The sequence below is a fragment of the Strix aluco genome, chromosome 1 (genome assembly GCF_031877795.1).
Source record: "Strix aluco isolate bStrAlu1 chromosome 1, bStrAlu1.hap1, whole genome shotgun sequence".
In the NCBI taxonomy this organism is placed as follows: domain Eukaryota; kingdom Metazoa; phylum Chordata; class Aves; order Strigiformes; family Strigidae; genus Strix; species Strix aluco.
In genome coordinates this window covers 108,087,620-108,231,798 of record NC_133931.1, presented here as the reverse complement: position 1 = coordinate 108,231,798, position 144,179 = coordinate 108,087,620, and the positions used below count along the sequence as shown (strand labels likewise).

Genomic DNA, 144,179 nt, shown 5'->3' with positions numbered 1-144,179 from the left:
GAGGAGATTTTGATTGGAGAGAAGAAGAAAATTTTTCACAAAGAGAACAATCAGCCACTGGAATAATCTCCCCAGGGAAGTGGTGGATTCCCCAACATTGGACACCTTTAAGATTCAGCTGTACAGGGTGCTGGGATATCTTGTCTAGACTGTGCTTTTGCTAAGAAAGGTTGGACCAGATGATCCCTGAGGTCCCTTCCACACTAGTATTCTATGATACGATTCTATGATTCTATGATATGATTTTTCAAACACTTTGTAGGAGTAGGTGAGGAACTCTGCACAATGCAAGCCCAGAGCAGACGTAAGGAGAAAATGTACTGCAAGGTCATTGCAATACTGGAGGAGCAATTTCAGGTGGATAGAGCAGTTACTTGGATTTTTTAGTTGGCCCTATGGGTCAATACTTGAAAACCATTATGGTTGCATGTCGCAGCATTTTTTGATCCAATGGCATGATTTACTGATCTAGTTAATTAAGTTGAAATCAATAAGATAGATGGGGAAATTAAGATGGGGTATATCTCAGGTGTAGTGGTTGTTACATCCAATAGCCCAGATTTGCCTCAGATGAAGTAGTGTTGAGCTATAGATACCGGCAGAGGACAAATTCTGGAGCTTTCTACGTAGGTTGACTCATGACCATTAAAATATAAGGTTAATGGGAAGATATCATAAGGAAAGGGCTGTGGATACAGAAAGGTCTTCTGTTATTTGTGGTTCAGCATATTCCAACATAAAAAAATAATTCCCCAGGGAACCACTGGCTAGATTGTAACATCATCTCACTGGGGACAAGTTCTGTCCAGGTGTCCCACTTCATGCAGAGCACGCAGGAGTGATGCAGCTCATTTCCTTCCCACTGAATGCTTCTGGCTGCATTTTATTGCTGTCCCTCCACCTGAAGCATTTGCAAATGCATGAGTGGTTTAGGAAGCTGTCTGCCCTAAGGCAGGTGAACCCATTTCACCCAGACATCAGGAAGCAATAAGGATGGTTATTTCCAAACTGCCTTGTGAGTCCTGCACAGGAACATATTTCTTTCAACAGAAAGGCATAACCCCCTCTAGAAAGAGATGCTTTCATTAGCTGGCTTTACTCAGTTTGACACTCAAACTCAGACCAGAAAAACATAGCAGAACAGGGAGCTTTCAGCTACAGGGTCAGGTTTTCAGCTGGTATTTGACACTCAAAGCATGTAGGTAATGATCAGGATGTGCTACTTTCCAGCAGCTAAAGATTTGACCTTAACAAAGTCTTTTTAGGACTTTTTACTGTTTCTCATACGGACAGCACTCTACCTGATGGTGCGTGAACCACAATTAGGTTTTGCTTGCTTTCTTGGTGGGAATTTGGGCTGGACATGATTTAGATCTTGGTTATAGACTGTCAAAGCCACTTCAGAACTTCGAGTCAGAGAGAGACACTTTGGAAAAATCCCACCAGGCACCTATAAAAGTTCAGGGTTGCATCTCATAAGCAACCTCAAGACTAGTTCACAGCCTTCCTCCAATGAAACGTACAGCACTTTCTTTAGCACTCTAACTCTCTCTATAGGCCTGGGGAAAGATATGTTGCAACAGGTATTTAAGCCTGCAATAATGTGCACATAACAGAACCCCTCCTTCTCCAGGGTAGTTCTTACACTGGTTCACCTCACAGTATGATTCCCAAACCTAGTCAGTGAAGAAGAAAGGGCAACATGCTGATCAGTTTAACACCCACCAAGTATTAGACATTGTTTTCCAACAGCAGCACTATGGCTATAGAAATTCAATTTGCTCCTATGGAGCAATGGGTCTTGGCTGTACAACTACACAACTACAACCACAGACACAGAAGTGCTGCACCAGACATGGACACACAATTCAGCTTGTCCTACTGTGAGATGAGATGGGATATAGATCTACTCTTCCCCTGGGAGGGATTTTGGCTCAGTTCCTACATTTTTGAAACCTGGGATGGCTCTGGGAATGGTCAGAAGCAGAGGCGTGAGCACCTGGAGGCAAGCCAGGGGCTGACCCTACCAGTTGAAGTACTGGGTGATACAGGCAGCTGCTGGGCAGAGTTTTCAAATGTAACCCTTCATGGGACTGCAACCAATTTTACTGGGAGTGAGTCACCCAGCCTGCCTGCACACCTCACAACGGTCCCAGGCACATCAATCATTCTGGAAATTGAGTCTAGAGTTTTACAAGTGAAAAGGGATATCACTTATCCCAGTATCCAAAACCTGACAAGATCTATCCATTAGAGTTGAGGTGGGCTGTAGAGCCAGTCTGGGAAAACTGCAGCAAGTAATAAAAATAGTCACTTTTCCTGCCTTATAACTTTGATGAATCACCTTAATGTTGACTCTGGCTTAACCAGCTGTAATTAAGAATGGTGTGAATGTTACCTTTGAGGAATGCAGTGATAACTCAGCGTGTTTAAATTGAAAGAGTCATCACAGTAATGAGTCTGAGCGCACATCTATATGTGTTAATCACATTATCTGCAGTGTCTGACTATGACGTGTGCTTTCTGAACTAGTTATGTGGTTCAGATTAACAACAGGATCCTTTACTCAATTACAGCAATAGTCCTGATGAGTTTGTTTTCATATTTGTTAATTTTCCCATGATACAGTGTTTTGGAGAGTGCACATACATTTTTAATGAATTGAAACTGCCTTGTATCTGATGTTATCTTTTCCCCAGATGTTGATACTACATAGAATCAGATTCCATTCCCTGAACTGAATTCAGCCTCCCACAGTGTTTTGCCACTGACTTGTTTCCATTACATGATCCTAGCATGTCACAAATTCAAAAAAACCCTCCTCTCTGATTTTCACACTCCAGACAATAGTCGCCACGGGAAATATTTGTAAGGAAGAGGCTTGTTCATGCTGTACATACAAGTTAGGTTGCTTTCAAGCAAAGTGCATGGTAAAGTGCACTGGATTGAAGGAGACCCAAGTTTCACTCCTTTCTCTGACACTGACCCCCTTAGAAACCCTGGGCAAGTCTCTTAGAGGGCATTTATCTACCTAAAGTTTAGACTCTGGCCTAAATGAGTTTCTCTGGCAATGGAAAGAGGCAGCTGTCTCCAGCGAGTGGTTCAGTTGATGCTAAAATAGGAGGGGGAGAAATTAATCACCCACTGGAAGAGTCTCTTTGCCTCTAATTAACTATCACAACAAATAAAAGAAATAAGACAAACTAACTGGGTGAGATAGAATAGCTACCATCTCACTTGCTCTTCAGGAGAATTACAGATGAGTCACACAGTTATGAGTGAAAACCAGATTTGGTCAAGTTTTAACCAAGATATACCCTCCTTCTAGGGTTTGGTTTGATCCTACTGATAATTTAAGAAAAATGAAACCAAAAACAAAGCCAAAAAAAGCCTTCAGTGTAAAGTTGCTCCCAAACATCTTTGTTCCCAGCCAGATCTAGTTACAGGCTATGAAAATAAATCTTACTGTTACAGGATTTTCCTTTATAGCATAAAGTAAAATTTGGCTGCACAAGCTCTGTCTGATTACTGCATGAACAAATTAAGAGAAAAGATGAGATGGGAGGGAAAAGACCTTTTCAAAACCATTTTTAACTAGCAAATGCAACAAGAACTGAAATATACAGCCCTATTCAACTCACAGTTCAGCTGCCTAAACATTTTAGCACCTATTGTAATCTCAGGCACTGTGGGCGTATCCTGTCCAGCCTCTAGAGCCTTTGCTGCTTCTCATAAATCCTGTATCATCTCTGGTAGCCACGCACAGATATCCATGTAGGGTAGTGGCACCAGATGCCTGTGTTCAGGCAACTGAATCCTGCCCTAGAGTCCCCTGGAGCTCATGAAAATCTGCTCTTTGAGTTAAATGGGGACTATTTAAGGACTATCAGGCATTCTGGGATACTCAGATTTCTACAAACTTTTAGCAAGTTGAAGTATCTGTGGGAACATAGTAAGTATTTTAAGCAGTAGAAGAAATTCACCGTGCCAAAGGAAGAGGGAAGCATCTGGGCCCTGAGGCAGATTGTGAAATTTCACTCAGAGCTGAATTAAGCCTAGCAACGAGGTTGAAAGTTGTGCAAATCTCACATCTTGGTCTGAAATGATGGAAATAGGTATTGCAAAAGTATCTTTAATTGACACTCTGATAAACTGTTGAAACTCCCTAAACTCAAATGTGAATAGTGCAGTCCAGGTGGAATACACCAAATTAGGTCAAAGCCTCTAGTTCTATGCATCTCTCTAGCACATTTAAGACACTGATCAGCCTAAGGATAGATAAGCCTATCAGTACTAACAGAAGTTGGCTAGACTTCAGCATTTATCGTCTTTCTGCAGAGTGACTAATAAAGCCAAATTCCATTATGGCATTCAAATACATTCATATTTACCAGGTAAACAGAGATTTTGCATGTATGTCTTGTTGCAACATTCCAATTTTCATTGAAGTTATCATTAAAAAATATGAATGAGGTTTCTGAAAATTAGAATTTTCATCCTGAAATTTCTTTTCAGGCTGCACTGGTGCCAAATATTTCACTGTGACAAAATTGAATGCTATTGTTTTGATTTTGCTATTACTGAGCAGGAAATGTCAATATGAGAGTCAAATGAAAGTTACTCATTTATTTTTGAAGTGCTTCATCAAATGGATACATTTCTGCTGGATTCCAAATTCCACTGAATCAACACGTTTAACTTAACCAATGTTGTCTCAGGTTTAAGACATATATTATCTGGTAACAAACCACCTTCAGAAGAGCAGGCACACTCACCATCACGTCTTGACATTATCCCATTCACTGTGGGCTTGTAAACATTTAGGGTGCATCTCAATTGGTGATTTCAATTGCAGCAAGCATTCTCTTAGGTGTCACTTTGCTTTGTAGCCACATTTGGAGCTAGGCAGCAAACATTTATACTTGACAGAGGTGAAATTACGTCCTTTTCTCTAAGTGGAACCAAGGCCAAAGTTGTACACCATGGCACTGGGTAGAGCAGCCCTCTTGCAGAATGGGTTCATGGTACCTCCTTTAGGAGAAAACATGAGGTCTTCCTCATAACAACCTTATGGATGAACACTTCTGGAAAGGCTGTGCAGCAATTTTGTGTGAAGTGAGAGTGCAGGGAATTTGGGAGCGGCAGTACTAACATGCAAAAAATCAATCCAAGAACTGAATGCAATTCAGCTCGCAGTCAGTTTAGATGACTAAATTTGCACTTGAATAACCACAGAGCTGCCTCACTCACATTCTCCTTTTCCCACTTTAAGTGGACTGGCCACTTGCATGAGAACTGATCCAGATGCACTGGAGTTCAGACTTAAATTTATCATGTGTTGACCATACAACTGCTAAAAGGCGTTCCTGATCATCAAGTGGTCCTTATTCAGTCCTTCTAAATCCCAGTTTAAGGGGATTTTAGGCATCTAGATTAGAGAAATGTATTTGACCCATTGCCTCTTTATCACCACTTCACTCCTAAAGATCTTAATGTGCAAATCAGGTTGCACTAACTTGTATTTGGGCTCTGGTTATACTAACTGAAATGGAATTTCACTCACTGAAACCTACAGACCTGTTCAGCTCACCCTAAATCAGATCTTTAAATTTGCTCAGCTGAACTACTCTCTAGGCTCCATAGACTGCACTGACTAGATTTCCCTTGACCAGAAAACCAGCTCAGACAGTCAGATGTCCACATCTCAAACTGAGCCGTTCCTCTAAAATCAAGTACTACAGATCTGGAGGTCTCCAAGCAGAAGGACATATGCTGAACAGATGAATTATGCAAATATTTCTCTAAAATCTGTTGGACTTTGGAGGCAGGCAATCTTCTGCATCACTCATGGAAGAAGGGGTGAAGTGAGATGGATGGGTTAGGTATCCTCAGCCTGCATTTAACTCACCTGGGTTGTCTTGAGGTCAATACAAAGAAGGGGTGACATTTTCCCAATTATACCAAGAGTCCACATTCTCCATTTTCCTAGATTTCTTCCTAGGTCAAGATTTCAATCAGTAAGAGCTATGCAAAAGATGTATGCATGTCTTCTTTCCCACCTATGTGTTGCATGAGGCACAATCTCAGAAAAGTTAACTACACCTTGGTACAGCTCTGCTCATTTCAGGATCAGTTCTTGGCACATGCAAGAGCAGAACTGATGGCATCCAGGGAGGCAGAACCTCCAGGGTTAAAAGAAGCTCAACAATGGGAGGCTGGGCTGCAATTGCAAACAGGGGTATGAGTGGTTCAACTCTCTTGTCCCCATATAGGTGTGTTACAGAGGCTCACAAATAAACAAGCAACCACCAAAAATTAAAAATTTATTGTCAACACAAATAACTAGCCGTCCACAAATTACAGGTTCGAATGTCTGTGAGAGGAGAACAGAACAACTTCCTAAGGTTTAACAACAACCCAAAAATGCAAAACAAAGCACCACTCCCTAGGGTTTAATGACAACTCCAAACGCTCTATCACTCACCTAACAAGGGAGGGCTCTCAACCTCTCAACCTCGAGGACCTGCTCAGGGCAGCGTCCCAACCCAAGTCACCTCGAGGAGTTTCCTTGGGCAGTGTCCCAACCCAAGGGGAGAGTCCTCGACCGCTGCGTGCTGCTCCAGGGGACAAGCTCAGAATGGCTCCCCCAGGGGACTCCATTTATACCCAGGCCGAATCTGACCTGTAGTCAACAGCGGCTCCCATTGGCCAAAGGCCCCAACTACCGCAAAGCCCCAAGAGCAAAGGCAATCAGGAGCTGCTATACACTTCAGCAGCCAAGAAGCCCTATCTTCATTGGGCGGGTGCACCTGCCACAAGGCATCTTGTGCCACTTGGCACACTCTAGAGCATCTCTCCCAGTTTCCAGAACAGGACAGATCTACCTAGCATATCTATCAACTCAGGAGGAAAGTAATGAGTATCTAAGGTTCATCAAGTGGCATTAGATGCCTAAATAGTATCTCATGGCATGGCACAGCTCTAAGTATCTGTGCAAATCCTGTGGTAGGTACCTGTACCCTTTTCTAGCTCTGACCCTCAGTGTTCATCATAGGGAGCCTGTAATTGAGTTAATTAGGAAGGAAAGTGAAATGCGCTGCCAGCCTTAGCTATAAGGGTATTCATTCCTCATGGCAGTTAATGGGATCTGGGCACTTCAGTCCCTCCTGCAGAGCCACTGCCTTACTTCACAAGCTGTGCAGAAATGACCCAGGGACTTCTGCAAGGTGAGGAATGTGCTAAGGGTGAGATGATCACTACAAAACCAGGTTCCTGCAGGGACAGATTCTCTCCCTGTGTCATATTCCCAAAACTAGACCTAACCATGGCACTTGGGCAACTGTCCTTGGTGATAACATCACAGAGGGGACCAGCAGAGGGTCCTCTGACAGACCTCTGGGATGGCACAATTTGCACCATTCCACTGTTCAAAACAGCCCTGAGACTGGTGTTTTTCCAGACACCTCACAAAAATAACCATTTATACTATGGGGTAGAGGCTGAGGGGAAATACAAAGGTTTGAATAGCAGATTTGTCACATGTACCAGGATATGTTCCTGTCCAGTTTGTTTGAATGGTGCTACGGTTATTAGTAATTAGCTACAAAAAAAAAAAAAAAAAAAAAAAAAGTCCTTAGTGCCTTTTATATAAACACCCCTGTGTTTACTTGATTTCTTTGAAGACTTTGAGGTTCTTGGAAGAAAAACCAGGACAGCTTCAGGCTGTAACACTTCTTGATATTCCTGAGGGATGCAAGCAGAGTGACATATGAGCTGGCAATGTGCGCTCACACCCCTGAAAGCCAATTGTATCCTGGGCTGCATCAAGAGAAGTGTGGCCAGCAGGTTGAAGGAGGTGATTCTCTCCCTCTGCTCTGCTCTGGTAAGACCCCACCTGGAGTACTTCATTCAGCTCTGGGGCCCCCAACATCAGAAGGACATGGACCTGCTCGAACAGGTCCAGAGGAGGGCCGTGAAGATGATCAGGGGGCTGGAGCACCCCCCTATGAAGACAGGCTGAGAGAGTTGCGGTTGTTCAGCCTGGAGAAGAGAAGACTCTGGGGAGACCTTATAGCTGCCTTCCAGTACTTAAAGGGGGCCTACAGGAGAGATGGGGAGGGACTCCTTATCAGGGAGTGTAGGGATAGGACGAGGGGTGACGGGTTTAAACTAAAAGTGGGTAGATTTATATTAGATATAAGGCAGAAATTCTTTACTGTGAGGGTGGTGAGGCACTGGAACAGGTTGCCCAGAGAGACTGTTGATGCCCCCTCCCTGGAATTGTTCAAGGCCAGGTTGGACGGGGATTTGAGCAACCTGGTCTAGTGGAAGGTGTCCTTGCCCATGGCAGGAAGGTTGGAACTAGATGATCTTTAAGGTCCCTTCCAACAGAAACCGTTCTGCAATTCTATGATTCTCTGACATCCTTCCCAGAGTTATGATGGACTCTGGGGCTTGAGCTGAACCATGACATATTGTCATGGTGAAACATTCTGCTGCAGCAGTCAGGCTGACTGGTTCACAGCACAGCACTCCTGGAAGGATCAGGAACAGAACAAAGCCATCAGCAGCCACTTGCTTTGCTGGTGTGAAATCAAGCCTTGTGCTTTTGTTGCTGCCTGCCAATCTCTAAAATTGGCTAGTGACATGACTGAGCACTGTATGAGTAAAAGGACAAGGCTGTTGTCTTTGTCTTCAAGAGCTGAACTTCCACCTTGGAGGGAGAACAGCCAGGACCAGGCAAAGCACTGATTAAAAATGCTGTACAAAACCAATTAGAGTGCAAACTGATTGGTCCTTCAAGTATCTCAGCACTGTGAATGCTCTGACAGCTTCACGCGCTTTGAATTGCAGAATCGTCTGGCAATGGCTGGTGATGAAGCAAGGAACAATCACAGATAAGATGCCTGAATGTGACTAACATTGCCTCAGCAGTGACCCTGCATGACATCTTGCTAACTTTGCTTTAGCAAGCAAAGACACTCTAGGTTTGATGGGGCCATCATAAAGCCCAGATTTCACTGGAGATGCCCTGCTTTTCTTCCTGGACTTTTCGACTGAGTGGAATTTGAGGTTTTATTACACCTGTGTATTTGCTGATGCTCAGTCTGAGGCTGTTGTACATCTAGAAATGCTGGATTTATCCACACCTGGTGAGAGTTAAGCTCAATACTTTCTGAAAATGTCAGACTTCCTACATTATACACAGTGAAAACAGACCCAAACATTGGCATGCCTACAAACACTCAAGCTGACAACAACCCAGTGCATTTAACACACAAGTCTAGGAGTTAACTCCCATATCTATTGCAGATTTTTCTGTGAGACCTTGTGAGACCTCTCTTCATCTTTATGTGACATGTATCTCAACAGAGGTAACACTGTATCTGTTGCCTGAACCATCTGGCAATAGTTGCCAACCCTCTGTATTGTCCAGAATATATTTTTCTTGAACTGTTATACACATGTTGCTGTAGTGGATTAATAAGTAATAATATAAAATATTCAAACTTCACTGAACCCCAAAGTTAAAAGCAGGAGTTCTGGAACATATAAGTCATACTCACCTGTTTTTGGTGTTGCCACTTTCTTTGATTTGTAGCACAAAAAAATGACTAGAATTTCCTTTAGAGATAGGATTCCAAAAAGTAGTGATAATAAGAATCATGAACTTTCTGTTGAGCTTAAATCCAGTTTCTTGCAAACCCGTTGAACCATCCAGGTTTGCTTCAAATTGGATGCAGATTTCTCAAGAAAGGTCATGAACCTTGGTAATACCTTTATAACCATCCCAGCTTTAGAAAGATTTCTCGGGAAAATTAAGTGCCTAAAGGCTAAACTGCATCCTGTTTTAGAGCTCCCATGTTAAAGTCATATTTATAGGTATAAATTAGCTCTGTCTGTTAGTAGCTCTCTGACCTTTAAGCCTTCAATGTAAAATCCTGTAGTTTTCGACTTAAAGTGAATTAAAAAAACAGAATCCAGGTAGTTAAATGATCTAGCATCAATGGCATACAGATGTTACGTTCCTGCGAAGGCTGTCCTTTGTAACCTCCAAGCTGTCTATTCTACTCATTCTCCAAAAACTGCATTATATTTAACATTAAAATGAGAGCTTGTAGTGACGGGCATCTTTGCCCATCTGTTTCTCCTCTGAAGTGCTCAGTATTTTAGGAAACCAATAAAAATAACAGAGTGATAAGAGCCAAGTTTTTTCAGAAGGGACTAGTTATTTTGGATCTGTTCTAGGAGAACTGGCCTCTTCCCAACAAGGTGCACATAAAAGTCCACCACGTGTCGGCTTATAACAATGTACAGCCTTGCCTGTGAGTCTATAGAGTCAATAAAGTTGCTGGAACATACTGCATAGAGCTTGGGGCCAATGCTGTGCTTAATGTGCACCTCCTAAATGCTCCTCTTTGAAGTATTTTCATTTGGTGCATCTCTAAAATTGCCTTTGGGTCTGATTCACTAAAATCACTCAAAGCTTTTTCCATTTCCTCCATCCTCTTTTTAAGCTGTAAACACATGCCCCAGTATCTCCTTGGGGGATGAAGGGAATGATTTGGACTTTTCTGAACTGTTACTGTCCTCTTACCTCCACACTTGAAGGTGCCTGTGACAGAAGGTTCAACTGCTAACTGAAGCTCTTGAGTGTTTCTGCTCCAGGCTGCAACCTTGAATGCTCCCAGCTGTGGTCCTTCTCTGTGGCTCCTCCTCAACCTCCTGATCCTGTCTCTAATGCTCCCCTACCCTCTCCATTTACCTTCTCTCCACCCAAGGCCCCACCCAAGGCTGTGGTATCACCTCACTTACTTCTTCCTAACCCTGGCCAAACTTGTCCTCTAAGTACCAAGAGGAGGAAAGCTGATGGATAACATGGAGGTGATTACAGGGCCCATTTCTATATCCTAACCTCTCGGGTATCGAAGCACAGCACCTGTGGGTGGCATCAACTGGCTACCTGGTTGCCTGTGGGGAGCAACAGGAATCATCAAGGATGCCCTGCTTACTCTTCTCCTGCAATTCTCTCCAAACCCATGCCTGAGCCCTTGACCCTCACATCCCTTCCCTTTCCTCTTCTTTGGTTGTGCCCATAATAATTTTTTTTTCCTGTCTCTTTTTCCCAGCACCAAAGTACTTGATGACTAGGTCCCCCCTGACAGGAGAATGACAAAAGAATAAAATTTAGCTCTTTCAGTCAGAGAGGAAGAGTAGTTGGTTCAGGTGAAGTGCAATTCTTTGTGCAAGATTAATGTGTACCTAATAATTTACTGCCACTTTATTGGCATATTAATTAAAACGAACAACATAAAAATGATCGCTGCACAAGACATTCCTTCCTGTATCTGCCACCCCTGGGTAGTGACTGTAACCAATTTAGTCTTGTGAAGGAAGGGAAGGGAAAAGGGAAGAGAAAAAAAAAAAAAGGGAAAAGGGAAGGAAAAAGGAAAGGAAAAAGTGAAAAGGAAAAAGGGAAGGAAGTAGGAGACTCATAAAAAATTCCAAACTTCATTAGAGGAATATTGAAGAATTGGTCTCACTTCTTAATACTCCTTATGCTTCCAGGAGCTGTGTCACATATCATGCCCTTTTTTCAGGGCATTATTTGAGACCAGAAAGATGTTTTAAAACAGCAGTTCTTGTCCTTTTCTGATTAAAAGTGCCTTAGTGATATCCCAGAGGAGATGCAATGGAAAACCAGGACTAAGCCGCAAAGCACAGCCTGAAAACATGATGTTTCAATGCAGAGAAAGTACTGGAATGCCAGACAAAAAGCAGTGAACACATGGGGGGAACCACTCTCTCCAAGATAGTGCAACCAGATACATCAAATAGTTTTCAGCAGGGACTTATGTCTCTGTTTCGTCTCCATGGGTCACTGGAGCTTCTTTCTGAACAAGCCACTGTGGCAATAATGGGTTGTGTACTAGGTCTCACCAACCACTCAAACACCTGGAAGTTGTTGTAGCCAGTTGAACCTTCATACTGAAGTTCCAACACACACTGTGGTACCTATTCCAGTGTAAATGTAACTTGCTATTTCCAGCATAAAAGAGCAGACACTTTAGGCTCCATGACCTGAAGGGGGTTACATTTGACAGAGGGAGTCATTCCCAGTGGTCCTTCAGTGGAGCAGAAGTGCACTTGAGTGGATGACTCCAAATACATGATTTACCCACAGGACTTTAGGACTCAGCCTCAGTACAAAAAGCCCTATTCAAATGCCACTGGGGTCACTGAAAAGACTCTGTCATGAACCACAGTTGTCAAAGGTTAGGCAAAAGACAGAGCGTGCAGCACTAAAGATTGCTTATTTTCATCTCTGACATGTTCCCATCTTGCTGCTTCCATTAACGCTGTTTTCTCCCCTCCTCTCCTCACTCCTTCCTGTCTTCTTTTAGCATAAAAATGAGTCTGCTAGACAATGCATTCACAAGTTAACACAGCGCAACAGACTGTGACTACATTAAGAGCAACTAACAGGAAGGTTTTATATCTAAGCCCTAGGGAAAGAGTAATGAAATAGAAGGATAGAGCTCACCACTGCTGTGAAGCTGAGCAGCTTCAGCTATAAAAAGAATCCTTTTACACAGATATATAAAATGAAATACAGTCTGAAAGCATCTCTGCCTGGAGAGAAACATTAAGCAGCACATAAGCACCAAGTTGATGAGAGAGCCCCTGAATTGGATGTGTACAGAAGAAAGGTGTTTAAAAGCTAGGTCCACAGTGTACCTCCTAAAACCAACCCTGCAGAGGGTGCATGCAGGCATGATGAAGCCAAGGTGGTTTATCTTGGCAAGTGGGGTCCCTGGTCTGGCTTGCTCTGTGTGGCCAGGTGCTTCACACATGGCTTTCCCCATCTGTAAGTCTGGAAGTTGTTTTAGGATATCACAGGATGAAATACGATCATATAACTGTTACTGCACTCTAAGCAATTTTAAAGAAATATGGAAGCTCTTTGTACAGACTACAGACACAGTAGTGGTAACGCTGCCCAAAATACTCATGTTGCCTTAGGATCCTGGGACAGGACTTAAAGTAGGACTCAAAGTGCAAAGGCTCTGTAAGTGTGAACACCAGAAAGGATTTGTCACCCAATACCACTGAGCATTTGTCATTTCACCGCTACCCTGGGTCAAAGCCCAGCAACCTCTGGTAACTGCATTTCTCACAGAGAGAAGTTTGTTTTGAGACATCAAGAACTCTGTCCCTCATCTCTTTCACTGCAACTATAATTACTTCTGCTAAAAAAAGGGGTCTTGTTGCCTGAGTTTTCCTTTGCCATCCAACACTGGTTCTTGCTATGTTGCTGTTAGTTTAAATAGCCTCTTAACTACTTTGCCATTTCTTGTGGAGAATGAATTTCTGTGGTGCAATCAGGTCACCTCTCAATCATCTGTCTGACAAACTGAAGAGATTGAGATCATTAAAACATTTATCAAAAGTGTTTTCCCCAGCCCTCAAATCATTTTATGTGTTGCTACTCCTCCCTGATTAGTTTATCCATATCCTGACACCAAAGATACCAGTGTGGGTCTGTCCAATACTCCTAGCTAAGGTGTTTTTTAACCAACTACTCCTCTCCCAATACACCTAAAAGGTTGATCAGACACACCCCACCAAACACACAGAGAGCTCCCAGTCTGCGACTACCAGAGCAGACTGAACTGCTCAGACTTATATCCACAAGATCGTGTCCAGAGTCAATGTTTTCAAAACACTATAATCTATTCTTCAAGTATTACTTGCATTCCTAGAGGTAGCAGATTGCGTTTGTCTGTAATAAAAAGACCATTTGCACAGACCTAGCTGACAAGCAAAATTGCCCTCTCTAAATGCCTTGTCTTCATTATTATTTATAGGTGCTTCATCATTTTGACACCCACAAATTTTATCAGCTGTGATTGCATATTTACTCTTGGATCATTAATGACACTGTTGACTAGTGCTGGGTTCAGCGTCAATCTTGTAAAATGCCAGTAAAGCATCTCAAAAAGTCATTTCATTAGCTACAGGAATGCTGTTTTCCTTGTTCTTAATCACTTGAAAGTGCTTCTACAGATAATAATATCTACTCATATGATCTACTGCTTATTATTGTCCAAAATATTGCTCATTACTAATTAAAAGCATTTGAATGATGCTTTGGTATATTTATGCACAAAGCTTTCCAATTCCCTTGATCAAGTGTCCAACAAGACCTATGTTCAATAAAGCCATGCTGACAAACATTATAATTCCATTGCTATCCTCTTGTGTCTTCACTAATCAAATCCCTTATCAGCTTTTCCATAATTCTGCCCAGGGCTGGAAATCCAATAAACTGGCATGTAGTTAACTGGATTATCTGATACTTAAACATCTAAAATTAGTTCCTTGCTAGGTTCTTAAAAATGCTGATACATCCCATTGAATCCAGAAAAGATAAAATGCCTAAACATTTCCAATTGTTTGAGCTTAATCCATTTTCAAAAATGTAGGGCTCCAACACAGGGGGTCTGGCAGATTTAGCTGCAGTGGAGCTGGTGAGGTTGAATAAAAGGTGCTCTCAGCTCCTCAGCCACTTAAGCACCTTAACATAAACCTAACTTTGTTTAGCTATCTATATAATTATATAGCCTGCTCATCACCATAGTGACCAAAATGCTGTACTCTAAGAATAAGATTATGATATAAGTAACTACATTTGGAATGAATCTTTCATCTATAAATGTCTCTGCTTAGCTCTGCATTAATCCCCACAGCTACTCACTTCACACTAAAGTTGCAAGCTCAAGTAAGCACAAAAGTGTGAACTCATCATCATGAAGGAGATTTCAAGAAATATCTAAAGCTTACTGCTTGAATTATGGATGAGTTAGCCTGCTTCTTTCACTGTGAACAGTTTTGTCTCACAGCTTTAGGGAGCTCTACTCACAACTCAAGACTTACTTCTGCTCTCTCATGAGAGCAGAAACACTTCTTGGGAAATTAAAAGTATTTGTGACCTCCTTTCTCTGTTTTTCTGTTTGTTTGTTTTTCGGTTGGGTGTTGGCTTTTTTTTTTTTTTTTTTTTTAACAGGAAAAGTTTCAGATCTGTAGATAAGGTCCAGATCTAGATACAGTCAAAAACAGAGTTATACCACTAAAACTGAATTCTGCTCTCCTTAAATCCAGGGTTTGCATTGTGCTCCAGTTAGGGTCCTGAACTCTACTATTTCATGATCACTACTGTCAAGGCTGTCATAGATTGTCATAGCCCCAAGTATGCATGACTAAAAACCTCAGGACTCCATATTTTCACAAGACATTCTCCTCAAAACCCAGATGAAAATGGAGAGGCTAAAAGTCAACCACAAGGCTTAGGAAAAGGCAGGGGGAAAAAAACCTGTGGAACATATTGTTTCTAAACTCCCTAATTCAGATTTAAGCCAGTGGAGTTTTTAATGTGGCCTCTGGCTAATTAAAGAGGAAAGTGCAAAAATCAGTAGGTATTTCATGGTAGAGAGAAAGTATTTGGAACTCAATTTCTGTATACTCAATGATATTTGTAAAATAAAGCTTTGTGCCATGCCCCAAAGACACCATGCTCTATACTCTAAAGCTTATTGTGTATAGCCTTTGATCCTGTTTTTAGTAGCATTTCAGTTAGCAGTTATACAAATAAATGTCAGGCTACGTGACCGTAATTATACAGAGGAGGAAGAAGACACAAAAACATTTAGTTAAAGGAACAGACACTTTAAATAAATTATTGTATTAGCTTGAGTGCAGTGAAATGTTAAGCCAAAAGAACAGGTCTTCAAAAGCTGTAATTTGTCCCTAGCAAAACCTGTAAGAAATAAGAGTTGCACTTGGTGCATAAGCAGGACCACAAGAAAGATGATACATGTTCTGAAGTGGGAATGGCTAGAAAACATGTAGGCATAACATGTTTTCCTTAGAGAAAGGGCTTCAGAAGAATGATGGATCCACAAGGTCAGGGGATATAGTGAGGTCCTTAAAGACAAGCCATGAAGTTATTTCTTTGTATCAGTCTCTGTGGGTAAGGACACAGTGTATGTTGGTCTGGATTTTGACTTCTGGGAAAACTGCTGGTTCTACAATCCATCCCAACCCATTAACCTTCTCTAAAAGGTGGCCTTGGAAAATCACCAAGTCCTGGAACCAGCAAGTCTTGAAAAAGAGCAGATCTTTCTGCAGTTTAGAAATCCAGATTAACAGCTATCTTAAGGGCTTGCTTTGCATGTTCTGAACCACTGTAACTATGAGTAACTATGAACTATAGTTCTGAACACTGTAACTACAGCCAAAATGAGCCATCCAGTAGCATCAGCCATCTACAGTACTTTGGTCAGGATAGATACTCCAGGTCCTTATTCTTGAGCTTGGAAAGAGAGTTCCACAATAGCTATACTGTGACTTAATTTCTTCCAGTACATCTTCCAGATGTTTTTCCTCAACAACATCTATAATTAGTCATTGTTACAATAAGCTACTACACTAATAAGAGTGCTACAAAGGGTGTGAAATAAAGGGAAAATAAGAGAATTATAGGGAATAAAGAATTTAAAAGAAGGTTATTAAAAGATGTAGGCATATTGCAAGAACAAGTCCAGTTGAAATAGCCACAGAAAAGAGAGGGATAAGATGAGGGCAGTAAGTCAGAGCAGTTTAGAAGAGACCAACTGAAGCCATGCCACAAGGCTGACTGTTGACATATGTCAGCATTAAAAACCATTTTCTAGCATAAACAAAAAAGGGCATCTACTGGGTTTTGGTCTGTTCATTCCCATCAGCAGGGCACTTTTCAGGTCAATGTTTCTTTCCATAATGGAAAAAACCTTGTGCTTAATGAGCGATATGTATCTACACCATGGACAGAGCCACCTTCCCACCCCATGCCAGACCGAGCTGGAATTAGGGCTCATTGCACTGTGAGCACATTTCAATACCAACACTGAAACCCTCCTCTCAACACCATTTCCACCCCCACGCAGGGTCCATAGGCTTCCTCCTGCCAGCAGTAGTTTTCAAATCTACTACCATCAATCACAGGCAAAATCCTCCCAGCAGCTGATGGCTCATTTCACTCCCTTCTGACAGATGGTTAATATCAGAGTAGCTGTCAATTCAAAAATAGCACATAGCCCATTAATGACGACGTGATAAGGTTGGCACAGGAGACAGTTCATGGCTGTCCTTCGAAGCTGATGGCCACTGTCCACTCACACAAATCCTGCTCCTCCAGACAGACATCCCAGTTCAAAATATTGCCCAGGCAGCTCGAATGCTGTCACCAGCAGTGCTGCCTCTTCATGCATAGTTAGGACAGTTGAGCACCTCTTCCTCCAGCCGCTCCCCCTGTAGCAACGGCAGGGTCTATTTTGTCTTTATTTCCTGGCTCAAGTCTTTCCATTTGTTACGTTTGGCTCTATTCCACGCACAGCTGAAAAGCCAAATAGCCAAGGGCAGAGGGCTGCTATTTCACCTTTGATAGATGGGACTCAAAGTTACTCTTGGCAGTTGACTTGAAGCTTCTATAAAGAAAAAATTGGGGCTCAGTCACAAAAGGGCCATACTCTGCAGATTCAGATAACAGGTTTAGTTAGGATTACCTAAGCTTGACTTTAAATCAGCACGGGGAACATGCTGAAGTTCATTTAGAAATGTCATGGTGGGTTTAAACTGATTATGGTAAGAGAAGCTACAGGCTCCATAAAAAAATGAAAAAAACCCCAACAACAACAAAAACAAACCCTCATTTGATCTCTTAAATATTATCTCAATTTTGCACTGTCAGGAAGTACAGAACCACACAAAACACAGACAGACTGATGTGAGACGAGTGTCCGATGAAGTCAGAGATTTTAATCTTTTGGAGCTTTCTTAATTACAGGAAGTCTAGTCCCTAAAATTGTTCATTTTTTTCCTACCTTTACTATAAATTTTAGAAACACAGCAAGTGTTTATGGTACACATATAATATTTATAAAGAGCAACATGAAATTTTGTAGAAGTGCACATGGTATGGGAAATAGATTATAATGTCATTTACCTTTTATACACTGTGTCTATTCTAAGTGTTTCTAAATCTTTTATTATTTCTACATCAAGCATTGCAGAATTTGTTAGCCTTATATAATTTAGACATATAAGAAACTATAACATTCCATTTTAATTCCTCTTTCTACTGGATAAGTATATAAAATCATTCCTAATCAGTTAGCCTTATTTTCAGGGACAATCTCTGAAAAAGTAAGCTGTGACAAAAATGAGCTCTCAATACTAAGTGCCATAGATGGCTCTGGCATGATCTAGACTTAATGACAGAAGAATCCAGCTCGAGCCACAGCCATGGGAGCTTGTTTCCATTGGAATCTGGGGGTGTTTGAGACTGGAGTTTTTCAGTCTCGAAGCACAAAGAGGTGAAAACTCTAGAATACTAAAGTGACTTGGAAGCTAAGGTCTACCTTCAGACAGGTAGCTTTGATGATCTTTCTCTCACAAGCTCTAGGTCTAAAACTGATGTGTGGAGGTAGCAGATCCTGAAATGAGTGTTAGGAACTTCTGCCAGTATGTAGCTGAGGTGTGGGGAAAAGTAACTGTATCTTTAGTCCTCTAGATACCTTCTTAGGTCTGAACTTCACCTCTGATGACATAAATGTTGGAAATATAACTTTTATGTGTTACGTAATACGTATTACGAAATATAGGTTTTTACGTGTTAAGAAAATCCTCATGTGACCCCAAGAGCAGGCAGCCCTTCTGGGAACCTGCTTCCCCAGAGGTCAAGACTGTCCATAACTTGGGGGTTTTATTTTATGTGTTATCTTCTGCAATGGTATCCCAGTACGTTGGTCCAGTGAGCTAATCTAACACCTTCACGGCTACCCAGACAGAAGCACAGTCCTGAGGGGATAGACATGGAAAAAAGGCTTATAATTGTAATTTCCTATGTTCCTTTGCATTGAGCTCTTCCCAACAGGCACGCGGTCCCCATTACCACTGCATATGGTAAGTAATGCAATATTGAATGCCACTGTTTCGAAATAGTGGACCTTCTCCTCATTGCTTTGATTTCAGGAAGAAAACCATAAAATTAATTACATTCTTCATTTCCAGCTCTGGATGAGGACAACTAACTTGTGAGCAACAGAGCCAGAAAGCCTGCAGCCACCTGCAGATAAGGCTCCTGAGTTACAGAGCAGTCCTCCTAGATAGTGGGAAGGCACAAAATCCACCCCAGCTAACAAAAGTGTACCATGATGTGCTGGCCTTTAGCATCCTGACTTCTCTTCAGGTTGGTGCTGATCACTGAATAAGCTCTGTGTTTAGTCAACGCTCTGTGTAGCAAGTAGCCAGAGGAAGCCTGTGCTTGTTAACTCACTCCTGAAGGAGCTCAGCAGCTATTCTTTCCAGATGGAAAAGTTGGAATTGTTTCCAAACATTTTCTCTCCTGAAATACCAGAACTGATATAAAGAGCTTACTTTGTCTGGCAAGTTTGGCTCAGATCTAACTATTTCCCCTCTGCAGCTCGTCCCTCTCTCTCTCTCTCTCACACACACCCCAACCCTTTTGTAGCAGATCAATAAAACTTAACCTAGAAAGCAGATGCACCCTAGGCAAAGTGGGCTGTATGAACAACTATGAACTGTTGTTAAAAAATGAGTGGTTCTGGTGTGCACAGTATAAATGAACACAGTGACACAGTCAAATAAGTAGTAATAATAATAATAATAAATAAATGACTCTTTATTCTCCTCCAGATGTTTTACAAGTCACTTTGCCTGTAACTGGAAGTAATTTCCCTCTAACCTGGTGGTCCCCTTTGGTTTCTCATGCAGACATTACATCCAGGTTTTCCAGATATATCAGACTCTTTACCAGCTGCTACAGGACATCAGCAGGATATTCCTTTTGGCTGCACATGTGTGTTAGTTAAACGCTGCCAAAGTGATTAAGGAGAAACTGGACCCAGCACAGCATCAATTATTCCTTTTGAGATGTAGATGGAGATTAATTTCACCCCACTTTAACCATCTTTGAACTTGCATCTTAGACTATTGGCCAAGATTTGACAGGTATGCTCACAGCAGAATGATAATCAGCTAAAATACTAGCTGCTTTGGGAGGCTGTGGGAAGTTACTATTCCTCTCCAAGTGGCACTTGTGAGGACACATCTGCAATATTGTGTCTGATTTGCAGTCTCCTGTACAAGCGAGATGTTGACAAAATTGAGTGAGGCCAGTGGAAGGCCATGAAGATGGTTTGGAGTCGATCAAACCAGGGAACATGATGCATGAGGAGAGCCTGAGTGAGCCTGTTCAGCCTGGAGAAGGCTAAGGGGGATCTAACTGAATTCTTTTTACTATCAAGTAGGAGGCAACAGAGATGAGGAGCCAGACTGCTGAGGAGTGCACAGCAGGACAAGAAACAGCAGTTAGAAGTTGAAGCAAGGGAAATTCCCATTTGAAAAATCAAAACTGTTTTTGCCATGACAGTGGTGAAGCATGGGAACAGGGGCTCTGAGAGGCTGTACAGTCTCACAGAATCACAGAATAGTTGAGATTGGCAGGGACTTCTCAAGATCTTCTCGTCCAACCCCCCTTACTTAAGCAGGGTCAGTGAGAGCAGGTTGCCCAGGACCATGTTCAGCCAGGTTCAGATTATTTCCAAGGATAGAGACTCCACGGCCTCTTTTGGCAGCCTGTTTTAATGTTCAATCTCACAGTAAAAACAGTTTTCTTCAGTTCAGATGGAATTTTATGTGTTTCTGTTTGTGTCCATTGCTTCTTGCTCTGTCAGTGGCCACCACTGAGAAAAGCCTGGCTCTGTCTTCTATGCACCTTCCCATCAGTTATTTATAAACACTGATAAAAGCACCCCTGCACCTTCTCCAGACTGAACACTCCCAGCTCTCTCAGCCTCTTCTCATACGTCAGATGCCATAACACCTTTACCTGCCTCTGGCCCTTTGCTGGACTTGGTCCAGTAAGTCAATATCTTTCTTGTACTGGGGAGCCCAGAATTGGACACAGCACTCCAGATGTGGCCTCATCCATGCTAAGTAGAGAAGAAAGATCACTCCCTCAACCTGCCGGCAATGTTCTTGCTAATGCAGACCAGGAATCTGTTGGTCTTCTTTGCTGCAAAGTCACACTGCCAGCTCTTGTTGAACTCATTGTCCACCAGGACCTCCAAGTCCTTCTCTGCAAAGCTGCTTTTTAGCTGGTCATTCCCAGCACACACTGATGCATGGGGTTGTTCCTTTCCAGGTACAAGACTTTGCATTTGCCTTTGTTGAGCTTCATAAGGATCCATTGTTGGAGGTTTTCAGAACTGCACTAAAACCTTGAGCAGCCTGGTCTGGGATAGAAGCTAGCACTGCTCTGAGCAAGATTTGGGAACAGAGACTCGAGAGGTCACTTCCAACCTAAATAGTTTTGTGATTTTATAAATAATTATCACAGATGTGTCAAGGGTCCAGCATACTGGGAAGCTCCAGTTTTATGAATGTGAAACTATATCAGATAAGACAGACCCCAGCTAAAAGCAAAAAGAAGTGCCATTTTTATTGCTATGAAAAACACACAATGCAGAGTTAGGGGATTCCTCTACTGTCATTCCTGGCAGCAATAGATCAAGGATTAGCTCAGTTTCCCAAATTTCACTCCAGCATCTTCCCAATCATCATCCAGATTCTTAATGTTCCTTCCTACTTTTTGTATTGGTTTAAGTTAATGAACTCCAACCTTACACACGCTTTCAGCTGTAAGTGCACAGTATTATTTTTTAAAAACAGAAATGGATTAGAAACATGTGCAGAGTAAGAGAATAATGCAAATTACGCATTCAAGGTCCTATATCTGACATAAATGTTGCATTGCGAGGAATCACCTGAAACTGTACATGGGCTTAGATTTGTGAAAATAATCAGGGTAAGGTTGAGTGAACTTCTGGATATGAATTCAAGATGACCCAAAAATAATGACAACCATAGCTATGACATGTAAATGTACTCAAATACTTACAAGAATTAGGTTTGTTCCTTCCTACCAGGGAAGAAGCATAAGCCAGGAGGATGACAAATCTCCAAAGCATAAGCAAGCTGAGCTGTTCCAGGCAGATGTCTGTCAGTTCTACTCCATCCAAAAAGAAAAAAAAAGTCTTTTGGAGACATTGCTAAATATCACCAGCCAGCCACAAGCACTGTACAATGGGATTGCTGTGAAAGACTGTGACAAGTCTTAACCATGAGTATGCTTCTGGTTTCTAGTCAAAAGCTGCTAATTTTGTACCTGCAGCTGGCTGCTCTTGGAAGAATGGCCCAGATAGCCCACATCTGTCTAGTAGTTTGCTTCAGTACCAGTGCACCTCCCTAGGAACACTGATAAAACCAATCTGGCTTGGCTTTTTAATTATTGACTGTATTCCTGCTTTTTTTTTTGTTTAGCTGGTAAGGAGTTAATTTTCTTCTTTCTGAGTAATTTCAAAATAAGGACAAGAAATTATACTGGCCCCGCATGTGAATGTTAGAGCAATGAATGTGTTCATTCCCAGAGAACAAACATTCTTTTATATACATATTCGAGTACCTTCTTGTGAGAGCATAGGTATGAAATTCAGAGAAGCACAGTATCAACAACTATTCTTGCTACTAAGGTAAAACTATACACATCTGTTGAAGACATAAAGTCAATGCATTGATTCTTATCCCAGTTGCTAGGTATTTAGCAGGTATTTAACCTTGCTCGAGGAGATGTTGCTATCTGGAATTTGTATTACTTCTATGGTTCCCCAGTACAGTTCTTGGTAAAAGGACTGATATATCAGCACCAAGAGCACAGAGGTAACATTGGTCCTTCAAAAAGTGTCTCAACAAGTGTTGTTAGAGCTACTTAGAAATTTCTATGCAATAAATAGCACATTTTCCCTGAGACCCAAAGATTCCCCATCTCCATGCTCATTCAACAAAAACCTGAAGGTTTTTCACACAAGCACACAAGTTACACAACTTGCCAAAACCTTTTTTGAAGTGAAAAATTTGGTCATAACTAAAACAATGAACAAAAAGATATGAAAAAGGAATCACCACTGACGCTGTCTGAAGGTCCCTTCCAAAGTGCTCTGCAAAATTAAACAGTTAAAGGGAAGGGAGTGATGATTTTTCATCATATCAATTATTTCTATTAATTATGTCAGCATCAGGGGTCTCAGTGAGATGGGGCTTTGTTACTCTACTTGCTGTAGAATCCTTTGAAGAACAGTCTGATGCCAAAAGCTTGCTAAATAAGTAGAAAAGAGTCAAGGAGAGTGAGAAAGGGACAGTTATCCTTGTTTTATATGGGAAGACTTGAGGGGCAAAATGTTTAAAGGGCTTTCGCAAAGGGTTGGAAAAAGGGTCTTCAAGCTGAGAACGGAGTCCAGACATCTTTGGTCTCTTTGCAGCACAGCTGCAGACTATTTGTCCTTGATACCAATCAAGGTATCAAACCTTTTTAGAGTATTTTTGCTCAAGTCAGAGAGAAAATTCCCTCTCTTACCTCCACACTGCAGCCTCAAGCCTTCATACAATGTATGAATGTCTGACAACAGTGCTTCAGCCACAACATACAGACTGCTCGCCATCACAGTCACAGCAACATTATTATACCAGCCCTACTTACACGCAAGCCGCAGCCTCATCTAAAAGCCTTCTGTAGAAAGGAATGGCTACCCACCCACCGAGTGACAGTCTAAGTGTTCAGGAGGACTGTAATAGCAATGGAAGGGTTTATAACTGATTCAGTGCTAATCCTGCCAGTAAATACGAACTGCAGGGGAATTAGTACTGGCAATTTTGCCTCCTCTTTATAGTTATTGTTCTCAGAGCAGCCTGAAATTTGATCTTCCAAATTTGATGATAAATTGGCCACCAATTCATCCTTGTAAGAATTACCGAGTTTTTTCCTCGTTTTTGTCTTTTAATACAACCTGGGATTTATCACATTTCACAGCTGCAAAATTTTACTGAAATCTGAGTTATAACAACCTATTTCCATAGAACTGTAATAAAAATTTGTTTCTTTTCTCCGTTATCAAAATGTTTTAAGCAACTATACTCATGGCCTCTACAGGAGAATATATAATTCGTCCCTTGATGCAAATCCAGTCATTAATTTTCTACATCTACATTTTCTACATCTACTCAAAAGTGACGTACTAGCCCTACAGCAGAATGAAGGTCCACATGGTATCAAAAGAATTGTGCTTGACCAAATATTATCATCTCACTTGACCAGATCCCAACATAAAGTGTCCTTTTGTTTTAAACTAATACCACAAGTAGTTCATATGTACTGTAACCCTCTCTACTCACATTAAATCAAGACACAAAATATGCAGGAAACCTGTATTTCACGAACAGAAATGTCACACTTGGGGATGAAACAATTTACTGTTGGCAGATAGTTACTTCTCTCCCCAATGTCATTAGATCTCCTATATTAATGCTGCCATAACTGAATCCTGAAGAAGTGCTTTGCCTTACAAGAGAGTCATGTGTTTGCTAACAGACAGGCATGCTCTGGACTTTTAAAAACATGTGTTTTTTTAAAAGAATTGTACCCTAGTTTTGAGCTGTAAATCCCTTCCTTACAGAAGTACATTAGGAATAACCCACTAAGGTCAATGGGGTCAAACCAGTGACCAGGTGACAAGATAATGGAAGAGCAGAAGCAGTCAGTGTTATTTGTACTGCAAAGCTGTTACGAGCCTGTCCCCAGCCTGGAGTAGGCACAGCACATGATAAAAAGCACTTCCCCAAAAGCTCACATTTCAAGTAGGGGAGATGACAAAGGGATGGATGATAAAATGGAAACCCAGAGAGAGAACAGGCCAGACTGACCCAATATGACATCAGACATGTAATGGGGAACATCATCTTCTTTCTTTCTAAGGAACGTAGAGAAGCTGGCACCTCCTGAGGGGCTAGTGTATCCTTTTGTTGTCCACACAAACCCAGTTTAGGTCTCTAACTCAGATGCCTATGTCAACTAACAAAAAAATCAGGCCACATAACTTCCCTATATGCATAAAAATAAGTCACTAGCAGGATGACAGGAACCTCGGTCCAGTGGATTGAAAACTGAACTGCCAAACTCAAAGGGCTGTGATCAGTGGCATGAAGTCCACCCGGAGGCCAGTCACTAGTGCTATATCCCAGGGGTTTGGCACTGGGGCCAATACTGTTTCAACTACTCATTAGTGACTTGCATGTTGAGACAGAGTGCACATTCAGCAGATTCATAGACAATACAGAACTGGGAGGACCAACTGATACCTCGGATGGTTGTTTGTGCTGCCATTCATCCTCCACAGGCTGGAAAAATGGGCAGAGAGGAATTTCATGAACTTCAGTCAAGTCAAATGCAGACTCCTGGACCTGAGGAGGAACAACTTCATGTACCAGGATGGGCTGGAGACTGATCAACTAGAAAGCAGCTCTGCAGAAAATGCCCTGGAGGTCCTGGGGGACACCAACCTCAACATGTGTCAGCAATGTGCCCTTGCAGGAAAGAAGGCAGCCAGCATCAGGGGCTGCATCAGGAGGTTCACCACCAGCAGGTTGAAGGAGGTCATCCTTCTTCTTTACTCAGTATCGGTGAGATATTTCTGGAATGCTGTGACCAGTTCTCCTGTGTCTCCTGGTGTCTACCCAGCCCCAACAGCTCTCCACTGACAGTTGCCCGAGGTAGTTTTTCAGTCACTTATACCTATACCAAATTAGATTTTCACCAACACTTTTGTTCACTGTGCTGTTGAGACTATCATTTGGGACACGTCAAGAAGCCTAACCCAGAAAACACCTCCCTTGTCTAAAAAGGCCTTTCTCCCTCTCATAAAAGGGCATACACTGTTGTGCATAATTGGTATTGACAGAAAAACTTTACAGCCAAAGAAAATTGCTACAACTGTGATGAAACCTGATGTTTTGAAACATTAAAAATGCAATTTCAATAATTCATAAGTTCCAAGGAACAAGTTTTTATGTTTATGACAAAATTGGTTGTAGTTATGCCTCACAAAAGAAATAATTGATAGGATGAAATGGTTTTACTTCAAGTCGTTGCTTTCAGTGAAGTGCCTGAAAATGAGATGAGATCCATCGAGACAAAAAAATAAAATCATTACATGGCAATTAAAGTGTACCTAAGTGGTTATTTACTATTAAAAACTTCAATACTAATGACAGAATGAAAAAATTAAATTCAGAGTGAGAGGCTTGCTATACTCTACAACAGCATCCCCCCCTCCAAGGCTCCCTTTCCCAATGCATGGGTTAACATGCTGCTTTTCTGCACATGTTGGTAGGCTGGGATGCACAACAGGTTTCTACAGGGAGAACTACTGAACAGGGATGCCATGTCCAAAAGGACAGCTACAGGCTTCAAAACAACTCTCCCAGGACACTGTGGGAGATAACCACCTACATCAAAGATCCTCCACCCACTCCAAGGGCACAGCTCAGTCTTGGCACCATGTTCAGTGTGTCACAGCCCTCCCAAGCACAGCCTCATGGTAGGCACAGCCCAAAGAAGAGCACAACCCAGGAAGATAATTGCTCCCCCCACAAAACCATCCAAGCCCCATACCTGCCCCATAACCACAAGTGACAAGTGTAGTATGAAGACTATTTATTTTGAACCAAGGCACATAGAAGCCAGCTGAGGTTAATTCTTCTCCCCCATTTCCCCTGCATAGGGATGCATTCACTCCATTTAGTGTGAAAAACAACAAACTTGCTCACCCTCGTACTGTCACCTGGGATGAACAGTTATATTTCTGAACCCTACCGTGGCCTGCACAGCCTCCCATAGACTCTGCATGGCACAGAGCACCGGGTTTGGGGAAAACAGAGGTACACATCACCCAGACAAAACCATCCTCAGCTTGGCTGAGAGAAGAGCAGTGTGGAAGGGGACAGACAATCCCTGTTCTAGGGCAGGATGGCAAGTGGAGAAAGAAAGAGACCAACGGACTGTACTTTGATAGCCTGTGGTCCGTGCAGCTCCTTAACAGGGCTGAGGAGCATCTTTCTGCATCCTGCCAGGGAAAGCAATGGTGCAGCATACATTCTGCTCTGTCCCGGCAAGCTGCATGTGAGCAGAAAATTCATTTAATAGATTTTTCTTTCTGCACCTTCCTTTTCCTCTATGTTCCCACTGAAAAGTCATAGGAAGGGCAAGGGAGCATAATCCACAGTATGATTTTTCTCATGCAGGCCTGAGAACTGCTTCACCAGTGAAATCTAATCTTACAATTTCCAGTCCACTGTGCCATATCATAATTTGAGGGAGTGATAAAGAAGTGCAGGTCCCAAGGAGAGAGACTTTGTGTATAAGTTAGTGCATCTGAGGCTGGTTTATTCTTGGTTTTACTTATTCTTTTCAATTCATTTGCTTCCACCTCCTCCAGCTCCCATTGCAATCACTGTGTTCAGCTGTCAGCTCCATGGGGCAGGCAGTCCTGAGTCTGGGCAGTTTTCACACCAAATAACAACACATCGAGAATGAGAACACAGTTCCTGAGGCAGGAACTGTTTTCTGTGTCAGGCCCTCCTGGAGCTTCTCACCAGGGCAGAGATTGGAAATTCTCTGTCATCCCAGTCCCAATTATTGTAAAAATGTGGCAGAGAGAGGAAGGCCAATTCTGATGAGTCAGGCAAGCAGAAAAATTAGCTGCTCTGAGTGATTTATCATTTCAGACCACTGGTGTAATCCTTTCCAAATTCAATTACAGCTAATTAAAAATAATTCTCTCTTCTGAGTTGTCATTTAAGAGTTCTAAGGTACAGTTAAGTCCTGCTGTAACAATGACCATAAAAACTAACACTCTAAGGAAAAGTTGCAAGGTTTGCTACTGATGTAATGCGAGGGTTATATACTATACCATAATATACTTAGTTGGTAGCCCTCTGGCACACTGGCTGGTTTTGAGTAAAGCAAGACTAGATTAAAGTCCTGAGTATCCTAATCTCTCTCCTTTCGTTTTACCTGTCCCCTCAGATGACGTTGGATTGCCTGGAAGCAGTGCTTGAGAAACTGCTGTTGCACTTCACACACAGCTTCACTTGGAATTACATTATCTCATTTGTAAAGAAGTGGTGTTCTGGTTCCCATCCACTAATTTTTTGGTCTAGCACCAGCAGACATATATTATTATTAGCACACACTCAGTGTGAGGTCGAGTTCTGGTGACCAGCTCCAGCATTTGGTCTGGACAAAAATGCTCTGTACAGTCAGCAGTCTTCCTCTGACATTTGGGATGCATATAAAGCTGCTTGTTAGAAAAATAACAGTAAAAAAAGAGGCAGTAATTTGGAGCCATAGGCTTAATTCTGGAAAGGGTTTTAAAAGGCAAGCATCCCTCCTGCAGAGCATTCAGTATGATTAGATCTCACCCAATTGTCAGGAGTTAGCCATTTGTATTCTATCACTCACTTGAAAACAAGGGCTCCGGATGCAGCTACAAGACATAAAGCACCTTCCTCTGCTTACTGCCCCATGGCAATAAGTGCTTAACTCCTGGGACTCTCTATTAGCAACTCTTTTATCATGTTATCTGGATAATAAATGAACTATTTATTTACACAGCTTTTACTGACAAGCTCAACTATGAGATTTGCAGTAGCAGAACAAAGTTGCTGTTTGCTTTCAAACTGCCAAGAACAACACAAGCCAGAACACCAGTCACAGCAAATATACTGCACACAGGAAGGACATGGTTCAGGAGGGAAAACAATTTTCTGGTGTTTTCACCCTCAACCAAATCAAGATGTGCCAATGACTGCCCTGTTACAATATTTGAAAATGGACATTTCATCAAACAGGCTTCAGAATAGAGGTCAGTGATCATTTTCACACCCTCTGTATCCATCAGGGCACAGAAACGTATGTATGATTTGCCTAGGAGGATTCACTGCTCTGATACATCACCTCTTGAAGGGACTAGAATACGATACTTTGTAAAGAAAAACAGAATACCTGACTAGACCTCCAGTCCAAGAAAATGACACTTCACAAGGGAAGAAATTTCCTCTGGCTCTTGTAGAAAACAATTAAGCTATGTTGCACATGATGTAATTATCCACATTTTTATTACTTTTTGTGTCTTAATTACTATTACAGTATGCTTGGCAAATCGTAGCTGAACAGCTTACAATCACAGTCTTTGAGTACATTATTTCATTCATTAGATTATGAAAGCAGGCAAAGAAAGTTACAACACAGATGCTGGTTTCTGTCCAGCTACAGTCCTCTAAACTCACACAGCTGACTGTATGGGCAGGCCTATTTACTCACTTTAAATGAACTGTCCTTCAATTAGGCTGCACTGCATCTTTTTGGCACATTCCTACAACAGCTGAGGAACTGAAAGTATTAGTCCCTGGGTAGATGCTGCTCCCTCAATTGGGTTTTTTTTTTGTGTGTGTGTGTTTTGAGAATGGGAAAAGCACGTTACTGCACAATCTCAACATTGTATGTCTTCAGAGCAAACTTCATCCCAAAAGAGAAACAGAAGTTGTTTGCAAGTACAGGGTCATAGGAATCCTCATTCAGTATGATGTTTATACCTTCTGTTCAGGTTGTCCTGCTCCAAGCAAGGGTCAGCTCTGACCAAAGCTCTTCTGCTGTCAGGGCATTCATGGCATTCCCCTCTCATGCAGGCTCTCTGGAAGCTAATAATGGAGCTGATCTCCCACACCAGCACAGGGGATAGCAATTGATGTGGGCTAGGTCACTGCCACTGATTTTCACAGAATTTGTAGGAATGATAAGGATTTCAGATCTTTTTTCCTGCATCATGTTCCAAATCATGTAATCCTATTAAAGATATTAAGGATTAACAGATAGGAAACTGAAAAAACCCAGCCCATTAACAATAATTACTTTTCCCAAATTACAAACAAAATATTGTTGTATAAATTATAGAATAGACTATTTCAGTTGGAAGGAACTTATAATGACCATCTAGTTCAACTGCATGACCAATGCAGGGCTGAGCAAGTTAAAGCAAGTTATTAAGTGCATTGTCCAAATGACTCTTAAACACTGACAGACATGGGGCATCGACCACCTCTCTAGGAAGCCTGTTCCAGGATTTGATCACCCTCTCAGTAGATAAATGCTTCCTAATGTCCAGTCTAAATCTCCCCTGGCACAGCTTTGAACCATAAAATGCTACTTTATCACTAAATGAAGAATAATTCTCTCAAACACTTGAAATTTTCTGGCACGTATGGTCAAATGATCTCTTCTCCTGGAATCATACTCATTCATCCATCCTCCAATTACTGTCAGTTTATTGTGGCGATGAAAAAAGCAATGGAAAGAAGTTCAGTTAATGCCACTGCACTACAAAAAGCATAAAAAATGAGCCTGAGCCTCAAATACTATAATTCTGGAGTACAATGAAAGAAAACATGGCACCTGGCGGCATCTTGCCTATGAAGTAGATATAATTATCTTACAGAGAGCCCTAGCAGTGGTGAGGTTAGAGGAGAAAGGACCAGAATTTTGCAACATTGTTACAGAGGCTCTCAAACAACAACCACCAAAAATTAAAAATTTATTGTCAACACAATTAACTACACCCCCCCCCCCCCAAATTACAGGTTCGAATGTCTGTGAGAGGGGAACAGAACAACTTCCTAGGGTTTAACGACAACCCAAAATGCTCTATCACTCACCTAACAAGTGAGGGCTCTCAACCTCGAGGACCTGCTCAGGGCAGCATCCCGACCCAAGTCACCTCGAGGAGTTTCCTTGGGCAGTGTCCCAACTCAAGGGGAGAGTCCTCGACCGCAGCGTGCTGCTCCAGGGGACAAGCTCAGAATGGCTCCCCCAGGGGACTCCATTTATACCCAGGCCGAATCTGACCTGTAGTCAACAGCAGCTCCCATTGGCCAAAGGCCCCAACTACCGTGAAGCCCTGAGAACAAAGGCAATCAGGAGCTGCTATACACTTCAGCAGCCAAGAAGCCCTATTTTCATTGGGCGGGTGCACCTGCCACAAACCTATTAAGATCCCATGGCTAAACCTTTCACCAGGTTGGTGACATTGCAAAATATTTTCATGTCTCAGAGAGCAATGTCAGCTAACACCTGATATGAGACTTAGGAAATGGAAAGAAAAAAAAAGGCCCACACTTTCTGTCATAGGTTTTTGCACCTCTCTACTGTCTTCACCGCACAAGCTGGTCACTCGGTAGTTTACTTTTCCCTCTTTTTGCATCATTCAACCAGGTAAAAGAAGGGAAAAAGTGCAGAATAAAGCCTGCCAGATATACCGAGGCAATGCAGTTAGGGACAGATGAGACTGGGAAGTCCCAATCATGCACTGGCCCATGGCTATGACATAGCTATCATGTATATAGATGATGCAACTGCCTCCAGGCCACAAGCATCCAAGCTAACCTATCTGTGGGTAGTTCAGAAGGCGAGAAGCCCATGGAACAATTCATAAGAAGTTATTATCTCTTGACATGTTTCAAAGAAGGTGAGAAAACCAGAGCAATGGTCAATGAACAGACTGACATCTCCAAATAGTTCACCCAGGTCCAGTAATACTGTAGGCAGAAAAGGTGGGATATCTGCTGCCATGAAAATGTCATTAATTTATATTTGATTAATTTCAGTGCTGGATGTAGTAATGTTCTTTCAGTGGACTACTTACCAGCAACCCAACAGGCAGATGAAGCAGCACTCGCTCAGGACACTCTATTGAGGAAGTTATTGAACTTGGACTTCTATAAATGCTCTTTTGTAGTAATCATCTTGTTAAAAAGTCTTTTCTGATAGATGGAGCTTTATTACAAGCACAGTGAGATGCATCTGATGTTGCCATTTAGATTTACGACACTCCTTGATGGGGGTATCTAATTTCAGATGGAGGGATCATTTCAGAAACGGCTGCTTCTTCCACTCTACCCATCTTCAAAGCATCATGGAAAGCTTCCTCCTTTCCTCCCAGAAGATATTTTCATAGCAGAAAATCAAATCACAAAATTATTCCATTCTTTTTTTCCAAACTGTGTTTAAGTATGGTACAAATTCACTTTCCAGTAAACATACAGGCCATCATCATTGCTCTACTAATTAGTCTGTAAACTATAAGAGTTTAGACTCAGATTGAATTTTGAGATGCATTGTCAGAACAAAGATTCACTTTTAAATAGGGAAATTTAACAGATATTTTTACTAAATAGTTGGAAAAAAATTCTGAAGTTACTGGTCTGTTCACATGCTACAGGTGACTGATTATGGACTTATGACAATGGTAGTTCATCTTAAGAGTTTCCATGGAGACATGAATCAGCTTTAATTAAAAGATGATATGAAAAATCACTTGTTGAGATATGAATTTGTTAATAAAACAGTGATAAATTACATGGTGGATTTAACTGGAGAGAAAGCACTCTACCACACTTAATTCAGTTCTATTTATTTTCACACATAATGTATACACTTAAAGTATACCTCTGTTAAAATTATTTAAGAAAAGAGAAGCCTCAATCTGTGATTCAGTAGAGGCATTCAGACAATACGAGGTGATTTAAAGGACTTAAAGTAGTGCTGAGGAAGCACATCTAAAATATAGCAGCATATTTTGAAGAATTATCGTTTTAGCAGTAGCACAGAATTTATACAGAGCAAGTCTTCTGTTTAACCATTTGCACTTTAAGAAGTTTGAATACACCAAAAGGTGTTTTGGGTGGGTTTTTATTGTTTTTTTTCCCCTGTTGCTACTTCTATATTGCTAAATGCACATACACCAGGGAGCAACCCCAGCCTCTCAGAGAACTTCCTACCAAATGGGTGGTTTCACTTCAGGAACATTTGACTGAACTATGTGGCGCTGCTGAGGCTGTCAGACAATTCCTGTTGTGGTGAACATCTTTTCAAAATATTGATGGTAACAGACTATGCGGCAGCTGAGGAGATGTTTTTAAGATGTAAACTGGAGGACACATGACACAAAATTAAGAATGCAGAGCTTGCTGGGGCAGCACTGGAGGACAGGAGGAGCTCAGGCCTGTCTCTACTGATCATGGAAATCCTGGAGTGAACCAAACCCAAGCTTCACTCCAGAAGGAACTGATTTTTGACTCTTACAAAGGGCCTGAGAATTAACTAACATGGTCAACCACAGACCCTAAAAAGCAGGGAGCCAAGTTAGTTGTCAGTATAGACAGGCTCTATATTAGTACAGCAGACTCTGGAGCGATATGTTTTCAAAAAAAGTAAATTAGCCCATCAGGGACTGAGTGGTCTGTTGTCACTGGAAGGATCCTGGGTTTCTGAAAGATGTAGAATACCTACTTTCTGCAAGTCAATCCCCCTAGGATAACTGGGCATATAGGATCTGTCATTTTGTCATCCATGTTTTTCATATTATATGCAATTTTTTTCAGTTCATTCTGTTCTGAGACCAATATCCCAAAAATATTCATGAGAAAGTATGCAGTTGAATTAATGTGGGTAAATAAACCTTTACGTATTTGGGAAGGATTGTTTTTGTGCTTGATTTCTATTCCCATAGCAATTTGCAGTGGGATGACTGGTATTAAAAGAACAGTGGTTCAGTAGAGGAACTGCAACAGTAAGCAGTATTAAAAGAGCAGCAATGTCAGTATCTTAATGTCTAGACATATCAGCACCCTGTATCAGAGCAATATTATGAAGACATCTGAGTTAGTAAATCAAAATGGTTAAATCAAAGCTGTTAATTTCTGCTTGTCTCCTCTCCTTTCCCCACTAAGAGGGGGCTCTGCCAATGTTCCTCAGCTGTCCTTATCTTCCAGAGCCAGGACTGAACAGAGCTCAGTTCCTCTTGCTTCCACAGTCTTTGAAAATTGCAGGAACTGTTAGACCTGCTATTTGGCAGCAACTGAAAAAGAAAGACCTGTATTAGAGAGCCATGGTAGGAAAAAAAAAATCTAACCAATATACGATTCTCTTTTACAGGAGGCTGTCACTTTGAATTCACTGGTAAACAGTAAAAAATATGATAGAACAGATACTGCAGACCTTTGTATCTCTGACAGTTTTGTCACTGTAAGTGCTACTAATCAGTACTTCAACATAAAGACAATCTCTTGAGTAAGGCAGAAGACATGCTGTTACTCTTACTTCTGCAACAAGCTTACATTCTTCCTTTAACCTTCAGTGGAATATCCTGCTTGTTCAATTGTTTGATCTGACCAAAGTTTGCTAAAAGTAAACTAAAAAGAGACCCAAGGAGCAGTAATTTCATTGACTTTTACTGCTCTTAGGTAGACAGTAAGATTGACCTGCTCAGTTGATATGGTGAATCAGCCTATTGGGTCCCAGTTATTCTTCTAGACTCCCATTATCGGTAAATGGAGAGATGGGCACCTCCAGGAGGTGACTTATTCCACCTATTTGAGATACTTCTCTGAAACAGGACAAATCACTCACTCAATGCCACCTTCCTCATGCACTGGCAAGGGGACCTAGCCCAGCCACCCAGAAGTTCAGCACCTAGTTCCATGTCAGGTGATCCCTGCTGCAAGAAGAAATCCATCCAGCTCCTTAAGTTATCAGATGTATTGTGGTATCCTTAATCCATGGGATTCACTTTGCAGATAAACTGCAGCACTTGCAGAGTTACTGCATAATCTTGCCTTAAGAGTAGAAGCTCTTAGTATGAAAGCACTCTTATTCTGAAGGCAGGTTGTGTTTGGTGCAGATTTAGTGGATGTGCAGAAAAGACCATTATTAGTTCTCCCAGCATCTCCATTCTGCAAACAACATGAAAAAGTGCCTCTGAAGTGATTAAATATAATAAAATTATAATAACACTGACTCAAAGCTAAAACCGCCTGGCTCCAGAATCTATCTTGATGTGTTGAAGGTAGTACTAAGAAATTTAGCTGAGTGCTATTCTGGATTGATATCATTGCAAGGGGACAAAATGCGACATGTAGGGAGTAACTGGGACTACTCACTTGCACATCAGATTTCCCAGGAAGGGACAAACAGGCCAAAAAACTGTTGTGTGATTTACAGCTGCTATCATGACGTTGTATGGATGGGAGGAGGGTCAGAAAAACACTTGAGCACAGTGTGACAAAGGCAAGAGACAAATTTCCTACAATTTTGTATTTTGTTATTTTTTCCCAGTTAGGTGCTTTTTCTAGATTAACCTACCACTTTAATAGTCCAAAAATGTTACCAGTCAACATGAGGATGCAGTGCCTTGCACTAGCTACAGTAGATAAAATTCATCTCAGGTTTGGTACTGATGGAACGAGTGGAGTTGTTTTGAATGACTGGAAATGGAGAAAAAAAAAAAGTTTGATTTAAATTGAACTCAGCTTACTGACTGGCATAAAGGATTCTTCTGGATCCCCTTATTTGTGTGCCCCCAGTAGTCCTTCACTTCCCCCATATCCTTTTCTATGTACCAAGGGGTCTCATCTCCAGTTTCTCTGTGCTGCTTCCCAGGAGCTGGGTTGGCTACATGCTAAACTGGCTCTTCCCCAGTGGCCGACAGGACTTCAGATAGTGTATTTCTCAGCTGTTATTCAAACACATTCAGCAAGCCCTTCCTTTTCAAGACATGATTTAGATCAAGTAATCTTTGTTTTCAGTAGTGCTGCATCATAAAATTAGGCAATTACTCTTGTAAATCTGTCAGGGCTCTAAGTAATTATCTAATTCAGAACATTTAAAATAAAAGGCAGGAAAATTCCACTCTCTCGTGTGTGTTGCTTAGAGGAATTAGCCTGGGGGATACATGCATGCTGATGAAGTCTATTCTATTGGGTGAGTTGGGTCAGCAGTCAAAAATGTCCATGAATATATATGATCATCGTAAAACGAGTTTTCCTTTGGCTGCATTCATCCTCCTTTTCTGTTCCAATTGCACCAAATAAGAAAGGTTATTGCAAGGAATTAAATTTCTGCCTTCAGCTATCTAGTGGAAGGTTATAGGGCAGACAAAGTCAGACTGTCCTCAGAGGTGCACACTAAAAGGACAAGTGGCAATGGACACAAACTGCAGCAAGGGGAATTTCGGTAGGACATGAAGGACTAGCTTTTTTTGACATAAGACTGGTGCAGTACTGGGACAGGTGCCTGGTGCCTGGAGTGTTTGTGGAATCTCTGTCCTTGGGGATTTTCTGCATTCAGCTGATGAAAACCTCAAGCCACTTCACTGACTTTGAAGTGAATCCTGCTTGAGGCAGAAGTTGGACTAGTGACCTCTAGAGATCCCTTCCAACCTAAATGCTTCTATAATTCTAACAAGCAGAAACACAATTCTGTGATTCCACATTTCTAACAACCTTGCCAAGTAGAGGCAAGGTTGACTCAAGCAAGATCACCCTGTCAAGCTGAAACCATGTGAACAGGGTCTCTAGTGCTGGGATCATAGAAGCTCCTTTAGCATCAAGTGGGTGTAACTGAGGTAAAGCAGTTGTCCAGTGGCATTTTAGCCTTAAAGGCACTGTCCCCTTAAATTGCCAGAAAATGAGGTAGAATGACTAAAAAAGCTTTAAAACAAATTACACATGCAAACACACTTCTTATTCACTCCCCCCAGTGTTATATCACTCAGAGAGGACAACACCTGGGCTCAAATCTCACTGTGAATACAGCATCTGACACCCCTGAGAGCTTGTCTTCTACAGCGAAGCCTGCTGTTGCAGGAAGGCTGCTTGCTCTCCCAATCTATCATGGAAGCACCATGCCTAGCTCCACACTGGCATCCACACATATTTCAAAATGTCCCTATTTTTCACAAAGCAGATGTACTGTTTCCCAGCCAGTTCTACTTGAGAGAGTCCCTATACCTCCCTCCATCTGCTCCCCAGGCCTACGCAGGCAACAAACTGTGCAACCTTGTAATGATGATCTTGGCTTTATGCCTCCACAAAAAAAAAAAAAAAAAAAAGTCCTCCACTTCAGCTAGTTTTAGTATCTATAATTAGCTTCTATCAAAAAACATGAACATAAGACCATAGATATTTTTGATAAAGTTTGAGTGATGATCCTAAAGAGAGCACAGGAATATTTCAGAGGCATGAATGTTTCAAAGCTACCTCATGGACGTTTGTAATTTACAACAAGGTTCTAATATTGAAGGCATGCCTTCAGTAAGAACGGAAGCAGAATGATAAATACTTGCTAGGGCTGCTGGAAAGGCAGGATACAATTTCCATTGGAATTTTACCTTTCCCTTCCCCCAGTGAAAAATTTTAATGTTTCTCCAGAACAGCAAATTCCAATACCTTTGATGGTTGGACAGACCTCAAGGTCTTCATTCAAATTAGATGAACATGTGAAGTAGGAACAGCCCTCAGGCACAAAACATTTTAAATCCAAATTTTAAATACCTCTGAACTTTGAAAGAGATTCAAGGACTGCCTGTTACAGGAGGGAAGAACGAAACTGACATCGGAGTCAAAATACAAGTTTGATATTATAGAAGATGAACACTCTTAACATCTGAAAGTTTTAATTGTAGGTTAACTGTAATTTACAGATTGTCTGAAGTGGAAAGATTTGGCCTTACTTTTTCTACAGAATCTCAATTAAAAAACATTTTTACTTCCCCCACATTCTCCTGAATTTCACTGTGCCTAATTTCAACTGAATGTCCTTGTTGTAATCAATTATTTAATCCCTACTCCACTTTCCAATCCAACACCACTTCTATGAAGGTTTTCACTAAACAATCCTGTAACGCAAACAAAACCTCACCACAAACCTAGATGAATGCTGGGTGAAGCAGAGGCTCTAACAATTAGACATTATTGTTAAACAACATAACACTAATGCGAACAGTTGTTCAAAAAATGAATGGCATTGTTAGAGGGAAACAAATGCCCCCCAAAACAGAGCAATCAAACTGACATTCAAAGATACGACAACTGTAGCCTTATAGCCTCTCATGCATAAACATAAGAAGGGCTTAGGTCTTAATAAATAAAGGATTAAACTTTGACAACATCCACAATCAATAGGAGAAAATAAAAAGACTATAGACACCTCTTCAGAAACAAGTGCACAGTATTATGCTCTGACCTCCTGCACTTACAGCCCAGTTCTGTGAAACCTCTACTGTTGAAAGCTAAAGGCTTTCCCCTCAGTCTGATTTAAAACATGGGGAAAGTAATTGGTAAAATGGTAACATCCAAACTAATCATCTCTTCTTGGGGCTCACTTGTGCAGCAAAACCGGTGTGACTCAGGCTGATGCATGTGAGATACAGACTAGCTGTAACTTTGATTCAAAACACCTGTCATTCATGGACTTCACTAAACTCACTCCTTACTCAATTTCTGTGAATCTTCATTTTTAAACTCTTTTAGGCACGGATGGATTTCCCCACCATCAGAACTGTTGTTAATATAGGAGAGAATCCAATCAAAGTGAGGTCTGCTGGGTGCCATTAAAAGTATATTTAAGAACAGAAGTAAGGTTTTGCCAGACCTGTCCACTGCAGATTTTCCTGCACATTCTTTTGAAATATCCAGTCTGGCCTGGATAGATCTAGACTAAAAACCATCATGATTTTATCCTGTTGGTACTCCAAATTATGAAATTACCTACAGAAGTTGGACTCCAAACCCTGCAGTAGGGTCTGGATCAGTTGATCCAATTCTGAGTCAAGCACATTTAACAAGACTGTTGGGAGCTTGACATAATCCAGGGTCTTGGTGCAATTATTCAGTAAAGTTGTTTTGTATTTGATGGTAGCAATGCTGAGCACTGAAAAAATGGTCAGGACAGCAGTCACAGAAACCATACGATTCTTGACATGTGCACATACACATGACTCTAAGTAAATGGCCGCAAACCTATGGCTAACTTCAGCCTTATCTTTCAATTCAAACATTAACCATTTTCAGTTATTGTGTAGTTTCTGCAGATCTCAATAAACTTAATTTTTCACACAGTCTGGGTAAGAAACCCAAGCAAGTTCATAAGCTGCTGGACTCAAAGTGATTCAAATTACAGTGTAACAAATGCAAGTAGGCTTGAATTCCTGCAGGAGCTTGGGACAGACATCCTTTTACACTGGCTCTCAGCAAATACCCAAGCATTCCTTTTTTAGCAGAAATACTCATAAGAAATTAGTTTCAAGATCTCATGGGTGCATATTTGAGGCTCCAAAGACTATCGGTACACACACAAGTATGTTATTCATGCCAGAACTGCTCATCCAATCAAGGAACGGAAATGCTACTACTGTTTGTGGTTCATTTACCCAAATGCTCCCAAATACCACAAAAGAAATTTAGAATAGTTGGGACCACTATGACAGTGAAAATATTCAAAATATGCATGATAAAAATTCTAACATTACACTAAAAATCCTGTGCTGCTCTCAGAGGGGAAAAAAAGGAAAAAGCCTATGTTAAATGGATTTCAAGACACCTGGAATTACTAGCCAAAACCCCCAAGCTTTTGGATAAGCAGTGGATGAGGATCTGTAAAAATCAGAGCTTTGCTAATTCATTATTGAGAATATTATTTAAGTCTTGTATTAAAATACATTTTAGCTTCAATTAGCCCTCCCCTCCCCCCCCAATTATTACAATATGGAGTAAAAGGCAATATTTTTTTTAAAGTTTCTCTTTTATTTATGGTTAGGAGAACATGAGGAGGCTCAGCTCTCCAAACAAGCATCTGGAAAAAAAGAAACCATGAATCGTGAGCTCACCCTAGTGTTTTAAAGTAAAACTTCAGTGAGGAACTAAAAATTCACATTATACTTGACATTTTCATAAATCATTTTACTTGTCCACCTTTTCCATGTTAAAGCCAAAAGTTACTTGCCTAAACTCTGATTTCTTTTGTTAGTATTTAACAAATGCTTAGTCATCTGGATCTCCCATTTTACACCAAACTGAACATACTCAAATTTTTGATAAGCATTTTGAAGTCACTTAATCAATTAAGGTCAAAGCAGGAAATTACTGTTTGTTTTGCGAACTGTAAGCATTGTAGCATTTATCATGGAGAATCCCTAGCTAACTAACTAATGTTAGTAAAGATTTTACTCTATAGCTTCAGCATAAGACACGAGACAGAAGAAAGAAGAGAGAGAAAAAGCAATAGCTAAAAATCTGAAGCATTTCACATGGGATTTATAAGAAATTCCTAATTCATTCATGACCTCGTTTTCAGAAACTCGTTCATTTACATAAATACAGTCTGCATGCAGCTACATGCTTTCTAATTTTTCTTCCTCTTCCTCCTTTTTTTGTTTTTAATTCCCAATAAACCAATACATTTCAAGCATACAGTTTGATGCCATTAATGATGATGCACTCCATCTTAGAGGAAAAAAAACAGACACAGGGTTTTTGCAAAGCAATACCTATCACCTGTACATGGGCAAAGCAAACATCTTCAGTCTGCCTACGAACAGGAGGACAGAAAGTATCAGGAGGAGTGGGATGGGGTACACTTCAATTTCAACAGAAGTATGCAGTGGGCTGCAAATTGTGGGAGAAAAGAAAAGGCAGGAGATGTCAAGCCTTTGAAAACTACAGTAAGAAAATCTTTTCAAGGACAGATGCAAAACCTTCTGCAGTTTGCTCAATGCTGAGAAAAAAACCAGCAAGCATGTTGCCCACAGCAGGTGAATTTCTTAATAGTTAGAAGTTGGTTGCACATTTTAGGGGAAGAAAAGAATGTTTTGCAGTATGCAGAGCATTGTTCTCAAACAGCCACCCTGCAGAGATGGTGGGGGGAAGCACTGTAATTTCCCTGAGACAGAACTTTTCTCTGAAGACATGCAGTTATTTATTATATTTTCCCTTAGAAAAATGGACAATAGGATGACACCAAGAAGAAAACTGCTTGACTGTGCCAATGCATCTGTGTAACTGTGTATAAAAGAAACAGAATAGCAACGATTTGGTATGGGATGATGGGGATCAATTCACACCTGAAGTCAAAAACCACGCAAATACACAGCAGGAGAAAAAGCTTGAGATGAACTGAGAAATTTGAGGGCAAAACTAAAAGAAGGAGAGCTTATTCTTAACAGCTCTAAAAGGTGTCTGAATGGACACTAAGGCTGGGCCTTCTGTTGCTCCATCTTCTTCTTAACCCCTTCCTAAAATCCCCTCCCAAAATTAAAAAAAAAAAAAAAAAGGAGGGGGTGATCTCAATCTCAAATCAAAACCTTTTATTTCTATCTCAGCCAGGATTCTGCAAGAGCAGGATTCTGCTCAAGGGTAAAGGTTTTAGGAGATAAAAGAGTAAGGCTAGTCTGCAGAGCAAGCCTTACAGATTCCATAAAAGCAAGTAAAAGTGTGCTAGAGTCAAGGCAACAATTTATTTTGCTGACAATGATATGCACAGAAAAATGAACTATCTCCTGTATTCTTTTGACTCATACTCTTGCATTAAACATATGTTGTATCTGAAGGGAAAAAGATTTAAAAAGAAAAAGGATGTTTGAAAGCTGACTTGACAGTCAGAACATATATTTTGTTACTGCAATTTTATTCTGCATTTTGCTTATTTCTCAGTCTATGTGCCAAAGCATATTATTGTTTACTACTGAACTTGAGTTAATTATTTTCCTGACAACAGTGCCAATTCTATTTAAATAACAAAATATATTCTCGATTGTCCACACAGTCATATTGCTGTTCCTAGAGATAATTCAGAAGCAGTGAAATCTTCCCACAAAGATTATAATTTTCTCTGGATCTTTGAGAGGCAGAACATTGAAGAAAAAAATTATGTGAGCCACCGAACTTACAGTGCTTCTGTTAAGGTCTGCAAGCAGATGACGGCACTGGCTCGAGGTTTAGTTAACTGAACAGACCATGAGAAACTACCAGACACAACACTAAAAACTGCTGAACATAAATAATAGAGTGAAAAGCTGAAGAAAATTATACACAGCACTGTGAAGGATAGCTGGATTTCACACATGATGAAGGGGTAGTTATGTGAGAGATGGCCAAATTCCAGGAGTAATCAGAGGGACCATCTGGGGACCAGGATCTTACAAGGCCAACAGGACCCAGGTAATGTCACACCCCATAAGGCCCAGATGACCTAGGTAACTAGAAATACCAAATTTGGATGCAGATATAGTAAAACCATGACCAATGGGGAAAAGGTAATTAAGGATGGGTTGTTAATTTAGGATGACAAAGGAGTAGAGAAAAGAAATCAAAGTGCATGGGGAAAGGAAAACCATGGGAAAATAGAGAGAAAAATAGAGACATAAATGGGGTTAGACATGTGTAAGCAGGTCAGTACCCTTGTCTGACTGACCCTGTGTCTGACCACTGCAAACCACCTTATCTCCTCGTTAAATACTAATCTTAACTATTTTGTGCGAGATCTGAGGGTGATCTAAGTGAAGGTGATCTCCAGCAACTGGAGAGCAGACCGTCAGCCACAGGGGTCCATAGGTCTTGGTGCAAGCAACTGGAGACACTGGGGCTGTGGGTGCTTCACCAGGGAACGTTGAGTGAGATATGCTAACAAACTTCAAGCTGGACTAGATGGTGAGTAGAAGATCCACATCTGGTAAAGCCCAAGGTCTCAGCTGACAACTTATTAAGGTCCTTGGGCAAAGCCCAGGCATGGATAATAGATGATAGAGCCTGTGATAATATTTGAGAGATCTGCCCATGCGGTGTGCTTGTGAACCTAGAGCGGCAAGGCATGTATATGTCTTTTCACTAGTGAACTTCAATCCAAATCTGATGGAGAAGGGTAAAAGCACTGGGCCATCTACGTTCATGTTTATGAGTGCTGTTGGTGTTCCTGTGGGTGCTGTTATGAGCTCATGTATACTGTTTTAGGGTACCCTAAGGTGTTCTGTGCTTATCACCTTCTATCAGCTGCCCTATTCCACTGCCATTCTTCTCTTGATGAAATTCCAGAAGAGGAAATCACTTATGAATACCTCAGTATGCCTTGGCAGGAAAAGCCCCTTCCCTGCTTCTTCTTGCTTAATCCCAGGAAGAATTTATAGATTTGTTCAGCAGATCTGGTGCCCTCTGTATAGTGGAGCGATTTGACTTCAGGCACATCAGTCACAGAAGCCCCTTAACTCCTGTCCAGAAACAGGTACCAGCAGCTTCACTTACTACACTGCGTGAACTACTGAGAGACACGAGATGCCTGTTCCTTTTGGACACAAAGAGTAGCCCTATTCTGATTATTTAACTTTTGGGATGGTGGCAGATGGACTCAGCAAAGGAAGAATGGTCATTACCAAAGCATTTCTATGCAGGAAAGTAGCAACAGCTCCTATGAAGGGTAGATAGAGCACACAGAGGCTTCCGAAGGGGTGGAAAAGATGCATTTACTGAGAGTGCAGCAGCCACCTAGATGAATAACCCCTCATATGGGCGAGAGGAATTGCTATCTTTATATGTGTTGTTTACATAGCCAAGAAAAATGGGCAATGTTTTAATGTAATGCACTTTGTAACAGACGCTTGCAAACACTGCACAAGAGCTTCATACTTTCAGGATCCTAGGCAAACCATCTAAGTTACCACAGTTTCAAGCCAATGGAGCTTCTTTCTGTGGTAGTATGGGATCAGAAGTAATTCTATGACCACACAACTGTTCCAGCAAACAAAGAATGTGTATCACCAAAAGGAAGAAAAAAGTTTGGTTGAAGTACAGTCATCTAATACAGGCTACAGTGAAGAGAGGCTGGCTGATATGAAACGCATCCATCCATGGCCTCTCTATGTTCTCTTCTCCTGCTTTGTAAATTGTAGGACAACAAATTTATGTAAGAATCTCCGCAGATATCTGGACAGTTATCCAGTAAGACAGGATGAAATAAAAAGGGGAGAATACAAGAAAAATAGACTATCAGCTACCATGTAAGAGTTGCACAAAGAATGAGCAACAAAGCCTACTGTTATTAGATGCTGCATGAATGCTCCAAGTACAGTCCTGCTGTTAAGTTGTAGTGCTTCCATATTTCCAACAGAATAATGGCGAATATTTGTTCATAACTATTTTCCAAGCATTAGGGTAAGACTACTGTCTCTGACTCCTGCTGCTTAACATCTCGCATCAGCAAATAGTCCAAGAGATTTTGACTAAATTAGTTTTTAACTATTTAAAATGCAATATTCACAGGAGTATGACAACGTGATATTAGGAAACTAATAGCAGCATCATACCCTAAAGATACACATCATTACACACATGTGTATAGTTAACAGTGAAGTATGCTTCAGGATATCCAGCAGTCTCTTAACAGGGCTGATGAAGAACAAGGCATCCATCACATTCCTATACGAAATATTACACCAATATTAAAAATTACACAGATGCTTACTCTCAAGGCCTTAGATGCAATTATAAAACTCAGTGGTAGAAAAGTACATATTGTCTGCTTTCATTAGTGTGCTTCTAAAATATTTAATTCTTACCTGTGGTTCATACCTTTTCTGTAACAGAAAGCTGAGGTTCCCATTAAACCAGTATTCCTTTTTCAGAGAAGCAATACAAAAAAACGGATGAAGTTCCAGATTGAAACAATGCCATAACTCACACTTCAAGAGCTATACAAAGGATTACATTACTATATTTCAAACTGTGTTTGGCATCTCTGTGAGTTATGTTTGTAATTCTGAAATACGCAGAACTGCATAGACCTTTAAGAGAATCAGCCAACGTTACCATGTAGTACAGAAATAAAGGCTTTTTTGAAGCCCTATCCTTTGTTCTCAATCCTCCTTAAATTGATGGGGAGTGAGGAATGCTGAAAAAAAATCACAGTGCCATGCCTTTTCTTTTTACAAAATGAAATGGCTTTTCAATCCCACATCAAAAAAGTTCTTAAGAAAATATTAGCCAAACCACATTGGAGGAATCCAAACTATCTCCAGCAAGACAGTTATTAAAACAAATCTTTTGATTTAACATACATGTTAAACAATACATAGCAAGATAAACAGAATCCGCTTGTGGACCAGGCAGATTCTGCTGGTTTCAGTCAACAAAACAGCAGAAAGCTACCTTGATACTGAAGTGTTCAGCGGGTGGTATTTTAATGTGTTTTTTTCTTAAGAGCGCATTCTTCATGTATCATTTTTGACAGACTAATTTTTGCAGCACTAATTTACAGCAGTAGACCTCAGCAGAAAAGCAGTGTAACAGCTTTTAAGCATCAGAATTTAACATTTCATCCTTGAAAAGCTTTTCAAAATTTCTTGCTGTTACTGTTTCACTCCTCCAGTCATTTCTACCTTTGATTTCTAACAGTTAAATGAAGATAGTTCTAATAAACACAGACAACAAGATGATACCTATTTCAAGTCTCCACTTTAAATGACAGATACTCAGTTGTCTGGAGGGAGATGACAGAGCAGGCTTGCATCAGACCTGCTAGTTAACTTACACCCACAAATATAAAATGGCCAGTGTGTGCAAACAGGGACTAACTGGTTAGCATAGCAGGTGGCCCAGAGGTTTAGCCCAGGAAGGTAAGTCAGTGCAATGGTGATGTTCTTCATGAATCAAAGAGATCTTGACCTACACAGGAGCCCATGGGGAAAGATGTGGCTGCATGGAATCCAGGGTCCCTCTTCCTGAGTCCAGGGCTGGGACTGCAGCAGTCTCAATAAGGTGGGTGTGCTCTGGTCAAATTACTGAATCTGGAGACCTGGTGGGAGATCAAATGAAATGCTTGACATCTAATGACCACCCCAATAGCAACAGACATCCCAAAGACCCAGTCAAGACATGGTCTTTCAACAATTGGATGACTAATGCTAAATTATCAACTTTGTAAAAGTAACAGAGCCACAGGTATGTGTGGGTGTGTTGTGATATATTTAAAGAATGATATATGTTTGTAGTGTAACAGCATGAAGATGTTATAGGAAAAGAGAAACATGGAAGAATCCTTGAGGTTAGGAATTCCATGATGTAATTCCAGTTTAGCACTGGAACTGGACCCTACTGATCCCCATCAGGGCAGTGACAGTGATTGTGAAATGCTGAGCACAGAAACTGTAAATTTTGGACTGGTAGCAATAGGAGGAGTTCAATTACCTACATACAGAATGGGTCATGGATTCATCAGGATGAGATGCAGAAACAAAACTCCTAGAAGAACCTGTATAGAAATCCATGAGAGATGCTATTTTGGATTTAGACTCAAGTCGTGCTTGGGAACCAGTTCAAGTGAAATCACTGGAAGAGTTGTCCTTTAGTAGTGATGACAACACAGTTAGGTTACTATAGAAAAGAGCAGGTGAGTGAAGAAAGCACTAGATTAAAAAATCAAGAAATGGAACAATGTAAAAACAAACGTATTAGTCAAGAAAAAGATTAAAAGAACAGCCCCAAAAGCAGAAACAATCAAATCTACAAACAAACTAAAAACTATACAGAATACTAGATTAGAAACCCAGACAAAACATGGACCAAAGGGAAAAAAGGAGAAAAAAACCCCAAAATTAATTCTTGCTTGGCTCAACAGGGAAGTAAGAAGGCTGTCAGAAGGAAAAGGTCAGAACTTAAAGGAACAGAAAGCTTTCCCACATGCAGAGAACAGAAAAGCCATACAACATGGCAGATCAAATGTAAACAAGAAATTAAGAGGATGGAAATTAATTTGAACAGCACCTTACAATGGATACTCAATTAATAGTAAAATGTTCTTTAAAAACATTAAAAGCAGGAGGCCTACTAAGGAATCAACTGGACTGCTTGAAAAAGAAAGAGTAATAGGAGCACTCGGTGGTAGGCAAAAACACTCAATGAATTTCTTTCACTTGTCTCTTCTGATTAAGACTTTGGGAAGATCCCCACAAGAAATATTGGTCCAAACTGATAATGCTAATAAAACACCAGAACTGGGTAGCATTCTCACAAATGTGAATCTGCAAAACTGCTTGCAAAGGCATGCTACTCACCTTTACAAACAGCTGCTCTGCCAGAGGCCTGCAGCACTGCTAACAAGAAGGGCTCCAGAAGGTATCTTAGAATTATGGGCTCATGAGTGACCTCCTTGGCAGTGACAGAGTCAATAATAAAGAATAAATTTTGAGCACGTGCACAAATAGCCTCACTAAGCTGCTGGACTTGTATGAGTGTTATCAGTCAGAATTTGGGTAAAGGGAATCCCATGAACATGACATATTTGTATTTTGAAGTAACTTCTTGAAATTTTGGAAGTTTTGAAAGAAGTTTTGAAACAATGTCTTGGAATAAGCTACGCTGCCTTAGGGTTGTAAAGAATAAATCACATCCAGGACATGACCAAAGAGCATCTAAGCTCAGAAACATGCTAATACCACCTCCAGGTGATGATCAAAGTGCAGTACCATGCTTCCTAGAGCAACCACTCTGGGGACATTTCAAAGGCCTTTCAAGTTTCCTTGTGCAATACTGTCTCCTACTATGTATTATAATACTTTTCCATCTTATCAGCAGTGATCTCCTATATTCCTGTTCAGAGCAGCTCTAGAATAGAATGCAGTCAACACAAACTACTTTACATTTTTAAATAAAATGTACAATTGCAGAACTGAAATGGAATTATTTCTAATGAATATCTGCACTAATGAGCCAAGTTCAAGCTAAATGCATCATTTTGTTCAAACTCAAATTCTATAAATTGAAGTGGGTGTCATAGCCTTCAAGAGCTTAGGCACTGCTTTAAAAGAATCTGTCAATTATTTAATAGAAATCCTTTCCTAGCACAATGTTGCTGATCTATGTCTCACATCCAAGGTTAATTTAATGCTTAAAATGTAGCATTTCAAGTACTGTTGCATGAAATAATTTACCTTGGAAAAAATGTAGAGAACAAAGACAATTATTCATGTGAATAGGAGAACATGAATCATAAAGGAGAGAAAATTCTATCTATATAATGCAGACATGTAAAGATCAATCCATTATACTAGGCAACACAAAGAAAGGAGATTTTAATTGTACGGTAAAATTATAGCTATGTACAGTACTTTTTTTAAAAATCTGTTCACCACAGATGCTGATCAAGTCAGTCAAGGTGCTACTATGCCATCCAGAAAACCTCTTTAAAACCACTCAGGCACATCTGTACTGCCAGTACACACTCTTCCTTCCAAAGGTTTCAAATGATTGAGAACACACAAACACTTGGTAGTTCCACAGAGGAACTCACACCCACGACATTTAGACAAAGTTTAGTCCCAAGGCAAAACCAAAGAGGGTAAGTATCAGGGATAGAACCTGCTTTTTCAGCAGGAAGAGGACCAGACACTTGACTTCTTCTTTATCAGTGAACCTAGATGATGATTAAAAAAAAAGAAAAAAAAATAACGGAGACCTTCCATGAAGTCTCAAAGATCAGTTACATCCTGTTTCCAAGGGCATTTCAGTAAGTGGCCAAGAATCAAACCACTCCCCTAGAGCAGGCTGGCATAGCTGCCCACATTATTTGTGACCATGACTCCATTTCAGAGCCCCTACCTTGGGGTCTGGCATCTTAATGTGGAGAACCCAGAGCCAGATGCCAAGACAAAGAACCACCTGCCTGTCCAGGGAGATTTGCTGCTTCCCTGTTCTTGAATCAGGGGTGCTGAGGAGAGACTGACAAGGCTCATCCAGCCCTTGGACACTTGCTACTCATTCATATGGGCGGCAATGATACAGTCGAGGGAGACCATGAGCACATTAAAACAAAAGGCCTGAATGACTAGAGCTCTGTGATAGACAGATTACAGGTTACAGTGGAGGAATTTAGAAACACTGCCAAGGCATACGGAGATGGTGTTAGAAAAGCCAGAGCTCACCCACAGTTCATGCTTGTAGGAGACTTTAAGGGCTAAAAGAAGTGGCTCTTCTCTCACATTAGTGGTGAAAGACTGACCAAAGAAAAGGCAGGCTTGTTGCTCAGTGGGGCAGGTGACTTTATAATGGCAAAGACACATAAGGTTAAGTTAGCCAATTTCTTCTTTGCCTCATTTGCCACTGACAAGGTCTCCCAGGTCTCTGAGATTCCCTCCAAAGAGAAGATGAACTACTGGCAGTACATATCATTGAAGTCAGGGATTACCTGTGAGAGCCTGACTTATCCAACTCCATAGGACCAGGCGGGCTTCACCCATGGGTGCTGAGAACCGACTGATATCATAGCATGGCTGCCAGGGCTGGTCAGTACGCTTGTCTTTCTGCACCTGGTCAGCACAGCCTGTCCTGTCTTCTCATTAAACTTTATTTCTAACTACTGTCTCAGGTAAGTGTCTCTCTATTCTGTGGCTATGTGTGTATGTGGAGGTCTGGGTCATCAGTTTCATTCTCATGCTTTTAATTAATTTTTTCCCCACACCTCTGATTGAGCTAAGGGCTGAAAAAAAAGGCAAAAGAAACAACAGTGTACCTAAAAAATTATTTGACAAGGAGCTCAACCAGCTTTCTTATTTAGCACTCCAAATACCAGTCCTTTCCTGTACAAATAAGTCACTCCAAAATCCTTATTTTCAAAAATGCCTTTTGTTAACAAAGTTTATGCATTTCACATTCAGAAAATCTTTATACATTTCACCTTCTCCTTTAACATGCAATGAAATGCTCTGCATTTTTACAAAAAACACAGGAACATTAACTAGACAAACAAAGGTCATCTAAAACAGCATATAAAACATCAGGCTTAAGTGCAATTATGTTCCCCACAGCACAGAGCAGAGAACAAGGAGAGTCAACAAACTGCACCACATACATAATTGCGCACAATTACACAAGGAATACATAATTTGTTCTAATTATTTTGCATTGATATCTGACTCTATTGTATTCCAAATTTTGTACAAAAAAGCTATCAGCTAACTCCAGGTGCCTTTTAAAAGCCATATCTATTCTACTCATTGTGCATTACTCACTCTGGCAAATAATATTTACAGATACCACAATGTTCAAGGAATATTTTAAGAAGTCTTTCAGATCTCACATTTGCTGGATTGCTGGAACTGTCACTCACGTTACTGACAGAATTTCCCTTAGCCCCTAACCAGAAGAATGTTTCTAGATTGCATACATTCAGTAGCTAGTGGTGCTGAACCAGCCAAATTAAACTACGCACTATGCTACCCCAGCTGCTATGTGATCAGTCAGTGAGCTCAGTGTCTGTCATGACTGTCACCGACTGGGATCCTGAAATCTGGGGTGGTGATATTTGTCAGCTTGATGACTAATTAAAACCAGAAGCCTAGAAGACTGTAAAGAAGTGAGCTACAATAGTGACCTCTGGGGAAGGACATCACAAACCGCTGCGTGTCAGGCAAAATCACTTCCAGGCTGCCCTAAGACAAATGAAACAACAGTGGAAAACCGCATTGTGTGCCAAAACTTAATCGAATCAGAGAAGTACTTGAGCTTAAATATATTTAACAAAACATCTGGAACTGTTTAGGGAACTTTCAAGGGGAAAGAATACACCATGCCGGGTCAGGCATGCTCCTCCAAGAACTCCAGTCTATGGCTGTCACCATGCTGGAGCAGGAACCACTGTGTTTATTGCCTCAAACTCCTACATTGCCCCTCTATTCATCAGAGGAATTTTTATGGACTCCATGTATCATTTGGTGAAAAAAAAGAATATGAGACTGAGAAAGGGGAAGATAGAAGTGTTTCTCTAATTGTTTTATCTTTTTTTTTCCCTTCAGTCCTCAAATCATGGTCAAAGAGTGATGGACAACTAACCAGCTCAAGTGAAACACCCCAACTATAGTCTGTTTCTCCTGCAACACTGTTTCTCAAACTTGAGGAGCACCTGCCATGCAGAGCTCCAAACTCTGTTCTCTGATCAAGCAGGACTGTAGAGCACACCATGAGTAGTGGTATCACAAGATACTACACCGGTAACACTAGGGATGACAGCTTGTCTTGCTGTTGCAGAGAAACATCTTGGAATTATTGCTACTACCATGATCAGAATATGCAGTTACTGAGATCCAAAAGGCTGTGGCTGCTGTACTCCAGACTTGGCAGCAAGTTTGGAGAAACACAGTAGAAACAGTCTAGCCAATGCTTTTAAGAAATTCTTTTTCATTAATATAGCATTTGGAAACAGGATTTCCCGATGTCTGATCTGTCTATAAATAGTGCATTTTCCAGATAGATCTGCCCTGCTCAAGCAACATGGGACTGCACCCTTGCTGGTGATGTCACCACCCCTTAACCTGTGCTGTGGTAACCCTTGACACCCAGCTCACCTTCCTCTGTAGAGCAGATCTGCTCTTGCTGTTCTCTGACATTGGGAAGCTTCTGACATCCAAAGTTTCTAATTAAACGTTTTCCCAACTGTGCTCATGCTGAGCATAAGATATGCATCCCCAGTAAGTGCCCTCCAACTCCTATCGCTGTTGATCAAGAGGAACCCAAAAGACAGAGTGAGGGCCTGACAGCCAGTGTCCCTTAGCCTTCCATGGTGGAACCTGCTCAGACCACTTGAACATACAGGTTTTGGTGCTTCTGAGTATGTGGGTAACAAAGTAAGTAGCAGAAAAAGTACGTAAAGCAAGAAATATTTTGCACAGTAAAAAAACTGCCTTTCATAGAACTTCATATTGAATTTTCTTACATTATTTTTCTACAGAAATAGCACATCCCACTGCCTGTGCCTGATGCAACCTTATGCAGCTGAGGAACCCCATGACCTCAGGGGTGCTTGTCTTGGGCTGCAGGGAGGTGGAGCACGATATTGGCACCTAATTTTGCAGTGGCGCTATGTTGGGAGATCTGCCACATGCCAACGTGGCAAATGCTTTAGACTTAACTGCGCCTGCTGAATATTTCTTAATGCATGTGGATACTGGAGAGACACTGTCCCATGTGCTCAACAACTACCCAGTCCGCGTAACAGTTATGTCTACTATAACCACCACAGCGGACGCACTAAGAATAAGACACTTCACGTAGATCAGTTAGTGATAAAATCAGTATTATAAGAAGGCTGTTACAGAAACTCTCTTTCGGAAACTGTTTCAGAAGCCCACTATTCTTTGGCATAGCTTAATAGTAAACCTTCCTCAGCTCTGAAATGCAGTTTCCTGATTTCTTTCTGTTTGTATCCCAGCTGAGGTTTCTTTCTGTGTCCTTGTGAGACAGCACGTGTGAATACCCACTGTTAGGAGCACCTGAAGAGCTACTTCTGGGAAAATCAATCCCTGCATCACCTCCTCACGTAATCTCTTTGCCAGGTTATAATCGATCTACTTTTACTAGTAAGCATTAAATGAAACCTTGGGAACACTATTAGTGCAATGGACAGCAACAGCAACAACGAGATGGTACAGAGTCACCCTCTCTGTGCCGAAGTCGGTAGTCGCACCGACAAGAACTTTTCTCGGTGCTGCAAGACCGACCTATGGGCGCCAGAGGGCATGTCTGGCACTAACATTTCAGCTTGGGAAAAATAACTTCTAGGAACTGTTACCTCTCTTGTAAGGGAACATAGGTATCAAAAGCTGGTCTGGCTAACTCAAGGAGATGTTCACACTCTTTTATTGAACTCAGGGAGAAACATGTACACCACCAGTTGATCCACTCAGCTGTTGATAGCTACTTATCTAAAATAAAGTCTACCCTCTGGTCTCCTTTGTGTTGAGATAAAGTCTGCTTCTTTGCACTGTTCTCTGAGCTTCATGGGCACATCACCCTTGCCCATCTCCACGGACCACTCTTCCACATTCAAAGAGTCACATTCCACCTTTTGGCAGTCAGAGAGCCCACATGCACGTGTGGCAGACTTAAGGCTGAGAGTTCAGCCAATGTCCTACCAAGTAAAATGATAAAAACCCAGTTACTTGGTCTTGCAGGTATACCATTTGATACCCCTGAACACAAAGCTGACCCATAAGTAAGCAAAACACCAGGTCTGGAAGTAGCTAAAAATAGCTCACCTGACTGAAGAAATACAGGATTTCAAGAAAAGAGAAGCAGGGAAGAGGGGGGAGAACTGTGCTGTATACAAGGCAGTGGTCTGAATGCAGAGATCTATGCAACAAATGATGGGAGTAGTCAAGAGTTTATGGGTCAGGACCAAAAGGAAGGTCAACAAAAGAGCCATTGCTGTGGTGATCTGCCACAGTCTGTTCTATCGAGACATCTATGATGACTTCTTCAGAGAACTGGAAGAAGCTTCACCATCACCAGGTCCTGCTTCTCATGGAGGATTTTAAGCACCTCAGCATCTCATGGAAAAGAAATGTGGCCTGGCATAACCAACCCAAGAGAATTCTAGAGTGTGTTGACAATAATGTTTTGGTGTTGTGCTGGATAGACAAGTCAATGAAGAGGGGTGGGCGCTCTGCTTGATCTGCTACACACACATATGGAAAAACTGGTGGGTGATGTGAAGGTCAAATGCAAAGTCCTGCAATAAGAATGAAATAAACCCACTCAAAAATATAGTGTAAATGTTGGTTATACAAGAAAGCAACTTTTCAGAATAGGATCCTGGAGAGCAGATAGACAAGCTGAAAATGAGTCAGTAGGATGCACTTGCAGCAAAGGCACCTAACCACATACTGGAATACACTAGTGAAAGCATAAATGCCGGTCTGTGAAGCACTGCTGAGGTCACATATGGAATACCATGTTTTATTTTCCTTCCCCCACTACTCAGTTTAAGAGGGAGACGAATGAAGTGGACCAAGTACAACAAGGCACCAGTAAGGCAATTAAGGGGCTGAAGCACACAAGATGCAAGGAGCAACTGAGAGGGCAGTGTCTGCTCAGCCTAAAGAGAAAAAAGACCAGGTGAGGGTCTAGATGCTATATACAACTATTGAATGTGGGTTAAAGGAAAGACAGAGCCAGATTAATCTCAGAGGTCATGGTTAATAAGGTGAAAGACTCAGAAGCTGTAGCAGTGGAAATTTTAGCTAGCTAAGGAAAACAGTTTACCCATCCAAGAGTGGTCAAATACTGGAAGAGGTTGCCCAGGCTGCGGAATCTCCATCCTGGGAAAATACCCTCCTTTGAGCAGGGTTCTCTGCTATATGACCTCTCCAACCAAATTCAGATCCCCAAGCCCAAAGTGTTACTCACCACAATCCCTCCTATTAGCATATTCTATTACTGGCAAACGTAGGTGCAATCTGAAAGGAAAGATTCAACTGATGAATGCTCCCACCCTAGACGTTGCCAGTATGAGAGATTAAGCTTAATTTAGCAGCTGCATTTTTCGTTTGTTTTGTACAAGAGTGCAATTTTACTACAGAAACATGTATGGTTAAAAGTTGTGTTAGCACAGGAGTAATAGGTTGCAAATAATTATGTTTGTATCTTTTAAAAAAGTAATAATCAGAAAACTGTCCCCTCGCTCACATTTGAAGGTTTCTTTCTCAAATTTTATTGCTTAAAGCAATTACCGAGATGCTTGTTGCAGTGTCACGCCACGAGCTCTTCCAGTTTTAAGTCTCTGCTCGGGTTCCTTCCCAGGGGGAGGAGTTCTCCCTGCTTCCGATGACATGGTCTCCACAGCAACATCCCTCCAGCAGCCGGGCTGCGCCCAGCCCAGCCCTGCCCCGCCGCCCAGCCCGCCGCTGCTGCAGGCCTGCGGGCGTTCAGAGCCGCCCCGAGGAGCTGCGATGCCGGCAGACTTGAATGATTTGTTAGAGGAAGTAAAGAATAAGCCCCTTAAGCACACTTTGGGCTAAAAATGGACAACTCCTTTGTGGAAGAAGTGGCTGCATCCCTGGTGAGAGAATTTCTCAGTAGAAAGGTAACTTGTCTTGATTTTCTCCAGCTAGTACAAATGAGAATGACACATGGAAAACGTTAAGTGCTAAAAGATTGAGGAGTGCTGGGAGCGGGGGGGGCTTCTTCCAGCCTTACAGCGGCTAAAGCTGAACCGGCTGAGTATCTGCACTACATTTCCCACAATGCCTTTCGATTGCGGAATATGGACGCCAGCTTCCTCCTTTGAGAAAGCCCGATAGTGACCAACACGCGCCTGCAAAACCCAAGATTAAATCAGTTGGGTTGTGTTTGGTTGGTTTTTGGTTTTGTTTTTTTCCCCCCCCTCGTTAATTACCGATCATGCTATTGTTCTTGTGTTTACAAAAGGCATACACAACTTCCCAGAACAAATACTTAAAAGAAAAAATGCAAAAGGTAGTGGTGCTAGAGGAACCAGTAACAAGTTTTTTTCCAGTTTTCAGTAATAGTTTGGCAGACGGCACATTTATCTGGGGGAGGGGGACAGGGAGCAGGGGAGGAAAGAGGCCATTGTACTTTTCACAAATTTAATGCTGTAAAGGAAACTTTGTATTGTACGTAGTTACGGGGAGTGTGGGATTGAGCAGAAGGCACCTTCACATTTCCAGGTGAAAGTACCTATCACCTTGTATTTACGTTCAGTCCTAAGGAAATACTTCTGATGTCCAGCTCAGTCAGTCCCCCAGTGTCAGGAATGAGTTAGCTTGTATGTTAAACAGCTGTTGTCTTATTAAGTGCTACACAAACCTCAATTTTCTTCCTCTGTTTTGCATCCAGTCAAAATGCACATTTTCAATGTTTGTGAAGAAAGCTGAAACATTTGCCAACAGAATTTCAGATGCAGAATTCCTTATCTGCCATTTACTGCCAGAAGTATGAGAGGCTCAAGTCTGTCCAATCGATTCCAAAGATTTTTCAAATGAAAGCCATTTACATTTCTGAGTTAGATATCTTTAAAGGTAAAACTGAATAAAAGCATAAAAAGAAAGGGAGTGCTCTGCTGGTAAAACAGACCATACAGCCTACAACAGTAACTTACACTTGAATTGCCACATCTATTTCTTACTGTATACCCTGGTGTCAAAAACAAAGGGCACTGATAATCCCTTATGCTTCTGCCCAAGTGTTCCCCTTCTTCCCCCAAATCTTTAATACACATCAGAGCCAACTGTGATAACCATCCTTTATTTACAACTCGTCCATAGTTCCCTAAATCTGAGCCTGATAATCCATCTGCAGAAAAATACTTTTCTTTTAACAATAGCCCTTCAGAGAAGAAATCAGGACTTTCTCGAAATGGTGGTCTGCTGTTGTACCACTTGAGTAAGTTTGGGATCTGACTCTGACATTTCACAATAAATCAGTCTCTCCCTCCAGAAAGTGAGATGACCCTACATTTTGACTCTGAAGTGCCCGTGTATGCTGACTACAGATTCAAAGTATATGAGGAAGTTTGAAGACCCCAAGCCTGCTGATGCCATGGGGATCTGAGTGATTTCCAACCTGAGACTGAGCGGAATAATTTCAACTCATGATAAAGGCTGAAACCTGTTCTGAACCCACTGAGAGCTAGAGTACATCTGATGTTCAGACTTTGTAATTACCCAAGTCAGAATCACATTTATGAAAAGCTGTATCACATCTTGATGGAAAAAGTAAACACGGTGTTTCTGGAACTGTTTGTACCAGAAGCCCAGGTATTAGCAGGGGCCTTCATACAGAGCAGTCAGTCTTATGAGGCTGTTTAGCAGCTGAAGTCACCTGCATAAAGGTCTTTTTTTTTTCCATGTTTGGTAATTTCCATCTCACAGACAACATAGCCACCTTAATTACTTTCAAATCTGTGGGCTGTAATAATGCAATTGTACCATTAAAGTACAGGTTCTAAGGGTTAACTTGTTACTAATTACTGCCATCCAGAAGCTTCATATTACATCCAACAAAGTCAAGAAGAAAAGCTTTGGTAAGTTGTACTGTCTCAAGTACTCTGAAATCTGACACTTTTCAGGGTTTGAAGAAAACTATCACTACCATGGACCGAGAACTTCCACGTTCTGCACTTAGCATCAATAACAGGAATGAACTCCGAAATGTCCTACATCTGCACTCCTTGTACAAACAAAACAAGGTAAGGAAACATGTCGTGCTCCCCAAAACATGGTTATCAGATACCACGAAACTAGGCCAACCACATCAAGACTGTAGCCTATGTCCAAACTGCAGAGAACTCAAGCTCGTGCCTGGTACTGCCTTGCTGTGGACTTGCTGGAGAATGGAGAGCTTAACCTTTAGGTGAGACTGCAGCTCATGGGGTGAAGCTGAGCACCTAGCAGTTCATGAACCCTTGTTACAAACCACAACTCCCAGTAAACTGGGAACAATTACTCACTTTAACAGCTTTTCCATCATTATGGCCAGATTATTCAATTTTGGAAGTAGCCTTACATGTCCATTTCTGTTTGCAACTTTGTAGAAGACCTGGCAGATAAAATTATACTTTTAGCATTTATTATTATTTGAAATGTGATATAGACAGCAGTATTTGATGACAGGGACATCAATGGATAATTTTCATTTCCAGTTCACTCATGATTTAAGGCACCATGATGCTTTTGATAAGCAGCATGAAACTATCCTGTAATAAGTCACTTCAAAAAAATCTCCCAGGGTAGTTGCATTGCTATAGCAGACATCATAGCATTTTTTATTTAAGCCCATAATTTTTGTGTTGTTTTTTTTCTTAATTAAATAATCATGTACGTAGGACACATTTTTCAGAGTACTGTTGAAAACCAGTATAACAAGTGGGGTGAGGTGACTCTCTACTTATGAGTTATACCAAGCACATGAAAAGAATTCTACAGTCCATGCTTCTCACCAAGTTCTGGTACAATAAACCACAAATACTGAATTCAGGTACTAAAAATACTTGCAGTTCATTCTACATTCTTATGAAGCTGACCAGGTAACATCAGAAAAGGTGTATTCTAGCATAGTTACCATACTTTGCAATGTTCATCTGAAATGAGACTAAGGAACAACCAAAACAGGTTGGTTGTTCTGTATCAGAACTTATTTTATTTAACACACCAACACTTTGAGCTCTTGACATTCCCTAGCTGACATCTTCGACCTTCCAATATTTTTGTAGTCACATCTAGGGTAAACCCACAAGCAGCTCTATCTAGAAAACAGTTAACACATTCAGCTACTGCACAGTATAAAAAGAATACCCTCTATTAGGCTGCAGCAAGACTAAGAGAGTTTCAATAGTCACCAAGAACTTTGTTTTTCTTTTTGGATAGGCAAAGGAGAACCCACTGAAAACACTTCTTGAAATTATTACTAATTACTTCCTTGAGCACCGTGGGACTTCCAGAAGCATCAGTTCAAGTTCTACTCTGTCAGCTCCTCAAAGTAAGAGCTTAACATCTTACCCATCTGACTTCACGGATGAAGATCATGTGTGTGGAAGTGCCATTATGCCTGATGAGAATGAAACTCAAGTCTACAGGTATGGTCCTATTTCTTTCTCTTTGCCCTGTCTAGTCATTACTTTGTTTTTTTTTATTTAATAAGGGAAATAATGTTAAAAGTTTTATCATTTATACCTTCAGCTACACTACCTTTTATTAGTTATCCTAGTAACACAAAGCTTAAATTTCCAGATTATTAAAATCTCGTATGCAAGTCACCCTTTAAAAATGTTCTTCTATGTTCCCTAACAAGTATGAGGATCGATCTCAATTACATCTTTCAGTCACTGAAGCACATAGAAATCTGAGCTTTTATGCCTTGTAAATTGGGAAATATTCAAACTGAAGCATATTCTGATGAGAAACTAACCACCTGCACTCAAACTACAGGTATATTTGTGCCTTACATAGTCAAAAGCAAGGCCTACTATCTTAAATTCAGTATTGTTACAAACAGTATAGGTTCAGTTATTTCCATCTTGCAAAATACCTGGAAACAGCATATAACAAAGTCTTTCAATTGCATTTATTAGTGCCTCAAGGTTGGTTAACAGCCCCAGCTGTGCTTCAGTAGAAAGCTTTTTAAATGGGCACAAAAGAGTAATTCACCTTCCCAGCCTTGACTCTCAGGAAATTAATCTTAATTTTATTCCTCATCGTCAACACAGCATGCTCAAAGTAACTAAGTCTGAGCATCAGTGCTTGCAAAATCCCAGCAAGTCCTTCCTTATAGAAGAAGAAAGCCAAGATTATTTTAAAGTTGATGCTACCAGCTGAGAAGCGACACTTGAAAAGGAAGCAGTGCAAAAAAGTAATTAGCTGCTTCTGTGTTTGAGATACAGGATCTTTTAGCATGCTGGCACTGATCTGCTCTCCCCCGCCTGATACTATTCCACCTCAGGCTGCCTCAGAGCTCATACCTGCCTCCTTTTCTCCCCTTGCCGTGCACACTGCAAGTTGTTCCCTTCCCCCTGCGAGCCTCCCCAGGGCCTGCAGACCTGTCTTACTACAGCAAGAAACTCCCTCCTACAGAGGACTCCGCTAGCAAACCCCCTGCTGCCGAAGAGCAGCACCCAGCAGAGCTGACCGCCCGCCACACACATACCCCGCCCCGCCGGCCGTGCTAGCCCGCTGTGCGCATGCGTGGTGGCAGCCGAGAGGGCCAGCGACAGCGCAAGGCGAGTGCTCGGCTGCTGTTTCAGAGTGGCCGTCATTGCTCAGGAAATGGCGCGTTACGGGGCCGCTCTGCTGCGAAGTGGAGGGCACTCTATGGTTGTAATCCTCCACTGGCGGGAAAGACATGCGCAGTGTGGTTGCGAGTTGAACACCACCACCACCACCCCCCCCCCGCCCACCAATACCCTCCCCACACATAGACCCGCGACGACGTACATGCTCGTTACACACATATAAAGTCAACGTAAAGCCTCACATGGAGAACCAACGCGTGTTGGCGGTAGGAGAGGGTGGGAGATGGCACGGGCACTGTCCCTCAAGGGGCAAAGTCTTCCCTGTAAGCCAAAATGTCTTACTAACATTTTTACTCAGAATAGACTAGATCATCGTAATTTTTGGAATGTGCAGACACAACTGAAGGTTGGTGCTTTCGTAAAGAAGAAAAGGGTTTGAAGATAAAAAGGGGTTTGTATCATCAGTAAGTTCGCAGATGACACCAAGTTAAGCGGGAGTGTCGATCTGCATGAGGATAGGGAGGGTCTACAGAGAGACTTGGATAGATTGGATCAGTGGGCCAGTGTTAATGGGATGAGCTTCAACACGGCCAAGTGCCAGGTCCTGCACTTGGGCCACAACAACCCCATGCATTGCTACAGGCTTGGGGAGGTGTGGATGGAGAGTTGTGTGGAAGAAAATGATCTGGGGGTTCTAATTGACAAGCAGCTGAACATGAGCCGGCAGTGTGCCCAGGTGGCCAAGAAAGCCAACGGCATCCTGGCTTGTGTTAGAAATAGTGTGACCAGCAGAAGTAGGGAGGTGATAGTCCCCCTGTACTCTGCACTGGTGAGGCCACACCTTGAGTATTGTGTCCAGTTTTGGGCACCTCAATACGAGAGGGATATCGAGGTGCTGGAGCGAGTGCAGAGGAGGGCAAGGAAGCTGGTGAAGGACCTGGATAACAAATCCTATAAGGAGAGATTGAAGGAACTGGGACTGTTTAGTTTGAGGAGGAGAGGGCTAAGGGGAGACCTCATCACTCTCTACAACTACCTGTAAGGACATTGTAGAGAGGTTGGTGCTGGTCTCTTCTCCCAGGTGATTAGTGACAGAACAAGAGGGAATGGCTTTGAACTGTAACAGGGGAGGTTTAGACTGGACATTAGGAAAAAAAATTTCACGGAAAGAGTGGTCAGACAGTGGAATAGGCTGCCCAGGGAGGTGGTGGAGTCACCATCCCTGCATGTGTTTAAGGGTCATTTAGATGAGATGTTGGGGGATATGGTGTAGGGGAGAACTTTGTAGAGCAGGGCTGATGGTTGGACTCGATGATCCCGAGCGTCTTTTCCAACCTGAATGATTCTGTGATTCTGTGATAAAGTAATAAATAAGACAGTGAGGGCCTATTCTTAAAAATAACAAGAACAAGGACCAGACAAACTAAAACAAACCAGCTCAAGACACAACACAGCTGCACAACACCTCCTAACAGACCCTTGTGAGCATGTGTGAGCACGGAGGTCAGCCGGCAGACACAGTGAGGAAGACTACCAACAACCACCAGGGACCCCTCGAAACCATCACCCAGCAAGAAAGCGCATGCATAATTAGGATGCAAATACTATAATTAGTTCCAGGAAACCTAATGCATATGTAACTCACTTCTTAGAAAAATTATGAATATGTATGATCACACTGTATATTAGCTGCTGCTTATAGATCTTGGGCGTGCTCACTTTTTGCAAAGCTATTCACATGTGCACCCAGCGCTGCAATAAAGAATGCCTGCTTTCTAAAACTCCAAAACAAGTCTTAGAGAGTTCCTCTGCTGGCTTTTAGGGTAACATCCCCTTCGTTGCCCCAGCCGGTGGGGCAGGGGGGAGCCAAAAATGGCAGATTAAAGGAAAATTGGAAAGCAAAAAGCAGAAATGCCCAAACTTCTGTGTGTACTAACTTGGAAGTGTTACCCAGGCACACACTGAAAGCTGCCAGCTATGGGGAGGGCAAAATCCTGTATTGACTTGCAGGTTTCCATCTAAATCCTGTGTGATTTTGTACCCATTTTCATGCCTTTGTGTGCACCAAACTCACTGGTTATGCCTTCCTTAGTTGGGGGAACGTGAAGTTGGCTGGAGGTGCAAGGAAGAAAAAATGGGCCATGTGGGTATGACAGGGGAATGTGGGTTTCAGGGCCTGTCCTGATACAAACTGGTATTTGTAACTGATTTTTATTTTGAACCCAGCTGAGAATCAGACTCTCAGACACTGGTGGTTTCATTTTTCCCCTGGATCAGGTCTTGTCCCAGCTGTGCCGTTCAGCTGTGTTTTCGCAGCATGGCCATAAGGAAGAGGCTGCAAATCTGCCATTACAAGGACTATCGTGGGCAGGTTGATGGGATGGCTTAACCACATCCTATTTCAGCTCACAAAATGAACTGGTGAGAGAAACACCATGGCAAAGCACAGCTCTGTGATCCTCCTAGCCATTTGCATCCTGTCTGGCCAAGGAAAAATCAGGCATTACCAGGTCAAACAGCCAGTGCCTGAAATTAGTTTTAAATTCAACTACCTGGATAATTTTTAACAATGCTTTCAGGAGTGGAGAGTATAATTAGATGGATACTCTTCACTGGTTCCTTATCAGAGTCTTGTTTCCTTTTAACTTAACTCTTGAAGTTTTTTTTTAATGTCTGTAAATGTTAAAACAGTCTCTAAGCTGACACACTGCGCCCTTTGGCAATGAGGGTTTATGTTGTCCTAGGTCAGGAGTAACAGTCCTCAGATTTCTAATGCTCCCAGAGACTGATTGTGCTCCCGTGAGTTTACATATGCAGTGTGTCTTCACAGCACAAGACATACTACTTCAAAAACCATTTTTTTAACTGGTTAAAAGTTAAAGGAATAATTTTGTGGTACAAGATCCTTCTTGTGGAATTCCTTTACTATGAAATAGGATGAAAAACTTCCTAGAGTGAAAAAAAGGTTCAAGGACGTTTATCATAAAGAAGGCTATCATTTTCAGGTTACACAGAATATAAATTTATTGACGACACAAAAGTGGTCTCAGTGAAGTGGGCACTACTCAAAAAAAAATCTATTTAACAGTGATCTAATATTATGCAGACAGTGAAACAGATCCTGATAAAGAGAATCAGACTTGCCATTGGACTCATGGAAGGGAGAACAGGAAGACCTGGATAGGGTGGAAGAGTGGGCTAACAAGAGCCTTAAGTTCAACAAAGACAAGTGTAAGGTCTTGCACCTGGGAAATATAATCCAGGAGTGCAGCACAGCCTGGGATATACCCGGCTGAGGAGCAGCTCTGTGGAAAAGAACCTGGGGGTCCTGGTGGACAAGGTCAGTATGAGTAAACAGTGAGCTGCAGCAGCAAAGAAAGCCAACAGGATGCTGGGTTGTATCAACAAAGGCATCACCAGCAGAGATAAAGCAGGCATTATCCCACTCTACTCGGCATTTGTCGGGCCACACCTAGAGTATTGTGTTCAGTTTTGGTCCCCACTATACAAGAAAGATGTGGACAGGCTGGAGAGGGTCCAGAGGAGGGTCATAAAGATGGTCAAAGGACTGGGAAGCCTGCCATAGGAGGAACGGCTGAGAGAACTGGGTTTGTTCAGCCTTGAGAAGAGAAAGCTTAGGGGAGACCTTATCCCTGTGTTCCAGTATTTAAAGGGTGGATACAAAGCAGATAGGGACTCCCTTTTCACAAGGAGTCACATGGAAAAGATGAGGGGTAATGGTTACAGGTTACTCCTTGGGAGATTCTGATTGGACACAAGAGGAAAACTTTTCACACTGAAATCAATCAGCCACTGGAATAATCTCCCCAGGGAAGTGGTGGATTCCCCAACACTGGACACTTTTAAGATTCAGCTGGACAGGGTACTGGGCCATCTTTTCTAGACCGTGCTTTTGCCAAGAAAGTTTGGACCAGATAATCCCTGAGGACCCTTCCAACCTCGTATTCTATGATTCTGTGATTTCTTACAGGCTCAAATGATGACTTTGTTTTAGGAAGAACATGATGCAAATGGTGAACTACACCTTGTTTTGCTACTTGGAGGACCAGGCTGAAGACTATGCAAGAGGTCAAATGACAGCAGTGTAGCAACCTATTATCAAGGAAAAGCCCAAATACAAAAGTACCTTTCTTTTTGAACTAAAATAAGTGTTTACATTTGAACAAAGAATGAAGGGGGTCCGTAGGGTCAGTCTAAGTTATAACAGAGGGTGTTAGCAAAAGTGCTAACAAATTTTCAAACTGCCAAGCAAGCAGATGGAGAAGGAATGGGAACTGCTGGTGGTAGCTTTGGACCTGTCTGTATATGTAGTTTGCTTTCTGTTGTGATATGGTACATATCAAAATAAGTGAGCCTAAGATTAAAGTGTTACACTGATTATAACCAATTGTGACACATGATAATGATAATAAAATAATGTCCTGAAGACCTACATATAGATATTTAAGTGAAAGGTGATTGTATTTGATTACCATTGCTAGATAATAAATAACTTAATTTGACAGTAGTGCTTTAGCCAAGCAGATGTTTTTGTTGATTTCGTTGTGCATTATTTTGCAGTTTGAAGTTTTGCCTTTTTCTTTCTTGTAGATACGATGTTGAGAATCCACTAGATAAAATCCTTCCATTCAGAAAACATCGGCACAAAAGTGAAAAATGCCACACAGGGACAATACATAACAGCCACTTACCCTCTGATGGAGAAAAGAAGTTAAGAGATAGTCGAGAAGATTTAAAAGCAGTAACTGTTTCTGAGGAGCTGAAAGCCACAGTGAGGGAGAAGCCAAGGCCCAGGTCTGGTCTCTTTGTCAGAGGAATGATGGCTGGACCAGTAGCAAGTTCACCAGAGGTGATTTCCAACACTTAACAAAATATTTGGCTTGGCCATGGATTTTATATCTAACCTTCTGCGATAAAGTCATTTGCAAATAATATTGAAATAACTTCTGCATGTTAATCCATTAAATCTTCAGTTTGAAAATATGTGGTAAGTTAGGGAAGTGGTTCTGGTTAATTCAGAAATTAAAACTGTTTCAGATATAACTACTACATGCAACTACCCGCTGTATGTCTTGATCTTAGGTTACAGAATTTCTTTATAAATCTTTTCCATTCTTGATATCTCTTGACAGAGGGGATTTTCTATTTTCCTAGGAAAACTGCTTTTTTACCTTAGCAGTATCTACAGCTTTCAAAGTTTTCTTAGCCATGGGTATCTGTTTTACTCAGGTTTTTCTGAAACCCCACATTTAACCAGTAGCAGTTTGGAACTGAAAATTACTTTCATTTAGAAATAAGTTTTTAAATTGGTCCAATCAGACCATATTCCATCAGTAAGTGTTTTTAAAACACAGTTCTAGACATCTTGCCTCTCTTTTACCTTCATGCTGCTTTTATATAGACAGGAACATTCCCTGTGTAAAATTAGGGTTGTAATAATGAGACTTTGAAATATTTTTAACATATCATTTAGATAATACTGAAGAGAATATGGACATTAAATGATTTTGTTGAACTCTTCTAAATATCTCTGATTTGGAAATAAAAACTAGATCTCTGTAGTGGACAGACTTTCCAGCAAAATGACTTGTATGTCTTGGTTTCCCAAGTTGCGTACAACCCCAAAATTTAGCTTTTAGGAGGTATTTTGTTGATCTTGGGTAAAAGAAAGCAGTTTTTAATGGTATATAACACCTTTAACACTGTTCAAATTTTAAGTAAAAGTGTGTGTATGTCTGTCTTATTTATTAACAATTCCTAAAAAAATCTGATTTACTGTATAGCCTGATTCCTAATAATAAACAAATTGCTTAGTCCAGAAATCAGTGATAGAACTTTCCTTTGCTTTTCATGCATATTTAAAGATGCTCAAATTTTAATCTATGGTTTTAATGGCACTTATTTCTAGGATCTGCAAAAAAGGAGGCTTTCAAAACGATGCTCTAGCATAAGCAACACAGCACAGCTCAAGGGTGAAGAACATGAAGAAAATGACCTGAATGTCCCCAGTACTGATTTTCAGGAAAGCAAAGGGTCTTCAACACAAGTAAATACAGAGTTTGCATCAAAGACTATGTCAAGCTCACACTCAAGTTCAGCCTCTGAAAAACTAAGAAACATCACCAAAGATACAGATGACTCTTTTGCCAAACTGCTGTCTGAAAGAGAAAGGACCAAGACAGAAGAAAGAAAATTAGTTCCAAGCTTTGGTATAGACAGCAATGAAAAAAGCTTTAAAGTGAGTGCCCCTCACAGACATTCAGGGGCTGGAAGAGAGAAGAGAGAAAGATCCCTCAAGAAAAATGAGAGTCAGTTGTCAGGCCACAGGTAAGAATATTTGTAAGAATACACTAAATTTACACTAAAACATTGAGGAAATCTGATGGAGGACTACGAGTGCCTGAGATACACCTTCTGGTTTCATTGGGGGGAATTAGCTGGAAGAGGTGAACGTACTGAAAGGCAGAAAAGTTTTAAGATTTAACATACTAACTTTTGACATCCCAAACCACTCAAGACTCCTTTCTTGGTCAGTGGAGAGACCCTAGAGGTGCTGGCTTCCCTTTACTGCTTCAAAAGGGAACTAATTGCTAGTTCAGACCGCTTAGACATCTAAGCAATACAGGCGACTCCCACCTGTGGAGATCATCTACAGTGTTCCAGAGACATTGCTCGCTCCTTAGGAAATATTGTTGATTATCTCTAAGTATTGCAGTAGTACATCCAGAAAACCTCAGAGGATAAAATTAAGGAATACCAGCCAAGTGCATGCGTATGTTCACATGATTCAGTGCAGTGCTGTGTTGAGATACCTAAGCCATGCCCAAACAGGCTGGTTTAGCCACCAGCACAGTGCTGTACCACGTAGAGACATTGCAGTGTGTATTTGAAGAAGGATAGCCTGTGTCACTGCAGTATTTAGACTAAGCCAGATTAGCAGCCCCACGCACCATGATGCTGCAGCCACACAGCTCCTGTGTCTCAAAGTATTTTACTCAAAAGTTAGCTCAGACTTTTTTTTTGTTGTCCTGCATTGCTTCCTATTGAAATAAAAGGTTTAGTAGAGCCTCCTGTGAGCTTCAAATATGTATTTTTGGCCTGTCTTACGCTCTTGATTGATCTTGGTTTTGATGTTTGATTTTTTTTTGGTTTTTTTGGTTTTTTTTTTTGTGCAGAATTTAAGAGTGGGAGGCATGGGATTTTGTCTATTTGGGGGTTGCTAAAGCAGTAGGACCCAGACTGCCACATCTCAAAGCTGGCTTCGTAGTAGAGCTGTGACTTGGGTTGGGTCTTGAAATGCTTCAGGTTGAGTCATCCATCAGCGTTTAACCAGTCTGGAATCTAAATAGCTGGAGATGCTCTAGGTTTGAACAATGCAGGGCAATTCTGCCCTGTCTGTGCATTTATAAAATCTGCTGCCTCATAATCTAGCACTTCTTGTCAGCAACTCTTGAACAACTTTAAGCAGGGGGTGAGTATCACTCTGCCCATACTACAAATAGGAAAACTGAAGCAGGTAGAGAGAAACCTGCATGCTACACGTCACACAGCATGTCAATAGTAAAGTCATGCATAGCGCTCAGGCACCCTGAGTTTTGGTCTTGTGGTACACTCCAGTGCTAGAGGTGAGCGTGTATTATAACTGGTAGAAATATTTTCGAGTTTCTATCACCTGTTGCTCCATAAACTGAGGCACATGCCATTATCCCCTTCTGTGGGCCATAAAGTAGTATTTCTGTCTTACTAAATTTAAGAGCAGCCATGTTTGTTGGTTTTGTTTAAGTGCTGAAAAACCTCATTAATATGCTAAAACTGCAACCACAGACTTTTAAAAATTATTATTACTGTTTTGTTTTCCTATTTAATTTCTTATAAATCTTGAGACACAGTGTGTTGAGGGCCTGTTGAGATCATGAGGAAGCAATGAGGAAGCAATGATATATTAGGTCTCCCCAGATTTATGTTAGAGGCTGTGGGAGTTATCAAACTGGGGATCTAGTGGAGCTGCAAATGGGCCAGGAGTGGCACTTCCTGTCTGGAACCAAAAAGCAACTGAAAATGGCCACCAGCATTACGCAGTTATTTTACAGTGTTAGCTGACTTCAGTTGTGAAAGATTATTGAATGACAGGCCAAAGTACTACTGTCTTAAGTCTTAAAATCCACAAGAGGTCAGTTCTCCATTATGTACTGTACTGGAAAACTAAGCTATGTCAGATGACAGCTGAACCCAGGCAATACAAGTCCAGCTGTTGCTGAAGTGGTGCCTGCAGATCCACCTTTGATATTCTGCTTCCAGAAGGATTTATTAAGTCTTGCATTACTCTGTGTGAATGCAGAGAGCCAGCTCATAAGTCACTGTGGAAGCAGAAGCAATGGGATCTGACTCCATACAACTCCTGTTTCGTATAGCTTGACAGAGCATGTAAGTTAGTGCTAACCTACAACTTCATCCTTTCTGGTTTCAGGATGGTTTATTACTTCATGCTCAGCATTAATTCAGATAGAGAATACAGCTTCAGTGGGCTTTTGACAGCTCCCCAACAAAGCTGAGGAGAGTAAGTGTATTACTTGGTAATCATTGAATATATAGTACATTATTTATGAGTGTCAGAAGCATATTGAACTAGATAAAATTATTTGGGAAGACCGTGACCCAGAAATCTTGTACTAACTTCACTGAGCTGTAGTTGGATGTGCTGACACTTCCTGACCTTATGCAGTAGTTCTGGAGTGAGCGGAAAAAGAGAAGTTGGACTGAAAGAGGACTGCACCAGTGCGCCATTTTGTGCAATATACTGCGGTACTGTGCTCCGTTGCCGTAGTAAGTGGTTTGAAATAGTTTCGTTCCTTCAAAGGACTGGTTTGGTTTCAGCAAGAACAGCAGAGGGAGCTATTTCCTAAGAAGAGTCCATGTAATCTGTTTCCAAAGCAAAACGGGGACATTCCTGCCAGATGATTTGAGTTAAAGCCAGTAGAGCATTTGAATTCATGCTGAGCTCTGAGCTCCTGAAAACTCTCACTCAGATCAGCAGGACTGCTGATACTCCTGAAGTTAAGTGGAAGTAACAGAGAGTGGAAGTGAGACTCCAAATAAACATAGACCATTACGATATAAGGCCTGGCTCTTGCAAGATTTTATATCCCTTTGGCCAAACCCTGCAGTGTTTGAGAACCTTTCTGGATTTGGCTAGAGTGCTTGAGCATTTTGAGGCATGAAAAATTACAATGTAGGAGCAGATATTTGTCTGGATCGTCTTCCATTCTCTGTTACTGCTACCTGACGCCTCTAAATGCTAGTCTAAATATTTAGATGAGTAGCTGAAAATCTATATAGGACTAATCACAGCTACTTCATTCACAGGCATCTGCAATTCTGTATTTGTTTTCCATAGAAAACTAAAGACAAAACTTATTTTTCCTTCCATTTGCTGTACTTTTTCATTTTCTCTTCTCATGTGCAAAAAATGCTATTGTTGCATACAGGCTACAGGCGTCCATTGTCTACATATGAGAAAAAAATGAAGCAAAACCACTGCGATGCTTCAAAAGGCAAGCTGAATGTTATCAGATAAATGCTTACGAACTGAGTGGGCAAAAATACCTATCTATAAAAATATCCTGGGGAAATACAGATCCACAGTATTTTGACTCACATGTTTTAATGAAAGAAATGATTGTGCTTTTTTTTCATCAACTATCTCATTCTTAGCTATTGCATGAAGTGTGTGCGGGAGGGTAACTGGGTCAAGAGGCCAAATTTGTGACTTGGTATTTCAGTCTTAGAGTAACAACATGAAGTTAGATCTCTGAGTACCATATTTCACATAAAAGTTTGTCCTCATTAAGAATTGGAGGCTCTGTCTTTGTTCAGATAGATACCATTTTGCTATTTGACAGTGAGGAGGCATTTGGATTTCTGTGATGACACAAATTAAATGCTTACCTGCAAAGAGGCCATGCAGTTCAAGAGTGAGCACTAAGTTATCCAAAATTACAGGCCAACACACCCACCACAAATAGGAAAAAAATAAGCAAATTCATTTCTTTGCATTGCTATTGCTTCATTTCCTTGTTTCTTTTTAGGAAAATGGAATCAAGTTAGTGAATCAATCAAATGGAGACTAATAATACTGATGTAGTCTTTCCTTGTTCATTGAACTGCTACTGCTGAGAGCATCTGCTTTCAAATTCTGGTAACTCTAGTGATGGTTTAAAAGGCCAGTGCTTAACTGCAGTTACTACCTAATTGCTCATAACTGTAATAAAATGCTGACTTTTAATAGAAAACTTCTTGTTATTTTTTCAGTATTTGCCATACTTAATGTTGATCCTCATGCAGACATATTGTCAATAGACTCATAGAATAGAATCATAGACTGGTTTGGGTTGGAAGGGACCTTGAAGATCACTAGTTCCAACCCCACTGCCATGGGCAGGGACACCTTCCACTAGACCAGGTTGCTCAAAGCCCTGTCCAACCTGGCCTTGAACACTGCCAGGGAGGGGGCAGCCACAGCTTCTCTGGGCAACCTGTTCCAGTGTCTCACCACTCTCACAGTAAAAAAATTATTCCTTCTATCTAATCTAAATCTACCCTCTTTCAGTTTAAAACCGTTACCCCTCATCCTATCACTACTTTCCCTGATAAAGAGTCCCTCCCCATCTCTCCTGTAGGCCCCCTTTAATCACTAGAAGGCAGCTATAAGATCTCCCCAGACCCTTCTCTTCTCCAGGCTGAACAACCCCAACTTTCTCAACCTGTCCTCATAGGGGAGGTGCTCCAGCCTTGTATCCACCCTTTAAATGCTGGAACATGGTGATAAGGTCTCCCCTAAGCTTTCTCTTCTCAAGGCTGAACAAACCCAGTTCTCTCAGCCTTTCCTCCTATGGCAGGCTTCTGAGTCCTTTGACCATCTTTGTGGCCCTCCTCTGGACCCTCTCCAGCCTGTCCACATCTTTCTTGTATAGTGGGGACCAAAACTGAACACAATACTCTAGGTGTGGCCTGGCAAATGCCGAGTAGAGTGGGATAATGCCTGCTTTATCTCTGCTGGTGATGCCTTTGTTGATGCAACCCAGTATCCTGTTGGCTTTCTTTGCTGCTGCAGCTCACTGTTTACTCATACTGACCTTGTCCACCAGGACCCCCAGGTTCTTTTCCACAGAGCTGCTCCTCAGCCGGGTATATCCCAGGCTGTGCTGCACTCCTGGATTATATTTCCCAGGTGCAAGACCTTACACTTGTTTTTGTTGAACTTGTTAAGGTTCTTGTTAGCCCACTCTTCCACCCTATCCAGGTCTTCCTTCAGGGTGGCTCTCCTTTCTGCAGGGCCCACTTCCCCACTTATTTGGTATCATCAGCAAACTTCATCAGGGTACACTTGATCCCATCCTACAGATCACTTCTAAAGATATGTAACAGTATTGGGCCCAGTAACGATCCCTGGGGGACCCCACTTGTGTCAGGTTGCCAGTTTGAAAAGGAGCTATTTATCACCACCCTGTGGATGCAGAACTTGTTTTGTTTATTGTACCGTATATGTTGTTGTGTTGGTAATGGTAACCGTGCTGGCCCCTGGAAGCTCTAGGTACAGGAAGTCATTACAAGGACAGTATTTCAATCTGAATTTTAAACTTACTTTTCTCAGGAGTTGGATGTCTGATTTTTCATATTCCATGGCTTTAGCTTTTAATAGTTTAGATCTAGTGCTTCTGCAGCCACAGTAAATTTCTTCTTTTCTGCCTAAACTATGTAACACTAGTAAAGTCAAGCATATATGAAGTAAATAAGGAAAGGTAAGGGTTTGCTTTGACAGATAAATCATGCAGCAGAAGTAATTAACAGTGAATCAGTTTGTGATACTTTCCTATGTGACTTTATCATACAAAGGTAGATTGTTGATGAGTTTTCTTGTTGTATAAACTAATACAATGTATGCAGCAGTCCTATTATTTTACTGTAGAACCTTCCATTTTAAAGAAATAAAAAATGTTTCTCCAAGAACATATGGAGACAAATACATAGTCCAATATTTTCATATTGATACCAAACTACACACACATGTGTAAAGAATTATGTCAGTAATTCCTCCATGCTCCTTCATACCAATTTCACAAATTAAAAGTGACATTTATGTCTCAGTGCCACTTCAGTGGAGAATTTGATATCCCACTATCCTTTCAGGTCATTTTGATGCTGTTGTTTATATTCATTCTCAAAGGAGTATTTCTCACTCTTCTCCTTTTTGTTGAGTCCTTGTTCCTCATATTAGTGTTAGTTGTGTGCAAGGCGCAAGCAAAATGTGGATGACTCACTACTTTTAAATTTTTTTTATTTTGCAGTTTTCAGGGGAATAAAAGATTATGTTTAAAAGTGCACAATTCAAGTGAGTGATCCAAGATTCCAACTAAAAAGTGGCCGTATCTGTAGTCATGATTTTGTTAAAGTGCTTCTGGTTCCACAGGAGCTTGGGAGAGACAATGTTGAAGGAACATATTCAGATCAAAGGTAGCAAAGTATTAAAAGATTTTCCTGAGTCTTTTAAACTGGGCAGAGCCTTGAATGGCAGCGAGGAAAGGTTCTCTGCCATGTTTAATACCTTATGGTGGGGTCAACCCTTCCTTGAGCAGGGGGTTGGATGAGATGACTTCCAGAGGTCCCTTCCAACCTCAACCATTCTGTGATTCTCTGAATTCTGTAATTCTGAATCCCCTACACGAAGGAAGTATTTACCACTAAACTGAGCACACAGAATGAAGAGTGAGGGTCTATAGTGGAATGGAATCCATGATATTTAGGCACTGAGATAAAATAAATATCTCCTGAAGTTGATTGGATTAAAATCTTTCTGTTGCTTTTCCAGAGAAACTGTGGTGAATAATGAGTTATTTGGTAAGGCTAAATGGTGTTAAAAGGTCAAGATTTCCCCATGTTTCATGGCTTGAGCAAACAAAATTGGAGAAATACAAGCAAAACCACAGCAGTTGAGAAACAGTGCTTTTGTGTAAGCTACAGAGACATGTTGCAGTTGTTGCTTATGCAGCCTCTGAAGTGCTCTCCTAATTCTCCATGCCTGTTAATTCTGTCAATGTAAGGTGTGGTAGTGATGTAGTAACCCTTCAGTTCTCAGCTGAATAGTTTCTAAATGAGAAAATCTGAGCTGGCCAGCTGCATTCTGACTGGGCAGTTCTGCAGTGTAGTGGAACCACCTTATGCTGAGTTAGATGTGCAGATACTATCTGTAGACCTCAGTTTCACTTCTGGTAGTTAAGAAGATATTGCTATGTTTTAACTTCGAGTTTTCATGTATAAAGCCAACCACCCTCCCACCTCCAATTCCAAGAAAAAAAGCATAGAAACTAGAGCAATGAAAGAAGAAAAAAAGTGTAAAACTAGAATCGAAGACCCAAAGGAACAAAAGGGCTTAGCAATCAGGACCTGAAGTTAAGGATATCTTGCCAATTCATAGAAACTAAAAGGGGATGGCTATCAGAAAGGCAAAAAGAAACGGAAATATCATTACATCAGAACAAAAATTTCCTCCTGCTACTAGTGAGCAAAAGGTATAGTAGTAGATCCCACTGTCCAAAGGCAGAGATCTATAATACAGTTTCAGGAGCAAGGAAGATAACTGTTTCTCCACTCATCCTTTCATTGTGAACGATCACCCTACTTATCCGTTAGTTCTTATTGCATCTGCCGTACGCTCCTTTACCTTGCCATCAGTCTTGGCTACAAACTGAATGTGAGCTAGTGGTTTCCTTTCAGAAGTCTGCCAGTACAGATGGATATTTCAGACAGTAGGGACTGTTTTATGACTGTGTAGCTTGGCTTAGGATGCCTTTTCCAACCAAAACCTAAGTATCACTGATGCACTTCGTCTCCACCACCAGGAAAGCAAGTGCCTGTGATTTCAGAGCCAGGATTTCTCTTCCTGCAATAGTCTCTCAACTGAGTTCACCTTAGCTGGGCACTCTTCAGTAGTTCCCAAAATATCACTCATTATTTGTTAATAAGCCTTTTTCTAGCAGTGCTCGGCATTCTAACACAAATAGGGTAGGGTTAGTGAATTGCCATAGATACCAAGTTCCTTAGTGGAACATTACTCATATTTCACAGAATCTTAGAAATTACAGATGGAAAAGACCTTTTAAGGTCATTTGTTTCTATGGCAGATTATTCATTACTATATATATATTTGCTGTAATACTTTTTCCAGGGTTTTGTCTAGTCCAGTCTTAAATGACTCAAGTGACACCTCTCCCCTGAGAATATATTCCAGTGTCTAGCAGTCCTTAGTCTTAAGAATTTTTCCTTATATTCACCTTGCATTTGCTTTTTTTCTGCCCTGTTATTCATAGCTGAAGTTGATTTTTGACTGATCTTTCTGTTCCTTGCTACATAATTGCCTCTGTTAAAACACTTCTAAATATTTTTCATGTACCTTTAGGCATTTTTTGTCTAAAACTTGTATCATCTTGTTGTATTTTTATCTTTCCTGCTCTGAAATTTTGCTCTTGTTCTTCTCTTAGGTTTTATTGATTTGTATTTAAGGACTGCTCTAACTTTGTCACACCGTGACTCTCACTAATACAGAGTAAGAAGAGTCACCTGCTGCTCATGGCATGATTCTCAGCATTATAAAATCACATTAGCACATTTGTCAATGCAGTTTATCACAGGCATATGCCTTCTTACTTTAAATTTCAAGCACGTTGAATGCAAAATGTCTCCTCAGTGTTTTGGTCTGTTTTCCTCCAAAATGGCTTTTATAATATAGTTATGAAGTCAGTCTAATCTTCTGTGGTAAGGCAATGTGTTCCTATAGAAAAGGTACCTCCCTGCAACTCCGGGCATTTCTATGTGAGACTGACAAGGAGTGAATGGCTTTACTTTGCTTTCTGAACCACCTATGGCTTTCTTCATCCTGAATGGAGACCAGTACAGGTGGACCCATTGTGTTACTGAAAATTCCTGCCTTTTCACTTTCATATGTTCCAACAAAAAGTCCCTGAAAATTCATTTTTATGAAGCTAGGAGATCTTTGGAGGAGAAAAAAATACTGATCTTCTGCAAAGAAATCCTTTAAGTCCTTTAGAAATATATGCAGTTTTTTTGTATTCTTTTATATATCTGAGACTTTCAAAATAGTATTTTGAAAGTGTTATGGTCATTCATGCTTTCTGCTATTAACAGGGATAAACAGGCTTATTTTCTATGTGAGGACCAAGCCTATACCTGTCAGTTATACATGGCTGGATGCCTAAAACTGCCAGGATCCTCTCACACATTTTTATCCTGCATCATTCATGGCCACAAGCTGTGCCGATTTACATTAGAACATTGGCAGAGCATGTTGACCATGAGTTTCTGAGCAAGTCTAGAGCAGGATTTGCTGTTCCCTCTCTCAGCATAAGCAACAAAGCAGAGCACAAGCAATCCAGGAGGTTTCTGGACTGCACTGATGTTATCTTCCTGACACAGGTGATCAAGGAATTTTTTCCTGTGAAGGTGGAAGTGCTGGAACAGGTTGCTCAGGGAGTCTGTGGTGTCTCCATCCTTGGAGATACTCAAAACATGACTTGGACATGGCCTTGAGCAGCTTGCTGTAGTTGAACCTGCTCTGAGCAGAGGGTTGGACTAGGTGAGCTCCAGAAGCCCCTTCCGACCTCAGCTATTCTGTGATTCTGAACTCATGATGAAAATAACAGAGCCAAAACAGCTGCCCTCTTTTAAATATGGACTATCACTGAAACAGGAAAATACAGTGCCTAATGAAGGTTAATATATGCAAGTCAGATTTAATAAAGAATACTAATCAACATTCCAGTTTTAATGGTATTTTTTAAATAAAATTGAAATTCCAAATCAAAGGAAAAATAATTCCAGCAAAGTTATGTAATGTATGTTATTCACTCAACAGTTATGATTGGCTACAGTCTTTTCTACTCTGCATTTTGGTGTAAAAATAGGCTTTCTAAGAATAGTGAATTCTGTACTGTTTGCCTAGTGGCTGTAATATTTTACAGTTATATGTAGAACCAGTGTGTCAGATGAGATTGCTTTGTCTAAAACAGTATCTGATATTTTGGTAAATAATAAGGTTTTGAACCTGTGAGGTGTTGAGCAGTTCCTAAATGTACTTATCACTTCGATAGCCTATTCTGTGAACTCAGAATAGCCTATTGTCCAAGCTCAGTTGGCCATATTTTTATAAACTAGAGCCTGTTTAAAATCAGCGAGAAAACCCCAACTGGTTTCAGTATATGCCAGCACACTCAGTGACATGCAGTGTGTATGAGCAATGTCTGAGGAATTAATTAAATTTTTCCCACTATGAGAGGAAGAGGATATATTTGGCAATGGTGGCATTTCTAGGAAATAGGAGTTTAGTCAGAGTGCAACATTTCAGATGAAAGAATGAAAAGGAATGCAGAGTTGGAGCAGCCTAATACTAAACTACCTTTGCATGTTTCCTTCCAGCTTTGTCTGTTTGTGATCTGTGCGTAGCACCAGGCATCATCCGGAAGCCACACGAAGAAGCACATGACGTCATTTCAAGCTTTCGTCAATGCTTCGTTGTGGCTTTGTAGGCAGGAAGCACAGTAAGAATAGTGCAGTTGGCACCTTCCCTGAGAGACTAACTAAACCCTCCTGGAGTGTGCTCAGCTGCTAGCCGGGGAGTAAGTCTTTATTTGACTCTTGCAATTGGCAATCAGAAAAATGACTGTCAAACAAAACAGGGTCATCTTTGGGGAATATGGATTTAACTAGACCATATACAAAAAGAGAGAGAGATTGTGGTTGCCAAATCACTCAGTAGTGAAAATCTTCAAGTATCTGGAGTTGCATAACACCTTTTTTATAACATAATGCTTGAACCGGAAAAAAGAACCTAAAATAAAAGTAATAAACTGTTGTGACTTTTGCCTTGTGCCAATGGATTTATGGCATCAGAGCCTTCGACATAACATCTGTGTGTGCTGCCATTTGCCCTTTTAGTATTTTTCCAGCACTCCATAGGAAGAAGTACTTTGCAATTACTGGAAATGACAAATGGTTTTTGTATCATTTCTTTATTTTTGGAAAGGATATAAAACTGGAAAGGTCCAGCCCATTGCCTAAAATGCATTCAGTCAATTGAGAATTTGCCTTGTTCATGCAAACGTAGAGGGACTTTAGATCTTCTCAAATGTAAAGCAAGATCAGGCAGTATACAACTTGTTTCACTAGTACAGCTTCGTACCATTTCCTTCCACTGTGTCTACATACGAGCATCGGGGGGAGCACAGTAGGAAGCAGTATAAGAAATTCCCTGCTCCTTAAAAACAATCAGTTGTTTGCAGGTAGCACAAGGAATTTTTGTCCCCCTGTCACTCTCCCTCAGATTACTTTACCAGGAGGTGAAATCTCTCTCTGCAGTATGAGTGCTCACCAATAGGCTGTTACCTGTATTCACCTTTTTTTTTATAATAAAATGAGATAAGAGAACTACCACACTTCTCATTGTAAGCTTTTGTCTTCTTCCAATTTAACACTTGATATTAGCTTTCAGGAAGATAATTTATTTTGCTAAAATCTGTCAGATTACAGTGGTTTGATCTGTTAAAAATCTGAGGTTTCAGACAGGAAATGTAAGGCCACGAAAATTCCACAACCTTAAAAATAAATGACCTGAAAATTGAGAGCCAAAACCAAACAGAGTGGGTACTTCATGTATGACAAACAGAACGGAGGGTTGTATTCACCTCCGCTGATGTAAACTGATTGAGTGTTGAAGCCTGGGAACCCTTCTCAATGCTTTATGTAGTGTCTCTTAGCTGGTGTCCTGTAAGTGTCTTTATTTAATGGCATTTTAGATCCCTGTTTTATTTTACTGATACTTGTTTATTTTGCTGGTAACTGTTTTGAGTTGCTGAATGTAGTGATCGGTTCACATGAGTGGTACTGTGCTCCTTGAAAATTCCAGTGTGGGGGCATTGCACCGAAAAATCATTGACAGAGTACAGTATGAATAAAGGAGCTACACTTTTCTTATATTAAGTCTGGTTACTATTCATATTCATTCATTGCCTATGAGAAAGCATTCTGTTCAGGTGAGCCCAACTCATCATGCAGTTCAGCTCAACCCATGATCATCATTGTATTTTTTTCATATGCAAACCTTCTCAGCAAAGGTGTAATTTTCTCCTGAATTGTCACTACAGATAATAAAATTCAGCAGGACAAACACAGATTCGTGTGTGAGCTTATTAGAAATGATTCTTTCAATGCCAAGTTTTTCATTTACCTTTTTTATATCTGTCAATGAGCCATCTGTTCATGAATTAATTTTTCATACTGTTAATGTGCCAATCAAGTCAGATGCAGGTCTTAACTAAAAGGAAGTTCGGAGAAATTAAGTGTATGAGCTCTGTTACCTTTGTCAGCTAGACTTGCAAGCATATCAGAATTTGTGTTAAATCTTCTCGACAAGGTCTTTTTTCCATAGAAATGTATTGCTTGCTATTGATTATGATAATTTCCTTTGCATCTTTACAATTGCTCTTAATAATTCTGTTTTTATAACTTTGCCCCAAAGCAGTGGCAAGCTGCATTGCATAAAATGACCTTATTTACCCTTTTGCAAATAGTAACCGAGTTTAATTTTTTTCTTACCTACTCTCCAGATCTTACTCACTATAACAAGAATGTCATGTATGTCTATATATGGCATAACAGCACAAGACCAGAGGATTGCATTGCGACTTCTAGGCATCATTCTGACATTAAATTGTTATGCAGAAAAGATATATGTCCAGTAGAAAAGCTGTTGAAATCAGGCAGTGAAAATAAGTTTTCCCAATACAGTCATTTTAAAGCCACTGATGATCAGTGTTTATTTTTTAAGCCCCTTTGTTTGTTTGACCTCTTGTGTATGGTAGTATAAATAGGAAATAGTGGAATGTACATACATTATTGTGCCGAGAAGTGCTTTCTCTGCGAGTTCAGCTATTCTGTGTAAATTTAGATTTCTGCAATGCATGAAGATCAGATAGGAATGTTCAAATATTTAGAGAAAGTACTGTATAGTATGTTTATAATGAAACATATTTTCTTCCTGTCCCATTTTTCTGCCATGACAGATGACTTCCCCCTTCCTCAGTATTCTAACTGTATGGTTTTACTGGTACAATAAATTTTCCTGGAACGGTAACCATCTGCTGAAATGGAAATTGCAATAAATGTCCTGCCAGTGTTTTGAGAAACACAAGTTCCCCTCAAGGATGGAACCTACACCTGCAAAAATACCCCACTTAACCAGAAAACACCCTACATCAATCTTTGATGTTAGCACTTTCCTTGGCTTGATGGGAATTTCCTTGTGCCTTGAGAATTCAAAGCACTTTGCATCCTGGGCTTGGTTCTTCCTGGAATGAGTGTAGAACTAAGATCTTACAGACTTTACAGAAAGCAATAATACAAAAACTGGTGCCAGGTGAGCTATACATGAATTGTACCATAGTTGACTTTATTTTCATTTATAGATCTTTTCAGATCAAACACTACCAAGGAGAAGTGTTTGGAACAATAATGAATCAAGGGTGCTAATTTGATGCAGGGAGTGATCTGCATGCCTAAACATAGGCATATAGTGCTATTTGAGACTCTAAGGTATCCAAGGTACCTAATGAGGCCAGGAGATATGATACAGTACCTATAGGAGACCCAAGCTCTTCCAAAGGAGCAACTGAGGCCAAATAGGATGCTGTAACCTGTAGTGCTGCATTCTTAAGTGTTAAGAGCTCTGTTTTTGCAAAACTAGGTTTACCTAGGAAGAAACACATTATGCTCTAGGAAACAAGAGACAATAGTATGCAATCTCAGACAAAATAAAAATGTGGGCTGTGGTTATGTCTAAGTGCAGTTAAGTGACATGAGTACTTGTCTGAAAAACATTTCATTGGCAAATTTAGTGTCATTGAGACTGCCTCACCAGGAGAGATGAAAAATACTAGCAAGTAGCTAGCAGAAGGAAATCTCAGCTGAAATTCATTAGCAAAAAGCAAGGGGAGATCTAATTGCAGTTTAAAATTTACCACAGTCAACTATATTAAACTCTATATCACATTAAAAGTACTGTTAAGTGAGAGCTCAATAGTACTTATGCCACTATAAAAATTTGCTCTCAATACTCTTGTTTATATTGGCCTGCTGGGCATCCTATTAATTTTTCCCTCAAGTCCCTAGTAACATGGGTGATTCTTTTCCATTCTATCTTTTCTGAATTATGGCCATCCACTTTTCATTGTATAAATCCTTTAACTTGTTTATAGAGAAAAAGAGAAGTGTTTCTTTTCTTACAGTATTGAAGATTATCAGTGAGAAAGGTGCCAAAATGCTTTTAAACTGAAAAAGTCCTGAGTGTGATATGTCTGTTCTGTTTTTATTCATCTTTCACACAGTGAAAAAGGAAATTAAGTTAATGGAAAGTATTTGATATGACAGCAGTTGTTGCTATAATAATACCGTGCATACAAATAATGTTTCTGAGCAAATGATTCCATACTATTTTTGAAAGGACTGCAGTGCAATACCTTTTTTCCAAAGCAAAGGCCAATGATGCAATATTGCTCTTTTGAAAAAAAAAAAGACCATCTTTTTACAGTAGTTATTTGAAACTTTTCTTTCTGAATTCATTTTGGTACAAATTCAACAGGAAGACTAAATCCATCTCATCTCCGAAAATCTAACATTCTATTTTTAAGTTCTGACTTCACAGCCAAATATAAATACTTAGTCCTTTTAGTAGTTGTTTATATGAATCTTTAACCTGTAATTTATGTAATAAACAGTTAAATTACAAGGGCAGTTGAACAACTGCTACCTATTAGTGGCTTAAAAAATTACCCTGGTAAAGGAAGCCAGTCTAACACCTATTTCCACTTATATTATTTGCATATTTCAAGTAGTTTAGTGACTTAACTTGAATCTCATCCTGATCCCCATCAGGAATGTAAATTTTCTTTTCTGTCCTGATCCTTTGAACTCAGAGACAGTCACATATACATGAATATCCTCACCTGAAGTTCAGGGCAGTATAAAGTCTGCCCCTGTGTATGAGCTTGCAGGACCTGACATAAATTGAAACCACAGAAATGAAATGAAACTGATGTTGAAACAGAACTGAAATCCTGAATCAGTTGCAGTGTATTGCTCTGTACTGACTACTTTTCCTCATAAACTCCCAAAGCTTAGCTTTCTTCCACTGAAAATGTTTTTGCTCTAACACCATTTATTTCTTTATACAAAAATGTTAGTGAGACAGATCTCCTTTGTATAGAACCTTTTAAAAGCTAAAGGTGAAGCCATTGAATAGTTTTTTTTTATCTATCTGCACCTTTTATTATCTCTCTCCACAACCCCCCGTGTGTGTATGTATATATACATATATACACATATACATACATATACATACACATATATACATATATATATACATGCACATAAAAATTTTATATCTTTGTGTGGGCACCCTCCATATTTATTCTTGTTTATTTAAACAACTTTTCTCATTAAAAGTAAACATTTGGTCATTCATTTTTTGATTAATTTTAATGTAGGAAGTCTCCAACATCCACTTGCTATAAAGAAGACCAGATGAAAGATGTCCTAGAATTAGGTAAGTTATGTCAAGCTTCAGTTTGACTTTTGCCATAATATTCTTCAGAGCAGCTGTAACCAAATACATATGAGTTGCTTCTTTTGTAACTCTTAGTTGATTCAGAGTAACTGCACTTGCTATTAACTTCTTCCGTAAGACTGTGTAAAGAAGTCATTAAGAAGTAACCAAAAAACCACTGGCTCATGTATTTTTTATCTGTTCTTTCTGTCTAAACCTGTATTTTCTTTTTTATAAAGATGGATGACAAGGAAGTGTTGATTGTCATATTGATCACTCCCTGGCACTGAGCCTGCTGGGGGAAGCAATTTTTTTCATCCAACATATTATATGATTTTTTTTTTTCTTTCAGTTGATGTTGAGGATGAAGAAGCAACTGGCGAAGTTAGTAAGAACACAGATCTTTCAACACTGTACATGCTTCAAGTCGTATCAAAGGCAATTGATATTTCTCTTGCAAAAGTAAGACTGTGATGGTTAATACAAATAGATGTGTGAGAATGTTACTTCAGTCAAGTTAGCCAAAACTGCAATGGATTGCTCTGTGTTGCATGTTTGTGTGTGATTGAACATGTGCTGTATTCATTCCTGAGTATATTCCTTATTTGGTATTCAGGTGAAAATGTAATGTAGGGATGCCTGTCCAAAATTCAGAAGGATACCAGAAGAACGTGTTAGAATGCATCAGCCCACTTAAAGCAGAGATAATAGCTTTAATTAATGAAGCTTGTATTATTTTAATGATTCTAGTCAGTTATTCATGTGCTTATTGTCCAGTCATTTAAATTGACAGTCGTTTAAAATAGGTTTATTATTCTCATATCACTGTTTCTCTGTTGCTTCTCTTCCTTATTTGAGCAGAGATGAAACTGTTAAATAATTTTAATATTTTCCTTCCCATTCAGAGGGAAAAAAAAACAGAGAAAAGATAATGGTGTCTTTAAATTTTATTTCTAGATCAAAGAGGTCCGAGTAACTATACAAACACTGAGCAGTCTGTTCTTACTTACTCAGCTTTACTTTAGCATGAATGCAATTTTTTCAGTCTAGCTATTCCTGAATTATAGTAGTCTGCAGTTGTTCAGGGCCAAGATCTGAATTTGGAATATGCTGATATACTGTCCAACATACAACAGTCAAACATTGGAGTAACATTTATCTCATACCACCAACTTTGACAGGCAAAACAGGCTGCCGTTTCTCCATGCTGTGTCCAGCGGGGTCCTTTTTTCCCTAATGTAACCATCAGTAGGTGTTGATCTTCTAGCTGTTAAATTTAAGGCAATATTCTGTAATGCTTTCATGGGAAACTGTGCCCCAGACAAACTGTATAAAGAGTTTCCTATGCTGAGCGTCACACAGCATTATGAGTTGAAGGAATATTGCAGGAAAAGGAAAAAATTGCTCCTTTTCATTTGAGTGTTGCTATTTACAGTATGTGTAAAACAGAAAAGGGCGTTTATAGTAAGTTAGTCATTGCCCTTCCACACTCCTCCTTTCTTTTCTAGAAATTACTGCAAGTAAATGTACCTGTGTTTTGGATTTGTTTTTAAAATGAGAACTTTTTTCTTTCTTTTGTTTATAGGAATTAAAAAATCTTTTGTTTGGCTCTAGTCTTTGTTGCTTCAGTGAAGAATGGAAAATACAGAGTTTCACATTTAATAACATACCACAGTTAAAATACGGCATTGTGCAAAAAAAGGTACTGTAAATGACTTTCTTAAAGTGATCTTTGCTTTTTACACTGAGTTTACAAAGGCTGTGTGTTTCAGCAGTAAAAAAAAAGACTCTTCTCTTTCTTTAACTTCTCTGGTTACCACTGGATGATGTCACCTTGTCAAGTCTTGTTCAGTGACTTGAGATGGATGGAATATTTCTGAGGGAAACTTAAAGTAGCTACAGAAAGTGTGCATATGTGTGTGTGTGATGAGGAGTTATTTATAGGGAGGAAGACAAGCTTCTTCAGCTGAAAGCTAGTGGTGGTAAAAGAATAAAAGGGCAGAAATCAAGGGTGAAGTTTAAGAGAAACAGTATATATAGGGGTAATGTTTAACAAGTTTAAGATGGAGCTTGAGCTGTTTCAGAATGGGGGGACATGGCAAGAATTGCCTGCTGTGCCTGAGAAATCACATGATTTTTGCCTCGTAAAGATATAAGGGTCACATGATGAGGCTCATTCCTAAAATAAAAGGAAACAAATGCCCTTGCAGTGTCCCTGGGACTGGGGCACTGGACTGGTGGTGGGACCACCTCTTTTGCAGTCATGTTTCTGTAATTCTGGACTGCAGCCACAAGATGCCAGCTCCTCCCTAAAACAAGGTTTTCATCAATGCCTAGGCATCATCTACCAAGTGGACCACTCTAAAATCCCCAGCTCGTCCCTGTGGTGACCAGAGCTGGTTAAAGCACCATGACATGACTAGGGTCAGCCTGAAAAGCATGTACCAAATCCATAGAAATTTTTGGTGCTAACAAAGTTCTCTCTGGTCTAGGGCATTCATAGGGAGACTCGCTCATCTGGTGTCTATCTTGTCAACCTTACCTGGGCACCTGACTCTTACAGACAGACTGCAGTGCTTCAGACTGTCCTTCTGCTCGGTATGCTGGATGCAGTTGGTCAGCCTGGATTCTCAGCTGGCTGATGTGTAGACTCAGACCAAGGACCACACTCAGGGCACAAGATTTGTGTGTAATATGTAGCTGCCTCCAAAATTGAGCAGATCCATAATAAAAATGCATCCTCCTCAGCTGCAGCTTAATGCCTTAGTCTCTGCCCTGAGGTATGCTTCTGGGATATCCATGCACCAGGTCTCTTCTTGTAAGAGCAAGGATCTGAGCACTTCAGTAAAGACTTGGGAAGGAGTAGACTCCTCTTTACAAAACAGTCATCAGGCTTCTGTGCTGATGCAGAAAATCTTTATCTGGCCTGAGAGAAGTAGACCATTATTTACTATACAGAAATGAGAGGAACAGAGTCTTTGGGGCAAGGACAATGGCTAATAAAAATGTCATTAAGATGTTTAATTAACTTACCTTGTCTAGTTAAATATTTCATTACGCTGTTGATCTCAGAAGAAAGCTGCTTATGTTTAAATATGTTTAAATAAAATCTAGTGGAAAAAAGATATTAAACGTTCATTTAAACTCCAAAAGGAACCATGGCAGTAATGTTCACTGGTCCACAGTAAATGTTACTTTGGTGTTTCCAGACCCTGCTACTAGAGGAAGGATGTCTCATCACTTCTAGTGACTCACTGGCCATTAAATTCCCTGCTGTAAATTCCACAACAGGAATGGTAAACCAGAGTGTTTTGCTTAGATGTGTTTATTTCAGATAGTTAATATATTCATCCTCACTTCCAAAATTCATTTCAGCTGAACAATTGTTTGATTCTTTCCTGTTAAGTTTCTGTGGCGCTATAAGTAGATATTTAGAATGGTTCCTACAATTTTTTTTTGACTGGGAGGCTTTCCTTGGTGGATTGAAATAATCCTTGCTTTTTTCCTTAATATATTTCAGACAATTCACTCATTAGTTATGTAAGTAATTATAGAGAGGTAGTGTGTGTGTAATATAAATGAGAAGATAGAAGGTATCGATATCTAAGCTATTTTCTGATTACAGGACCTTTATTTTCTAGGTTGCATACTACGCATACTGCATGTACCTGCAGGTCCCATTCTCTTAGGCTTGATGCTGTACTTAGGACAACCTGAGAATTAAACTGATCACTTCAATCACATTGCTATTTGAAAATAGCAGTGCTGGCTGCACTTTTCATTCTCCTCCAGGGTTTTGAGGGGAGTTTGACAGATCCTAAACTGATTCATCATAGCCTGGTCATGATCTATAGAGGAAATCGAGGGTACAACTGTAGTATATGACAGCAGTGCGATTCTGAGTTAATCTCAGACTTTGGCATGGGTTAAAATCAGAACACAGACTCTCCAGAAAACCTACTGGATGGTCCATACTTTCTTACCTTCATTGTTTTTCTTACTTTACCTGGGTACACAAAGGTAGCACTAATACATTGGCCTATATGGGATGTTGGCTTAGGGAATACCTGGGTTAAAGTAATGGACTTGCTTATGTAAAGAATGAACCCATTTCTGAGCATGGCAGCATGTGCTGACAGACACATGGGATAGCATCTATGGGATTTAATATGCTGAATCCTCTGTTAAATTGCAGTAATTCCCAGTACTACCAATGTGATATGTGGTATTGTGGTATCTGTAATGTTAGTCTTGTGTCCTGCATAGCCTGCTCCATTCATGCATAGATGTACCAGAGAAATTATGACTTTTCTCTATCTCCTCAGCAAACTCTTGAGTAAATAATACGATGCTGGGAACTGTTAATGTTGGGTTGATGGTTGGGCTGGATGATCTTCAAGGTCTTTTCCAACCTAGACAATTCTGTGATTCTGTGATTCTGTGATGCGAGGCACGTGGGAGAGAGTTGAGTGACAAGGGAAGGAGAGTTATGGCGGATGAAGTTTTCTAGAAAAGGAAAGGGCATACCATTTGCTTCTTAGGACAACTTGTACAGCTGTCTCTGCCATATAGTTAATCCATAGGAACAGGTCTTGCTCATGCTGTGGGGTCAGGTGGGCTAGATGTCAGGGAACAAGCAAGGAGAAGGAAATGCATTGCTACACCATCCCACAGTCTTTCAGAACATCTATAAATCTGTTTTCCATAAAGTTTAAAGTTAATATTTGTTGGTATTGTGATTTTTTCCCAACATTAATCGTTTGAAAGGTTCAAACTTCCTTTGTTTTCTTTCTCTTCCCCAGTGAGATAGCTGCTTGGTGCAGAGGGCTATACATAAAACTGAAATCTTTGTTTAGTGATGTAAGTGGGAACTTGAGTGGAGGCATAGCGCTCAGAGGAGGTAAAAGAGCAAGGCTTATTTTCATCCTTTGGAAAACAGTCAGATTTGATTTCTCTCCGGGAGTTAAGGTAGGTTGTGGCTCAGTAGGGATCAGGTGATCTTTCATTTGTTTGCATAATCACAGAACAGATTTTTAAAAAAGTTTCCTTTGACGTTATAAATGTCTAGACTTTTTCAGGAAAAATAGGTGGGAAACACAATACCAGTTAGTAACACTGATTTTTATTGGCTTGCAAAAAAAAAAATAAAGCAACAGAGAGCACTACAAAGTCATGGATGGAAGGAGAGAGATGAAAGAATGGCTTAAGCCTGAGTGGAAGCACGTGGCTTGCAAAAGTTTTCAGCAGTATCAAACAGTGCAAATTGTTTTGCTCATGGAGTGTCCCATTACTCCCCTCAGGGTGGTCCGTGTGGAGTACTGGCTGCAGTTCAAGCTTGTGTCCTACAACAGCTTATCTTTGCAGACAGTAACAGGAATAAAGACACTCGGTAAGTCAGGAATTGACATCAGAAATATTTTCCACACAGAAGTAAAAAATGTTTTTCTCTGCTGCAGCCACTCGGCAGCCTTTTGAATTTGAACTTATTGAACTTCTCTTTGTCTCTGAGAGAGAAAGAAAGTAGCATATGATTTACTTATATTTACTTCTCTTTCAACTGTAGGAATTTAGAGGTTGCTGTTCTATTTGTATAATTACTTGCTTGTGATTAATCCAAGCACCTCTAAAAAAAGCCAACAGCTTGAATTAAGGCCAATGAAAATTATTTAACCTTGAGATCCCGTGGAGATATGATTTCAAAGAAAATGTAATCAGAGTTTGAAAGATCATGAAATTCATGCACTTTTTGACACTAAGAATCTCAGGGAGGGTGAAAAATTAAAGTTATAGCTATATTTTTTTTTTTATTGCTACTGTGTTTGATCTTTCACAGCTAAACTCCTTAATAGAATTTGAATTTAAATTCTGTGTGTGTATTTTATACTTACTTTAAAGGAATATTGTTAAGTATTGCTAGTGTCAAGGAAAGTTTCTTGGACTGCTATAATATTAACGAACTTGTCACTTTGCTAAAGGAACAGAGCTTAATCAATGAAATGCTGGAAAATAATGTATAAAAAATTAATTTATTACCAGACTTCTTGTATTTGTCTTCTGTTTTCAATAAGAAATCAAGTCCATTACAAAAGAAAAATTTCACAAAGCTTTCCTGTTCTTTATAGGTACAGTTTGTTGAATAGGGATAACTGTATTTTATTAGTTTATGCTACCACCACCATGTGTTATTTGTGGGTGATACCCTGACCCCAATTTAGTCAGAAGAAAAGCTTTCATGCTGAGTTTTTTTCTTGAACTTCATTAGCTTACAATGTAAAAAAGTTCCTCATGTATAAAAATTTGACCTTAAATATACACTTTTCTGCTTGGAACTATTTAGGAAAGTGACTGGGTCTATTGTGATTTTCCTTAGTTTTGTCTGACTGGCACTTAATATAAATTCATTGTTTGGGCTGTTTTCATCAATAATGAAAAAAGCCAGGCACCTGTAGAACATCATTACTTGTCTTCAGCACCCAGGATGGGATGTGACAGTTAATCAAAGGATTGCCAGGCCCTAGGGGATCCACACAGGTGTCCAGGTCCAGGAGTACTAGTGGGTAGGCAGTCCTGATACAAGACACCTAGTAATCCATTAGAAATGTTGAAAACCAGACTTAGAGTCCAAATACAATACTGAAAGTTTTACCTTTATTACTACTATTGATGTTGCTAGTTATTATTGGCACTGATTGCTTGCAGACCCCAAGACAAGGGCCAAATAAAAAAGGTGCTATGAATTCATCACTTGCAAATTGCCTGTTCCTTGAAGTCACTTAAAGGCAATAAGCATGGAGAGATAAAGATGTAGGGTCAGTGGTATAATACATGTGCACAGTGTAATGTCAAGTTAATTCTACAATGTTATGCAGTTTAATTTTTTTCTTCTTCAGTTCTTTCAGTACATCACCTCTGTCTATAATTAATATCAAGAGCCTGCTGTTTAGAGCTCACCTTTTAAAAATGCAGATATTAGCTAGCAAAACTTTATTATTCTAATTCAGATTATAATGAGAGCAGACTTTTCAAGGTAGAATGAGGCACTTGTCCACATAAAAGAAAAAACTGAGAAACTTCCATGCAAGAAGATCAGTACATATTTAGACTTTATGACCAGGAATCTCCACAGAATTCACTGAAGAATTATTTCTGGTTGTGAAAACTAATAATTTGTTTCAGCTTGGGAAACATCCTTTGATCATCTGCTCCTTGGTTCCTTTGAGTTTCAGGTCATCCTTAGTAAAAATAGAGATGTTAACCTTTTCCTCTTTCAACATGGTTCAGTGATCATAAGCGTCATAAAATTATGTGGCACCAACAAGAGGATTGAGGCCAGATTGTTTAAACTATAAGTGTCCCAACTCATGCCAGCTAAAACTTATCCTGTTTACTTGGCAATATTTGCCTCTCCTATTTTTCCCCTCCTATTATCCACATGGTTTTAAAAGATTTTGGGTTTACATATTTTGTATATGAAAAATGCTGCTGAAGTATGCAGAAAGTCTCCAAGGAATTTCAGGTTAGCAGGTGAGCTCTTTGTCTTTATGCACAGAAATGCTAAAAGCCTTCAGGCTCCGAAAAATGAATAGCAAGATGGACTCTTTTATTCATGAGATAAACATATTTTTCTTATGATGTGTTTGCCATGGGCAGAAAGTCAGGCAGAAAGAAAGGGGAGTCTCAGAGCTTGAAATAAGAAGATTAATATTTCTTCCTAATTCTAACCTGAATTTTCAAATCATTATCCACTTCACAGTAAGTGTTTGACTTTAGGCTTCTTCAACATTCAAGAAATAATTATTATGTCTCCTTACTGTGCTACCTCTCTCAGACACATAAATTAGTTGCTAAGCTTCCCATAAATTTCTGAATGTAGGCAGAGGTAAGAGAAAGTTGTGATTATATTTTATTTACTTGAAAACTCTCACAAATTATTTCCCATATCTTACATCCTTTGGAGAGGGAAACATTCTCTAAATGAACATTACATTGAAGGCAGACATTGAACTTAAAAGGCTGTTTAATTTTTTGATGTTTGGTGTTTCTTGTTTAGTCTTTTGAATTATTAGATCTTTTACTCAAATGCTGGGAACAGGTTTGACATCATCTCCCATGCTGGTAACAATCTTAAGACTGATAATATCTGAATTTCAAAGACTGCCATTCTTGAAGGCACTGGAGAAAATTCCAGTTCTGTGATATTTGGGATCAATAGACTGCTGTAAATATTCCGTAGTTTTGTACATCATTGTGTAAATTCCAAGCCAAGCATCTAAGTGAAAATATTTCAGAAACAGTGGGGCTGCACATACTAATACTGTGTCAGTTACTGTAATGTTTTAGGTCACCACTTTGAGGCATACCTTTTTATTATAAAAATGCAAATGTAGTGTTTATTGCAGATGGTACTTTAAATAAAGTTTAGTAGTATATAAGAACATTATGGTGTATATTTATTGACAAGACTTAAGAAATAAAAACAAAGGAAAGAAATTATGAAGGCCTTCACAAACTAAAATTCATATTTAATATGTAAACCAATCCTGTTACAGAATATTAAAGCAATTTTATTACAGATTTAAAGATGAATTAGCTTCTCTTGTCTGTTATTTGCTAATACATTATTGTTCCCTAAAGTACATGTACCTGTTTTTTTGTCCAACCAATTATAAATATGTATTCTGAAAGAGCATGCACTATTTCTTTTAGAAGATTAGTTTTCAGGGTATTATTATAGATCTGTGTATAACCAGTTCCAGTTGTTGATCATATCTTATTTAGTCTTCTATTTTAATAATTTTTAAATTTTAATTCTTGATAATAATAGTTTTGTTTTAGTCGTTCCTTATAAATCAGACACCATCTTTACTATTAATCTCCTAGAGGTAGAGACTGTGCATTTCATCTCTTAGATTCACTCGTATTACAAGGGTATTGTCATAAAACATATAGACATAGGCTACGAAGCTTACAATTGCTTAGCTTAAGTACCCATAACAGCAGTCTAACCATCATTATGAGCAACATAAGCTCATCCAGATCCCCCAAATGCAGGACACTGCTGTTAAGACTTGGCCTAGGTGAATTAACTTCCCTCAAATTTCTGTTTTACTTCTGACTTCAGAAGAGATCTACCCACTGTGCCCAGATGTTTTACTAGCAATCTAAAGAGGAAGTTGTTCTAGATACAACTCTATTCACTGGATCTTATTATCTTCAGTAAGATGCAAGGTATCTTCTTAAATGTCTAAAATGAGATACAAGGTGGCTGACCTCAAAGAATGGTTCCAGAAAGCCCATATTCCAGCAGCGACTTCAGCTGCATCTCCATCTTTAGAGCTCTTTAGGTGCTGACTGTAATTGGCGCAGTTTGCCCTCTGATGAGTAAGCATCCCAATACACATTTTGATACTTCTCTGTTTCTTGCATTTCACGGACTTCAGTTGTCTTCAGCCTTCAGAAGTTCACAGGACCGAATGCCTCACCATGGCTATTGCAGGCATATTGTGGCGTGCAGGGGGCAATGAAAAAGCAATTGTGGCACTGTAAGTAGGAGAAGCAGTTTCAGTTATTGTACAATGCTTCTATACTTGTGTCTGTTATATATGTACATGGTTTGCAAAATGAAAGTTTTCTAAGATTTATTTGTGCAGTCTAAAAATGACTTGGGGAGAAATGCAAAATGTCATTTCTGCTGTCCCACTAGCTGGGACAGAAGAGTCAAATTCTTTAAAATTGCTGTGAAATATCCTGTGGATTTCATTGAGGTTAGGATTCCTCCAAAACCTTTACCAAGCATTATTTTTCCAGATGCAGCATTTTACTCCAACAATTTCATATTGCAGGATATTCTATTATGGCTGGGATTGATTTCCTTTTGCTGTAGCTGCCTACTAGTTAGTTAGTTTATGCTGTGCAATTAGGCTGCTTGTACACAAAACATATAACTTTTAGATCTCTAGCTTTGGCTGTACTGGATCCTACACGATATTTTTAAGTAAGCCAGGTTTTGTGAGAATAGGTCATTTCTTTTATTAGATCAACTGAGATAGCTGAAAAATAACAGAGAAGCTTTTGAGCACAGAAGTCCTTCTTCAAACCTGAAATAGAAGCAGCAAATTCAAAAACATTTCAAGTGATATTTTGCATATTTTACATCTAGAAAATGCTTCCTCTATGATGATATTGTACATATGTTCTTCTGCTTGTTTTAATGTCATTGCTCTAATATTCTTTTCCAATAAAAACTGTCATTAACATCTTAAACCTATATTTATCCTCTTTCTGTATAGACAAACTTGTAATTCATATTAAATAGATTGTGAGAGCACAGCAAAGCTAAAGTATATGCTTCACTGATAAAATTTTGTTTAATAGGTAGTATGAACTTTTTATGCAAGTGGTCTTTTTTAAAAAAGTGGTTAAAAATAATAATACAAAATCTTTGGCTCATCATTCAGTTCATATAACATGTTGATTTCTCTTTAATGCCATTTTGTTCCTTTTAACATGAGCTGTGGTTTTGTCTGAATATCCTCTTCAGGCCATCAGGAAGACAGCAGTTCACTCCCATAGGAAAATACAAGGCAGATGGAATCTTAGAAACTGTAAGGCTCTGTGTATCTCACAGTAACATTCTCCATATATCCTCTTTCTAGCTTTTCTTATTTTAGTACAGTGAATGTGATTTCTGTTGCTCTCTTAGTGTTTTAAAATCTTTTATATCAAATTAGTTGTGATCCAAAAGCCAATAGGAAGTAACAAAGTCCTGTAGTTTGTCTGCCTGGCTCTGAGTCATCCCAGTGTCTCTGGGCAATTGGGCTCTCTGAAGTCCTTTTTGTTCCATCTACCTTTCAAGATTATAAACTGCCAATTTTTATTGATACACAGTAAAAGTGAATGTGGATCCTTTCAAGTTGACCGTGAGCATCAAAAGGCAGTATTTTCTTCTTGTCTTACACAGAATTCTTTGCCTTTTTTTTTCCTTCAGAAGCTCTAAATGGGAAAATACTTTCCAGTTATGCCTTTATTTCCATCTGAAGCTCTCAAATGGCTTTGCAAACAGTGATGCCATAAGCCAGACTTTAGTGGTTTAAGGAAATATTACTGGCCTCCTACATGGAGGAATGGATGTGTCAACAACTTTTCAGAAGCAGACGGTTTTGGAACAGCTAGAAGTGAAAACCTGTATAAACAGCATGAGTGCAGCAGGAAACCTTGTCTGTAATATGCTCTTCCAAGAGACAAGATAGATTATTTAATTAGTATGTTAACATAATTCTGAGTTGCTGACTATTTCAGAATGCAGCTAACACCATTATGCTGCCTCTGAGTACTGCTTATCAAAGGTCATGTGGACATAGCCACAGTGAAAATATGATGGAAAGGAATATAATCCAGACTGCTTGATCTTTCCTCACACAGTATCCGCAAGACCATCATTTCTGTCAAAATCTGAAGATGACAAAGAATGTTGAAGTAAGGGCCTGGATCTGTGAATTCTCCTGTTAAATAGGAGTATTCATGGGAATATGGTAGGAAGTGACCTGATACATGCCTGCTATGGATGGCTCACCACATAGGTACAAACTCCTGAGCTACTTGCCCGTTCTATGTCTTCTAAAGCTGCAGTATTCCTATGTTTGTTCTAGGAATTGTTTTTCATTGCATAAACAATGCTTAAAACTGAGTCAAACTGTCTGTTCAATGAACTTAAAACCAACAAGAAGCAGTATTAAAGATTCAGAATATACAAAGTGCTGAGATACAATATTATACCAAGTAACAACAGTAAGAGGTAGATTTCGTTAGATCTTTATTCCATTTTGTTAGTTCAAGTCTTTTCAGTTGGATTGAAAGTTTTGGCTACTTTAGTTCAGCTTTCAGGTTATAAAAATTAGTTACTGTTTTAGTTATTTTTTTTTTTCTTCTTACATTTCTTCCCAGCTAATACTACATAGTGCCACAAGATACGAAGATCTGATTGTATTTCTTCAGCAGAATATTCACCAGGTACTTTGTATTAGAGAAGATACTAAACCTGTTATAGTTCAGCTGCCAGTCTGTCTGTGTTTATCAGTCTCGTATGAGGTCTTCTGAACATTGTTTCAAACACTATGTGGACATGTCTTGCATTTTAAAAAACAGCAACAAATTCAGTTTTGACATAAATGAGAAGAATTCTTTCTGCTTTCAGTTCAATTTGCATTTCTTTAGGATTGGGCAAAAAACATACACAACAAACAAAATAAAACCAGTCCTTTTCTTTTTCAGTTTGAAATTGGTCCCTGTGGGTGCATCCTTCTGACTGTGTCTGTCATCTTATCAAGAACTATCAACCTGTGAGTGTCTTTGTATCCCTATTTCATAAACTTCAAAGCAAACAAGCTGTGTAAAGTAAGGAAACAACCATGATGTACTTAATTCTCTGGCCTTTTTAATCTATCTTGATGTTTACTCTGATAAATATAGGGAAATTATGCAGATTTTCTCACCTAATCTTGGCTTTTTTTTTTTTTATTGTATGCACACACATATATATATATGCTGTTAAAGTGGTAGTGATCAGTCCACCTATCTGATATAAATTACGCCATCTAAACATTAGACATCATGTCTAAGGTAGTTGCCTATGCTCCCTGTCTTGACAGTTGAAAGCAGGACTCACTTAGAGGGTTATTTATTTCAGGTATCAGTCTTAGGTAGGGATGAATAACTTTCTTGTGATGCCCCAGTCTCTCCATCAATGATAATGATAAAGAAAGGCTAGTATAAAATGGATTAGGCAGGTAATTTTTAGATGGTTATAAGTAAGGTATGACAAATCTGGTCTCAGTTTATTGGTGTAATAAATATGCTGACCTCTAACTAAGGGATAGTCATTATAGCCTTTTTAAAAACTCATTGAGGCTTGCCCAAGTTAATTGTGCTTTTAAACAAATTAAACGTATTTCTGTGAATATTAGAGTGGGTCAGAATGTAAAAGCTTTCTTCATTTTGTCCAATTCCACTTTTGTAAAAATCTCCTAGAGTTACCTGCAAGTGAAAAAACCTGTTCCCTGACAGTTCACTTTCCCAACAACAACTGACTTGAAGAAAGCAGTTGCACTTGAAAAGCACAGGCTTGATTTATGGAAGCTTTTATTTCTTACATCTCTGCATTGTCTTGAAAATAAATAGCTACTTAGTCCAAATTTGTGATATGCAATTCAGATGCTCACCTACTGAGATTCTTATAGGCGTTTACAGATTGGTTTTTTGGTTTTGTTGTCATTTGTTCCTTTCTTTTGCTTACAGTAACACTACAGGCCATTGGCTTAACTCCACTTTTGCACTCTAACTCAAATGACATAATAATTTTATAGCATATGTCATTTATTCTCATTTTTCTGAGCTAGTTACAGCAGAGAGGTCCAAATTAGTAAAGGTATTTGAGCAAGTAACAATATATTTGGCATTTGATAGGATTACCAAAAGCAGCAATGTTCCTAACTGCTATTGAGTGAATTGCTTTACTTGCTATAAAATGGTAAACATTCTTTAATAATATAAGCAAGGACCTTTTTTTTTCCCATCACCTCTCAGTTCTTACCAGATGGATTATGACAAGGCCAATCAATCATCTGTGTTTGTATTTGGGGGAGATAAGTGTCTAAAGTGAACTTGAAAATTCCTTATGGGGGCTATTTGCATTTTTAGGTATCTAAATATTTTTACAGTTCTGGTCCACAGTGTCAGAACTGTTTATAAAATGTAGCTCTATTTTGAGGAATATTCATGACTTTCTCACAGAACTTCATTTGAAAGTACCATTACTCTTCTAGCTCAGTACTGTGTAATATATTGCATTGGTACCTATCTTTTGTTTATAAGACACGGGAATTTTTCTCTGTCACTAGATACAGTGAAATGTGTTTTCAGACCTTTGCATAAATTTTTTTAGAAGTGCAAACTAAATTTCATTTATGTAATGTTTGGTAATAGATTTGAATGCCTATGTCATAGTACTTCTCTTAGGTTACTACAAGTATCAAGGCAAATAACTCACTGCTCATATCTTCAAGAAATATGTACCATTTAGTGAGTGTTGCAAGCATTGTAAGTAATTATTTACATAACTGGCATAGTTCTGGATGAACAGTTGAAGACACATAATAATTGTTTTAGGTAATGGAATTTTCATCCAGTAATAGATCTCCCCGGGATTTTTTTTGTCCCAGCTTTTTAACACAAAATCAGTGTTTGGGTTTTTTTTAAAAAAAAAGAAAATTCCACAGAAATTTCAATTGTCCTGATTTTTGTGTGCATCTTCTATTGAAAAAGCTAGATAGATTTTAGTTCAGAAGTCGACATATTTTAGTTTCTTAAATCATGATGAAATGCTTCTGTTTGTGTCAGTTCTTCACCATGTGCCCACAATGCTGACTCTCTGTGGTCCCTTGGTAAATATCTCTTCTATAAATAATTGGCACTGCTTGTACGGAAGTTGAAAACTAACGATGGAGTAGTCTTGAACCATGGTTATCAAAAAACAACATTGTGTAAGATGCAGAGGTATGTCCGATGAAACCAAACCAAAGCATTTATGTTTGGTTAAACAAAGAGAAGACTATTATTGAAATGTTTCTTTCAATCAAAAATATTCTTCTCAGTGTTTTCTGTTCCATTAATCATTACAGTGTTTACTGAAGCTTTCCCTTCAGGATATAATTAGAAGAAATTAACATATTAGAACATATTTTATATGGTGGGGAAACATTAATTACCCATAAAAAAAGCCGAGCACTGAAGGTGGACTAAATGGTGAGGTTGATTAATTGAAGGATAAGTACCACTGTACCAAGACCTGTGCAGTTCAACCCATGTGGAACTGGTCTAGAAGGGGTGCAGGATAATGAAACCACAAAGCTTACAGACTTCCTCAGAGCAGTCACATCTCTGGACAGATGCTTCCCATGTCTGTACAGATGGAAGATGGCATGCAGTTGTGACCATGCACATAATTCAGAAATGACAGCTGCAGTAGTTGGTGCGTTCTGAATGATCAAGACCTCTTAGCAACTTCTTAAATCCATGACTAAGTTCTAGCAGTTCAGAAAGATCTCATAGTGCCAACAATGGAGTAATCTCATCTAAGTTCAGCCTGCTAAAAATTACGCAAAGTCTCAGTTCTCCCAGCTCCCTCTGTGAAAAGTGAGAAGCTTCTCTAAGAGACACTCTAAGAGAGAGTCATCCCATTGGAAAAGAAGAGTCAAGAAAGGTGAGGACAATTGCTGTGGGCAGTGCCTGTCTTTTTCCTTTGATTTTTGGAGGGAGAACTACTAGCTAAGACTTCTGTTTCTTAGGTGTTTGCTATTTTGAGGGTAATGATCTATCTTATCTCTATTTACTTTTTATGGAAATATTTGCATTTAGACTTCCTTTATGCTCAAAAGAGAGAAAAAAATCTTGATTCATTTGACTCATTTTGAATGTCTATCTTAGAATGAGATAAATCATCCCTGAAATGCTTACTTATCTCCCCTATATAAAAAGAAAATCTAAATGACCTACTCATATAGAGGCTTTACACTGTAAACATCAAGTGGTGAAATGAATTCTGTCTTATAGTGACTGGTCAATTAAATGGGAGATGAAATTCAGTGTTAATAATGCAAAGCATTATACATGATGAAAAAACAGTCTCAACTCTACTTACGTAGTGATGGGCTTTAAATAAGCTGTTCTAAAAAAGGAGAGAAATTCTGGCACCACTGCTAGTAATCTAATTATCTGAAAATATCAGCTCAATTTTCTATGACAGACAAAAAAGAAATAATGTGTTGGGAGTTAGGGTGATAAAAAATGAGAACAGAATAAAAACGTGGTAATGTTTTTATATAAATATGCGATCTTCTTATGTCTTTATCTTGCATGTAGTCTTGTCTCCCCAGGTCAGTAAAGACACATTAGAACTAGAACCCACTGGAAGACAAAAACAAAGTTTCCCTTTAGTGTGGACTAGCCTCTGTGTGAGGACAGATGAAATCTTTTCTCTCTGGCACTGAAGAGGAATAACTCAGATGTGATAAAAAATTAGACATCCATGATAAGGTTGAATAAGGAGTGATTATATTATTTCTCAGAGTCCAAAAACTTGGGGGCTGTCATGGAAATGCTAAGGCTTCCATTTTAAAACAAACCACAGTACTTTTTTTTCACAGCATAAGTAACTTTCAGTACTGGGAGATGAGGAGGCCAAAAGTATGAAGTCGTTCAAATAAATTTAGTCAAATTACTGGAACATACATGCTTCGGTACCTTTAAACTCAGCTGTCTAGACGTAATCTCCACGTGCCCCATTTTTGTGTTCTGCCATGATGTTTGCTACTGCTGCTGCTGACTGAACGCTGGGATAGGCTGACTTTTGGGCTGGCTCCATAAGTTTTACATTGTTACTGATTTTACCTGTAAACGGAAATTCCAGATTTCAGCTAGGTCTATCGAGCAGTTGTTCTAAATCACTGACAACCTTAAGTATTTTTATTTAATGGGAATGCATGCCAGGAAATGCAGGGTTTTGCACTGCTTTGTAGATTTTGGTAATGACTTTATCATACTCCATGCACTAATGATCATCACTGGTAGAACTGATAACAAATGGCCAAAGAGGAGTGAGAATTCCTGAGGAAGTTGCTGAGAACGTGTTGTTGCTTCTGGTACAGGAAGGAATGCTAGTCACTAACAATTGTAACCTCTTTTTTTTTTTTTAACAACCAGTGAATTAAAAAATAGTGGGCGTATTGTACTAGCTCAGGGGACTAATCTTCCTGATTGTGCAAAATGTGTACTAAAATCTTCGTGTTGTTAAGAGCTACGAGATATTTTCCATGTACCTGGGAGAGACTGAGCTTAAAGGTGGGCTGCAAGCCCCCATGTGGGCCTCACCGTTGCATCTGAGAATAGCACATTGCATGTAGCAAAGTTATGAATACTCAGGAGTGGTTTACACTGACCCAGTAATGGCAGCTTCAGTAAACCCCACGGTTTTACTGAAGTTACAACATGCACTGGAATGGCAGCACAAGCTTTCTCTGCTAGATGCTGTCTCATCACCTCTAACACTTGGCACCTCCCTCACTGTGCTTACTCATGCAAAACCATTGCTATGTTGGGATGTGGCTGATTCTGATCCATTCATTGAAAAGCTTTCTTTAAATTTCAGCTTCTTACAAAAGAGTCACACTATTTTCATTGCCATATTTTTCTTAATCAGTGCAACAACTATTGTATAAAACCATAATTACTAGAATCTATAATAGCAAAGAACATATTGAATGAGAAAATTCCTTAGGTCAAATTACTTTCTGGAAGATCGTGTATTGCCATTTTCAAGATACCTGTAGAAAATAAATAGAGCCTCATCTGAAACACAGACTGGTGTTACTCACAAGTTTGCTGACCAATAGAATCAAAATGCCAGTCTTTGCAGTCTCTTTTGTTGATTTAGGAATACTTTATAACTTACTGATAGCAGATGACAAATGTAATTCTGCAGTCAGTGTTGGTCATTTGGGTATCTTTTCAATTTTTTCTTGGAAGTGTTTGTGTGAGAATAAAGAAAACAATGGCTTTATCTGTAGGAAAAAAAAAAAAAGAGTGATTTTGCAAGTCAAGAGGCTGTGTACATTAAGGTTGGATCCTTACAAACCTAGGAAGATACACATCAACACCTTTTTCCTTATTGTGATCCCACAACTCTAATAACTATCCTTCTGTAGTCTTTACTGTTCCAGAAATATGTACTGCCCTGTTTCAAAATTATTTGTGCTGTTTCCATTTCTGAGTTTGGATTTTGGTTGTTCAGGGTTTTTTTTCTTTTTTTTCTTTTGTTTTTCAAAAGTCAATGTCTTTTTATTAAATGGAATAAATCACATTTTGATTCCTTATCAACCTAGAACTTCTGACACCAAATAAGTCTGCCCTTAGTTATTAGTAATTTATCTAGTTCTCTGAAATCTTCATTCCTGTGGTACCATTTTATTGAACTAAGGAAGTTAAATTCCCTTCATCTTTTATTCTAATCCATCCTTGTAATAAACACACACAAGCATCAAATCATGTTAACAGCTGTCCAGTATACCCATTCGATCTCAAAAAATATCCTTCCTGTAATAAATAAAGTTGAGCTGCACTTGGCATGTTATAGGGGAGAGTTTTGACTTGTTTGAACTTCATGCCAGATGAAAGTGTGATCAGAGAGGCTAAAGGACCAGTGGCTACAATCCTGCTCTGACTATGCAGGGCATCTAGCTTCAGCATTTACAGAACTGGTATACCTTCCTGAATGAATAACTTGTTCATCTGAGGAATCTCATTTGTAAGTGTTCCAAGGGTGTTGGATGAATTATGCATTGTTATCGTTATTATGCCCCATACTATGCTCAAATATATCCGTTTGTCAACTTGGTCTTACTGCTGTAATTATTTGTCTGGTTGCAAGCCGTATTTCAAGAATCTCCCTGCTTTGATCCACTGGCAAACTGTTTTTATCAATTTAAAAAACCCACAACAAACACTTCTAGCTTTGCTCATCTCCATAGGACAGTATTTCACTGTGAGACGTACTGTTATATGTATACATTATATGTTCATAATAACTATGGGCTGTAATAAAGATCAGAAGCTCTCCTTGCCAAAGAATCAGGAGTAAAGCCACATCCAGAGTCACCTTAGCGTGCCACCTACAACTCCCCAATAGCTCTGACGATATATGAAGTAACTTATAGGGCTAACAGATGTGTTCATCCTTGTTTCACACAGGAGAAAGTTATCTTGGATTTGCTGCCAGGTAAGAGCATCTGTATATGCAATTACTTCGGGTCACACTGTACCTGGCCTCAAGATCAGTTGTTTGCCCATAGCCACACAGTTCCTGCTCTACAGAATTTTCATAGAACTGGAGGAACTTGTGACAAATGAGAAGCAGAAGCCTGTGGGATCTGATTTATCAAAGAGCTTCCAGATATTTATGATTTGTTGGGCATGTGCTAGTAGCATGTGAACACGTTGTTTTACTGTGGCCAGAACAAGATGCCACAAATCAGAGAAGAAACTCTAAACTGACTACTGAGCTTTGGCATCTCTAGCCATGATGCTACCTGCCTTTCAGACATGATTTACTGGTCCATTTTCATCTGGATTATTTCATATAGCTGCAAGGACAGAGTAAACACTCTTAATTAACCATACACTTCATTACGAGGAATAATCTTAAAAAAACATATTAAAGTTATAAAATATTAGTGCAATTAAAACATATTGAAAACCAAGCTCTGGGAAGACGACCTTTACTCAATAGTACTAGTTTTTATTGAGATGGGTAACAGGTGATAATCATCATTGCAGTAATCTGTATCAAGCCATTTTTTTCTGTATCCTTTTCTGTATCCTTTCTGTATCATTTACTGTGAAATAACCCTGATTCTGACATGTTACTCAACTTTTAAACTCTTTCAGACACGTAGACATTGAAAAAGAAAGTGATGCTCTGTTGGCACATGAATTGTGGGTGGAACAATGGGTCCTCCACCCTCAATCCACTTTCCTTAACTGACACCTTTTCCTGTCTCAGAGCCAATCTCTAATTTATAGTTCCCCTAAAATGCATCTACAATCCTCATGCTATTTGGCTGGTGAAGAAAGGCTTTCTGTGAAATGACCATTTGGCTTGTCCAATGGTAAAAGCAATTACAACTTCACATAAAAGACCCAATCACAGGGAACATACTCTGTTCTCATTTTCTGTGGGATAGTTTTCTGGGAAAACTTTTACAGAAGTAGTTACCCCCCACACTTGAGAACGCCTGGAAGACCAACACCAAGGGGAAATTACGTGTGCGAGCAGTTTTCAGTCAGTGTTTACAGTTATGTAATATAAATACATGTCATCATTTATTTTACAGCTTAGTCTTTTGGTGTTTGACAAAGATAGGGAAGCAGCTATTTTTTAAGGGGAAACAGCTGTCAATTACGTTACAGTGCTAAAAAACAAGCAGCTTGACCTCGCTGAAAAGTCTGTATTTGAGAGTGTCAGACCTCTCTGAGACCCATTTGTGATTTTACAACATGGAGGAAGCATGAGATTAGATTTACCAGGAACAGTGGGAGGAGAGCAAATAGGAGAGTTTGTGTGGGATCCAGTCCTTGATAGGGGAGAATTGAGTCCTTGTTTGTTTGGGTAAGTGAATTTCTGTGCCTCCTGCTTGATAGGTTGCATGCAATTCATAATCTTCAGGATCTTACGTGTCTTTGAGGCTCTGTTGTATGAATTAGCCAGAGGCCCTTCTAGCTGGGGTGTTCACTGGGCAAGAATTGCTTGCTGCATTAATAAATATATTAATAAATGTAGAACTGTAATGAAGCACAGATTGCAGCTTCAGCCGCTGAGTCAATAAAGGGAGTTTGGTTGAAAGAAGTTAATGTTTTTCCTTCAAAGAAAGACAAGAAGACAGGGATAATAAGTGAGACAGCCTTAGCAATATTTGAAGGAGGATGTGAGACCAAGATTTGAACGTATGAGATTTATATTTTTTCAAAAGTGAATATGCAGTGGAATATATTGATGTATGACTCAGGGACAAAAGAATAAAGCTAGAGATGATGGTAAAATGGGATTTTGAAGAGAAGATACAGGAAAGGAGAGTAGGGTCTGACACAACACAAATATGTAGGCATCTGTCAAATAAGATCTGAAGATAAGGAAGCTATATAGCCTACTAGATAAGAAATGTGAACCAGGTGGAACCGTGACCACAAAGGCAAACAAGAGGAAAAGTTGAATTAAGTTCGAAGAAGTATGCTGCACTGAAGAACAAGGAAAAAAAGTTAGTGGTAAAGGAAACTGGAAAAATTAAACCAAACTCATCAAAAAAGGGAAGAATCAAGAAGGACTGAAATATTGGGAAATAATGCAAAAAAAAAAAAAAAAAAAAAGGAAAAAAACCTGGGATTAGCACAAATAATGGAGAGAGACATGTGGCTCTTGTCTCCCTGTTAAGAAAATTCAGGAAGCATGTCACCAGCACGGGTCCACAGAACAGAGAAGTGAATATATTTGGTGATAGCAAATTTGGTGTGGATATGCAACAGAAATATTTCTTATGGCAACAGGGGGAAAAAATCCAGATTGTTCCCTGAACACATCCAGTTCCTTCTAGAACAGATCAGGATAAATCATAAAGCTGAGGAACATGGCTGAGGAGAATAAAGCTTATTAGCTCATTCTCTGGAGAATTTTCTGATCTCAATAAAGAGTGCAAAGGAATGAAAAAAAATGTGGTCATCAACAGATAGCTCTAGCACTAGTGATCTGAGTCTTGGTGTTGGAAAATAGAGAAATAGTGTGATTCAGACGAGGTCAGACCCAGACCTTGAGTCAGAAATTAAACAAAAAGCAATTTCCTTATCATATCAATAAAAAGATTGTCAGGGAAATATGTGAAGTTTCTGTGTGAAGTGGATGTGGCTGATATTAAGAGTAATGTAAAGAATACTCCAAATCTAAATTAATATTCTACCTTACATTTCAGTAAGGAAAACAATATGGTGCAAAGTCAGGATGGATAACTGGAATCCATGCATAGAAATTGAATTAATTTTGTGGGAGATAGAACTGAACCTGAAAAAGTGATGGCTACACAAGATGAAGGAAAAAATAAACCAGGTATCTTTTTGCCTGTATCTCATTTCTAAACTTACGCAAGACTTTCTGAACTCTCTCTTGCTTTGTCAGACTTTATGAATGGACTTGATCCTAATAGCTTACATGCTTTGTCATACTATACCACTTGCCCCATTAAAACATACAGTAACCCTGGATCTCTGGAGCAGTAAATCTGGAGAAGTGGATGCTCTTCATCTCCAAATACTGAAATAACTAACATCTAAAATCACAGATACAATGACAATGATGCTTAATACCTTTTCACAATAGAGGTCACCACATAACTGTGTAATAGCAAACAATGCTTACATTTAAGAAATGGAAAAGCAGACCAAGCAACTTAGCCTTTATCTTAGCAGGCTGAAAACTGTAGGCAAAATTCTGAAACGAGTGTAACTAACTACAGAGATAAATGAAAAATGGCAGGGAATGCAGTCTGACTTTACAGAAGATAAGTTATACAAGACTGAACTAACATTCTATTTTGATAAAAAAGCTGCTTTTTTAAGGTGGGAAATGAAATAGATTAATTCTATCTGAATTTCAGTAAAGCATGCGGTTATAGTATCAAATGGAGAACTGTTAGTTAAACTGAAAAAGAATAAAATTAGTTAATGGACACGTAATAAGAGGTGTTTGTATTTGATATCATGCCAAATGAGAAGTCATTTGCTAATGTGAAAATTTAAGAATTGTAAAGGTGATAAAGGAAAGGGACTCAGAAAAAAGTTATCAGTGTGGGGAGGGTTACTGATAGAGTTCCTCAATTATCAGTCCAGGATTAAACTCAGTTTTTATTCCCTACAGTAATGTCAGAAAAAGGGAGTAGTATGCTAATGAAATGTACTGATGACTCAAAAGTTGAAAGACACTGTCAATAGAGACTAAATCATGTTGTACAAAAAGAGTTGGCTCAGCTTCATGATGAGGGTAATAAAAAAATAATTTAACTACAAAACTACAAGGTCATGCAAACAGAGACTACTCACTGCTGTACTGTGGGAGTTCATGAGTTGTAAATGGCAGGATGAGGAGTTGAGAAGAGTAGTGGAGCACACAGTGACTTTGAGCCAGCATTATAAAATAGCACTGGATCTACTCTTAGGGTGAATCAACATAAATTGTTTTAGGTGAAGAAATATGAATAGATTGTGCAAGGCACTGATGTGTCCTCATTGAAATACCCTGTCAAATTGGGTTCTCTTATTAAAACTGGGAGAAGTGTAGGGGAATGAAAAATATGTCTTATAAAAGTAGAACATATGTTTTTATCTCTGCTAGCATAAAAAACAAATTTTGAGAGGGGACATAACTATTGTCTGAAAAGTGGGAGGGTAGTAGTTGTAAGGAAACAAGAAGGACTGAGAAGAGTTTTTTAATTTAAAGAACAATATTAGTACAAGATGAAAATGTATCAGTAAACTTAGCCTGTGACTCAGTGAACCTAGTCCAAGTGTGACTAGATTTCAGGTTCCTAAGCCTCCACTGAGAAAAGCATGGAAAGCCAAGAAAGTGACTAAGAAACATGGTTTTCTGTGAAAGAGAGTAGCTGGGATCGCTGAATTTTGTATGCCAGATGCAAAGAACTTCATCTTCCTCCTCTCCACAGCTCTGCTTTATCCCAGTATGGCATATGGCTGTAGTCCACACCACGCCTAATATAAGAGTACTCTTCTGAGGAGTATCCGAGAGATGTGGATTTGTTTGCCCCTCAGTTCCATAAGACTGTCTGTATAGGATCAAAGGAAAGGTCCATCTAGCCTATAGCCTGTCTTTGATAGTGGAAAGCTGTGGCTGCTGAAGAAAGCTGTGTAAGTATTAGGGTGAATATAGAGCAATTATTTTGGTGGTATATTCTCCATGTTTCCGATAGTCAGTAATTCAGAGACTTCCTAAGCTGGAAGTTGTATCTGGACCACTGAGTTTATTAGCCCTTGATGAACCTATCCTCCATGAATTTTTCTAAAACCTCTTTGAACCCTTTAATTCTTTTGGCCTTCACAACATCCTGTGGCAGAGAGTTCCCCAATGTAGTTATGTGCTTTGTGAAAGACTTTTTACTTTTGTTTGCTTGAACTTGTTGCCCAATAAGTCTACAGAGTGCTGCCTAGTTCATGTTATGAAAAGTAGTGAGTAAATGTTCCTTAATCATCTCCTTACCATTGAGGAGTTTGTAAACTTCTGTTGTAGTCCATCAGTTGTGTCCTTTTGTAGTGAAATGGTCCTTGTCTATGTAGTCTCTTCTCATAGGAAAGCTGCTCCATATCTTGACTGTTTCTTCTGACCATCTGAACTTTCTCTAATTCCACTATATCTAAATGCTCAAATTCTGTTACTGTTGAGCTAAAATTTTTTAAAGTGACTATTTGAAACAGAGTGTTCATGCATTGCTTTAAATTGGCTTGTCTAATTGAGGAGTCTTTTTCAAGGCTGGCTACAGGGTACTGTCATTTCTGTAGCAACTTTATTTCTTGGCTTGTAATCTAAAAAAAAATATACTCAGCCTGTCTGTAGTACTGGCATATTTGTGAGTATGATTTATCTGTCCAGTCCCTGGTATATAGCAATTAGATGGCCATACCCAAGTCTTGGCAGGTTTCCTTTACTTTATGTTCATCAGATGGTGAAAAGGCATTTTCCAGTAGAGTTTCTTCTACTCTGAAAACTATAAGCAAGGTCACATAAATTACCTCTGGGATGTATCTGTTTCCCTCCATGTACAAGAAGCCCAGAGTGATTAGCTAATGTTTATGTGTCCATCTTTAGATATAAAAAAGTTAGTGATATGAAGCCCATCCCTAAGTGATTGTTTAGTTTTGTCATCTTCCCAATCTTGTTTTTTCCTTTTCTTTCAGAAAATCAAAGCATTTCAGAAATGAACCCTTTTGATTTTAGGGACATAAAGTATATTTATCAAAAAGACTCCAAAGATGTGAAAGACTAAGTGTGATTCTACTACAAAGTAGAGCGGTAACAAAACCAGTCATATTTTTGCTAAATTTCAGCCAGTGCACTCTCATACTGTGTGCTATTCAGCTGTTTGCTAAACTTAAGGTCAACGTGGTTAAGCAGATCCAGGTTTAGTATCTTCACTTAATGTGTTGCTCTCAGGAAGACATACTGCATTCAATAAGAAAGATAATTTATTTTAAAAAATGAAATAGTGGGTTGAATGTGTCAATAGATTAATTACTTTTCATATCAGATCATTTATGAAATATAAATATTTCCTATAGTATGTCAGCACCCTGTAGCAGCAGAGCTGATGATTAAATGTGCATGATTACCTCAGTAGAGGTACATTTTAAGAACTTTGTGAAATTAGCAGGTACATGAAAATAGTGATAAATAAAGAATGAAGCCACGTCCTTGCTTTCACTGGTTTGAATCCCAAACAGCAATCTTTTTTTTTTTTTCAGAAGGGCTCTTCCCTTCTTTTTTGAACATTCATTTGAAACCTTTGCAGTGTGCTAGTATAAAAAAAAAAAAAAATACTGTGGAACATTTACACAATAAGCCAGTCACCCATCCTGTCATTTTCCACATCCCCATTGTAATTATTTGAAATCCTTATGCTTGAAGACAAGTTTTTCTCCCTCCCAACCCAAATTCTATTTTCGGAGTAGACTTGTAATTGTGTGTTTGTTAATATAGCTGTCTGTTGCCATGAACAAAGTGAGGTCACCAATTTTCTATTACAGCTTTGCCACAGAGTTAAGGACCAGCTAGCACTTACTTAAATGAACCATTATTTGTTTTATATTGTTTTATTTTGTTCTGCTATCAACCCAAACAATGTCTAGAGTAAATAACTGACATGAACTAACTCATATTTTGATAGTCTGGAGTTATTCCTAGTGTTACAGTTTGTATGTGACTTTTGTATTTAATATTCAATGCTCAGATGTTCTCCATTTAAGACTTGGCAAGAATTTTCCTAGAAGTAAATTGAGAATTAATGTGTGTATGAAGCATTTTTAAAATGTCTTATTTGTCTAACTCAGTGTTATTTGCTAAGAAAAAGTTCATCTGATTACAGATTATGTTATATTTTGCCTCAGTCTTTAGCAGTGGAACTGGCTGTTCCCTGGACACCCAGCCTCATGAGCTGGGAGATGGGGAGGGGAAGCAGATTGAGGTCAGCACAGTGGAAGAGGAGGTGGTCAGAGACCTGCTACACCACTGGGATGCACACAAGTCTGTGGGACCGGATGGGTTACACCCAAGGGTGCTGAAAGAGTGCTGGCAGATGTGCTCGCCAAGCCACTTTCCATGATTTACCTGAAATCATGGCTAACTGGGGAGGTCCCATTGGACTGGAGGGTGGCAAATGTGACACCTATCTACAAGAAAGGCAGAAAGAAGGATCCAGAAAACTATAGACCTGTCAATCTGACCTCGGTGCCAGGGAAGGTCACGGAGCAGGTCATCTCAAGTGCCATTAAAAGTCATATAATGGACGACCAGGGGATCAGGCCCAGTCAGCATGGATTTATGAAAGGCAGGTCCTGCTTGACAAACCTGATCTCCTTCTACAACAGGGCGACCTGCTTATTGGATGAGGGAAAGGCTGTGGATGTTGTTTACTTTGACTTCAGTAAGGCCTTTGACACTGTTTCCCACAGCATTCTGCTGGTGAAACTGGATGGTTGCAGCTTGGATGGGCACACGCTTTGCCGGGTAAAAAACTGGCTGGATGGCCGGGCCCAAAGAGTTGTGGTGAATGGAGTTAAATCCACTTGGTGGCCAGTCACGAGTGGTGTCCCCCAGGGCTCGGTTTTGGGGCCACTCCTGTTTAACATCTTTATTGATGATCTAGACGAGGGGATCGAGTGCACCCTCAGTAAGTTTGCAGATGACACCAAGTTGGGTGGGAGTGTTGATCTGCTCGAGGGTAGGGAGGCTCTGCAGAGAGATCTGGACAGGCTGGAGCAATGGGCTAAGGCCAACTGTGTGAGTTTCAATAAGGCCAAATGCTGGGTGCTGCACTTCGGCCACAACAACCCCCAGCAGCTCTACAGGCTTGGGGAGGAGTGGCTGGAGAGCTGCCAGTCAGAGAGGGACCTGGGGGTGTTGACTGACAGCCGGCTGAACATGAGCCAGCAGTGTGCCCAGGTGGCCAAGAAGGCCAATGGCATCCTGGCTTGTATCAGAAATAGCGTGGCCAGCAGGGACAGGGAAGTGATTTTACCCCTGTACTCGGCACTGGTGAGGCTGCACCTCGATTCCTGTGTTCAGTTTTGGGCCTCTCACTACAAAAAGGACATTGAATTACTCGAGCGTGTCCAGAGAAGGGCAGCGAAGCTGGTGAAGGGTCTGGAGCACATGTCGTACGAGGAATGGCTGAGGGAACTGGGGTTGTTTAGTCTGGAGAAGAGGAGGCTGAGGGGAGACCTCATCGCCCTCTACAACTACCTGAAAGGAGGTTGCAGACAACTGGGGATGAGTCTCTAGTAAGTGATAGGACAAGAGGGAATGTCTTCAAGTTGCGCCAGGGAAGGTTTAGACTAGATATTAGGAAGCATTTGTTTACGGGCTGTTAGGCCTTGGAATGGGCTGCCCGGGGGAGTGGTGGAGTCCCCATCCCTGGAGGTGTTTAAGAGTCGGGCTGACATAGCACTTAGGGATATGGTGTTGTTGGAACAGTCAGTGTTAGGTTAATGGTTGGACTGGATGATCTTCAAGGTCTTTTCCAACCTAGACGATTCTGTGATTCTATATTGTAGCATCCAGTGCTAAAAATATTTATATTTTGGATTTGTATTTATGCACTTTTAAAACTTCAGTAGAGTCCATACAGATAGCTGTAATTTATTTTATCAATTGCTAAGGTTTATACTGCCGTTACAGTTTCTTCTAACTCTGGTATTTTTGTCCATCTGTCTTAAACTCTTAGAATTGTTTTTTATAATTTGTATATCCCAGAATGGATGAATACATTGAAAACATGAGGCAGATTCCTAATAAGAACTGTCATGGCTACCCTGAAGTCAGCAAGTTATGTCAGTATGTCTGTGACAATTCAGAGCAGTCAAAGGTTTGGCTCAGAACATCTATACATTTTCAGTACTTTACATCCTTAATAAATGTGTTATTTATAACTAACAATTTCAACAAGACTGAAGACTAACACAGAATCACCAACAGGAGCATGGAAAGAAAATGAGTTTTTGTAATGATATTTTTTGAAAAGGCTATTTCAGGCATTTCTGCCCTAAAACCAGCAGAATTAGAAAACATGAAAAAATATGTATAATTCACACCAGATGCATTTTGTTGATTTCTGTCATGATGAGATTTCTGCAGTTGCTATAAAGCAGATATTTGGTCTGAAGCGACCTTACACATCTTTTGGTTTTGCCACATAATGACATTAATTTTATGCAATAATAATGTGAGAAAAAAATTTTTGGTTGCATTGTGAATGAAAAGACAGTTAAGCCCCAGAATATAGGTACCTCACATAGATCACCCTGTTCTGGGAAAGAAAAAAAGAAAAAATATTTAAACGGAAATATTTTTAAAAAGAATAGTACAAAATTAATAAACTATGTGGAGATGAGTTTTGCCATGTTATTTAGGTTCTGTGAGCATAGAAAAAATACATCCACATTTTGTCAAAATATCAGAAAAGCTGGGCTAAACAATTCCAGCACTGCTGAATGCAGAATTCATCAATTCATGGGTCCCAGGACAAAAAAATAAAAGAAAAGTTGAAACTATGACTTTGCTCACATTAGGAAGGCATTTGATCTGAGTGTATTTGCTGCTGTCTCTCCTGTCTCAACAGGCTGCTGCTTTCGTAGCAGAAGCCTCAGCTTCACTCACTCCATAGAGAATTCAAACTCACTCCTCCCTGGTTTCAGTAGAGATGTAAGCCACATTACTTTACACACAGTACAACTAAAAATAAAAATCAACCTGGGAGATCTTACAGATTGATCTAAAATTTAGCAGATCTCATTGTCACCTTTTTGATCAGGTATCAACTCAGGAAATGATTCCTGCTGAAAACTGAGTTTAAGCATATTTTAAAACATGCTTAATTTGAAGTATTTGTCCAGGAGATTTTAAAAATCAGTATCTTGGTCTCTGATTGAATAGTTTTTTTCACAAACTTTACAGTATTACAGGTGAGGCAAACCACTATTTTGTGCCAGCAGTCAACATACTCCTAGCTCACTCTCCAGTTAGACTTATGTACTAACATGATACTGGAAAATACTGATAATATTGCATGAGGAGGAAATATTTATGATTACCACTGTTCTCTTTGGTAGTGTCTTTTTCTGACCTGTGATTCTGTCAAAGCAGCATGCAGAGCACTGAGTTGTAAATGAAGAAGGAGGGATTCAGTAGAGTCAAGCCTTTAATTTATTGTCTGATGACAATGGGGATTCTTAAAAGTATCCTGGCTTAAAATTAATGGGGTTTTCTGTTTTAAAGTGATTTAAAAATTTTAAATGGAAAATGCCATGTAGGGACAAAGTAATATTGGTAGTAATGATTTATTCATTATATCTGTTTTGACATCTGATAGCCAAGACACCAGAATGAACAAATGCTTCAGATTTGCTTGTCATAAATGAATGTCTTCACAGCCTGGCAGAAAACAAAACACATTATTATAGTTATCTGACACTTTTACAATGCATGAAGTGTACTTGCGCTTAAAAACTGACGCCTTTTATTATAACACAGTAAATACACCTGCACAGTAGATGGTAAGTCTTTGGCAGGTATAAATGATAATCTTAAAACCATTTAGAATAGGTGTAAATCTCATAGCTATATGCCTGATGTTTGTTTCCTCATTAGCAGAGATGATTTGAAAGGCAGATGTTCTTCTTGAAAATCTGAGATACACCTCTAAACTCCCATATTGTTTGTACCTACAGATGAAATTAGAACTTCCTCCTATTGTCTTTGTCGTATGTCCCATCGTCCCTAACTGACGCATATTGTATAGTCTGCTCATTTCAAACAAGGCTATGGCGTTTTCAAGTGAAACTGTTTCTAAAACTAAAAAATGGCCAAAATCCAAAGATGATTATCACCTCATCCATTCCTTCAGTGTTGCATGAGAGAATTTTCTATATCACGGGCACACTTTCCATGGTCTTTTCTTTGATTTCACACTAGCAAGAGATGTTATTGTGGCACTTTGTTATGATTGAGACTAACTTGTAAATTATCTTTAAAATAATTTTTTTTTGAAAAAGAAAATGTGATTCAATGGCTATGACTTGATTTGAATGATTTTATGTGTCATTATGGCTGTAAATCTTATAAAGTATGTATTACATTCTGATTTTGGCGTTCAAAGAAATCCCATGAGAAAATAATCATGTAAAGTTTGGGATGAAGACAGGGAATGTCTCAACTTTTTACTTAGGATTAACAGAGCATGTACAGCAATGTTGAAGGGAAATTTCTAGCTAGCACTACTCTAACCACATCAGTTCAACTCTTTATCACAAACAAAATATTTTATTTTTTTAAAATAAATGTGCTAATTGCCAGGAAACATGAATATTTGGGTGCGTAGAAGATTTTACAAGTCAAATGAGAGTGAGAAGGACAGATGTGTGTGGAATAACTAAGTTTTAATTGATGATCATTCAGGCATTCTCTCTACCTTTGTAACAATACCAAAATAAGAATGTAGCCAAAACAATTGAGATTGACATGTTTTATACTGAAGGGAAATAGCTTTTTTTATGAACCATAGAATTAATCTGTGGAGTTCACTGCCATAGCTGTCCCAGAATATAGTACAATGTTTTTTCTCAAAACTAGATTAGACGCTTATTTATGTATACAATAATGTTTGCAGTTACATTAGGTCTGCAGGATAAAAATTATCACAGTTACAACCTTTATTTTTTAGGTCATTAACCAATCGCTAATTCAATAATTCCAGGAGTTATGGGAGAGGGAACTTAGTTTGGGGAGATATTACTCCATAATTGTCAATAATGCAATTTCACATACTTTTCTCTTTGATGTCATAAAATAGAAGAAGGGACCACACAGTGGTATTATATATGTGTACACCTAGAGGTTTTTAAATTTTTTTTCTTTTGTTCTTCTTTTCATGGACAATATAGTGTATAGATTATATCATCTTCAGTTTGTGGGTATATTCCAAGTATTGACAGGAATAACAAATACATGCCTTTGTGAGAACATTTTATCTGAGTACTGGAATAGGTTGCCTAGGTAGGTTGTGGAGTCTACCTCCTTAGAGATATTCAAAATGTCATCTAGACATGGTCCTGGGCACCTGGCTCTGGGTAGCCCTGCTTGAGCAGGAGTTTGGCCAAGGTGACCTCCAGAGGTCCCTTCCAACCTCAAACATTCTGTGATTCTGTAATTCTGTAAGACAAGTAGTCCAGTAGTTCTAATTTCTAAAGTTCTAGCTAGTGGTGACAATGTCTTCTTTTCTCCTCTACAGCTATTTTCTTTAGTCTAGCTCTAACAAACCTTTTCTTGCAACAGGTTTAGTTGATACATACACATTTTTTTGCCATGAAAAAAGTCACCTTGAAAGGATTCCAAAATGTAGATCTATATTTATGGTTGGTAAACAGTTTGTGTTTTTTCCCCCCAAGATTTAGAGATGTTAAATCTAATGCAAAGAAACAATTGTATTTAAATTTAATTGTATTCTCCACTCCTTTTCAGGGTGCGCAATGATTTTGATGTGCTTACAAACAGGTTGATTGGCAGCCATGGCTATTGTACTCAGGTAAGTTAAGTGTGTGGTCTTGGGTATGTCATACACCTCTGCGTGCAGAGCTGTGAACTGACCTCTGGGAAGATGGCTTTTCTTAAATTACTTATATTTTTCCTTTTTCCCCATAATGTCAAGCACCTTCATCCTTTCTTCTTTTTTCCTTGTGTTTTGGCATATTCTTGTCGTTGCTTACAGAGCCTCTGCTTTTTGGCCTGGTTTTCTGGTCTGCGTCTGTGTGCATGTCCTCATACTCCTCTCATCTGCCTCTTCTGAACTCCTTAGTTGATTTTAGAGCTGAAATACCACTGAGTCTGCAAGCTGAGTTTTGTCCCTGCTGTTTCAGAACGGCGACTGATGTTGCATGTCCAGTCGTACAGCTCCTCTGTGAGTGGTCACTGCCCAGCTAACTGAGCTGATGCTGACTGAAGCTAACTGGTGCTTCAAGCATGTATATCAAACTGACTTATGATATACATGTCTAAAAGGCATTTGGTGCTTGAAAATAAGCAGTCTGAATTGCTGTCTGACACCTAGGACCACAGCTTCATGTAGTCTAAATTTCAGCTCATGTCCTGTACCAAATGTCTCCCTCTAGCTGGCTCTAGACCTGCAGAGGCATCCACTCAGTTGGAAATGCTTTGCCTTGGACACATAGGTGGAATGTAGATCCCAAAATTCTGGGACAGATTCCCCCAAAGCTGTGACATACGCAGTTGGATGGTCTGAATATGGTCCACAGCCATTAAATGTGCTGCCATTTTGGCTGCAAAAGGCAAGCTTCATGTTCTTCTCTTGTACTGTTGTGGGAGGACTTTTATACTGTGTTATGCGATGATTCCTCAAGAAGGTGGTGGAACATCATGGGTGGATTAGAAGTCCTAAAAACATCGGTAAGAACCTACAAACTTTGAAGAGTCCTTCCAGAGAAACATGAGGCTATAAATGTGTGCATTATTTTTAAAATCATACATCAAGTCAAAACTGTCAATACCAGTGTTATTCATGTCTTTGGGCATGGTAATTTGAATTATTTTTTCTGGAAACTTTCTTCTTGTTATTCCCCTCATGCTTCTTGACATATGTTATTTATTAATAGTTAGCTGGTTCACTGCTGTAGCAGTCTGCTGCTACGTATTGTTCCTCGCTGTTACATCCTAGAAGGCCCTCGTGGGATCTTATGCTAAACAAAATGACTAGTGTCTCTGTTTCTTGAACTTTATGCACACTCACGTGTGCACATGCACAGACACCCACTCTCTCACATGTATTTAGCCTCTGACACACCCATATTTCTAGTTCAATTGGAGAAGAAATAATAAACAATCTGCTAGAGTAAGTATGAGTATGTTAGTGATATGGACCAGATGTGAAGCCATATGGGTGAATGTCTTACTGAATGAGACTTAAGTTCATCCAGAAGTAATCAGTGAGGAAAAAAAAATCTTTTAACAAATCTTGTCCAATGTACAAAATACATCACTAAGCACATGCAGAAATATCAGATAACACTATACAGGCTTTTAATTGATATCATTCATGCTGTAGCTTTCATTGTAGAGAAAAAGGGACACCAAAATGTTCTCATTTAAAAAAAACAACAATAACATGAGAAGGTTGAGAGTTGGATGTAAGAGTAAATTGATTGTCAGCATTTTGCCTCTGGAAAGATGAACTTTGAAAACTGCTAATATTTCCTTATTTTACTTTGGGAGTAGACTTTCCCCAAAATATCTGGAAAACATTTAATAAGCAATCCTCATCCTAACCCTAAAGTTAAAGCCATCACATAAATTAGGGGTCTGGTACATGTGTAACTTTATCAGTCCCAAATCCGTCTTGTAGTGGTGTCTAGTAAAGACAAGATGTTTAACTACTTTTTTTTTTTTTTTTAACCATGTCACAAACAGGAATTGGTGAATTTGCTTTTGACTGGCAAAGCTGTGTCCAATGTTTTCAACAATGTGATAGAGCTGGACTCTGGAAATGGCAATATCACAATTTTGAAAGGTATTACAAGCCGCAGTGATATTGGTTTGCTCTCTCTCTTCGAGCACTATGATGTTTGTCAGGTATGCTTTCCATTCTTCTGATTTTATTTAAAAAGGAAACAATGAAATTTAAAATTGGCTTGGAGAGAGTATAGCAGCTAAGAAATTATGGTCTTGATTCAGTTGCTCACTCAGAGGCATCTAGTGCTGTTTTAGACACCCAAAGGCAGAGTGTCGTCTCCCTTCTGGATGCAGGTTCTGTGTCACAACTGCCACCCCTTGGTAAATGACTTGGGTAGTCTACAGCATCTCAAATCTTAGATACCTGTGTCATTTTCTAACTGATCTGGAGTGGCAGTCAGTTTACAGACTAACAGACTTCTATTTAAGTGGCTACTGTATAGATCTGTATATGTGAACTAGGACCTGCTCAGTGCAGTCTGTGGAGCTGAGATCTGTTCAGCTGACTAAAGATAATTGTGTTCTCTAGGCTGGGCTGAACAAGTTCCCCTGACTCTGTTCACTAGATCTCCACTGATTATAGTGGAGTTGAGACACCCAGCTCACATGTGGACACCTGTATATTAGTCATTTATATGTAAGCAACTGAATCTGGATCTGAAACTCACCCTAAGTATTCGGTTTTCCATGAGTTCCCATGTGATGGATTGAATCCTGTACTCTGTGCTGTAATGGCAGTCAGTAGTAGCGGTCAAAAAAATAATAGACAATTAAAATATCTGTCAACATAATGAGAACATTCCCTTTAACATGTCTTTGAAATCAGTATTTTAATTGTCACCATGAAAATTAAAAGAGAGATTAAAAATTTCAAAGAAGTGACAGCCATTAATTTACCTCTGGAAAAACTTTTATGAGGATTTCACTGGTTCTCCATCAACAGACATTGTTGTCAAGATGGACATCTTTCCTAAAGACATGTTCTATCTTAAACAATCATGTGTCTGATGCAAAGATATTATTTGAAATTCTCTTGCTTGTGTTAGGTGCTAGATTAGATAATTGTAACAGTCCCATCTGGATTTGCAGTCAGTGCCTCTATAAAAATTTGAAATTGATTAGCAAAGAATTTGTTTGTACTCATCTAATATAAATGTGTTACTGAAAATAAAGCTTGATTTTACTTGTTCCCCGTATGGCTAAAGACAGTTACATTTTCCTACTACTGAAAAATTATAATTTTTGTTATTAATTAACTCAATTCTTGACATTATTCTCAAGATTATAAGGCTTAAATTCAGTCAAGACAGCATATCAGTGTATCCAAATCAGATAAATTCTGAACAAACCGAACTAAAAATAAACTAGCTTCTGTGTCTAGTTCAAGCTCCTTGTCCTTTTCTATAAACAGTGTAACATTTAAAACCTCAAAAATGGTTATGCACCACTGTAGCATTTTTTCCATTCTCTAGTGAGGAAAATGACTTCTAAGTAGCAAAATGGTAAGTGAGGTCAATGCAGGTAAGAGCTGTTTCTTTCCCATCTGCCATCTAAAAATAAAATTAAAAGTTATCCTGAGAATCTGACACCATCTTCCACTTATTCTGCAAATTATACAATGGAGTGGGGTCTCTTTCTTGTACTACTTTGCTCTCACATGGGAGCTGGACTCATGAGCAGTGATCTGTTTTCCAAGCCAGTGACTCGTAATCAGTTACAGAAACTCCAGTAGACGTAGTTTCCTCTTTTTTCAGTCTACAGTAGTTAGGCAACTGATGCAAATTGTCTTACTTTTTATTAAGAACGTATGCGACTGCTCCGCATTTCAGTTTGTATGTCCCAGGACATGCTGCAATGCCTGCCTTAGGACTGGGACAAAACTCAGATTCTGGTGGACTTTGGCCTCAAGTCTGGAGAGTCTCCACTGTGGCTTCAGCATGAGGGGCCAGATTTTGATTTCTGTTAGAAAGATAGAAGTTTAGAAGAGTTTAAAGAAAGTAAATGTCACTGATAGTTTGCAGTAGTGGAACTGAGAATAGCATTTGCCTTTCAAACTGACTCTTTTCTTCCTCTCAGTGTTTCAGTAAGTGGATTCAGCATCCAATTACATTGTGGCTATGAGGATGGTAGCTGAAACCAGTAATGGAAAAGGACTGTCATTTTTGGTTGGTTTTCTTTTTGTTTCCAGGAGTAAGAAAATCCTGAGCATGATATATGGTGAATCATAGACATTAGAGCTGGAAAACTCCCTTTAGGTCATATCCAGCCAATCTCTCAGGGGATAATTCAGGATATTTTTATGTCCTGTTATATAGTAGTCTTTCTTTTAAAAATCTGTATCCATGAAGTTCCTGCCTTTTTTTTCAGATGGCCATTTATTAGTTGATTGTAATGCGTATAACTGTGATCTTACCTTTTTTCTCACACATCTCTACTTTAAAATATGAGGAGGTGCAAATACAGATTTGCACATGCCTGCGAATGTGGAGGTTTTCATATTTACTACAAAACTTGTACTTTGGATATACTAATATTAAATATGACTGTTCATTTACTTAGTTTCCTCTGATTATCATTCTTACTTCTAATCCAGCCAGTCCCCTAAACAATTCATCCCCATCCGCTAGACATTTTGCAAGCTGATGTAACAGTTCCTCCCTTTTTCATCAGTACATCCTGTCCAAAGCTTATTATTATTGCTTTACTCTAGACTTCTTCCAACTTACCAACGCATTTAGGAAGAGATATGCAAGATTCCAGGCTAGATGCAGTAAATCCACACGGAGAAAATTTTCTATACAATCTTGTCTCCCTTGTCTAATATGCGGAGTATTTGTATATAATCCACAATTTCCTTGGCAATATTTTCTGAAATATCATGAAAATATCATGAGGGCATGATAACTGAGTTAATCCTTCTGTCAAACTTCAACAGTAGCAAATCTAAACAAAATGATCAGTCCCTTTTTCTCCAGTGATTGCCCTCTGTTGCTGATCCATTAATCTCTTTCAGTGGATCATGATGAATGTGTTATCTTTGCTGATTAGAAAAATGTGTGCTTCATGTAATTTGTCTGGAATTGTTAATGTCTAATCATCACTCTTAGTCCTAACATATCACCATACTCAGTATATTTTTGTAATGTGATTACTTGTTGCAAATTGCTTCATGATGACAGATGGATTCATTCAATCTGTTTCATATGCAAACATTTAGTTTCATAGTGAGATTCCGTATTTTAATACGAAAAAACTAAAAGTCCAATTCTGTTACTTTTTGGTAGGCAAGTTACACATCTTTGGATTTCTTTTCTTTGAGCTAAGCCCTATTAATTCCATCTGATCTTGCACATTTAACTAAGAAGCCTAAATTCAGATTTTAGGTTTCCTGGGATTTCTTTAGAGCTCTCAAAACAATAGAAACATTTTCAAAAGCTGGTCAGTCTACATAAAATTGGTGCAGGTTTTCCTCTGTTTGCTGGGTTGCAACATGCAGCAGTTTAACATTAGTCTCGGGGAAGCTTGAGTTGATTCTGCAACAGGGACAAGACCTCTGAGAAAGGGGTGAGGCACAGAAGCAGGCAGGGCCAATTATAGCAGTCGTGAGTGAGAAAGTCCCTGTGTTTGGGTCAGAGTCTTTGACCTAAATGTCGCATTGAAGTTGCAGGTGAAAAAACTTTGAATGATGAAATGCTCTTTTCAAAACTTATTGTGATGTTAAAATAAAAACAAATGGAAACAGATGCTCCTCATATTTATACCAGATCATTTAAGAGACTAACAGCAACAAAAAGGAAACATAATCTGTATTCTCATCTGAAAAAGCTAAAAGATAGTACTATTAACATTAATAATGGTAATGATAATAATAATTATAACAATAATAGTATCTAGCATTTATGTGTCATTTCCTATGAATAGATCTGTGCTTTGCAAAAGAGAAAGTAATATATTTTTCAGGGGAGGTAACAGACAAACAGAAGTCGAAGTGCCTATCCCAATAAGTCATCCAATAAACTAGTGGCTGAACTGGGAAGAGAGTACAGGTGTTCTGAATCTCTCATTCTAAAGTTAGTATGATACTGGCTGATGAACTTGACCCTTCTTCTGAAATGCTTTTTAAAACCGCTTTAGGTATGTGCTGTTGTACGTGAAGTAATGGAAGTATTCAAGGTTACTTGTCTCTTTTGAGCCTTGATTCTGATTCTTCTTTGTCCTCACTGATTCTTTCCTGCTTTTAACCTGTCCTGCTATAGTAGTTAAACCTCCTACCATCTGACCTCCCTCCCAAACTTACCCTACCCTGATTTTTGACAATGTCCAAGTCTCTGCCTGAGTTGTCAGCATTTCAAGAGACTGATGCTTTTTAGCTCTTGCATTTCTGAAAATAAAGAGAGAACATGGCATTGACAAAGGAGTTATGCTGGTTTTTTCCTATTTATTTTTAAAAAGAAAGAGAGCATAAATAAACAGAATTTATTCATTAAAATTCCACAGATGGGAAATATTATCTTTGGTCCTTTTGATGAAACCAGCACACTCTGTGCTACAACAAGATCCACTTGAATTCGTAAATGCAGCACACATGCTCTGTCTTCTGGCACCTCACCTGTTTACTTGCCCTGTGGAATGTCCTTCCTATAACCTTCTTCACTGGGAAATATGTCTGCTAAACAGGCGCCTTAGTCAGATGGACTGGATTCAAGCCAGGTCATTGGTGGGGTTGCAGAGGGGGAGGTTTAGAAAGAGTATTTTAACCATCTTGTTTAAGAAACCAACAACAAAAATATGCATGTGCAAAATGGAAACTGATGGTTGGTTTTAATTTTCCACTTATTTTTCAGTAATGGGTATGCAGTAGATAGTGTGCCATGTAGATGCGTTCGGCAAGGGACCCTGCTATTTATATAAGACATTTGTGAGTGCCACTGTGGGCACAAACATGTGATACATACAAGTTTTACTGAAACAAGGCTGACAAAGCGTTGGCCATTTAAAAAGTCTGTTCTTCATTCCCTGTTTTTACAACTACCTTTCTAGCCTGGAACTGAAATTTTCTTTAATGAAGTCTTATTGTCCTCCTACTTATCCATGGACAGTTATTTTCCTGGACCCCAGCCACTGTTGCTGGGATATTTGCATTGATTTCTTGTCAACATCCTTACAAATAAAATAGAATCACAGAGTTTTTATTTAAGACAATAAGAATAACAAACCCCACATGTTTAAAAGAGTTCTGCATGCTTTACAAACAGACAAAACAGATAATGAGAAGTCAGATATTTTCCACATGTCTCTCTAGATTATAAATACCTGCATTTGGATCTGGATTTATCCCATCTATCTTTAGGTCCTTTATAGGCTGAAAATGCTTCAGGTAAGAGTCCAGCCAACTCCCTTTATACCTGATGAACAGGGGAGGTCCAAATTTCTGATAACACCCATCTCTTCCTTGTTTGATTTTACAGACAACCAAAGCCTAGGGGCTAGCCTAAGTTAGAGGGCCTAGAAATAGATGCTCAAGAGTTAGGTGAACCGAATCTTTACCTATCTTTGTCATTTCAGTGAAGTAACTTACTGAAATTATTTGTAAACTGCTTCATCTGTATTGAGGGAATGACAAAGTGCTGAAGTCTGAGTGAGGGTCTGAATCTCCCTCAACATTTCTTCACTTGATGTGACATACCAGAAATGCAGAAGAATGGGACAAGGATAAAGAAAAGATCCTGAGGCTACCTGGTGCCCTGATGTCTATTTGCGTTGCCACAGCTGCTATCTTCACTTATGTTGTGGCAGTGTAAGAGAACTTTAGTCAAAAGCCAGTGCTTTCCAGGAGTCCTTTCTTTGGTTTGGTAGTCCTGCTATTGAACACACATCTCTTTCTATTCTTCTTCATTAATGTTGCCCTTTTTTCTTCCCCAATTCATTATCAGAATTATTTCCTTTTCTACAACAAAAAGGATTAAAAGCTGCAGAGAAATTATCTAGGGCTCCCAGGTAGCAGTAGTGTTTCCTACTACAATGTATAAATATCTGGCTAAAAACTCTTCAATTTCTGCCTAACCTAGCGTAGTCATTAAATTATGCATACCCTGAATGTCAGATCTTGTGAACATTAACTTTATTTTTCTTAATCTGATTGAAATCAAGTACATATCAATGGCAATAACTTTACCCTCACAGAGTCCCTTAACTATATGCAAATATAATAGTAATGTGGCTGACCTGGTGTTGAGTAAGTGAACTGAGTCAGTGGTGTTTTTGATCACCCAAGGGCTATTGCAAAGGTATCTGGTTTTACACCATTGTCACTTCAGTCTTAACACTGTTAGAACATTGTTTAATATTAATTCAGTAAAGGTCATTGCAATTGCAGGGAAGAAACTTTGACAGAACAAACAATAGGCTGTGGTCTGTAATTGTGAAAGCTTTGTGTAATTATCCTTTTGTCTATCAATCCTATTGAATTCAGTACAACTGTTAATTACTCAGTTTGACAGAACCCAGACTTTTGTGGAATCACATGGGTCTTCAGTACTACACTGTATGATTTCTTTGGAAAATAAGCATCTATAACCGTTGTATTCAGGCAAACAAACATAAAGCAAGAAATGATTGAATATAATTTTAATGTAAAAAAAAATAAAGTCCCGCAAGCAAGGAAGTGAAATTATACTGTGATAACAAAACTAGAGGAAAATGCCATCACATTAGCCATATCCAGTGTTCCCCTTGGTTTTGATATCTTCTTCTCTTCTTCTTTGAATCACGTCCACTGCATCGGAGTGATAACCTGTTTGTTCTTGTTCAAGGTAAATTGTGTAATGTAGTCCAAGAAACACGGAATCTAGGTTATAGTTCTTGTTTGTTTATTTTGGTATACACATGGCAAAATATAGCCTTGTTCAATGAGCAAATAAAATCTGAATGGTGAAGTACCGTATACTCATTCTGGCAGATACATTGGAATAATTCTCCAGGAATAAATATTTATCTGTAGATTTAATTTCACCATTGTGCGAATACACACTAAAGTCAGATGTGTAACAAGACCACCCGTAGTGTTGAAAATGAGCCCTTTGAAGGTGCTTCCTTTTAAAAGGTTGACATTTTCCAAAGATGAGATTTGTGTCTCTGAAATTTATGAGCGTTCTTAAGGGATTTGTAAGGGAGAGGATTAGGGTTAGTGAAGTCTCCACAGGAACTGAAAACATGCAGTATGAAAAGACGCCTAATTCATTCCCCCCCTTATTTTTTTTTTTTTTCCTGAAGAAGATTAGTGAGCATATTTGAAAACATATATTTGAATAGTAATGCATTATTAATTTTTAATTCATTATGATACTGCAAGCAGCAAAAAAAAAAGATACTTTTTATGTTCTGCAAAGTAGAAATACAGCCGTTGAGCCCTTAACAAAAATAATAATATTTAATTAAATGGATTCAAGTCACATATCCCTGATTTGCCTTTGGAAGTCAGAGCCAGCATTACACTCATAGGGCAGCATACAACAGCTGGAAAGAAGGGCCCCATTCTCTGGCAAGCACTTGTTGGATGACACACACTCTGAATGAGTTTAAAGGGTTTCCTGAGGAGTCAGAACACTGGGTGTTCATGCTTGTTCTTCCCTGTCCTGCTTCAAGGTCTTGTTAAATTCCAGGATCACTACCATCAACCAACCTGACCAGGCAGTTGAAGAAGCACTCACCACTCACCATCTGGACTAGTTAAACGAGGGCAGACTTTTAGTCCACTCAGCAATTGATGCCTGAAGAAGTGGGCAAAGGAATCTTCACAATGAAGATTGTCCTTACTTTGCCAGTAGCGTGGTTCCATATTATATTTTGTTTGAAAAATCTAGACACAGAATGCTATAGCAGAGGGAAGTTCCTCATAGGAAGTCTAGACAAAGTAACATGTTTGGGGAGAGAAAGGAATTTTAGCCTTATGGATAAAAAACATTCCATACTGCTTGACCTTAAAACTGGAATGTAGGAATAACTTGAAGTATCTGGAGAGCCAGAAGCCCCTGGAAGGTGATGACAGTGGGACAGAGTGGCCAGTGGTTTTGGGGAGAAGCAAACCTGCAGTGACCAGCCAACAGCTGGCACGCAACTTGATGTTAAAAGCAGCAGCTAATCCTCAACTAGCATAACTAATGTAACTGAAATTAAGAGTTCTCCCTTTTTATTGTCTTAAAGTTCATGCCCTCGCCTTCTTCTGCAAGCATTGTAATTGAAAACTATACATATTTGGAAAATATTCCTACAGACCATACTCATGTGAACAATTTGTCCTGACTTCAATAGGACTGTTCATGTGAGTAAGAATTGGAATGGATGTGTGCTTTGAAACAGTTCTGTATCTCTCTAATCTTGTTTTGTCAAATGTTGTTTGATGAAGCTCGGAAGTTACTTTAGCAGACATATGTAGGAAGAACACATTTTTTATGAGCAGACTAGCTGTTCCTTTTTGGCTTTGATTTATCTGCATATTAAAATATGCATGTTTGTGAGACTGAATCTTTTCATCCGTATCCCTCTAATTTGCCATCTTTTGTTGCATCTGCGTATTTCCCTTCTTGATAACTCCTGTTATGAGTATTTTTGTAAGCTTGTAAAAAAATGTCTTTACTTTTAAGCCAAGAATTTACATGAAAAACAAAACTGTTGTATAAAAGGCTGTTTTAAATAGATATTAGCAAAGTAATGAGTCAGAGAACAGTTACTTAATTAGCTAGAGACTGGTTATCTAACATCAGAAGAAATTCTCATTGGGGAATATAATTGACTTTGTACTCAAATAACACTTCAGATATAAATTCTAAATCTCAGTAATGAAAGAAAACCCTCACATTCCTTATCACTTAGGATGCTGTTTAGATTTTTAGTTACAACAAAATATATGTTGACTTCTGCCTTTTAGCTGTATATTAGATGACATTTGCATTTGTGTGCCCAAGGTGAAGAACTGAGGGTTGTACTGTAAAAGCTGTATCTGTGAATCTATATCTAGAAAACATGTATAAGAATTTTTCTGTTAAATGTCTTCCAGTTTCCACTAGCACCCACTGCATATGCAGAAGCATGATTTAAATCCCATAGTAGTAAATGTAGCAATAGGCAGAGATTATTTCTGTAGATTGTATCACTTACCATATTACTATGCAAACCTCTTCAAAACTACCTAAGCTTCTAAACTAGCAAAGTTTCTTTGATCCATGTGTCTGTATTATGGAGGCAGAAACTGATCTTATATTTCTATGCGCATATATTTGCACACTTGGCTGCCATTGCTTGTTTTGCAGATTGGTAGCATACTAGCAGTGCAACATCTGTTTAGCAAAGCATGCATAAAACTGGGGATAAAATAAAGATGGTTATACAGTGTCCTGCAGAGCAGTGACTCTGTCTTCTATAAGAATATTAAGTGGAGCTCTAGGCAAAAACATTGCAGTGAAAGCAAAAAGTTTTATTTTGGTTTTTAGTTTCCCTGAGTGATTTATCAAAGATACAAACCCCAACAATACAATGGGGGGAAAAAAAGGTTATTATTTTGAAATTAGAATACAGCTTTCAATGACAGGAATATCGCTAATAATAAATATCTCTTGTAGCTGAATATTAAAATCCTAGCTGGAAGAAATAAGGTTTCTTTGCTACCTTAAGCAATCTAATCACTTTTTTTTACTCTATTATTTACTACTGAAGGGGCTAATATCATTAACTGATACTGCAGCTTTAAAGCAGCAGCATACAATAGGAGGATGGTATCTGTCTCAGAACACATGAGTGTGAGGTGAAGAAAATGCTACAAGATATTCACTGACCTCAGGGGATGCAGGTAATTTCCATGACTCATTTTATATCAGCATATATTAAGTTTCAAATCCATAGATACACTCCCCCAAGTATTAAAGTTTATATATGTCTGCCTTAAAACATAAATTCCTTGACAAATAATACATATGAGTCTAAATATACATAAAACTAGCTTCAATCCTTCGCTGGGCTTGAACCTTAAAGCCTATGGGGTGAAGCAGCAGAAAAAACTGAATAAACTGATAAATGGATACATATATAGATAAAAGCAATTACTCACAAATCCAAAGAATTGCTGTAGTAGCCGACATCTTAAATAGCTGGCAGATTTAAGAATAATACTTCAAATCAGTAAAATGGAATAGCATAGACTATTTCAGTTGGAAGGGACCTACAGTGATCATCTAGTCCAACTGCCAGATCAATTTCAGGGCTGACCAAAAGTTAAAGCATCTTGTTAAAGACATTGTCCAAATGCTTCTGACCGCCTCTCCAGGAAGCCTGTTCCAGGGTTTGACCACCATCCAGTAAAGAAATGCTTCCTAATGTCCAGTCAAAACCTCCCATGGTGCAGCTTTGAACCATTCCCACTCATCCTATCACTGGATACCAGGGAGAAGAGATCAGCACCTCCCTCTCCACTTCCCCTCCTCAGGAAGCTGTAGAGAGCAGTGAGGTCTCTCCCCAGCCTCCTTTTCTCCAAACTAGACAAACCCAAAGTCCTTAGCCGCTCCTGATAGGATATTCCTTCCAGCCCTTTGACCAGCTTTATTACCCTCCTCTGGACGCATTCTTCTTAAATTGTGGGGCCCAGAATTGCACACAGTATTCAAGGTAGGGCCTCACCCATGCTGAACACAGCAGTATAATCACCTCTTTTGACCGGCTGATTGTGCTATATTTAATGCACCCCAGCATGCAGTTTGTCCTATTGGCTGCCAGGGGACTTGTACTGAGCCTGCTGTTGACCAGCACCCCAGATGCCTCTCTGTTGGGCTGCTCTCCAGCCACTTCTCTCCCAGTTTATACTTGTGCCCAGCATTACTTTATCCTAGGTGCAGAATCCAGCATTTCAACTTGTTAAATTAAATCCCATTAATCACTGCCCAATGCTCTAATCTGTCTAGATCCCTCTGTAAGGCCTCTTGTTCCTCAAAAGAGTCAACAGCACCTCCCAGTTTGGTGTCATCAGCAAACTTGCTAATGATGCATTCAACTCCTGCATGCAGATTGTTGATAAATATATTGAACAGAACTGCCCCTAGAATTGAGCCCTGAGGAACAGCACTGGTGACTGGTCACCAGCCAGATGTAGCCCCATTCACTGCAACACTTTGAGCTCTGCCCTTCAGCCAGCTCTTCCCCTAGTGCACACTAAACCTGCTCATTCCATAGTTGGACAACTTGTCCAGAAGGATGCTGTGAGGGACAGTATCACACGTCTTACTAAAATCCAGAAAAATTACATCCCCTGCCTTCCCTTTATCCACAAGGCAGGCGACATCATACAAGGATATCAATTTAGTTAATCAGGACTTTCCCTTTGTGAACACATGTTGACTATGCCTGATGATTGCATTATTCTTTAAATGCCTTTCAATAGTACCCAGTATGATTTCCATAATCTTTCCAGGAACTGAGGTTGTAGGACAGGTCTATAGTTCGCTCACGCCCTTTTTGTAGATTGGAATAACGTCAGCTAGCTTCCAGTCAGCAGGGACCTCTCCAGACTCCTGAGACCTTTGGTAGATAGGGAGGGGTCCTGCCATAACATCTGCCAGCTCCTTCAGAACTCTGAGATGAATCCCATCAGGCCCTATGGACTTCGGAGCATTCAGCTGAATCTGCTGGTCCCTTACAATTTCAGTGTCCACAAGTGGAAAGTCAGTGTTCCCACACTCATGGTCCTCCAACTCAGGGACCAGGCAGCCCAAGGTCTATCAGTATTATTAAAGACTAAAACAAAAAATGCATTAAATGCCTACACTTTTTCTTCATCCCTATTATTCAGGTGACCATCTTCAACAAGTATCACTCCAATGTTTTCTTTAGACCTCCTCTTGCTATTAACATACTTTAAAAAGCCCTTCTTGCTATCTGTCCTGGTTTAACCAGGATAGGGTTAAGTTTCCCCAGCAGTGGGGGGGGAGCTCTAGCCGGGTTATTCAGATACCATGCAGACGTCACATCCTGGCAGGTCACATTTTTCCCTGGCGGGAGCGGGGTACACTCGTGGTTTTGTACATCGTGCTTCCCACTGCTGTATTTGGTAGCTATTTTGCTCTGTTAATTGCTATCACTATTACTGTTATTGTTATTGCTGTTGTTTGTTGTGTTGCTATTGCATTGTTGTATTAAACCTTTCCTTATTTCAGTCTTGGGGCTTTGTATTTCACTCCCTTTGTGGGGGAGGGGCAGCAGCCGCGTGGTCTCAGACCGTGGCAGGGACTAAACCACCACACTATCTGAAACACTCTGGCCAGTTTCAACTGACTTTTTGTGTCTTCTCCCTGCATAAATGAACCACAGCTCTGTACCCTTCCTGCGAAGCCTGACCTTGCTTCCAGAGATCATACATTTTTTTTTTCTTCCTGAGCTACATGAGGAGTTCCCTGTTCAGCCAAGCTGGTCTTCTGCCCCACTTGCTTGACTTACAACACAGTGGAATTGCCTGCTCCTGTGCTTCTGAAAGGTGGTTCTTAAAAACTGACCGGCACTCATGGACTCCTAAGCCCTCAAAAGCAGATTCCCAGGGTACTCTGCTAAATAGCTCCCTGAATCGCTTAAAGTTTTCTCTAAGTCCGGGATAGCAACTCTCTAGTCCTTTTTTCTTGTTACACTGAAAATTTTAAACTCAACAATTTCATGATCAATGATTTCATGGCCAAGACAGCCACCTACCATCACATTCCCCATGAGTCCTCCTGTACTCACAAACAGCAAGTCTGGGAGGACATCTTTCCTAAGGTGGCTCACCGAATACCTGTGACAAGAAGTTATTTCCTACAAACGTCAAGAATTTCCAAGACCTGCAGTATGATATTCCCAGTTGATTTCTGGGAAGTTGAAATCTCCCATAAGCACAAGGGCTACCGTTCCATAAATTTCTTCTAATTGCCTATAATAACTTACCAGTGCTTACATCCTGGCTAGGCAATCAGCAGTAGACACCCACAACATCTCCTTTGTTTTCCATCCTGCCAATCCTTACCCAGAGACTCTCCACCACATCATCGCTAATTATAAGGGCTGTGCAATCAAACCTCTCCCTTACGTATAGTGCGACACCTCCATCTCACCTGCCCTGCCTATCCCTCCTGAACAGCCTGTAGCCCTCCATCCCAGCGCTCCAATCATGGGACTCATTCCACCAAGTCTCACTAATACTAATGATGTTGTAGCTCTGGAAGCTGACCAACACTTCCAGTTCATCCTGTTTGTTTCTCACACTGCATCCGTTGGTGTACAAGCATTTCAGATACACTCCTGAGCCCTCCGTGCTCCCAGAAGCAGTGTAAATGTTCCCACTAGCATTGTCACCCTCAGGCGATGCCATGCCAACCCTTGGCTTACTACTGCAATCCTGTTGGTATCCCCTTGCCCCATTGATTCTAGTGTAAAGCTCTTGAGCATTCTAGTTTAAAACATCTTGAGTATGAAAATCATCTAAATGCAATTTAATACAGAAAATTTAGGATATTTATAAATAAATATACTTCCAAACTTTCAAAAGGAGGGCAAAGGCTTAGAAAAGGCATCTGTTAAAGAAATAATTGGTTTTTTTCAACTGAGAATATTTGATTTTTAAGAATAATGAATCAAAACAAGTGCTTCTGTTATTGCTATCTTCTAGCAGATGAAAATATTTTACATATCTGTACTGTGAAGCTAGAAGAAGGTGCTAAAGTGAAGGGAATGTATTGCATCCAAGAAAAGATTTTGGACTCAGTTTAGTTGCCCACACAGGGGTGTCACACGTCGTCTGAGATTCTATGAAGTCTCTTGCCTGGCTTTTAGGTACTGTTGCATAAGAGCATGGTCTCCCATTGTTGTCATGTAGTATTCCTGACCTAAACTCATTGTGGGTTTATAGCTATTGGAGAGAACAGGGTTCCTTTTGTTTCTGGTCATCTGGGATATGATCTTTTTGCTCTAAGGAAACTACAGCTGCATTTCATTACCTGCCTGTAATTCAAGTCCAGATACCAGATACCTGCTTTATATGTTCCATGATTTATCAGAGCTATCCTGGTCTGCTTCATCAGCAGTATATAATGTGTCTTCATTAATGTTTGTAGACTGTAATAAGTAAGTGATTTTATGCATCTCATGTTTTCCACAATTAATTGTTTCTCCCCATGCCCCCTGTGATATTCTAATGTTTTGTATCTTTCTTTTAGGTTGGTTGTTACTTGAAGACCCCTAAATACCCAATTTGGTTGGTATGCAGTGAAAGCCACTTCAGTGTGCTTTTTTGTTTGGAAAAGGATTTGCTAGGTGACTGGAAAACAGAGCGGAGATTTGATCTATATTATTACGATGGCTTGGCCAACCAGGAAGAAGAAATACGGTTAACAGTTGGTATGTACAGCTCAGTAATTCTGCATTTCGTCTCTGGTGGTTGCGACAGCATCGCATCAGGAAGAAGAATCCAATAATACAAACAATGATGGTCTCAGCCATTAAAGATTGTGTACCTGTTTCCTAATTTCCATAATTAGTTTTGGTGATTAATGGGAAATTTGATTTCACAATGAAATTTTGAGGCTAAGTTCTTGAAAGGGTTAAAAGTGAGCATGTGCTACTTTATACAGACTGGTAAATCTTTCAGTGACACTGATTTCCAAGGAACAGATGGTGATCTGGCCTATTCATACTCCCAGGACTGTAAACCATATTTAACTACTCCCATTCTCCTTTGCATCTTCTCACATCGTTTCCACAGGCAGAAAATGCAAGCCTCCTGTTCCTCAACCCTACATGCGTATCGTAAAATGAGCAGAGAGGGTGATGAAGCATGAAATTCTTGCTTCCAAAATCAGCTGCTTCAGAAGATGGCAGTAATCTGCTAACAAAGTCTAGTCACTTACCTGCTGGAAAGCATACCTGGAAACACAAGCATGACTTGTTACACTCATTGTTTCAGGAAACCATGCCAAATTATGCAGCTGCTTTTACAGTAATTATGTATTTCTCCAACTAGAAGGCATTTAGACAAGCAGTATTCTAATGCTTAGAAAGCTCCTACTTATTGACATATTAAGACATTCTTAACCACTAAATTCCTATTTGCTAATAATATCCTACTTATCTTTTGTGTTCTTTCCTTCAATATATTTATACAATCTAATCAAATTCCTTCTTAATCTTAAGGAGCCACTCTGTTGTAGTCCACGCTTTAAAAATAAGCAGTCTGTATTCCTTGTTTTCACCTGCATTCTGGTTCTTGGAGAGGATGAGTTATACACGGCTGTTGCGTGTTCTAATTGATACCATGTGACAAAGCAGTTTGTATGGTGGGAGTGCTGGGGGCTTTAGCATCTCACAAGATTTGGTAGTGAATTCAATCATCTTTCTGCCTGTTATTTATCCTCTTATTTTAATTAAAATCCCTGTCAATCTTTTGTGGTGATCACATTATATATTATCTCAAAAAAATGCTTGACCTTTAAAGGACTGTAGTTACCAACTGGTTCCCACGTGGTCTGCCCTAGATAAAAGTTGCTTTGTAAGTGACACAGATGATACAGTTCAGCACAGGACTAGAGAGATCGAGACGCGTTTTTCTATTGTGTTGTACCATGTAGCATACGGTCCAAAACAGGTGTCCTGATCTGTTTTTTCATCATTAATAAATCAGGAATATTTTCAAAGTCCAGAGTTACCAAGAAGTCTAAGATCCCTGGATGAGGACGTGCTCAGACTATGTATAAATTTTTCTCTTTACTGTTCAGCCTGTTATGGCATATCTGTATATTTCTTCTCAAAGACTAAACTTGCATTGAGAGGTAGGTATCTTTTTGTTGTGGCTACAGCCTCTTTTAGGGATATGTCCTAGTAAATCTTTTGTTATCTGTGAAATTCTGCAAAAGGCCGTAAAATGCAAATAATTTCATCATTCCAGGAAAACTCTTTCCTAGTTCTGGCTCTACAGTAATCCTTTGTTAGGTCTGGAGAAAAACTGAAATTACTTTATATCCAAAAGGTAAGAATGGTCATACAAGTAAACCATGCATGCAGTACCAGATGGAGATATCAGAATGCTAAGTATTACTGGTATTTCCGTGGAAATATCAAGCTGTAATGGTTAGGTAGTGTTACTAGAGATACATCATGAGGTCCTGGGTGTCGCACAGCTACATCTCACTGGTGCTGGTTAGTTGTTTGCTTTTCACTAACAAGAAGGTAAATTCCTTGAAATGGAAATCTTGTTTATAATTAGGAAAATTACAATCAAGGTCATATTTTGGGAAAGCTTGAAGAAATTACACTGGGCAGGAAAGGCAAAAAAGCCAGAAAGAAAGAGTAGAATTACATTTTGGGAGTAATAGCAATTTCCACTTTATATTGAAAATTTGCCCTGCTGCTTCTCATACTCATAACCATTTGCCAAAATGTAGACAAGAAATAGGAAGTTCCTTCCTAAAAACAGGCAATGCCTGCTAGTGAATTCAACATACTATCCTAAATAGATGAAAGTTCTTCCATTAAGTAAAATTTCTGATAGGCAGAGAAGGAAAACAAGCCAGTGTATCTAGATTAATAACCCCCTGCATTATGCTCATCTTCTTTGTCAGCTCTTTAGAGACTGAGTGGAGATTCTGGGATTTTTGTTATAAGTCACAGAGCACTTGTATGAAAGAGTGTGTTGTACTGCTCAGAGAGACACTGCTCCTTCTTTCTAATATATAGTTAACACCTACCTACATTAATATTTACAATATGTTGTCTCCAAGTGAAGATATAAGGAATTTTTGTACAATATGTTTTAATAAATCATTCTTTTATCTCATTGGTGCATGCCTTCAACTTAGTACCCTTTTAAAGGTGTTTTCAAAAAGCAGCTGAATAACTGCTAAGAAGAATATAACTGAATTTCTCAGAAGATTCTTCCAGAGTCATAGACCATCCTCAGTCCCTTTGCAGATCCCACAGAAAGTAGCGCAAGCAGTGAAATTAACAGATGTTCAGATACTGGAGGCAGCTTCTAGGGAAGGCTGGTATATTATTGGTTATGACACTTTCTTTCAGAACAGTTTTTTCTCACAGTTAAGATGAGATTATTCCAATGTGCAAAAGTCTTGTGGAAAGGCAATTATTAAAACATCACTTCCTAAGGTTTCCATGTAAATTATGAGCAGTATTTTTTCTCTCGGTGATTGTTTAGATTCCACTCTTCTGAACCTGTGCTCATCATAGTTTCTGAATTGCAAGTTTGTCTGTAACTGTGCTGGCACTCAGTTTCTCATTACCCTTAGCTTAGAATATAAGTGAAGCTATGAGAGATCATATTCATATCCTTCTTGCTGTTGGTGACGCCAAGACAGGCAAGTGTAGCTTCACTATTTCTTGCTCCAAATGAGTTGTATGAAACACAGTTAGTTAATTAACTTAGCTAAATGTTCCTTGCCTACTCCTGGAAGATATATCTTTAATGTTACTTTTTTTCCTATTCCTTTGTATGAAAAAATTCTATTCAGACCCTGTGATTGGAAGATCTCAAGTCTAAAAATGACAAAATTCAACAATTTGGAAATGACTGGGCAAGGCAGCCATGCCATATGCCTATCCTGCTATCAGTACTATGGTCAAGACAGTGGCTCTTCCTTTTCACTTTGAGAAGATCCAGAACATCAGTATCAGGAATTCCTAGCGGGATCCAAATACTATTGGAGACCTCTAACGAACTGTTATAAACTGTTCAATATTAGGATAAAAGAGGCTCTTTGAAACTTAAAAGATTCCCATGTACCTCTAAGTTCTTGAGGATCTAGAAAACTGACAGTACTTTATGTACTTTTAAATATTGTCCATTTCCTACTAGTCCAGCCCTTACAGTCATTCAGAGTTTTCTGCATGTATTTATACTGACAAGATCAACATGCAAGGGAAAGCCAAGTTCTTTTTATGACATGAGGAAGCCAGATATATCTGAGACTGGCAGCTGTGAATGTAAGAGCAATTGCCACCCATCCTGTCTACATCAGTCTCACTGAAGCAGACCCAGATACTGTACCCTGCCTTGGCATTGTTTGTTGCTTGCAACCTACCCGTTGACTAGATGACAGACAGAAAAGAAGAAAAAGAAAAAAACCTAGTCTGCTGCAGTTTAAAATATTTTACTCCCAAACAGGAAACAGCTGAGCAGACTGACATCCAAGCTGGTTGCAGGATGTTTTCTCCCTGGGAAGTTCAGAGACTACTTTCACTGTTGACAGATCCAGTGTCTGAGACACTGACCTCTCTGTTTTCCCCGGAACAATGCAATTGCATCTCCATCCCAAAGGAATGCTCACAGCCTGTGGTAGCTCTCTTATATCCAACACAACATCATTTTCTCCTGTCTGTGCATGGTTTTCTCAACAGTCAAGGAACAATCTTCTTCTCAAGGGTGAAAGAATGTTAATGAACTTTGGACTGGACTTGGGGTTTCCTATTCAAGTGTAGGACTACTGCTGACCTTAGTATTTGAGTAAAAATGTCTCAGTAATTATGACATCAATTGTAAAATAAAAATCTCGTGACAGCCCTCCAGCATATTCTTTCACCTTCAAATCCATGTTTTTCCTTGAAATCATCTCTATATTAGTAAACTAACCTGGTTCAGGGCATGAGTCTGAACACTGTCCTACGTTCATCCTTACTGTTAAGTAGTCAACATAATTCTGGGCAAATTTCTGGCCCAGAACAACTAATACTGGGCACAATCTGGGACTCATTCCCAACAGTGTTTGCATTGTCACCACCTTTCAGCCTTTAGCTTACCATCACATGAACAGGCAGTAGACCACTAGCTGAAAGGGTTCAAGAGATGACAAAGCAGTGAGTGCCAGACTGTCTACTCTAAGAGAGCTATAAAGCCCATGCTATTTGCAAAGGCCCGTAGTCGTGTTATCTACTCTGAGCGTTCCTGGCCCTGTCTGTGGCCACTCTGTTCAGATGGTGTGAACGAGGGCATGAAATGGTATTCAAGTGCCAGCAGTGCTCACCTTCCAGGGTATTTCAATCCAAGTGAATACTTGCCTATTGTGGGCTAGGACGTTTACACTGTGAGTGGTAGTCCATCACTTCCATAGGTGGAGTTTCTAGAAGTTACTGTGGAATTCTATATGAACAGAAATGTACTCCAGCCACTAATAATGTCTGATATGTCTCTGCAGACACAACTCAGATGTGTGCTGAAGATAAAGAAAATGATCTTACTCCTCCACTTGAGCACTGTATTAGGACAAAGTAAGTGAAATTACAGTTTTTCATTCAGATATAATCAGTTATTGATACAAATATATATAATATTTTGCAGCAAAATTACTGCTTAAAAATCAGAAAGGATCTGAATAGGCCAGGATCTAATAATATGTATTACGCATTTAATTGTGTGTTATTGTAGTTAACATCAAACTAGCTAAGACATTCACTTCATTTTTAAAGGAACCTTCATTACATCATGAAGAACTGACTGAGACAAATTCAGTTTGAGAGCAGAACTTGATTTCAATAGATCTAAATTTAGATTCCCAAAAGTGATTGATTCCTATTGTAGAGGTATAATGAAAGAAGGAGAAAATTTCTTCCATCTTCATCAGTCTTTTCTGAAAAAAATAATTGCACTGGGGGACCTGGTTACCATTCTCGATGCATGAAGCTCTGTGCTCAATGGTCTCCGGTTTCTCAAGCTTTCCATGTGTCTATGGGCCGCACAGAGTTTCTCAAGATCACAAACCACCGTGTTTTGTGAAGTCATTCTTGACAGTTCTTAAGTCATATTCTCTCCTTAAATACAAGGCTAGTTCCTGTCATGTTAGGAATTTCCAGGCCATTTTGAGGTCTATATGATATTAAATGATGGACTTTTAATCAATTTATCCAAGTCATAGTGAAGTTAATGAGAACATTTTCAGTTTAGTGAGACATGAAAGAAGCAAAATGGAAAAATTTAACTGGGTAGAAAAATCAGCTTTATACCAACTCTATCAACATGACTTTGAAAGCTGCTATCTGAATATCTTTGAAGCAAGAAGTAAAAGCCTCATTGTCAAAGACCATAACATTTGTTAAAGCAGCAAGCCAAGCAGCTTCAGATTTCTCTTGCAATTTCCCTCCTTTCCTTGCCATAGTTTGTCCTGTAAAAAACCACCAAAAAAAAAAAAAAAAAAAAGAGTGGCTGCCAAACAGTGTGTTCCTGCAGTGCTGCCATTATAAAGTTACAGAAAAGTAGAAGCGGCATCCTGTGACATGACAGCAGTGACATTAGTCCAGGCTCCCTGCACATATAGACTGTATTGATTCCTCTGTTCCAGTGACACATAAGCATGACTACAAACTAAAATAAATAATATATAGCCTCAGAAACCCCACAGTGGGGGGTGAATAAGGCATGCAACTACTTAAAGTTGCTCTTAGAACATCTTCCGTTCCTGGCATTGTATCAAAGTTACACAGTTTTTGTAATAGTGATGTTTGTTTATTTTAAATTCCCTGCTTTAATCTACTGGAGAAGTAAATTACCAGCAAATTCCAGCGTCCATGTATTTTGTTTATACCATTCTCAGGACTGTCTGATTTACCCTGATCAGTCTGGCTTCTTGTTTTCAGTATTCTCCATTTGCTTTGAGCATATTTATTTAAGCATGGCCTTGCTGCTAAAGGTTTTTCATGTTATATTTTTCCTTTTTGTTTTTAAGAACTTTTTCTTCCAGCTATGAAACAGTATATAAGGAAAAGTAAAACAAAACCAAACTAACCAATATTTTAACAAGTTTGGAGATAAAAAAGAAATGTTTTCTATCATACAACTGTGGAATACATTCCTAAACTAATTTGTAGTAAAGCAAGCAAGCAAACAAAGAGCCATTACTTGTTTTGACCAAGCATTCATGATGAAGCTCCTAATCAAACCTTTCTCATAAAAAAAGGCAGGATAATTTCTCAGGCAGTGTGGAGAATTTCAGTCTGAACAATCAGAACTGAGAAGGTTAAGTGTTGTTTCCAAATGTTGGTTGGATTTTTTCTGTTCATTCACATGACTCAGTTATGGTTTAATCCATGAAAAGTCTTACCCATTGTTTACCTCAATACCTGAAGGCCACTATCCTGTAACACACTGAGTTATATACCTAACATCTGTCTGCTGTTTGCTCTCTTATCCTCTCCTAAAAGGAAAACTGCATATGTAATAGACTGTTTCTGTATTTAGGTTTTTTTGTTGTTATTATTATTATCAGAGAGGAAGGGTTGTTTTGCTTCTGCAGGAGGAGGAGGCTCATGTTTTCAGTCCCTATTCTATAAAATGTCAGAAGAGTGAGATTTGAGTTTAAAGCAGGTAACACTTCAGATGGCTAGAACAACTAGTCACCAACAGGTATCACTTTAACCTGCAGGCTCCCAACCCATCAGTATAAGTGCATGTGCTTTTATTGTGGCTTTCATCCCTAGACATCTGTAGAAGCAGTCAGATTCTGACCAAGAGATGTCTGGAATGTGCATCCCTGGGTTGTTTGGGAGATGCCGTGCAGACGTCTTATCCCATTCTTCCCTGATGAATACTCTTATATCACAGTCACGATCCTCAGCGGCTCTCTGCGCTGGTGGAAAAAAACATCTGTTAACTTTGCCTGAGGGGAATAAAACTTTGATCTGATATTATAATCTGAATTCAGTGGTATATTTTGTTAACCCTCTAGCATCAGCTTTCCTCTGTGGTAGTGGGGCTGTATGATACATTAGTTCATCTGTTTGGCTTTGAAGTGAGACATCCAGTGGAAAATTGGTGGATAAGAGGAGAGCATGGGCATTTCATCCTGAATTGCTGGTATGCTCTAAAACAATACCAAATGATGACTACAGGAGATACCCTCTGAATGTTATTCCAGACTGAACATTGTTCAGGGACTGAACCAGTTCCTCTTGGATTCCTGTTAACTCCATGACCCTTGGGTGAGGTTGTAGTTGAACCAGATGGTTCAAATGTAGTTTTTGTGTTGCTAATCTGATAAATTATAATTGAATCAGCAGCTAGAAACTGGATTGTATTTGAATTACATTGTGGCAGGATAGTTTGGGGAAATGATAGTGCTGAATTGTCTGGACAGTTTTGTTTCTGTCTGTAAAGGAAAGAATTGTTCAGCACCTGTGAGTGAGGTTCCTCACTGTTTGGCACCTTTTCTTGTGCAGATTCAATAGGTGAAAAAAGTTTTGAATCTGCCTCCATAGAAGCAAACAGCCAAAGACCACTTTTCAGTCTACAGCAAAAATATTCTGAAAATGTACATGGAGATAGTCTTGTTATGAAAGTTACCTTGAGACCTGCTTCAAAATATCATTTTCTGTTTAAGCTCTTTATTGAAAACCTGTTTTAAAAAAGCCAGTTCTTCACTGCCTAGTGATTAGCAACTTCTTAACCCCTAACAGCAAAAATGGTATCAGTACGTTAGTATTTTCACAGGTTACAGTGTAGTCTCAGAGCAGATGTCGTTCAGTGTCTTTTGGCCTCTGTGGGGTCTCTGTGGATCCCTCTCAAAGCTTTAATCACCTTGGTGAGATAGAAGATAGTGCCATGGGAAGATTGTACACAAAGATAAGGGATGATTTGATGACATTACCTGAAAAATCCAATAGGGACAGAAGGTGGCAATTGTACTTCCCACTTGGATTTGGTTGTTCTGGGGGTGATATTGTGAACCTTTGGCAGGGACAACTCTCACTACTGGCTAATGCCAGACTAGGTCACATATCTCCAGCTAGAACATATTCTGCTTTTAGCTTAAGATGTGAGGCATCACTGTTGTGTATTCCCACTAAGTCATGGAATGAGGACAGTCTTTCTACAAATCTTTTACTTTTATTTTGTAAGCAAAATAAAAAAAAGAAGGAAAAATTTCACAAGAGCCCTCAGATGATCACTTCCTGTGAGACTTTGCACTGAATACTGCATGAATTCAGATTTTGGTTTTGTTTTACACTGAACTGACTTGCTCAGCGAAAGGACTGAGCTGCCATACCCTTGCTGACACATTCTTTCCTCAGTGACAGAAATTCGGTGACACTCTGGCAACTCACTGTCATCTCCACTGCCTCACCAATGTCTTACTACTGTGCACATTTTCAAAACACATATAAATACTTGACACTGAGAATGCAATAGTTTAGTTCTCAGAAGATGTGGACCATGAACTTGCAAACATGAGAAATGCCACTGACAAGAGTGCAATTCATGCGATAAATGACTCTGACTGTACAGTAAGTTGACTAACTTCAACCCAGTGAGGTCACTGGAGAGCATCATCCTGCTTTTACCAAGTCTTTGGTCAGATCTTTATCTTTTGCCATGATTTGAAGACACATTTGGTGACAAATGCAGGATTGGTACCTCTTTGCGTTCAGTGTTGGTCACATTCCTGGAGCGGGCAGCTGAGCAGTAGCAACCAATACAGAGCTGGGAATTAAATACATGGATGTTTTTTGTGCACATGTGTGTGGAGTCATTTGGAAACACTCTTCTTAGAGTACGTCTTTAGTGTTATTCTGAAGAAGGAATGAGTGCAGAGAAAAAGCAAAACCTCAGCATAGGAAAAGCAAAACATTGTCATTAAAGTATGGCATTGAATCCTTCAGAGGAACCAAGGTCAGGAGCAAAGATAGCTGCTAAATGCAATTATCTGGTCTCCAGCTCTCAGAGTCACAGATTTCCTAGTCGGAGACCTGCCTGTATGAGAGTGTGCAAATTGCCTAGTAACAGCTGAGACTGAGCATTCAGATACAGGGTTAATTCTTGTACCCATCTTGGGGATTCCCTACAGTGTTTGCAACATTAAGGTACTTGTTCTGAATCAGCTGCTCCTGAGGACTATTACCTAGAAGAGACTGAAGGAAGGGTAAGGGGACTGACCTCCAAACTTGGGCACCTAAAATTAGGGGGCACAAGTACCTCACTTCTGTTCCTTTCCCTTTTGAGATGTGATTAGTTATCCCAAATGAGTCCATCCTAATCTCTAACGCTTGTTGGGTGGTGGAGGGGTGTTGTGTTACCTTTCCAATGACCTGATTAACTGATGGATGTAAAATTATTGCTTTCATTTCTAGGTGGGAAGGAGCTGTTATTGACTGGAATGGCACAGAACCAATCTTGTGACTGACCTGACCTGCACTTTACTTGTAAAGATAAAAAGGAAATGACTGAATTAGCACATTCCTATTCCCATCAATACAGGAAATAGGACTAGAGTTGTGTAGTTTACAATGAGGAAGAATGACAGGGTTTGCAGGCCAGAAGAGTTTCACCTCAATCACCTCGTGCTTCAGTTATTTTGCTTATAATATAAACAATGCTTACATAAATTCCTTGTCACTGCCTTTAACATACATCTTCTGAGAGTAGATTCAGTTTCCACCACAAAATCAAGGTTACAGATGAAGCAGTGAAGTCATCAACGTCCCCTTGAGGTGTCTTTCTGGATCCACTCTGTATCCTGCAATTGTTTCAAAGCATCTGATGAAAGATGCCGAACCCAGATTTCTGTCACTGTACATGCCTTCTCTGTACTACCTAATTCTTCACCTACAAAACTCCAGTGCCAGTATAAAATACCATCGAGAAATACATTTTCACTTTTTTTCCTGATATTGGTAAATCTCAGTTTGCACTGAACAGATTGGTAACCATACAAACCATGGTAACATACGAAGCTCTTGTTGTGTCATAAAATTTGCAGTAAAAATTGTGGGTTTGTGTTACCAGATTAATAACTCTACTATGTTCCTTATACTGGGTGCAATTGGTGTGTAACAGTGCCTCAGGCTGATGTAGCTCATTTTTCTTTCTGGATGAGAGATAGCTGTATCAGTATCTTTACATTCATACCACTGTAACTACTTATACACTAAGGTTTATTTACACCAAAGTGATAGATAAGATCTGTGGTCTGCTTCTTCATAATTACAAGAAACCAGAAGAGCTGTTAGATTTGAAATTTAAATGGTGCCTATCTGTGATAGATACTGTTCATGATTAAATAAAGTGCATGTACTGAAATGATGTACAGTGGAGATGTATCATGAGGTACTGAAACAGCAGTTTGTATTCTGAAATTAATTCTTTAAATGACATATTTTGGCAACACTTTGCCAACATTGGAAGAAGTTACTGAACTGAAGATCAGAAAAATGCCTTGGAAAAAAGGCAGATAAATGGTGTTTCTAGAATTATTCCTCTCTCTTGAGAGTGAATATTTCATGACACTTTAATAAAGAACTTTTACTTTCTGGTATTTATCATAGAACCTTCTTCCCAGTCAGTATGCAAACTTCTCTAAGTCCTGATACTCTAGTTGCTCTTTCCAAAATCAATTTCCAACAAAAATTCAATGTCCTGCTGTGTGTAGTGTGGAGATAGTGAACTGACTATGCAAATACAAATTTGGGGAATTAGCACTTGAGCTAGATTTGGAAACCAATCTGAATATAAGCCATAACAGAGTACCAGAAAGGTTTAGATAGCCGTTGAATGAACATCTGTCTCCCCTTTTGCTTCCCATTCACATCAAAATATCTATAAGCAGTAAAGCATTTCAGATTTTCAGTTATTTTAATTTTATTTAATTCAGTGTAATGTAATTTGTTTGGTTTAGAGCAGTTAAGCAAACTTTAAACCTTGTGAGATTAAGATCTCCCATTCAGTCTCTGAGGCATAGGCAGTGTCAGATCTGAGCTCATTCCTGACTACTACAGGGATGTTACATGGTCTTTGGCAAACCCTGTCATCTCTGTGTATATAGGGATATGTTTGTACTGTCAGCTATAGGCAGACTCAATACTGCCTTTAGGATACACTCATCATCCATATTTCAAGCACTCAATTTTCCCAGAAAAAGCTTGCCTCAGTGTGAGCTTCAGTGTTTCTGGGAGTGGGAGATCCCAAAAGGTCAAAGATCCCAGATCCAAAGCCTTTGTTACTCTGGAAACTTCTATGAACTATAGTCCATACTTTGTTTCATGAAGCATTACTTGATTTTCCCTCCTACCTCACAGGGCATTTGTAGTGTAAAATAAGATTTTTTTGGAGAATGCATTTGGACAGAAAATAATGTAGAGCTCAAAAATGGTTTAACTAAAAATTCCTTTCTGGATTTTCCAGTCTAAGAAACCTACATTATTTACTTTAAAGCACTACTTTAAAATATGTCAGTTTGGAGATAACCTTCCACTCCCTTATAGCAGAGCAGCAAAGATAAGTGTTCATCTGGAGAAGGAGGGAGCTGCCTTGTGACAGGACAAATTTCATCTGACTAAAATATGGAGGCCTACAGTGCAGATGTGTTCAGAGGAGCTGTTCTCCTCTGTTCCGAGGAGGGGAGATACCACGGTGTGATGTAACTTCACTTTAGGATAAAGAACTGTGCTCCAGACCGTAGAATGGTAAGTATAAAGAGGATTGCCTCAAACGGATTTCACCCATGAAAATGTAAGGATTTTTCAGGCTGTAAGAAAGAGTATAGACTAGTGAATAGGTCTTGGATATAGATTGTGGTTTATGGGTTATTCTGGAGGGTAAATGAAGATGAGGAGAGGCCCTGAAGTCTGACCTTCTTTCTAAAACAGGCTGCAAAGAACTTTGAGGCTCCTTCATCACTGGTTATGGAGAGTATTTTTGTTGAAACTTAATTTCTGTGACAACAGAACCTCAGTGAGACAGATCTTTCTTACCTATTATTTGTCATTGTGCCCACGTATATTTGTTCTGCAAAGTCCACCTGTCATCTGTTTAAGATGAACTAACTCCAGATTCACCTGTACCCTCACTCACAAAGTCAGAAATAAAGCACTTGGACCATTTCACCAAACTGCCACCTGTGTAGGGTAATTCCACCAAGTTGGAGCACTGAGAACCTCAGCATTGCTAAGCTCTTTCCACCATCCTTGCTCCTGGAGCTAAAAGCAATATCTTCCTTCACCAGGGTTCAGTGGCAGTGTCCTTATTAGGCAAGAGACATGGATCTTGAGATTTGCCAGGGCATCCTTCCATAAGGAAGAAATGTGCAACCAGAACATTAATTTAGAACTAGTTCTCAGAAGAATGCCAGAGCATTACCTCAATCAATGTCTACATCAAGAAGAAGACTTGTGTATTTTTATTCAGTATAAAGCACCAGAAGCTATTTCCATTAAGACATTACAGAGCTTTTTGAGTCAATCATGCAAGGTAATGCAAAATGTTATATGGTAAAGCAAAAACCTTTGCACAGATCTGTGTAGAATCATATCCTGTTCCATCAGCATGCATCTATTTTTTAAAAATTATGTTTTCCTCTTCATTGTTTCTCATTTTCTTTTTCATTGCCCAATGAATGTGACTTCCTGAAATGAACAAAACAGCAACCATTTGATAATTGAGTATTAAAAGACACCAGTGATATTAGCACTTGGTCTACATGTTGTCTTAATTTCATTCTGTTTTCTTCTGTGGCATAAAAAAAATACACCCTCTGCTGAAAATTGACCCCTTAGCTAACAGCAGACATGGCATATTGTGTGTGTAGATGAATATGTAAGTGGAGTGCTATTTTGGTAATGTGTCATATATGTCACCTTTGTACAAAATGTATATTTAACTTTGTCTTGTACAGAATGTCCCATACAAATAAAACATTTAAAGCAATGGTAATAATAAACCCCCAGATTTCCTCCTCCTTTAATAATTTATTTGCTAGTGGAAATTAATCTGAGAGATTAGATTATAAATGTTTCATGGGCCTCATCAGGTCAGTGGAATAACAAGAAGTTAAGTTTCTTCTTCTGTGAGAGGAACCATAGTGCAGTTGGAGTGGGATAAAGTAGCCCGTGCTGACCTCGGTCGTGTTACCCTGGGGCAGCTACAGGTACTTAAACCAACTAGTCTGAAGCTAGTTTAAAGCATGAGGTCCATGCACACTGACTCCATGCACATGCATTTACCATGTTCTGCCTAAAGCCTACCCAAGCAGTAGTGAAAACTGCAAAGATCTCATTAACTTGTTGTTTAGTCTGATATGAGTCGTACCATGCTGATGAAAATCAGAGCAGAGGCAGTCATGTTGCAGAGCTTTATTGGGAGTCTGAGCAGGATGGGTATGTGCACACACGGAGTAGGTTTCTTAGCCATCTGCAGGCGTACTATGCAGAAGAAAAAAATGTTTTATTATTACAGCAGCAACCACTTGTTAAAAACTCATCATTGTGTGTAAAATTCAGACTTAATTTGATGAACTGGCTGATGTTCATTTTTCTACATGTCTGCCCTTATTATGCTGGTCAAATCTGTGAAAACTTTGAGATATAATGACTGACTATCATGAGTTAATCTGTGCTGTCACTGTGTGTTTTATTCCCAGGTAGAGCAGAAATGACAACATGAGTCTGTTTTCAAGTCTTCACTTTTCTGAGACAGATTTCTTTTTGGTTTTGTTCCTAATATATCTAATGGGCTGATTTGAAATGACAGGAAATGGTCACTTTAGAAATCAGAGGAAAGCTAAGAGCTTGTAAAAAAGACACAAGCGTAAGCCAAGTTTTTCAGAAGTGATAAGTGTCTTAGGGGCTCTAAAGATTCAGTTGCTGAAACTGAAGTACTTGAAGAAGGCACAATTTTCTGGTGGTGGTTGGGAGTTCCATTAAACCATGAGAACCTCAAATCACTGGTTGTTTCTGAAAATGATGGTCCCAATTTTTTGAAGGAGTAAAATAGTTCTTCAGAGTGCCTCCATGACAGAGACATGATACAAAATATAGATTTACGTTATTTTATTAACTCTGTTTCATTTTCCTGTCCCAGGGTAAGTTTACTATGGAGGAAACTGCCCCGAGTTATTTCACACTGACCATACCTGGTATACAGAAAGTTATTGTGGAGTACGTGATTAAAGTTAACCACACCAAAGTTTGTCTTGTAATAATTTGTCTCTTCAGTTCACATTTGTAGAATCATAAAACTTTAGAATCAAGCACCAAAGCCTTCATGACTGATGTGCATTATTTTATTTTTCTGTTCATCAGTAAGATCATGTAGGAAACAGAGAGGTTTCTTCATGGAAAGAAAATGATTGCTCCTGCATGTCCGTTTGATACAGGGCACAGTTTGCTGCATAACCTAAGGAAAACTCATCCCATTAAGAGCACTTTGTATATACTAGTACTCTTCATGTGTTTATTTTCATTGGCTAGAAGATAATAAATCCAACATTATCTCTGAAATAAGGAAGCAGTTTCTCCTTAGCAGCTTTGTTTATAAAACCAGAGAAGGAAAAAGGGCATTTTCAACCAGGTATTTCATTTGTCTTTTCAAGGAGGGTGGGGAGGGATTGGTTTTGCAGTGGAAAGCAACCTATTTTTGTGATATCCCTCATTAACAATAGTTGTTGACTATATCAACATGGAAACAAACAATTTTAAAAAGAAAAACCCTGTAAAGTATGCAAAGTGACTTTTTTCTAAGATTAGTATTTATCAGCAGTTCAAGATTTCAAGTTTCATCTGCTGTGGGTTTTTAAATTTTTCTTTTACTTGAAGGAATTATGCTAAACTGAAACAATTGACACTTCATCAAGGTTGTGCTTAAAGGCACAACTCTTAGCTATTCACAAGAATGATAGCATTGAGACTTTTGCTAGACTCTTGAACCAGAGCACAATTTATTTGAT

The 144,179-nt window shown here is 39.5% G+C and overlaps 1 protein-coding gene and 1 long non-coding RNA gene across 3 annotated transcripts in view; one reads left to right on the top strand and one right to left on the bottom strand.

Moving 5' to 3' along the window:
• Window positions 1–54,516: 54,516 nt before the first annotated feature.
• Window positions 54,517–139,541, top strand: MINDY4 (MINDY lysine 48 deubiquitinase 4). Of its 2 annotated transcripts, XM_074830642.1 has the most exons (18): window positions 54,517–54,733; window positions 56,738–56,857; window positions 58,035–58,243; window positions 64,007–64,265; window positions 65,325–65,743; window positions 81,022–81,080; window positions 81,433–81,542; window positions 82,666–82,782; window positions 86,381–86,469; window positions 90,521–90,622; window positions 91,621–91,684; window positions 93,024–93,089; window positions 93,351–93,418; window positions 112,468–112,531; window positions 114,427–114,588; window positions 128,691–128,871; window positions 133,671–133,743; window positions 138,592–139,541. In XM_074830642.1, exons 1-18 carry the CDS (start codon window positions 54,671–54,673, stop codon window positions 138,638–138,640), a joined length of 2,274 nt encoding a protein of 757 aa, XP_074686743.1. In that variant the 5' UTR covers window positions 54,517–54,670; the 3' UTR covers window positions 138,641–139,541. The 2 variants fall into 2 exon arrangements, with proteins under 2 accessions (XP_074686743.1, XP_074686753.1); XM_074830652.1 differs by lacking the exon at window positions 114,427–114,588.
• Window positions 139,542–141,600: 2,059 nt separating this feature from the next.
• Window positions 141,601–144,179, bottom strand: part of LOC141925879 (uncharacterized) — a 5,496-nt gene continuing 2,917 nt past the window's right edge. Inside the window, exons 2-3 of the long non-coding RNA XR_012623978.1 lie at window positions 142,544–142,656; window positions 141,601–141,861 (exon numbers count right to left, since the gene is read on the bottom strand). This is a non-coding gene — a long non-coding RNA (uncharacterized LOC141925879). The remainder of the gene's footprint in view (window positions 141,862–142,543; window positions 142,657–144,179) is intronic.

Excerpts from the sequence above, each read along its gene's own strand:
- MINDY4 (XM_074830642.1), top strand. The coding sequence starts at position 54,671 with ATGGACAACTCCTTTGTGGAAGAAGTGGCTGCATCCCTGGTGAGAGAA. Across the intron at positions 81,081-81,432 it reads GAAAGATGTCCTAGAATTAG|TTGATGTTGAGGATGAAGAA; the intron begins GTAAGTTATGTC and ends TTTTTCTTTCAG. Across the intron at positions 86,470-90,520 it reads AACAGGAATAAAGACACTCG|TTGTCTTCAGCCTTCAGAAG; the intron begins GTAAGTCAGGAA and ends CACGGACTTCAG.